The sequence below is a fragment of the Talpa occidentalis genome, unplaced genomic scaffold (assembly GCF_014898055.3).
Source record: "Talpa occidentalis isolate TD23 unplaced genomic scaffold, MPIMG_talOcc4v2.1 talOcc4.15, whole genome shotgun sequence".
Taxonomy (NCBI): domain Eukaryota; kingdom Metazoa; phylum Chordata; class Mammalia; order Eulipotyphla; family Talpidae; genus Talpa; species Talpa occidentalis.
Window position 1 is genome coordinate 21,019,877 of NW_023601543.1, and position 121,896 is coordinate 21,141,772.

At 43.2% G+C, this 121,896-nt stretch overlaps 2 protein-coding genes and 3 pseudogenes across 6 annotated transcripts; 2 read left to right on the plus strand and 3 right to left on the minus strand.

Annotated features, from left to right (window-relative positions):
• Positions 1-18,452: 18,452 nt before the first annotated feature.
• LOC119246554 (60S ribosomal protein L27-like) lies at positions 18,453-18,894 on the minus strand (annotated as a pseudogene).
• A 13,574-nt stretch (positions 18,895-32,468) lies between these two features.
• Positions 32,469-62,809, plus strand: LOC119245531 (A-kinase anchor protein 17B-like). Of its 5 annotated transcripts, none has more exons than XM_054695585.1 (7): positions 32,469-32,579; positions 37,328-37,392; positions 51,357-52,125; positions 54,272-54,402; positions 56,107-56,374; positions 58,202-58,241; positions 58,331-58,370. In XM_054695585.1, the coding sequence occupies exons 3-6, from the start codon at positions 51,373-51,375 to the stop codon at positions 58,238-58,240; spliced, it is 1,191 nt and encodes a 396-aa protein (XP_054551560.1). In that variant the 5' UTR covers positions 32,469-32,579; positions 37,328-37,392; positions 51,357-51,372; the 3' UTR covers position 58,241; positions 58,331-58,370. The 5 variants fall into 5 exon arrangements, with proteins under 5 accessions (XP_054551560.1, XP_054551561.1, XP_054551558.1 ...); XM_054695586.1 differs by having other exon boundaries at positions 58,205-58,241; XM_054695583.1 differs by lacking the exon at positions 58,202-58,241 and adding an exon at positions 41,790-41,841 and having other exon boundaries at positions 32,486-32,579; positions 58,331-62,809.
• Positions 62,810-65,234: 2,425 nt separating this feature from the next.
• Positions 65,235-72,791, minus strand: PGRMC1 (progesterone receptor membrane component 1). The gene is made up of 3 exons (XM_037512027.2): positions 72,361-72,791; positions 69,058-69,213; positions 65,235-66,502 (listed from the first exon to the last, which is right to left on the minus strand). Exons 1-3 carry the CDS (start codon positions 72,683-72,685, stop codon positions 66,399-66,401), a joined length of 585 nt encoding a protein of 194 aa, XP_037367924.1. The 5' UTR covers positions 72,686-72,791; the 3' UTR covers positions 65,235-66,398.
• A 24,070-nt stretch (positions 72,792-96,861) lies between these two features.
• LOC119246555 (annexin A5-like) lies at positions 96,862-97,762 on the minus strand (annotated as a pseudogene).
• A 3,400-nt stretch (positions 97,763-101,162) lies between these two features.
• Positions 101,163-109,949, plus strand: LOC119245532 (proteasome subunit alpha type-1-like; annotated as a pseudogene).
• Positions 109,950-121,896: the final 11,947 nt, after the last annotated feature.

The following is a 121,896-nucleotide window of genomic DNA, read 5'->3' on the forward strand; positions in this document are numbered from 1 at the left end:
ATTAAAATAACAATATTATTTTAAAAACCTATCAGGATGGCAAAGATTAAAAAATTATTAGTACCTAGAGCTTAAAAAGGTGTGGGGAAAGGGCAGCTCTCATATATTACTCATGGGAAAGTCAACTGAGGGTAATTTGGCAATATGTATAAAAATGTGCATACTCTAGTTAGTGATTTGGGAACCTGGTACTCTATGCTAGAGGCATGTTTTGCACCTGCACGCAAATATATCTTCAAAGATATTCACTGCAGTGTCATTTATAATTGCCAAGATTAACAGCCTAAGCATTCCTTTAAAGGGAAATGGATAAATAAGAGTAATCCTTACAACTGTACAATTTTTAAAATTCATGAAGTAGATATTTATGTGCTGACAGGGAAAAATCCAAGTAGCTGATACTAGAAAAACAGGTTCCAAAAACACCAAATAAGACGACTGTCTCTAGTTCTATGGCTCCCCTTCTCTCTGCAGCCAGCTCTTTTTTTTTTTTTAAATATTATTTGCATTTCACTTTTTTTTTTATAGAAGCATGTTTTATTTATTTATTTGTTTGTTTTGTTTATACATGCACTGGGTACAGTCAGAAGCGCAGGAGGGTGAGAGAATTCACCAGAGCCAGAGCGGGGAGCAGAGCAGGCAGAAGGACAGAAGTACACTGCTGAGGGGAGCAGCGGGCGGCAGGAGAGGTCTGCGCGCCATGCGGGACCCTCCTCCGGTGGCCGGGGAGAAGCTGGGGATTGAACCGGTGCCGCGGAGGCCGCAGGCAGCTTCGCAACCCAGCGCTCAACCGCTGTGCCACCGGGGAGGCCCTGCAGCCAGCTCTTAACAAATTCTCTGTTACCATAGACATCAGTGATGCTAATGTCGAGTCTCAGATTTAATGTTCACTTGTCAGTCCTCACATTGCTTGAGATGGTTGATCACATCCGCTTTGAAACACTTTTTTCACTTGACTTCCATATCCCCCCACTCTTCTGGTTTCTTTGGGCCATGTTGCATCCTTTCTGAGTCTTCTTTATTCATCTCTCTTCTTTTCTCCAACTTCCGGAGTTTCCCGGGCCTGCAACCTGGTCCACCTCTTTTCTTGCTCCGCATCCAAACTCTTGCTTTTTTGCAGTTGACCTTTGAAAAATCGCTCTTAGCTTCGCTGAGGTTCTCAGTGGCCTCCCGAGCTTGTGTTTTCCTTAGTGGGTCATAGGAAGCTGCTGCCACCACTGAAAAAATGGCACAACCTTTGTCCAGAAGCCATCAAGTCAAGGTGGGTTCAGTGGCCACCTTGCCATTGAAGTAGAGAAGACTTGCAGCCTGTTCTGGGATTCCAGGGGTGAGCTGGGCTAAAGTCAAGTTCAGCACTCTTTCCAAGGTGAAATACCATGACTGATACTCCTTGGGGAGGGGCAATCCATGTGCTCTTGTCTCCTAAATTTACTTCTCCAGCCAACCCTCGCCGGTGGACATAAAGCACTGCCTGCTTTTACATCTCCTCTTAGCTGTCTAAAAGACATCAATAAAGTTTTCCTCTCCGAAACTGAACTTCTGAGCCATCTTCTCCCACAAAACCTTTTAATCTTCTAAATCTCAGTAAATGACAACCACACTCACCCAGTTGCTCATTGGCTTACATTATTGCTGATATTTCGGAAGTATAGGACCACACCCCCCCATCTCGTCATTGTAATGTACCTGCTCTGCCCTTAAATCATCCATATTCTACCACCATAAACCATTGTGCTCCCTTCCCATAAAAGAATTAAACTAGAAATCAATAATTAAAATGGCTGACTAAAATTCCATTATATATCTAGATACACACACAATATTTTGTTTATACAGCTCTCTGCCAGTGGACATTTAGGTTGTTTCCTTACTTGGCTATTGCGAGTAGTGCTGCAGTGAACATAGGAGTGCAGATATCGCCCTGAGATCATCGTTTCAGTGCTTTTGGATAGATAACCAGTAGTGGGATGGCTGGATCAAATGGTAGTTCTAATTTAAATTTTTCTAGAGGGCCTCCCTGGTGGCGCAGGCGGTTGAGCGCAGCGCTGTGGAGCTGTCCGCAGCCTCTGCAGTGCTGGTTAGATCCCCCCGGCCACAGAGCAACCCACACGGCATGTCAGACCTCTCCTGTTGTGCCCACTGCTCCCCTCAGCAGTATATTTCAGTCAGTCTGCTTGTTCTGTTCCCTGCTCTGTCTCTGGTGAATCCTCTCACCCTCCCGCACATCTGGTCTGTACCCCAGTTCTTGTATAAATAAATAAATCTTTAAAAAAATTTTAAAAAGTAAAATTTTCTAGAAAACTTCATACTGTTTTCCACAGTGCCTGTGCCATGTTTCTATGAAGCAGAATTTAGCATGAGGTGTACAGTACTAAGAACTGGGATTTTCTCTATGCATGAGTTTGTAGAACTTATTGGATCATATCGTACTATATCTGACTCTTCTTTTTCTGATGAAATCTTGAAGTTTCAGAGGAAATGGCCCATGAAAGTGTCATGGACATAGTGTACTAGCCTGAAGAAATGAAAGTTCCAGTCACAAAAAGCCTAAACATATTAATTAATAACTCAGTGTATGGAACATTGAGAGTAATTTGAGTATACAATTATATAACAATACAAAGCAGTGTCAATTTTTTAAATTTATTTTTTATTTTTTTAAAGATTTATTTATTTATTTATACAAGTATTGGGTACAGTCAGAAGCGCAGGATGGTGAGAGAATTCACCAGAGCCAGAGCGGGGAACAGAACAGGCAGACTGATGAAATATACTGCTGAGGGGAGCAGCGGGCAGCAGGAGAGGTCTGTGCGCCATGTGGGACCCTCGCAGGTGGCCGGGGATCGAACCGGTGCTGCAGAGGCCGCAGGCAGCTTCGCAGCCCAGGGCTCTACCGCTGTGCCACCAGGGGAGGCCCAGTGTCAATTTTTAAATCCATTCAGAGTGCTCTTATAATGCCTTATTTTCAGATCAACTTTATTTTTCAGAATTTTGGTTGAATAAGAATTTAAACGTGATGAAAAGGAAGCCAAATATATAAACTGAAAGAAAGATTAGCATGCCAGAGACTGTCTTATAACAATGGCAATTAAAAACTATCATTGATTAAAAAATAGTAATAAAGTATAAATTTATAGAGATTATTTTTGTTCTTTTAAGAAAATATTATAAAATCATATAGCTAGACAAATAAGTAGTATGCTATCAGCAATATAAGAAAAATGCCTTTTAGGGGTGTGTCAGGAAGTTAATATTAGTTTTTTTCTTAGATTTTGTGATGTTTATATTTGTCAGCTTTTATAAATTTATAATACACTGTGGTTTCTTTTCTCATTTCAAATAAATATTCACTTTTGTACCAGATTTTGTATTCTTCCTTTTTTTAAAGATTTATTCATTTATGCATACAAGAGGTGGGGTACAGGGCCAGGGGTGTGGGGTGTGAGAGGATTCACCAGAGACAAAGTGGGGAGCAGAACAAGCAGACTGACTGAAATACACTGCTGAAGGGAGCAGTGGGCGAGTCAGGAGAGGACTGCTGTGCCATGTGGGTAGCTCCCTGGCCGGGGATTGAACTCGTGCTGCAGTGGCTGCAGATAGCTCCATAGGTTGCATCTTTGCGTCTTAACCCCTTGCATCACTAGGGAGGCCCATATTCTTCCTTCTTGATCGTGACACCCTGAAATGATAAAATGCTTCAGGCCTTGCAAAGCCCGTATCTACCCTTGCCTATAGCCAGTCCTTCAGCAAATATTGTTGGTGTGGCCTTACACATATGTACAGATTCTGACTATTCCACCATCTTCACCGTCAACACCCTGGTCTTACCTGTCACCATTTTTTCCACCTGGATTATTGTAAGAGCCTTCTAATTCTTCTCCCTGCTTTCTGTCTTGCCCCTTTTCAGTCTAGTCTCAGTGCAACAGCCAGTGATTCTGTAAGACTAAATACTGGATGGTGCCACTTATAAGTGGAATATAGAGAAACAAAACAAAGGGTCAGAGAACCAAGCCAATACCAAACCCTTGAACTCGTGTAGAATTGAGGTTACTAGAGGGGGCAAGTGGAGGATGGGGTGTAAAGGGAAGGAAGGGGTCCAGTGGACTATGGTAGAGGATTATGTGTGCTTTGTGGTGGGAGTGGTGTGGTAACATACATCTGAAGAGGTGTGAGCCTATTCCCCTAAATCATATATAGTGTTGTAAACCAATATTACCTCAAAGAAACAAAACAACTGAAGTCATAGCGGTCCCTCCTCTGTTCAAAACTCTCCCATGTTTTCCATGCTCACACAGAGTAAAATCCAAAGTGTTTATGTCCTTCAGAGACCTACACCATATGTGCTCCCCCATATCCTCTGACTGCCTTTCCAACTGTTCTCCCCTAATTTACTCCATTCTCACCATCCTGGCTTTTTTGTTGGTTCTTAAAAATGCCTCTTCTTGAACAAGCCTATTTCTGCCTTGGGGCCTTAGCCTTAGTATCCACCTGACTGGAATGTTCTTTTTTCAGATAGCTGCAGGATATGGTCCTTTATTTCTCTCAGCTCTCTGCTCAAATGTTCCTTGTCAGTGGGGCGTTCCTTGTGTAAAATTGCAACCTCCCCATCATTCACTGTCTCTCTCTCTCTCTCTGCCTTGTTTTTCTCTATACAGTTTATCACCATCTGACACAATACCCACTTCTCTGTTCTTTCCTCCCCCACTAGAAGTTCCCCAAGGGGAAGAACTTTGTTTAATTCACTCATGTATTCTTAGTACCTAGACATCTGTTGGCATATAGCAGGCATTCAAGAAATATCTGTTGAATGAGTGAATGAAGAACGAATTCTATGTGCTAATTTAAGGATGGGGTTAGAAGGTGATCTGTTTTCTTCTTTTAAAAAAATGTTTAAAAAATATTTACTTTAAACATTTCGATAAATATACATAGCAAGAAATTTACCATTTTAAGCATTTTTAAATGTACAGTTGACTGACATTAAGCACATTTGTTTTGTATGCAACTATCCCCATCATCCACCCACAGAACATTTTTCATCTTGCAAAACTGTCTCTTTATTCTTTATATACTAGGTTAATTCCTGAATTTCTTACAACAAACATTTACTATTATAATGTTAAAAGGCCAGTTCCATTTTGGGACCAGACTAATTGGAAATTTATATTCCTTGCATAAAACGATAATTGAGAAATTACTCTGTTCCTATTCCTTGAACAGATTAAATGAGAAGCTGTCCAGCTTTTAAAATGATTCATTAATGTTTCCTCTGGGAGCTTGAATATTCAGTACCAGCTGTTTTCCTCTTTAATATTTGAATTTAATATTTTACTCAAGAAATGTAATGCCAAAGGAATAGTAAATATTTAACTGCTTGTGCTATTATTTTAATTTAATATTTTCTCTTTACAGCGCTTGTTTAACATCATTAATACAGGAGGGGGGGGCAATAAGTGGAATGTATTGAGAGCCTTCTAGATGTCAGATGCTTTGTCGATATATAAAGGGGTCTCCATTTCCTCAGACCCTGTCACTTGTCGACGCAGTGCGGGCTGACTTTCACCATCTCCACTCAGGAAATGCTCTTGACAGCCTCACCAATTACTTCGCTCGTAAAAAAAAAAGTCCAATAGACACTTTTCAGTCCTTGTTCCTTTGACCTCTGGCAGCAGTCAGCACAGCTGACCACACCCTTATCAAAACTCCTTCCTCCTTTGGTTTGTCATTAGAGCGTTCTGACCCTACTTCCTAAATAGAATAGCTCCCCATTTCTCTCAGTATTCACTGTCACCACCCAAATTAGTCTTGCACTGTTCTGTTGCAATACCAGGAAGTGGCTTTAAATCATAGAAAGGTATTGCACTAAAATCCAGCTAAATGTGTCTCCAAGTCAACTTCACCTTCACAGGATCCCAAAAATGTCTGTGTTACTCCAATATCACTCAACACAAGGGAAGATGTGGTGGAAGGAAAATCAGAGTGGAAAAAGACAGTGGTCTTAACTGAGTACAATGAGGCCTAACACTGGCCTGCCTTCTTGTTGCAGCTCACATTGTAAAAAGGTGTTGTTTCTGTCATCTATTTAGTGCCATGATTTTCACATTTTTATAGGTAAATTTAATTTAAAATTACCCCAACAGGGCCTCCCCGGTGGCGCAGCGGTTGAGCGCTGGGTTGCGAAGCTGCCCGCGGCCTCTGCGGCGCTGGTTCGATCCCCGGCTGCTCCCCGGCCACCAGAGGAGGGTCCCACATGGTGTGCAGACCTCTCCTGCTGCCCGCTGCTCCCCTCAGCAGTGTACTTCGGTCCTTCTGCCTGCTCTGCTCCCCGCTCTGGCTCTGGTGAATTCTCTCGCCCTCCCGCGCTTCTGACTGTACCCAGTGCATGTATAAACCAACCAACCAAACAAATAATAAATAAATAAATAGATAAGACATGCCTCTAGAAAATTAAAAAAAAAATAATAACTAAACAAATAAATAAATAAATAAAATTACCCCAACAGTAGTTCTAAAGTGCTGCCTTGTGTTCCTAAGTGCAAGAAGTCTGTGATGTACTTTATAGAGAAAATACGTGTTAGGTAAGCTCTGCTTAGGCATGAGTTATGAGGCTATTGGCCATGAGTTTGATGTTAATGGATGAACTATATATTAAATAAGGTATAACTAAACAAAAACATATAAAAGAAGATTACTTATTTGTCAGTTGATGAAACTATTTTGGCCAAGGGCTCATGGGTTCAGAAAAACCTCTTCCTTTATTTCCCCCAGGAGCAGCAGTACCGAGTTCCTTAACTCAGTGTGCATGTTGACTTTATAGAGCATAACTACCTCAGATAATGAGAACCAACTGTAATTCATCCCCAGCAGAGTGGCTGTACAAAAATATTAAAGAAAATTCTTCAGGCTTAAGGGAAATTATAACAGCTGGAAATTCAGAGCTTCATGAAGGAATGAAAAACACTGGAAACGGTGAATATCTTTGTAAATATAAAAGACATTTCTTCGTTTCTTAATGTGCTGAAAAAATTGTTTAAAGCAAAAATAATGACAATGGATTATGGGTTGTATAATATATAGAGAGGTAAAAATGCATGGAAACAGTAGTACAAGTAACAGGAGAGGAGTACATGGAAATACATATTGCTATAAGGTATTTACATCGTATATGCATTGGTAGAACAGTAGTTCAAGGACACTGTGACAATTCCTTCTGTGTGGGCTGCATGTTGTAATCCCCTGATCAACTTCTAAATGATAAAATGAGAAATATGGTTAAGATGCCAAAATAGGGGCCTCCCCCGGTGGCACAGCGGGTTGAGTGCCATGCTGTGAAGCTGCCCACAGCCCTGCAGTGTGGGTTCCATCCCCCTGGCCGGCGAGAATCCCACATGGCGCGGCAGACCTCTCCTGTCTGTGCTTGCTGCTCCCCTCAGTGGTGTTTTCGGTCAGTCTGCCTGTTCTGTTCCCCGCTCTGTCTCTGGTGAGTCCTCTCACCCTCCCATGCATCTGGCCTGTACCCTGGTTCTTGTAAAAAAATAAATAAATCTTTTTTAAAAAAGATGCCAAAATAAGATACTAAAAAGATTTTTAAAAATATTAAGCAGGGAGAAAAGGAGAAAAAAAGAGTAAAGAAGAGATAGAACAAATAGAAAAATAATATCAAGATGGGCGATTTAGAAATAACCATATCATTAATTACAGAAAATGTAGTAAGCACTCCAAACAAAAGGCAAAAGTTGTCAGATTAGCAAGGGGAAAAGACTGCCCATAAGAAACTCAGTTTAAACACTTAGGTTTATAAAATTGGAAAACATTTTATCTTAGTTTTTTTTAATATACTCAATAATTATTATTACAGAAAAACTAATCACAAGAAATTTAAGGAGTACATTAGCATCAGATAAAATGCGCTTTCAGGTGTATTACTCATGATATAGATGGATATTTAGTAGAGAAAAGTATTAGTTCATAAGACATAGTTTTAGATCTACCTAATAGCAGAGCTACAAAATGTGTGTGGCAAAAACTGGTAGCATTTAAGGAAGCAGACAAATCCACAATTATATTTGGAGATTTTACTAGGCTTTTCTCAGTAATCAATAGAACAAGACAATCCTTAAGACACAATCAGTCAACTTGTCCTAATTGTCATTTACAGCTCCCTCCCGCATCAACAACAGAGAACACATTCTTTTCAAGTGCATGGAGGACATTCACAATGAGAAAAGAAAGTGTCAATACTTGAAAGAAAACAAGGCTTAAAAAATGTTGATATGTTGAATATGAAAATTTTAGTGACACATGTTTACTTATGCCTGAGTTTATTGTTAATTTATGATAAATGTTATTTACAGGCTATATAAATTATTGAATTTGTTGTTAATAGATAGTAAAGCCAGATGATAAAATAAAAGATGCAAAAAAGAGTCAATAGATTGAAAAGGATGAAAATACGTAATATGTACATTGACCATAAAAGAATCATTCTTTTTTTCACTTTAAAATTGATTTATGGGCCTCCCTGGTGGCGCAGGCGGTTGAGTGCCACACTGTGAAGCTGTGCGCAGCCTCTGAAGCGTGGGTTCCATCCTGGCTGGCCGGCGAGAATCCCACATGGCGCAGCAGACCTCTCCTGTCTCACCTGCTGCTCCCCTCAGCAGTGTATTTCAGTAGGTCTGCCTGTTCTGTTCCCCACTCTGTCTCTGGTGAATCCTCTCACCTTCCTGCGCATCTGGTCTGTACCCCGGTTCTTGTATAAAATAAATAAATCTTAAAAAATGTATAAAATTTATTTATTATTGTGTGGAGACTCCCTGGTGGCGCAGGCAGTTGAGCGCAGCACTGTGAAGCTGTCTGAAGCCTGTGCAGTGCCGGTTCTGTCCCTGCTGGCTGTGGAGATGACCCACATGGCGAGCAGACATCTCTTGTCTCGCCCGCTGCTCCCCTCAGCAGTGTATTTCACTCAGTCTGCCTGTTCTGTTCCCCGCTCTGTCTTTGGTGAATCCTCTCACCCTCCCGTACATCTGGCCTGTACTCCAGTTCTTGTATAAATAAATAAATATTTTTTAAAAAATATTTATTTTTTAGTTAAGGTAACATTGGCTTACATTATTGCTGGTATTTCGGAAGCATAAGACCACACCCCCCCCCATCTCGTCATTGTAATGTACCTGCTCTGCCCTTAAATCATCCATATTCTACCACCATAAGCCATTGTGCTCCCTTCCCATAAAAGAATTAAACTAGAAATCAATAATTAAAAAGATATCTGGGAAACTCCCTATTGGAAAAATAATGAAATGAAGTGATAACTGGGCACTTTTGACTGACTTAACTGGAGGCCAGCCACTACTCCAGGATAGAGCCTCTCTTCTTCCCTCCTACCTTCAAACACACGTCGGTGTTTGTTTGCATCCATTCGTATATTGGGGTAACCATGAGAGAAAAAAAGAGTTTTGGGTTGTGAGAAGGGCTGGGAAAACACAGACCTGGAGAGGCAGCGCGCTGTGCAGTTAGCTGGCCTTGGTTCTCAGGGGCAAACAACTCTGTCTCCTAGAAAGGCACCAGGTTTGCAGGTTGCTGGGGAGGTTACACTTCCCTGAAACCACCTCTGTTCATTCCGTCTGTGGGAGGAGGGCTCAGTGGATGACAGGGTGGTCACTTCGAGAAGCAGTGAGGCTGGCCTTGGGGCTAGGTGGTAAGAGGGAGCCTTTGGGAGGGCAAAGCAGAGAGAGACTGGTGACCCACTGTGGCCTCAAGGGTAGCCGGCGAGCAGGACAGGGGCTGCTTCTCCCTGGGACTGGGCCTGCGCAGAACCCCTACCCCTTTCCTCTGTCTCTCTGAACCCGGCTTCCTCCATGCTCCTTAGCCCATGGGGTGGGGGGGACACCCGAGTGGAACAGAAAGATTGATGAGTCAGAGAAGAGACAAGGAGGGAAAATCCAGGATGGATAAAATGGTCATCAGAAGACTATCTCATTGCTTTAACCAGGGTCCAGTCTGGTCTGGATGAATTACTTCTCTCAGAGCATTTGGAGTGCTTGCAACGAGACCTCTAAACTACTCTAGAAGGCACTTTTATTTTCATCAATGTGGAAGCTTGGAGAGGTGCTAGGAACCCGAAGACAGGCAACTGTGATCATCAATTTCAAATAGGAAATAGGAGAGGAAGTGTAAATGGACAGATCAGTGAGCTTACGGCTGATTCCAGGAGACGATTTAAATGGGGCTATTTTTAAAGGATGGTGTCTGCGCACTGGAACAAAACCTGTCAGACTAGCTTAATTATCTTTGGCAGGTTTACTAGAATGACAGCTCAGGACAATGTAGTAGATAGAGAGTAAGTGAAATTTAGCAAAACATTAGCTGAGGGCTTTCAAGATGCTACTCGTGCAAAACAACACAGTGGTGACTGGCTGTGAAGACAATGAGGGGGTCAGTTAGACTGGTTGATCCATTCTGCCCAGAGGGCCCTGATACATGATTAACAGCTCCCGAAGGATGTCTCTAGGCCTGTTAATAAGGTTTCATCTTTGGCCTGGTCTGTTTCAGAAGTTTTTACACTGGCTTAGATGAGTAGATCTCAAATGTTATGGGACATTACAATCTCTTGGGATCAGGCAATGTTTGTTAAAATGGAGGTTCCAGGTCTCCAATCCAATCAGTATTTTTAATAAGCACCTCAAAGTGATTTGAGGAAAGTGCTCTGTGGAGCTCAATTTGAACAAAGTTGATGAATAGGAATGAACACAAGCAGCTCAAAAATTCTCAAAAGTAAAAGTGCGTATTTGAGGTTTCCCGAGAGAGATGCCCAGATCTCAAGGCTGTTCATTTCCTTGATTCTGAATGAGACTGAGCGTGGGAAAGTAGTTTTGTCTTTGGTCAATATCATTTGCATTATTACTTTAAAAAGAAGTCCATGACTTCTGCTTCCTAGAAGATGGAATACAAATACCTTTTACAGGTATTCCATACCTGCATCCCTATGATTATTGCAGCACTATTTACAATAGATAAGCTATGGACACAACCCAAATGCCCCCAAATAGATGAGTGGATCAAGAAGATGTGGTACATATACACAGTGGAATACTATTCAGCAATCAAAAAAGAAACTCATGCCATTCACAGCAACATGGATGGAGTTGGAAGGATTATGTTCAGTGAAATAAACCAGGAATTAAAAGAAAATATTGGATGGTTTCACTTATAGGAGGAATATAGGGGAACTAAATAAGGGATGAGGAAAATTAATTATAATAAATTAAAAAACAAAATCAACAGGCAATTATTAATCAGAGACACTCTGCAGGGGAGGGGGAGGGAAAGGTATCAAAGCAGGGAGGGAATGTGTTCTTACACAAGGGACTATGGTGATGGTGCACTGGTGAATTGGTGGTGGGAATTTTGCAGAACTACACCTGAGAAGAGAAAGCATACATTGTACAAAAAGGAAAAATGATGCGCTCTCTCTCTCTCTCTCTCTCTCTCTCTCTATATATATATATATATATATATATATATATATAAAATAAATACATTTTACAATTCTCCAATGAGGCACAACTGAAACCGCTGGACATTGACATTGTATGTTGAACAAATAGATGTCTTGTGCCCTCACGTGATGGTGGGAGAGAACGTTAGCCCTCTTCTGAAGGGCGCTCACCCTCATGGGGCCCCATCCTCATGAGCTTTCCTTCTCTCTACTTTCCGGAGTCTTCATATATTTATTGGATTATTATTAAATGTATTAAATATGTATTAAAATAAATACATTTTACAATTTCTCCAACGAGGCACAACTGAAACCGCTGGACATTGACATTGTATGTCGAACAAATGTATGAAGACTGATGGGATGAGCGCCCTTCAGAAGAAGAGGGCTAACGTTCTCTCCCTCTATCACGTGAGGGCACAAGACATCTGTAAGCCAGGAAGAGAGCCCCCTTCTCACTTGCCCCTGGGACCTCACACTTCCAGCCTCCAGAACTACAAGTAATGAATTTCTGTGGCTGGTCAGTCCCCCAGTCCGCGCCATTTTTGTTATTTTGTTAAATACAAAACTACCAATGACTCAGCAATTTCATGAAGAGCCACTTTTCCAGAGCTATTGCCTGCCAAAGATTGAATGAGGGGACCGCACATGGATGTTGAGAATTGAAGTGGCTGGAGAATGATTTATGCCCCCCCCATCCCCTTGCCAACCGACTGTCATGGACAAGCCCAATTTCCCCCTCAGCCACCTTTGAAATGGAGGAGGCAGTAGCTTCTTTGCTCTCATCCACCTAGCTCTCCTGGCTCTGGGCTGAAGAGTTGACTTTGGCTCCCTCGGAAATAGCCGAGTGGGGTACACAGCTTGTTTTTCCCCCACCCAATGCAGGAGCCACCAATCCCTTGGGGGCAGGCAGAAAACATCCCTTTTGCTTTGCTGCCAGTCATACCACCTGGGATGGGGGCGGGAAGATGCTGCCAGAGGGCACCTGCCCTGCCCCTGAACTGAGACCAGACCTGCTCCCCATACACAGGCCCGGAGCTGATGTGCGGCTTGCCCTGCGCAGGCCTCCTGGCTTGCTTTCCAGCGAAGACTTAAAGCCTGTGAGTCTCTCCCAGTTTTGGGGGTGGGGTGGTGCTCATTTCCTTTCCTGGCAGTGTCATTTCGCCTCTCTTCTTCACTCACTTTTACAGCCAACCTTGGAGACCGCTTATTTTTCCTGCCCTTGTATGTTTCCATTTATGTCGCTGCTTGCGGCATGTGTGAAAGCCTGCGAAAAACTCCAATAAAAGGTACAACCGCAAAGCATTACTACTGCTCACCCGTTAGATGGACAAGGCGCTGTGCTGCGTGCTGACTCAACTTGCCCACGAGGAGCAAGCATCTAATGGGAGTATAATTAATGTTAACACAGACAGACATGCTAGGAGCCACAGAACTGTTTAGAAAGTATGCTGTGGACTCAGGTCTGCCTCAGTCCCCATTTTCCAGAGATCAGCAGGCCATGGAATTTGTCTGAGAACTTTTTTGGCTCTCACACTAGCAACTGCAGGGCGCTAGGGGAGCCTCTGTTTCCTTGCCTCTGCCAGTTTCCACAGGTCATCCACAGTCTTGGCTCCTGAGCCCTTTCTCTGTCTTCAGAGCAAATTTCCCCAACCTGTGCTGCTGCCTCCTCTCCTCCCCCTGCTCCTCTTCCTTGATTACATGATCCATTAGCTTTCATTTTATATTATATTTTTATTGAAGTGTAATTGATACGTTATATTGGTTTCAGACGTACATGAGTTGATATTTGTATCTATTTTGAAATGATCACCCCACTAAGTCTAGTTCACATCTGTCCCCATCCTGCAACCTCTGACTTTACGCTCACACCTCCTTCCTTGATGCTGATCCGCCTCCTCCCTCTTAACAGGACTCCTGTGATCCTGTTGGGCTCTCAAATAATCCAGGACAATCTTCCCCCTTAGGGTCCTTAACTTAATCACATCTGCAAAGTCTCTTTTGCCGTGTAAGATAACAATCACAGGTTCTGGGGCTCATTTTATAATTTCCCATCTTTCTACTCTGGAGAAGCCACTTCTCGGAATCATCTGCACACACCCTGTCTGCATCTCCCATAATGCACGACTCTAGGCCTTCTGTTTATACTCACTGTATGGCTTCTGAAATTGTTTTTCTGTTTTGCTTTTAGTCAGAAACCCCTCAGGAGGGCAGGAGCTGTCTGTCTTTTTACCACACCATATAGTGTTCAGGTAGTTTCTCACTTCAGTAACTGAGTATATCAGACCTCGACCCCCCACTAAGGGGCTGTCTTCAGTGGTAGAAAACTCTGTGGCCCTGAATGTAAACTAGCAGGCCCCAGGAGGGCTCCGTCCAGTCCTGGGATGTCTGGGTCTAATTCACAATAGAATTTAAGGAATGAAGTTGGTTAAATGTGTCATCTCAAGGATGTCTTCTCTCAAAGAGATTCTACAGGATCAGCATCTTAGTTTTCTGAATAGTCAGTTATTGCAAACTGTCTTTGTAAATTTTGCTATGTCCCCTCCAACTGTTCCATAATTTAGCTAACAGTGTTCTTTTAATTAATTTGCATTTTAAAAGATTTATTTATTTATACAAGCAGTCAGAAGTGTGGGAAGGTGAGAGAATTCACCAGAGCCAGAGCAGGGAACAGAACAGGCAGACCGACGAAATACACTGCTAAGGGGAGCAGCGGGCATGACAGGAGAGGTCTGCGCACCATGTGGGACCCTCACCGGCGGCCGGGGATCTAACAAGCGCTGCAGAGGCTGTGGGCTTCGCATCCTAGCGCTCAACCACTGCACCACCAGGGGAGGCCCTAATTTGCATTTTTAATTGGCAATTACACCTGAGAAGATCACAGGTTGGTTGCACTACTTTTTCCCCCCTCATCGATGTTAAACACTAATTATGAAAATCCTCTCACAAGTGGTACAAGTGATACATGTACCACGTATTAGAATATGCCATGGCCACTGCAGTGATGTGGAAGGATGCACAGGACACTTTCAGTGGGCCCTAAAAATAACAGTTTCAGAAGAGAACTTCCCCAGACCCTCACCACACTCTGCATCGACCTGCATTTCTGCCCATGCTCTGCTCTCCATCAAGTTTATGTGGATGTCCTATCAATAATCCGGCCAAAGGTCAGACCTTTCCCTTGTACTCTGGATGCCATTCCTTCGTACCTACTCAAAGGAATTGCTCCAGCAACCACCCCTCAACACACACATATCCACATACTCAAATTTCCCCTTTTACTGGACAATTCCCATCAGCATATGAACATGCTTGTAGTGGCAGGACAGGCCACTGAGCAGGTTTTCTATGATTTGAGCAGACTGGATGGGTAAGGAGGAGTCCTGGAGCCCTCGGTGGCTTTCTCAGGCTTTTATTGAGCTTATTGAGCTTTATATGCATTGCAGCAACGAGGTACACGGCAGGCAGGCAGGGAAGCCAGGGGTTCAGGAAGCTGACAAGCCTCCAACCCCAATACCCCTTCCCCTACGCAAGTCCTCACTCTGGGCTTCTCTGGCTTCTTTCTCCCCTTCGCTCTCCTGCCTCTTCCACTTCTTCTCTTGCTTCTGCTTTTTTTGGTGACTAAATACTCCTCCCATGGCCCACAGAAGTAAATAGCACAGGTTGCAACAATGTAACAACTGCAGATGCCCCATCAGGCAGGGTAATCCTGATGGTGGGAGGGCAGAAGACCCTGGAAACCATTTACCCTACAATGCTGTTACTTCTTTCATCACAAAAAATTTTCTGGGCCCCACTCCCCCTCCAGCTAATGAAGACATTTCTTGGCTCCTGTCTACGGCCAAGTTCTTAGAAAGAATTGTCTATATCCCATTTTCCATTTTCTCTCTTCACTTTCTCTAGTGAACAGATTCCAGGTGGGCTAACAGCCCACCCACTCCATCTAAACTGCTTTTGTCAGCACCACCTCCATGTCATTGAATTCAGTGGGTGATACTAAGTCATCCTCTGACATGACCAATCCAAAGCATTTGACATAGCTGACAGCATCCTCTCTGAAACCACTTCTTCAGTTGACTTCCAGAACTGCACTTTGCAGCGCCTGCCTCCTACCTCATTAGCTCCTCCTCCTCATCTCCATTGATTCCTTCTTGTCTCCCCAACTTCTAAATGTGGGTGTTCTCCACAGCTCAGGCCTCAGACCTCTTTCCCATCAATATTATACCTTTGGAGACCTCATTGAACCTCATAACTTCAAAATACCACCTATGTATCGATGACACCCAAATGTACATCTCCAGTGAAGTCCTCTGTCCTGAACTCCAGACTCATATGGCCAACTGTTTAACTGACATCTGTTGTGGGAAGCAGAACTAACATAGATCCATGTTTTTTGCCCCCGGGCATATATAAGTGCCCTTGTGTGAATTTGGGACTTGTGAAGATGATGGATGCCACTCTGGGGGCGCTTAAGTTATATGCCCCAGGTGAAGATATTTTTTGCAGATGTAATTAAGTTTCCTAATCAAAAATTAATTTTGAATTAATCAAATGGGAGATGTCCAGGGTGAGTCTGACTTAATCAGGTGAGCTCTTTCAAAGAGGATCTAAAGATCAGAGATCCTCTGTCCTGTATAGGCCTTAAAGAAGCAAACTGCCATGCACTCCATAGTTGCAAGGAAATGGATTCTGACCAGAACCCTGTGAGCTTACAAGAGAATCCCAAGCCTCAGATAATATTCTAGACACCTTGATTCCAGCTTTGAGAGACCCTGAGCAGCAGCTGCAGGTAAGCAGAACCTGGACTCCTGACCTAGCAGATTTCAGAGATAATGTGTGCTGTTGTAAGTCAGTAAGTTTGTGGTCATTTGTTTTGCAACAAGAGAAAACTAATACAGCTACCAAACAGGAGTCCCAGACTTAGCATGCCCAACACTGTGCCCCTAGTCTCCAGCGCCCCCAGCTCGCCCCTCCACACTTCTCCTCTCAGTTAATAACAAACTCAGTTTTTCAGTTTCTCACACAAATATTTTCCTCTCACTTCCAGTTGATAGGTGCAGTAGACTAAAATAGGCACAACTCATCAGCAAATCCTGTTGACTCTACCTGCAACATCTGTTCAGAAGCTAGCCACTTCCCGTACCTCCATGGTTACTGCCCTGGTCCACGTTAAGCTCATCTCTCTCCATCATTGCACTAGCCTCCTATTTACTCTTCCTGCTTCCATCCTCGCCTCCCTCCAGTTTGTTTACAACACGGCAGCCACAATGGCGCTCTTAAAATGTATTGCTTATATATATTTAAATGTATTTTCTATATAATTATAGATATGTAAGTTGTATATTTAATCAGAAACAAAACCACAAATTATATATCTACATATATTTAAAATAAATGTGTTTTATATAGACACAGAGATATATAATTTTTATATAAATTAGAAATACAAATTTTTATACACATATACACAAGATATAATTTGTTAATCGCCTGCCTCACTCTCCCCAAATGCAAATTCCCAAGGGCAGAGATTTTCCTGGGTTTTATTCATTGATAAATCCCCCGGTGCTTTAAACAGTATCTGTCATATAGTAAGTGCTGATAGCTATCTGCTGGATGAATGAATGCATGAGGAGTCCATGTTTCCCTGTAGGGTAAATGGTTTTCAGGCTTTTCTGCCCTCCCACCATTAGGATTAATCTGCCTGATGGGGCACTTGCAGTTGTTACATTGTTGTGTTGTTCATTTCTGTGGGCCATGGGAGGAGTATTGAGACAGGCGATAGAGGCAGGCGAGAGAAGCGGGGATAGCAAGCCAGAAGAGAGAGAGAGAACCCCAGAGTGAAGACTTGCTGGGGCCTTGGAGGCCTGCTGGCCCCCTGGCCCCCCTGCCTGCCATGTACCTGGTTGCTGCAAATGCATATAAAGCTCAATAAAAGCCTGAGAAAGCCACCAAGGGCTCCAGGACTCCTCCTTTACCTGGTCTACTCGGATCATAGAAAACCTGCTCTGTGACCATCCTGCCTCTACATTCCCCCACTAGCTATTGTCTCACCTGTTTTCAGCATCTCACACTTCCATGGCCATTGAGACAAGAGTTCAGGTCACACCCAAAAAATTGTGCCTCAAAAGATGAGCCCCACCCCTCCTGAGGAAGCTTTAGGTATTTTTTTTTAAGATTTTATTTATTTATTTATACAAGCACTGGATACAGTCAGAAGTGCGGGAGGGTGAGAGAATTCAGCAGAGCCAGAGCAGGGAACAGAACAGGCAGACTGACCAAGGACACTGCTAAGGGGAGCAGCGGGCAGGGATTGAACCAGTGCTACAGAGGCTGCCCAGCACTCAACTGCTGTGCCACTGGGGAGGCCCCAGCTTTAGGTATTTTAACCAACAAGTTATTCTTGGCAGACATCTTGGTTTGGGTGGTGAGGGCAGATGAACCTGGATATGAACACTGGCTCTGCCACTTGGTAGCTGAGGGTAAGACCCAAAGCAAGTCGCTTCCTTTCCTCTTTCTGAGACCCGGCCTCCCCTGTGGAGAGGGAGAATGTTACCTGCAATCATGGGCCTATGGGGACGACCGAAAGTAGGTCTGTGTTTCTGATGCCAAGAGTGGTATTTGGCACATACATGGAATCATACTATACACATTACTTATCAGTTTGCAACCCCTGAAGAAATCAGCCTTGGGGTCATCCTGGTGGCGCAAGGGGTTAAGATGCAGGACTGTGAAACTATCCGCAGCCACTGCAGCACGAGTTCAATCCCCAGCCAGGGAGCTACTCACATGGCACAGCAGACCTCTCCTGACTTGCCCACTGCTCCCCTCAGCAGTGTATTTCAGTGGATCTGCCTGTTCTGCTCCCCACTCTGTCTCTGAAGAATCCTCTTACCTCCACACCTCTGGCCTGTACCCCAGTTCTTGTATGCATAAATAAATCTTTTTTTTTTTTTGTATTTGTAATGACCAAAGCAAAACATTTAAAATCGCAGCTTCTGGAAGAACCATTTGTTCTTGCCTGTCTTGTACCTCTCCTCGAATTTGACCTTGGCCTCTCGTTTGGGCCTTGCGTTTAAGAGCAGGATCTCTGAAGACATCCTTGTTGACAACAGTTTTGTCCAAGGGGATATCCACAGAGTACCTGGTGGGCATGAGGTGATTGTAGTTATATACTTTCACAAAAGACTTGATCTGTGACCTTTTGGCAATTTTCTTCTTGCCCATGGCAGTTGTCACTTTATGTGGATAGCGATCAATTCCAGCCACCAGAGCGTGGCTGTAAGGGCGGTCTGCGGTGCCATCACCAATGTTCTTCACAATGACTGCTTTGCGTCCGGAGTAGCGTCTGGCCAAGACCAGCACCACCTTCCCGGGTTTCATGAACTTGCCCATTTCAGCAGTATCCACTCGGGCCTTGCATAAATAAATCTTTTTTAAAAAAAGAAATCAGGGCCTCCCCTGGTGGCGCAGCGGTTGAGCCCTGGATTGCGAAGCTGCCCGCAGCCTCTGCAGCGCCGGTTCGATCCCCGGCCACTGGGCTAGGGTCCCACATGGCGCGCAGACCTCTCCTGCCGCCCGCTGCTCCCCTCAGCAGTGTACTTCATCAGTCTACCTGCTCTGCTCTCCCCTCTGGCTCTGGTGAATTCTCTCACCTTCCCGTGCTTTTGATTGTACCCAGTGCTTGTATAAATAAATACATAACCCTTTAAAAAATATATAAAAAAGAAATCAGCTTTGTGCATGTACTCTTACATACTGGTCCTCTAATCTCTGTGGGATTGAGTCCAAAGTCAGGGTTCTGGCCCTAGTGGCATGTACTTTCAAAAATTAAATGGTACTAAATTATTTTCCAAGAAAGGTGGTAACAACCCACTCCTACCAACTATATATGAGAATGCTTGTTATCACACATGCTTTCTAGAGCCAGACGTTATTAGTCTTTTTTACTTTTGCCCATCCCTTGGAGGAAAATGATATTTCATTGTGTTGATTTCTATTTCCTTTATTAATGTGAGGTTGAACATCTTCTCACATGTATGTTATTTATTTGCTTTCTTCTTCTGTCACTGCTTATCCTTTGACTAATCATCTTCTGGGTCATTTGCATATTTCTTATCAATTAATAGGTTGGGGTAAGGAAGAGTGACTGCTTATACATCTAATGCTGTAAAATTAGATTATTATGCTAGTGCCACAACTTGGTAATTATGCTAAAAGTCTCTGAATTGTGCTTTAAACCAGTAAACTTCATCACATATAAACATATCTCAGCAAAGCCACTAAAAATGAAAATATTTCTCGAGGTGATTGTAATGACTACATAAAATTCCCTTTGATGGAATCATACCTTATTCAGTCATCTGCAGTTGCTTCTAATAATTTCCAATATTTTACTCTTGTAAAAAAATTATGATGAATTTCTTTGTATATAAATCTCTGCTTTTTCTCAGGATAAATTCTTAAAATAGAAATTACTACAGTGAAAGATGATTTTTAAGGGGAAGTGTGATTTCTAATAAAAATTACGAAAATAGTTGACCATGATCCCATATCAATTTGAACATTTTAGACTGTTTTCATTCAGTTTAGAATGTCATATTCATTACCTCAAGACTCTTCATGGCCTGTCCCTCCTACTATGGTGGCACCAAGTGCCACTGCCATTGATGATCCACTATCGTTGTTTATAGAATGCAATTTCAGTTTTGGTCATGCAAAAATACAAAGTGTGCTTTCTCCTTATCACCCATTGTTTAATTATTACAGACTGCTAGAAAAACAAGATGAGATGCTAAATTGCTTTCCCTGCCTCAAATCCACGGGGAACAGAAGCTAATTTTAGCCCAATTTTTGGCAAAAGCAGGAAACAGTACCTATGTGGTTTCATCTGCTCCTGTTTCATATCACCTTGACATCTTGCTAACAGATGCTGGAAAAAATACAATAATAATAGGAGTGATAGATACTATTGACTAGTAACCACTAGTAACCAGAGGGTCCTTCTCGGGACAAAACAGGACCCATCCTCTTCTTTAACTGTGTAAATACTAAGAAAGAAATTATACTAAGAAAGAGTTTATATTCTGTACCTGTTCTCTGGACCCACAGTCCACCCCAGCCTTTCTTCTATCATCAAATCTTTAGAGTTAACTGGGCAAATTGATTGACTGATTGATTGATTTTTAGGACATTACCTGTGCTCAAGGGAAGGGCCTCTGGGCTGTAATGGGGAATTTATTGGGCTAGGAACAAGGATCCTGGGTTTTAATCCTGCCATTGCTGTTTATCTGTGACATGACTTCAGGAAAATCATGTGCCCGGTATGCATCTGAGCTTTCCATCCTTAGAATGAGGAGTCACCCATTAAGAAGTAGAGCAGGGAACAGCTTTGGGAATTGACATCAGAAGAGTGAAACTGAGTCATATCTGAAACCTATTATTATCTGGGATATTTTAAGTTAGATTCTTAAGTTTATCACTTAAAAATGCATTTGAGCTTGCACAATTCTATTTTTAAAAATCACAGAAAATATACGTGCACAATGGTGGGTTTTATAATGTGTAAACTACACCTGGATAAAACCTTAAAAACATACACGTGATTGCCATTTTAACTTCAAATAATCGTGGGTAGGATGTATGAAATCATGTGAATTGATAATCTGCTCATTTACTTGCATGCATGAAAATGAGTGAGAGCAAAGGGACATGTTAATAACCTTGGGAGTTCTGTTGGCTCACAGAAGCTGCCGGCTCCAGGGAGATTGATGGAGCTAAAATGTCATTGTCACAAGGGAGGCAACTATTGATTTCACTGACAAACCCTGTAATTATGGAACACAACGCCTAGTTACATTAATTAGAAGGGAGTGAGAGAGTGGAGCTAGAGGCCCTGCTGGCAAAAGAGAGAGTGGAGATCAGTCTTCTCTAAGGTGTGGCTGGAGCCACACAGGGCATGGATGGGGGAAGCTGAAAAGTAGGTTGAAGGCAGGAACCAATTTGAAGGTCTCTTTGAGAAAGGTGCAAGACATATACATTGGGTGTGATAGATATGAAATACAATACCTACGTAAAAATACTTTAAAATTGTAAAGCACTGTATAGACTCATCCCACAGAAATGTAAAATGGTCCAATTCTTTCAGCAGACCTCTCCTGTTTCGCTTGCTGCTCCCCTTAGCAGTGTATTTCAGCAGATTCCGTCTGTTCTGCTCCCCACCTCTGGCCTACACCCTAGCTCTTGTATTCATAAATAAATAAAATAAATCTTTACAAAAATTTTTAATAGAACTACCGTATGATCCAGCAATCCCATTTTTGGGTATTTATCCAAAAACATTGAAATCAGGGTCTTGCAGAGATATGTGCACTCCCATGTTCACTGCAGCACTATTCACAACAGCCGGGATGTGGAACCAACATCAATTTCTATTGACAAATGAGTGGATACATAGAACATGGAATATACATACAAGATATTATTCAACCTTAAAAGATAATGAAATCCTGCCATATGCCATAATGTGGATGAGCCTTCAGAGCATTATATTAAGTGAAATAAGGCAATAGCAGAAGGACAGAAATATTGTATGATTCCACTCACATGAGGATCTAAAATAGTCAAATTCAAGGAAATAATAGAATGCTGCCTGCCAGGAGTTTGGAGGCAGGAGAAACTAGGAGATGATGTTCCAGAGCATAAAGTTTTAGTCAGAAAGGTGAAGAAGGTCCAGAGATCTGCTGAACACCATTGTGCCTATAGTGAGCAATACTGTATTATACACGTAAAAATCTGCTAAGAGGGTAGATCTCATGTTCTTACTCCAATTTTAAAAAAGAAAAGAAATAAGAAAGAATAGTACTATGTTAGGTGGTCATCTAGACCTTTGTCTGAACCACACTCCCTTTTTTTTTATATTTTTCTTTTTTAAGATTTTATTTATTTATTTATACAAGCACTGGGTACAGTCAGAAGCGCAGGAGGGTGAGAGAATTCACCAGAGCCAGAGCGGGGAGCAGAGCAGGCAGAAGGACCGAAGTACACTGCTGAGGGGAGCAGCGGGCGGCAGGAGAGGTCCGCGCGCCATGTGGGACCCTCCTCCGGTGGCCGGTCCGCGCGCCATGTGGGACCCTCCTCCGGTGGCCGGGAGCAGCCGGGGATTGAACCGGCGCCACAGAGGCCACAGGCAGCTTCACAACCTAGCGCTCAACCGCTGCGCCACCGGGGAGGCCCTGAACCACACTCCCTTTTAAGTGGTTATCTAGCCTTGAGCAAATTACCCTCTCTGCGCCTCAATTTCCTCTATACAATGGGAATAGTCATGCCCATCATCTCACAGGGAATTCTGAGAATTAAATGAAATTTTGGCTATAAATCAGGAAGAAGAATGCTTGGCACCTAGTAAGTAGTCAATGAATGGTAATTATTCTGTAAAAAGAAAAAAGGAAAAAAGTGTCCCAGCGCAATTACATGCGGGGGATTGATAAAATGAATAACTACATTAAGAATAGCAGAAAGTAGTTTTGTCATTGTCACAAATACAGAAAGAGAGGAAACTGGAATGAACCCTGTGGTTTTGGATGGGATATAGCAGAAGGAACTCATGGTCAGACAGAAGGTAGACTGACAGATGACAGCTGAAGATAGATCAATGGATGGATGGATGAATGAATGGATTGATGGACAGACAGATAAAAGTGTGTGTGTGTGTGTGTGTGTGTGTGTGTTACAGAGAAAGAGAGAGAGCGAGAGAGCGAGAGAGAGAGAGCAGCCATGTAAATAAAGTCTCTGATGTGGCCAGGGAATAGCAACACACTGTTAGCAATATCTATACCTAATACCCAGATTTGGCTTCAAAACATTATTCTCCACCAAAAGGAATATGAGTTCTCCTCAGAAAAATGGCTGATTTCGCGACCAGGCAAGAAAAAGCACCACTGGAAGAGCCTGTGCTGGAAAGTAAGGAAGTACTCGAGCCATGGGGACACATCAAGGGACATAGAGGTCAGTCAGGAGGAACTTCCTGCAGCCAAGTCAAGGGCACCTTGGCATCAAAATAAACCATGACAGCAAGGGATTATAAGCCCACTGAATAAAGCAGAAAACTAAGTCTAAATGTACATAAACAGAAAAATTAATAAATTGAAGGTTCGATGAGAAATTGAATATTTACAGTTCCCAAGGCTTTCCCCACAAAATATTTCTTAATGACAAAGACTAACCTCACAGCACAGAACTCTGGCACATACCACTTTAGTCAAGTCGTCACACAGAGGCCTGCAGCAGCAGGACACAGTGAAATCATGCATCACCTGAAGAAAGGCTGAGTTGCACCCCCTCTCAATGCTGCCAAAGATGTGGAACGTGAATTTAACTGGGAGGAAACATCAGACAAACCCAAACTGAGGGCCATGCACCCAAATAACTGGCCTATTATCTTCACAAGTGTCAAAGGATTAAAGGCCAACGAAAGGCCAAGGACATATTCTAGACTGAAGAATGAAGGGGACATAATGACTAAAAACACCATACAGTTGTGAACTGAATTCTTTTGCTACAATAGCCCATTTAGGGACAACTGATGAAGTTTGAACAGGACCTGCAGTTTAGATGCTAGTAATCTATTAATGTGAATTCCCTGCCTTCTATGGTTGTGTCACAGATAGGAAAACGTCCTTGTGGGCAAAAAACAAACAAATGAAGTCATTTGGGGATGGTGGGGCAACAGGTTGGTGACTTACACTCAAATGGCTCAAGGATGGTTTCAAAAGCTCTAGGACATTCTGCATTGTATTCCCAACTGTTCTTTAAGTTTGTGCTTGCTTCAAATTAAAATATGATAATAATCAATCCTGAAGAAAATGTTAAGGTCATGAGAGTGAAGAGTCTGAGGATCTATTTTGGGTTAAAGATAGAAATGACAAATACAATATGTGATCCTGAAATACATCCTGGTACCCGCCCCCCCATTGCTTTTGCTACAAAGAATTTTATTTGTACAATTGGAGAACTATGAATATGGCCTGTTGGTCAGATGATAGTATTGTATTAAGATTAGTTTATTGATTTTAATACTGCATTGTGTTTTGTGTAAAAGAAAGATGTTTGTTTTGAGAGATACATGCTGAAGTATTTAGAGTTAAAGGTACATCATGGCTAAAATTTATTCTCAAATGGTTCAGCAAAAAGGAATATGTGTATACTAAAGGAAAATGCTAAAGCAAATTATCAGGCTGTTAATCAGGGAAACCAGGTGAAAAGAATGTGGGTGTTCTTGTCTTTTCTCTATAAGAACGAAACTATTTTATAATAAAAAGCTACCCGAAGTGACCATACCCTTTGTCCCTAAAATTCCTCTCCTGAAATGTACCCAACATGTCTATGGAGATATTCATCAATGGATGTTGATGACAGCATGACTTGAAATAGCTGAAAACAAACTTCCAATGAACTCTCTTTTGATAGAGCTTTTCCCATACCATGATACACTATGTAGTTGTCAAAAATATGGAGTAAATCACCTCATACTCATTAAGATGGCTACTATATTTAAAAAAAAAAATCAACCACAGAAATATCATGGCAAGAGAAAGAAAAGCCAAAATAAACAATTGAGATTATCTCAAGGAATCTCAAAAGGCTTTTACATAGTGAAACATATGTAAGTTTAAAAAGATATTCTGTTTAATAGGGTAGAATATCCACACAACATATAACCAGCAAGGGATTAATATTCAAGATACATATAAAAAACTCACAGAATTCAATAATAGAAAAACAACCCAATTAATAAATGGACAGCAGATATGAGCAGACAATTCACCAAACAAGATATCTAGAAGGACTTTAGACATATGAAAAAGTGTTCATCATCGCTTCCAATAAGAGATGCAAGTTAGGGGCCTCCCCGGTGGCGCAGCGGTTGAGCGCTGGGTTGCGAACCTGCCTGCAGCCTCTGCGGCGCCGGTTCGATCCCCAGCTGCTCCCCAGCCACTGGAGGAGGGTCCCACATGGCGCGCAGACCTCTCCTGCCGCCCGCTGCTCCCCTCAGCAGTGTACTTCGGTCCTTCTGCCTGCTCTGCTCCCTGCTCTGGCTCTGGTGAATTCTCTCACCCTCCCGCGCTTCTGACTGTACCCAGTGCATGTATAAAACAAAACAAAAACAAACAAATAAATAAATAAACATGCCTCTATAAAAAAAAAAATTAAAAAAAAAAAAAGAGATGCAAGTTAAAACCACAAGGAGACGCCATTTACACCTGTGAGGTGGCACATATAAAAAAAACCCCCCAATAACAAGTGCTGGAGAGGATGTGGAGAGGGAAGAATTCTATTATACTATTGATGGGAATGCAAACTGAAATAGTCATTTTGGAAAGCTATCTAGATTATCCTTAAAAAACTAAAAATGGAGGCAGTTGTTGCCCCAAGACTGTCTTGGCAGGCATCCCTTTTAACAAACCTTTTCCTTTCAAATGCAACAGCAGCTCTCTGCCTGCCTGTGTCTATGCAGCTGTCTCTTTTTCCCCCCTTTCTTTGTTTCCTAATAAACCTGTCCTTTTAAAATACAAACAAACAAACAAAAAATAAATAACTAAAAATGGAAATACCATACAACCCAGCAATCCCACTCTTGGGCATCTATCCAAAGAACATAAAAACACCAAAGCAAAAAATCGCATGCTTTACAACGTTAATTGCAACACTGTTCACAAGAGTCAGGGCATGGAAGCAGCCGAAATGTCCATCATAGATGGCTGAATCAAGAAGACGCGCACCACACTGTGGAATGCTCTTCAGCCACAAGGAAAGAGGAAATGCAGCCATCCGAGTAACATGGAAGGAGCTTGAAGGAATATGTGTCATAAAGGAAGTCAGAGTGACAACAAATGCCATACATTTAGGTAATGGATGATTTGACGAAGTTAAAATACATTAAAAAAACTCGCCAACATTCATAAATGCAATGAGGGTTCTGGGGTTAAGAGGGGTGAGAAAAGGAGGGAGAAAAGGACAAGGGGATCTATGGGATGGCTGTGGGGAAAAATAAGTAAATTGGTGACTACAGAAATGATTACATGTTATTGGGGGGGGGTCTTTTTTTTTTTTAAAGATTTATTTATTTATTTATACAAGCACTGGGTACAGTCAGAAGCGCGGGAGGGTGAGAGAATTCATTGAGCCAGAGCGGGGAGCAGAGCAGGCGGAAGGACCGAAGTACACTGCTGAGGGGAGCAGCGGGCGGCAGGAGAGGTCTGCGCGCCATGTGGGACCCTCGCCCGGCGGCCGGGGATTGAACCGGCCCTGCAGAGGCTGCGGGCAGCTTGGCAGTCCAGCACTCAAGGCTGCACCACTGGGGAGGCCCGGCGCGGGCGGAGGGAGGGGGTCGTTTTAATATGTGCCACCTCCAGGGTGTAAATGGCTTCTCCTTGTGGTTTTAACTTGCATCTCTTACTGGAAGCGGTGGTAAACATTTTTTCATACGTCTAAAGGCCTTCTGGATATCTTGTTTGGTGAATACAAAATGAATACATGAATGTATATATTTGTATTATAAATACAATAAATGTTCATTAAGTGTGAAAAAAGAAAGGGAAAGGGAACTAACTCTAGCAGCGAGAGCTGGTAACTCATCTGTCGTCAGTCTAGGCACTATTGTTGTGATCTGGTTGAGATTACCTTGCACATATATTTTGTAGTCTGGTTTTCTTCCTCTCCCTATGTCATTTTCCTTTAAAAACATCTGTTCTCAAGTCCTCTTATAAATAGTCACAGTGTTTTTAGCGTTGGAAATGAGGGCCCCAGTTTCATTTCATTTCAGAGCAGAGTAATAAAATACCCAGAAAAGAGAAGCATGGATAAAAAGATGGGAAGATAAAGAAAGAAATGGGTTTGCATTTTCTACGAAATAGCTTCAGTTTGCTTATTCATAAATATGAAAGTCTAGATTCTAGTTTTTCCTTATTTGTGTATTATATATGTATATATATTATATATGTGTATATATATTATATACATACACACACATATACAATGTGTATAGTGTATATGGGAACTACAAAATATCTGGGAAATTTTTGCAGGAATCCAATTTAAGGAAAACCAAAAGAAGATTATTGTTCTTAGTTACTTTTAAAAATGATATAATGATAGTAATTCCTAGAATGTTAGACCCAAAAGCATAGATTCTTTAGCATAATTTCCCCTCCTTTACTGGTGGAAAAACTGAGCCTCAAAGAATTTAAAATAAATCACTATAGGCCACGGAGCTACTGATGAGAGTCTGTACTAATCTAGGTCTCCTGATGCTTAGGCCTCTGTTTTATAAAACTTCTGAAGCCCTTTCAAATCAATTAATTAATCCTTGTAAGAACTCAGTGAAGTAAGCAAGTGATATTTATTCTTACTTTAGTGCCATTTACTGAAAAAGCGATTAGATATCTGTAAGCCAAAACTGATTCTACTGTAATTAAACATGTTTTTTAATCACTCGAAAAGAACAGACTATTAAGTGGGCTTATCATCTTAGGAATTAGATTTCAGTTTCTTGTACAACCAGTTTAAAGATCACCACTTCTCACCTGGCATCTTAAATTCCTTTTATATTAAGCATAAAGCCTGTATTTGTCTAGGAAGATTAAGCAGATACACAATCGTTACATTTGCTGCATCTCAGGGCTCCTCCAATTCTCTCAGCAAATGAGTGAGTGGGAGATCGAGAGTGTATCGCCCTTGGACTTGCATAAATTACTAGAATGCATCCATTGGCCTGTTGGTTTTCCTTCCAAATGACTTCCTCAGGCTGCAGTTTCTTGCCTGCCCTCTTTGCTATATTGGATAAACAGGAGATGCACAGTGGTTTTCCTTATGTAATTTATTATGATAATTATTGTCTAAATATGAGCAAATTGTTCATGAAAGCAGCCTTTAATTAAAGTTTGCATAGAGAACTCTTTAATTATTAAAGCAAATGAGTTTTCGGTTTTAGTTCAGAATTTGAATGGAAGTGGTTATAGGAATGACAGGCGTGGGACTAGGCACATGGGAGCTCAGGGTTTCTTGCCTTTCCTTTCTCATATTTCCTTCCTTCTGCTTGTTCACTGCTCCCATACTATCTGTTTTAGCATTCCACCAGAGCTGCTACTTTCCAAAAAGCACCTGTAGTGCCAAAGTTATTTCCCATGAAAATGCCTGGGCCCCCAGTGCCTTGGACTCAGTCAGCAAGAGCAGAAGATTACAGGCAGCGCTCAAGGAAATCTTGCAAAGCATCTCATTCCACTTGATGGAAACCCAGACCTAGAACGGCGTGATCACTTGCCCAAGGCCCATAGCAGAGCTGAATTCCAACACCCAAGAACAGTTTAACTTAGGCGGGTCTCAGCCTCCTCCCCTGTAAAATGGAAATTTTAAAATGGAAATCAAGATATTTACTCAGGTTACTATGAAGAACCAATATGACAAAATAAGTAAAAAAGACTTTAAAAATTGCAATGTGGTACATGCAGTTTAAATTTTTTTCTTTTAAGCTATGCTTTTTGATACTAAGTGCTAATAACTAGTAAATGTTAGCATGTGGCTCTTCCAAGTACGATTTTCCAAGTACATATTGAAAGAGGAGGTCTTGAGGACACATCAAAACCCTAGAGGGGAGAAATTGGATAATCATTCTGGGTGCCCCTCAGATCACTTAGCTATGCAGTCATGTATTTTAATAAGAACAAAGCCTGCTTTCAGAGACGAGGGGATGAAGAACTTTGCAAAGAACCTGAAAAACTAGCATCTAGCATCTAGTTCTACATGTAGGGTGGGGGTTGATTAAATTAACTTAAAAGTCTCCTTTAACACCAAAGTTCTGTAATTTTGTAATTCCAAAGGATTCATTTTTAACAGACAGTCCCATCCATGTGCTTTCTCTTCAGACCCAGAAACATGAATGTCTATACTGTTAGAAATTGCTATCTTGATCCTGATCTTATTGTTCATATAATTTTGTTGATATAATTAACTTTATAACATTGTGTATGTTAGAGGTATATGAGACCAGATGTGTTGTTTTGATTTATCTTGATCTAAAAAAAGAAAGGGGCCTCCCTGGTGGCACAGGGGTTAAAGACAGGGCTATCAAGCTGTCGGCAGCCACTACAGCATGATCCCCCGGCTGGCCAGGGAGCAACCCACATGGAGCAGTAGACCTCTCCTGCTTCACCTGCTGCTCCCCTCAGCAGTGCACTTCAGTGGATCTGCCTGTTCTGTTCCCCGCTCTGTCTCTGGTGAATCCTGTCACCGCCCCCCACGCCTCTGGCCTATACCCCAGTTCTTGTATGCATAAATGAATAAATCTTAAAAAAAGAAAAAAAAAAAAGAAAAGGAACCCAATACACTCATGCAATAAGTACATATACATAGAACACTCGAACAAAATGGCCTTTTAAATTTTTTTATTTAAAGATTTATTTATTTATGCATACAAGAGCTGGGGTACAGGCCAGAGATATGGGGGGGTGAGAGGATTCACCAGAGACAGAGTGGGAAGCAGAACAGGCGGATCTACTGAAATACACTGCTAAGGGGAGCAGTGGGTGAGGCAGAAGAGGTCTGCTTCGCCATGTAGGTTGCTCCCTGGCTGGCCAGGGATCAAACTCGTGCTGCAGAGGCTGTGGATTGCTTCACATGTGGTGCTTAACCCCTTGCACCACCAGGGAGGCCCCAAAATGGCTTTTTTAAGTTAAAATAAATATGAAGGAAAAGGGCTATGACCTCCAACCTTCAAACTTCTGACCTTAACAGACTGAGTTTGATTATTATTTAGTGATTGTCTGTAAGGAAGAAAACCTTAGTCTCGGTTTACCCCAACCCTTCAATTATTTGGAGGAATCAGAAGTCCATATAGATCGTTCCAGCTAGCTGCCTGTGAGCAGTGTGAATGGAGGCATGATCATTACACTCTACCCAGAGACACCTGATGGAAGGACCAAGTCAAATTTGCTGAAAAATCACATTTTTATACCCCCAGAGCTAGACACATAGAGGCACTCGGGATATATGTGTGCAGTGAGTGAATATAATACATCAATGTGTTGTAGGTCAGAACTAGACCAATAGGGAGCAAGTTATCCCAGTCTTTGTGTAAAAGACCTGGAAGTGTGTGAGACCATGGCTTATTTGAGGAACAAGAGAAAGTGCAGTTTACCTAAAGTATAGAACTCTCTGTCCTGGAGGCGGAATAGCTAGAAATGAGGTTGGGCAGGTGAGGATGCATCACCCTGCATTTCATAGGAATGTCATGGCTTTTAGGTTTTATCCTGCAAGGGAAAGGGGACAGAAAGGCAGTAGAAAGGGATATGCAGCTGGGGTTGGCATTTAGGTTGGAATGTGGTGATGGATTAGTTTTGTGTTTTAGAGAGGGCTCTGGCATCTGGTGTAAAATGGCTGTGGAGAGGAGTTTAGGAGTCCAGCAAGGAGGGTGCAAGCCTAGAGGCCCGGTTCCCAATTAGAAGGCTCTTTGGCAGTTGTGCAAACAGGATGAAGGCCGAGCAAAGCAGTGGTGGCAAGCAGAGATGGAGAAACATTTAGTCAGGATTAGCCTGCAGGGCAAAGAAGACGTGATAGATAAGAAGGTGAAATTAGCACCCCCAAAACAAAACCAAATGAAATTTACCAGCTAATCGAATAGAAACAGAGACCTGTGCTAGTAGTGAAAAATAGCCTAGGGGTGAGTTGACAGTAAATCTAATATGTGTCAGCCGTGTGACATGCAGACAAGACAGCAAATAACATTTTAGGGAGGTCGAACAGAAAAGTCCAGTGTCTAGACACCAGACGTGACCATGCCTGTCAGCTCTAGGCAGAAGGGTCTATGCCCTCTAGTTGGGGAAATGGAGAGGGGAGGATAGTTCCTACCTCCCACTTTCAAAAGATATAGAAGAATTGGCACAAACTCAAAGAGAGTCTTTAGAGCAATACAACCTGGAAGAACCAAGAGGCCAGCAGATTTATCTTCAAATTATTGGACCAGCATGGGTAAGAGGGGCAAAGCTGGCTTTGTGAGGCCTTTAAGGAGCAGAAGTTACCAAGGGGGTCTCCCCTTTCACACAGCCTCAAGCCCTGATGCAGAGAATCTAGTGGCGGTCAGTGGAGCCTGTTAGTCCTTGTTCCTGGAGGTGGTTCAGTTAAGAGGGTAGGGACCTTGTACATGGGACCAACACAAAGCACCACCACCACCCCCAACACACCGCCAAACAAAAACTATCAGTATGGCGGATGACATTCGAGGTTCTTGATGACCCTCTGATGTGTAAATTCTGGCCAAGCGGGTGTATGTTTGTAAGCCTTCCTGCTCTTGATGAGGTGGCCGGCAGTACTTGTCTATTTTATACTCGTTTATTCAAGGTAACGGGTCACGGGAGGGTCGGCAGACCAGATAAATGGCGGCCTCTAAATCGCTGTAACTTCGTGCGGGGGGGTGAGGAAGCCTGGGTAAAGCCTTGGAAACGTCTAGAGCAACCGCGCAATGGGATAAACTTCGGCGGCAGCTTTGCCGCACGAGAGGGGCGGGGCTACTCGAAAGGGTCCTCAGAGAAGGGATTGGCCCTGGGGGGATCGAAGGGGCGGGACTAATCCATTGTTGCCATTGGTCCTGCGGGCAAGTTGAGGGATGGCAGGGAGGGGGCGGAGCCCGCGAGGGGAGGCAATTGGCTCCGGGAGCGCCCACCGAGGGGAGCGGGCAGGCTGGCGGGCAGGCGAGCCCGCAGTCAGGAAAGGGGAGCCCGCGGCAGGGAGGCAGCTGCGGGGATCTCGCCGGGGCCGCAGCAGGGCGAGGGTGCACGGGGCGTTGGCACCGGGGTGCGCGCCTGCGTCGCCGACCTGGATGCGGCGGGGACGCTGCTGCACCCCGCGCTCTCGACGCGAACCATTCAACAGCTGGTCTCGGGGGCAGCGGTCGCAGGGAGCGACTGGGCTCGTGGACGGCTGCAGTGGCGGCGGCTGGGAAGAGGAAGCGGCGACCGGCGGCGGCGGCGGCAGTGGTCCCGCTACCCTGGCAGAAACCGGAGTGGAGACGCAGCGGTTCCTTAGGCTCTGGGTAAATGCCCTCCGCCCTGCTCGCAGAAAAGGCAGCCACGTCCCGCTGCGTCTCGCCGGCTAGCCTCCCGGGCCTGCGGGAGTTCTGGTTCCAAGCAGACAGGGCCACGCGGGCACGCGGTGGGGATTAGAGAGGGGAGGGGCAGGAGACCCCGGTCCTCCGCGCGCCCCTGGAAACCGTGCAGGTTTTCAGAGATGCGCCTCGAAGATTCTTGCCCTGGTCCTCCCCCTTCGCCCTAGACCTGCCGCACCTCCACTGGCCCTGGCACCGCACTAGGGGGCGCTCCGGCCTCTGCTCTAGCCGAGGTCGCTGGGGTCCCCTGCCATTGCTTTCTGCCAGTGGGAACTAAGGGTGCCCTCTCCTGTTAGACCCACGCGGTAAGGGCCTGGGCGCTGGGCTTCCCCCAGCTCCTGCTGCACTATTCCAATGAATCGTTAGCTGGGCGCCACCGCTCCGGCTTCTCTGGCTTCAGAGACTTATCAAGACTTATCAAGCGTGAGGTTTCTGCCACGAGTGGACTAAGACCAGTTCCATTCTGGGAGAGCAGACCTCGGGCACGGGGTCCTGAGCTTGATGTGGGAGTCAGTGGAGCCAGGGGAAGAAGCAAGTGGAAGCCCACGCTGTAGGAGAAACTGCTATCCCCGGAAAGTAGGGGAATCACGTTGTAGCCTAGTTCCTTGAGAGCCACGCCGTCCTTCCATGTCGTCTGTAGCGTTTTATGCTTTTATTGAAAGCCAGCCTCTATGAGAGAACTTTTCAATGGCACTAACTCTGAGGAGGAACTTGTACTGAACCACTGCGTTTCGGCATGGGGCCTAACTCCCTTTGGGCCTTTTCATTTTCTCTGTGTTTTTTTTTCTTTTTTTTTTTTTTAGATTGAGAGTAAGATCTCAAAGATCATGCACATTTTGCGCCGTCTTACATCCAAATTTTCTGTCTGCCTCTGGTCTAACTTTGGAAATTCGTGCCGTTGAAGCCTGCAAACTTGTCCAACCCATTGGACAATTTATATTGTCATATAAATTGATACCTCTCAAATTATGGGTTTTGTTCGCTTTTTAAAGAAAGTGGTACTAGTCACGTTCTTCTATGCCTGCTTTTGCTTGTTTGGGAGGCAGTCCCTCAAAGCATGGAATACCTTATAGAAAGGTATTTTTACTTTTACACCAACTCTTGCTAAGCACAGAGAAAAGTAACAACTAAAATAGGTCTGCTGGCACTGGTGGTCCTAGAATGCCAGCTAACCTGTATATTAGAGAGTGGTGGGGTCGACCTAAGATGGAATAACATCGGGAGAGTGGAAGGATAGGCTCTTCAGAGGCCATTTTGTCTCCTGTAGTGGGTCATGGGTTTTACATTTACTCCCAACCAGAGATCACACCTGCATGGTGGCCCATTTATCAGGTTCCCCCCATCTGACACTCACGTGAGGAGAGAGGTATTTGCCTGGCTTTGTGTATCATCTGTAGCATAGAAGAAAAGGTGAGGTGCACAGGTTTTGGAATGCAAAGGTAGTGGCAGTGGCAGTGGGTAGGGCTTATGAGAGAGAGAGGAGCTTGTTTCAAATGTTGAGACAGCTCTCTCTACCTCTGAGGCTGGCTGCGTGTTCTCCCCAGCAGGCATTGCTGTGTTTGCTAGAGGAAGACACTTGTGCTGAGTTGTTTAGATCCATGGTTCCTGGTGCAAGACTCTGATTTGGTGTCCCTGTGGGTTTAGAGGAGCTCTCTGTTCTATTCAGTGTGCTTCCGGAACTTTACAATGCTTTGCAAATAGGGAACTGAGGTAGACTCATGTCTGGGTCCCAGTCTGAACAAATATGGGCCATGTGGAATCCAGTGGTGCTTTGCTATGAAGAGCCAGAATAAGGCCTAGAGCAATTACAAGAGCGGAAGGTCAGCTGTGCTAAGAAGAGCCCACATGAATTTGGCACTTACTGAGGGTTGGCTATGAGCATCAGTTCATTTAATCCTTGAAAAATTAGTGCCTAATAGGTTACCGCTATTATCATCTTCTGAAGCGCTAAGAGGTTAGGTGATCACCCAGCCAGTTGATAGTAGAGGTGAGATTTGAATCCAGGTCTACTTGATATCAGCCCTGGAGCTAGGAAGCATTTTACCTTTTTTTTAAAAAAGATTTATTTATTTACTTATACAAGCACTGGGTACAGTCAGAAGTACGGGAGGGCGAGAGAATTCACCAGAGCCACAGGGGGGAACAGAACAGGCAGACTGACGAAATACACTGCTGAGGGGAGCAGCAGGCGAGGCACAAGGGATCTGTCACACCATGTGGGACCCTCGCTGGCGGCCGGGGATCGAATTGGCGCTGCAGAGGCTGCAGGCACCTTTGTAGTCCAGTGCTCAACCGCTGCGTCACCAGGGGAGGCCAGAAAGCATTTTATCTTTTATTCTCACAGAGGTATCATAATAGAGGTGGGATATGAGCAAGACTGAATAAGACTTTAAAGGCTGGGTGGGACTTATATAGGGAGAAAGGACATTTGGCTTAGGCGCTCGACAATTTTGAGTTTAAAGGAACTCAAGGAGGACCAGCCCAAGTAAAATGGGGCATAGACACAGGCTGTGAGGTGGGGTAGAGCCGTGTTTTGGAGACCCTCAAAGGGAACTTCTGGGTTGATATAGTAAAAAGGGGGAGATGTTGAGAATTTTTGAGCAAGGAAGAGCAGGGCAAAGCCAGTACCAATTGCTTGGAGCACCTACTTAGTAGGTCCCTGAGACATACCCTGCCTCATATGCTTGCCCAGCTGTCAGCATATTTGACTCTTGTTTTCAAATTTCCTCAACCTTTGGGGAGTACCGAGTACATATGGCCCAACAGAGTCTGGGGTTTATTGCGCTGAAGAAGTAGGCTAGGGGAGGGGCTCTGGGTCAAATTCAGCCATAGGTGGGTGTTCTCCAACCTGCACAATATTTTAAACCACCACAATATTTTAAGCATCCATTGATGGATGAGTAGCTCAAGAAGATGTGGTCTACATACACGATGCAATACCACGCAGTTGTTAAAAAGAAAAGAAAAATATCTTAGCATTTGCAACAACATGGGCAGACCTTGAGGGAATTATGCTTAGTGAAATAAATCAAAAGGAGAAAGACAGGGCCTCCCTGGTGGTGCAGGGGGTTAAGTCTCAGCACTGTGAAGCAATCTGCAGCTACTGCAGCACGAGTTTGATCCCCAGCCAGCCAGGGAGGTGACCCACATGGCACAGTGGATCTCTCCTGTCTCGCCCACTGCTCCCCTCAGCAGTGTATTTCATTAGATCCACCTGTTCTGCTTCCCACTCTGTCTCTGGTGAATCCTCTCCTCTCAACCCCCTGCACCTCTGGCCTACACCCCATTTCTTCTATGCATAAATAAAAAAATAAATCCCTTTTTAAAAAAGGAGAAAGACAAAGACCATGTGATTTCACTCATGTATGGAATATAAGGAAATAGAGAAACATTAAAAAACGAAAACAAACCCTTAGACTCTGACAACAAAATGGTAGTGACTAGAGAAGAAGAGGGTGCAGGGTGGGGGTGGAACAGGCAGAGGGGTCAATGGGATGGGGGTGGGTGGCGATTAGAACTTCGGTGGTGGTGTGGCACATACAGTTGTTGAGATGTGAAACTGTATACCTGAAACTTACATGGTATTGTAAACCAATATCACCTCAAGGTTTTTTGGTTTTTTTTTAAGCAATTGAATTAGGGGTCACCATTGAAAAACCAAAAGATCTCAGTAAAGGTCAGGTTTTCCAGCTCCTTTTGAAACCCCAGAAGGCTTGGTGTGTGTTTCACCAGCAGGGGGCTGTACCATGCTGACTTCCTCAGTTGGGTTCTAAGAGCACCATGTCCCCCCAGTCCTGGGGCCTCTCTGACTCTGTGGACCCCAGACCCCCTACTCTAGGAAAACAAGTCCCACCTGGGAAGACTAATTCAGGATTATCCTCTTGTCATACTGTGTAATTAGGGAATTGTTGGACATGGAGCAGAATCGACTCTGAAATGCAAATGATCCACACCAAGAAATACTTTGAATGACGTTGAGGAAGGGCTGATGGCTAAGGACTGAGCAGTAGCCACCGGTGGCGGCTTTCCTCTGGATGGGGGTGGCGGGTGAGCGGTGGGAAACCTGGTATGCCAGGGTCCCAAAGGGACATTCTAGCCGGCCTTGCTGGTCCTTCGCCCTTCTCTTGGACTCAAGTTTTCTGTTTGCAGACTACTCAGTACGTAGAAGATTTGACTCGGTACATGTAAGATCTGGGTCAACGTGATGAAAAGAATGCAGGGGGCAAAACCGCACAGAAATGAGTACCTAAAATGTAGCATGTTAGACAGGTTAATCTGGAAGTACCTGAAGGCACTACATACTGTTCTAGTGGACCGGAATAAGCCATTTCAGTGTTGTCATTTGCGGTGAAGAGTTCTTCACTGTGTGGGTCTGTCTCTGTGCTGCAAGACTTTTAGCAACTCTGGTCCCTGCTCACAAAGTGAGAGTGGCGTCCTTTCCAACAGCTGCTCCTGTGACCACTGCATTCAGCTGTTCATATGCCTGTCCCACACTGGAAGGGAGAGGTACCAGCACGTTTAAAAACCACTGAAGCCTATTCCCAGAAATTCTAACACTCATTTCACAGGAGTGTTAAAATCGTTATCACTTATCTGTGGCCCAAATTATCTTAAGTTTCTAATGACATTCACCATTTTCTTTCTCAGACTCCAGTTAATTGTCTTTCTCTTTCTAGACTCAGTTCTTTGAGGGTGATTCATCGCTGTAGCCCCCCAAGTGTCTTAAATGGAGTAGTCGCTGGTAAGTAACCTTGTTTGGTCTCCTGAGTTCACTGATTAATGCTAATAGCCCTGGGAACCAGAAAAAACACACCAACTGGCATGGTCCTTTCTTTGACGTTAGGTGCTATTCTTGGTATTTCCAATAGGAAAGTAACACCTTTGAAATGTAGTTGATGAGCAAAGTCTCTGTCTTTGGTAAGATTTGGTATGAAGTTCCAAATATGTGCCCGGCACTGTTCTGGGCTCAAGATAAAATGGTGAGCCAGACAGAGGCAGTCCCTGCCCTTGTGGACTAACAGACTGGGGGAGGTTTGAGACAGATAGAAAACAGGTTAATAAATACACATGGCAATTTGATGTCTCAGTGTTACAGTGAAGATCGAATGGGTTTATGTGCTACAGTGAGACAGGGCGGGAACAATAGTATTTAAGATCGCGTTTGGGGAAGGCTTCTCTGAGGACATAATATTTAAGCCAAGCCTAGAAAATGAGGAGCCAGCTATAAGAAGATCTTGGGGGGCAGGCGGAGAGAGCACTTCAGTCAGAGAGAACCAGAAGTGCAAAAATCCTGAGAAACGAACTTTGAGGCATTTGAGGAGCAGTAACCAGGCCGGTGTGTTGGGGTGGGGAGAACAGGGCAGGAAGGGAGAGGGTACAAAATAAGTTTAAAAAGATGACTGTGTGCCATGTCTTGAAGGTGAGCAGTTTGTATTTTGTTCCAAGCATTATGGGAAGCCACCCAAGAGTTCTGAACAGAAAAGTAGCACTATCTGCATTAAGGCTTAGAAGAGACCGTTTAGGCTGTTGTATACTGTGGTGTCTCTGGGGATGGGTGAAGAGAGACTAGTTAGGGGTCTGTTCTGATAATCCAGGTTAGGGGTGGCGGGGGCACAGACGGGGGTGGAGCGGGAAGTCGGGGGAGCTGTGAAGATGGATGTGGATTTGGGATGTGAACTCAGGGTGGAGTCAAAAGTACTTACTGAATCTGATTGAATCTGAGAGGAGGGGGCATAAATCCGAGTCTTGAGCCTGAGCACCCTAGTGGAGGGTGGCTCTAGTGAGGGAGATGGGGATCCCTGGGGGAAGGGAGCAAGTTTGAGGTGGAATGGAAATGTAGAGTTTGGAAATGTAGTCATTTGGAGGATCCAGTATTGGCTTTATTCCTATTATCTCAACTTGCTAGGTTGTGATGTGAATGAAGCATTCAGCTTCGAGACATTGACTAGGCAGTTGAATATCAGTATAAAGGTTGGCTGGAGTTTCACTCTCTTAAAATTAAATGGCAAACTAAAGCTGCTTTAAGTCGCCATTATATACCAATAAAGGTGGCAGAAATGAAAATGATCTGAAGTCAGCAGGGCTGCACGGGATTCAGGCATGGCAAACTGACTTAATCTTGCAGCAGAGCGATTTGGCGATATGTAAACTTATTCCTACCCTTTGACATGGTAATGTTTTGAGGAAATAATTTTTTTAAGGATTTGTTCAGAGATTTCCATACTGATGTTCTCTCTCCTATCCTATGAGTAGTATAGAGTAGTTATGGCACTCTTTGGGAAAGAGTAATGCTCTTTATTTTATTTTATTTAAAAAAAAATATTTATTTATTTATTTGTACACGCACTGGATACAGTCAGAAGCGCAGGAGGGTGAGAGAATTCACCACAGCCAGAGCAGAGAACAGAACAGGCAGACTGACAAAGTACACTGCTGAGGGGAGCAGCAGGCGGCAGCAGGAGAGGTCTGCGCGCCATCTGGGACCCTCGCCTGGCAGCCCGGGATCGAACCGGCGCTGCAGAGGCTGCGGGCAGCTTCGCAACCCAGCGCTCAACCGCTGTGCCACCGGGGAGGCCCGAGTAATGCTCTTTAAAAATTAACAATGATGGCGAGAATTGTTGGAGCCGCCAGGTTGTCCTCGCTGTTTCTGTGGCATGAGGTGCAGGGAGGATTTTGGAAATTTAAGGAGCTGGTGCCTGATGGAGAATGTGGCACCCTCGGCCACAGTCTCCCAGAGGAAGCAGAGAAAGCACCGGCTCCCCATTCTTTTTAAAGCAGGTTTTCCAGCCAGAGACCTTACCTTCCTCTAAAAGCTAGTGGCCACTGACTCGTGCATCTGAACTGTTTATTGCTTGTTCATCGATTAGCAGAAGACCCCAGAACAAATGCTTGTGAGAATAAAAGTGGGATGGTTAAAAAGGATCTTAAACCTGCTGTAGCAAAGGTAATTCTAAGGAAGAGCAAAGGTTAGAAGTCAAGGAACACATTTTTCAAAAACAAATGGTATATATGTTATTTTAGGTAGTCACGTCATGAAAGCATGTTTATGGATCAATTAGGGTTGTTCATTATATCAACTAGTAGGACCTCCTTGATGGCCTAGGGGGTTAAGACTCAGCACTATCATGAATAACAGTTCGATCCCCAGCCAGAAAGCTAACCCACATGGCGCAGCAGGCCTCTCCAGTCTCTTCCTGCTGCTCCCCTTAGCAGTATTTCAGTAAATCCTCCTATTCTGCCCCCCATTTTGTCTCTTGTGAATCCTCTCACACCTCTGGCCTACACCCAAGTGCTTCTATGCCAAAAAAAAAAAAATCGGCTAGTGGAGGGCTGTTTGTATTTTTTTGTGTATTTTTTACTGGTATTGAAATATTTCAAGTAAACACATAGGCCTATGTAATTTTTTTAAGAATTATGTTTCATTCATTTTTAAGTGGTGTCTATTTTGCTTCTATATAATTGCCATTAAATTCCATTCAATTAAATTCCATTAAATTCCATCTAATTGCCATTTTACATATCAGAAATGAAATCTCACTATACAAAGTAGTTAACTATATTTCTTTGAATTCATTTTAAGAGTTTTGTTTTAGCCACAATTAGCTATGGAATTAATTTTGTCTCTTAAAATAGACAACATAGGGCCTCCCCGGTGGCGCAGTGGTTGAGCGCTGGGTTGCGAAGCTGCCCAAGGCCTCTGCGGTGCTGGTTTGATCCCCGGCTGCTCCCCGGCCACCGGAGGAGGGTCCCACATGGCGCGCAGACCTCTCCTGCCGCTCGCTGCTCCCCTCAGCAGTGTACTTCGGTCCCTCTGCCTGCTCTGCTCCCCACTCTGGCTCTGGTGAGTTCTCTCACTTTCCCGCGCTTCTGACTGTACCCAGTGCTTGTATAAACAAAACAAACAAACAAATAAATAAATAAATAAAACATGCCTCTATTTAAAAAAAAAAATAGACAACATACTGTCAAATCTAGGTGCATCTGAAATATGTTTAACTCTTTAATACCTTTGCATAAGCAAAGCAAGTGGACTTTTGCCTAATGCTAGTAGCATATAATGGCATGATTTCTCAACTATAAATATCAGCAATGTGCTTTCAAAACCTCTCTCTCCCCCCAAATGAAAAAAATACATAACAAACTGACTTAACTACAGAACAAATTGACGTAACTTCTTTAGTTTAATTAAATATGGGAGTTCCTCCCCCCACGCCACCTCAGCTTGAGGCATTCTTCAGAAATTTGCTGAATATCATTCAATAATATTTTTCACTTTTTATTTTGAAATAGTTCTAGATTGCAACATGAAGTTGCAAAGATACAAAGAGGTCCCCCAATGACTCATCTTCAGTGATTACAATATCATGAGTACAATATCAAAATGAGGAATTAGCTGTAGGTAATTCTGTACCTTTTTATCACGCGTAGATCCCATTAACCACGACAGTCCACATAAAGAACTGTTTCATTACCACAAAGATCTCTGCAGTGTTGTCCTTTTTAAATATACACCCCGCCCCCTACGACCATCCCTCGCTCTTGTACCCTTCACCACCTTTAAGCCCTGGTTACGACTACTGTCTTCTTCATCTCTATAATTTCCATATTTTGGTGGAATCAGACAGGATATGCCTTTGAGGGATTTTATTTTCCCACTCAGTGTAAGGTCCTTGAGATCCATCCAAGTTGTATGAGTTTGTTCCTCCTCGTTACTGAGTCATAGCTCATGGCATTTATATTACTACAGTTTGTACAGCTTTCACCTATTGAGGGGCATTATGATTACTTGTAGCTTTTGGTTATTACAAATAAAGCTGAGATAAACAACAACAACATAATAGTAATTGGAAAAGGCAAATCCTCAGGGAGGGGGACTAAATATGTAAAAATACTACAGATTTCCTATAGAACTTTATATATAAAACTTCTACAGAAATTTTCTATAGGCACGAAAATGGAGACGTGTGTTGACCCTATCCATATCTGGAGTTGAGTTAAAACGACACCAGGATGGTCCACAAGTTTACCTGTGTAAATCTCACATACTTTTCATGCCAAAAATTGTAAAATGTACAGTTGTCTTCATTTTTAAAAATCACCTTGTCCACTTTTGACCTCATATCTCTTTCTCTCTGGCAGTGTTCTCTGGACTCAGTGCCACAGCACAGCCTTGTGCCATTTTCACCATAAGGTATTGGCTAAGCGCATAATCTGTGGGGATTTGTATTCAAATAAGTTTACCTTGGGATTTTAAAAAGGTTGGGAAAAAGCACAGCTCTGAGAAACTGCTTAGTAATGCAAAGCCCCGTTCAGTGTAAAGACTGCTTCTCCCCTGTAGGTGGCGACGGGGGGGACTGAATTCTGTTGGTAATTTTCAGATTCTGAAAATAAAACTCAGAAACAAAACACTGGTGACTTTGTGATATGCATTTTCCACAAAGAGCACTCTGCCTATTCAGTGAGTAAGTTAAAAATACAGAATACACTCAGCCGCACTTCTTTAAATCCCGAGAGCTTTTTTTTAACGTGAAGAAGTGAAAGTAATGAGAATTAATTCTAAATTAATTAATTATAAATTAATCCAAGGTGTAAAGCTGCCTGGGTGCCTGGGAATGTCTGCAGAGAGGCATTCTACAACAGAAATGCTCCTAGTGCTATAGAAGGGGACAAAAGACTGGTCAGACAGGTCTGCTGACTGCTCCGTATAATTTAAAAATTGGCTCCCTCCCCAGCTGTCATGGAGAGACTCCTCACTCCCAAACACGCAGTTATGTAAACGTATTTGCATAGAAAGACCTATCCCAAACTTTTCTTTGGGTTAATTTATTTTAATTAACCTCAGAAATACTTTTGTTTAACATTTCATAGTTCCAAATTTATCAATTGCTGCATGGCTGCGAATCTCCAAAAGTTCCTTCCTTTCTATCCCCGGAACCCCAATAATCCCTTTAGGACCATATTATTTTGGGAATTTGGTCATCTGGAGGGTCTTATATGGGCTGTATTCCTATACTTAGATTCCTATACTTATATACTTATATGGGCTATATTCCTATATATTCCTATGTGATACTGAGTGCTGTTCACATTAACAATGTGATTTAAATGTTTTTTAAAATCAGAACACATGGTTAGCCTCAGTTTTTAAAATGCTCAGGATAATGATGTGTTAGAATACACGAATGTTCATCCATGACTTCCTGACTAAAATGCCAAGGAATATTTCTATTTGGTCAAGACTCACTGGGACTCGGTACTAGCCAGGAACTTGGAAATTGGCTGTTGATTTGACCCAAATACATTTTGATTGCCCTGCCGACTATAAATATGTTGCTATAATTTTATACATCTTAAATGCCTGCAAAATGAAATATCTTCGAGGTTCCAAAGCCTGGAGGAAAAAAGAAAGGCAGCAATGAACTGCTTTGAAAGAGGACATTAAATTGTGCAAATAATCCTATTTTTTTCACTGTTATTTTAAGAACTCCTTAGTCCAATGACCTTTGTAGCACTGACACTTGTTAGAAAAATCAAGAGAGAATTAAATGATGGATACTTTCCTTCTGGCTCAATGCTTTTTTTTAAGATTTATTTTTATTTATTTATGCATACAAGAACTGGGGTGAAGGCCAGAGGTGCGTGGGCTGAGAGGATTCACCAGAGACAGGGTAGGGAGCAGAACAGGCAGATTGACTGAAATACACTGCTGAAGGGAGTAGCGGGCCAGACTGGAATGGTCTGCTGCACCATGTGGGTCAGCTCCCTGGCTGGGGGATTGAACTCGTGCTGCAGTGGCTGCCTATAGCTTAGCTTGAGACTTTAACCCCTGCGCCACCAGGGAGGCCCTGGCTCAGTGCTTTTAAATTTTAAAATTGTCTTTCTGATCTCACCTGAGATGGATCATAGGAGTATCTCTAGTGTCTTCTGAAATGAAAGAAGGTATTGGAATGCCTTTGGGTGCAGAATAAATTGAATTTACACTACAGGTTAAAACAACCATTTTAGGTTTGCGACTCCATCTCAAAACTTTTTTCTTTTCTCTGTTCTCTTATTCTAATGTTCTTCAGTAACGCTTGTTAGCAGGTATAAGAAGGAAGGAATATGAGGTGGATAGGTAACTAGAGAAAGCAGGCATAGTCTCTTGAGAATCTCTAAGAAATGTTCTGGCATTGGGAGCATGTCGAGTGAAATGCTTTGGTAAAGCTATGTACACAAGACTCTGCTGGAATGCACAGCATGTAAACATTATCGAATAACCAAAATTTTTGAAGGGTAGAGGAGCTCTTGTTTGCCTCTGCAGAGGTGTTAAAGAGTAAGTGTTCTCCGTACTGTTGCTTTTGATCACAAGACTAGAAGGGAGCCGTGTGCTGTACAGGGCCATTGGGGAGGTCACAGGGGAACTTAATGGACATGGAAATAGTTAAAACCTCTTTTTAAATTCAACTTTTTGATAATGCATGGAGGCCATAATTATGGCATTCCTTGCCATCAGATTTGGTTTATACTAGGCTCTTAAACCTTCGTTGGATAAAGTATCTGCGTATGACAGTGATTGGTGAAAATGAGGGGAAAATTGCTAACGAATTCTACCATTACTGTCAATTGAAGCAGACATATTAAGAGGAATTTTAAAGGGCAAATTAGGTTGTTCTGAAGAATCTATTTTAAGTCATAGCCTTATAACTTGATCTAAGCAATTCTGCCTGTCTTAGTAGATTTACTGATTAATATAAAGAAATATACATAGCTAAATAAATGAAATAAAATTACTTAAAATGGATTATTTTGAATATTTATTTGGTTTAAACAGGGTTTAAAACAGGGAGAAATATAAACTAAGCCTGGGGAGAAAAACACAAGTCCTTTTAGACCTATTTTCAAGAGCAAAATAAGGCCGTATGCAGCTTTAACTAGATTCAAGGATTGGCATATGTCAGCTTAGGGTGGAGAAAGTATGTTGATTTAGAAGAAAATGCCTGTTAAAGTTGAGAATTGAATGTAACTGAGTATTTTCCAGCTACTATGAGTATTTTCCAGCTACATCTGCCTGTTTTTGCTATAAAATACCTCAGTTATGACTTTAACATTCTATAGCCAGCTCGTGGTTGCTAGGGCCAGGGGGAGCGTTGGAAGCTTTGGGGATGATGGGTATTTTCACTACCTTGATGGTGATGATGGCTTCATAGGTGTGTCAGAACTTATCATTTGTACACTTCTCATACATGGGCAGTTTTTTATGTTATGAAACAGTTTATTATATTACGGTATATCAATTATGCTTCCATGAAGCAGTTTTGAAAAACAACCTCTGCAGCCACTGGCAACGCTAGTATCGAAGTGGCCAAGTGCTCCTTCCTTATTCAAGGTCGAATTCTAATCTCCCAGGCTTCAGTCATGACACACAAACTTGGGTTGTGGGTTCATATGCCTATGAGCATTTACAGTGATGGCAGATCGGGGTTTTTGATGGGGAGGGGAGTTGCTATTGTATTACTCAGTTTTGACCCTTTTTCTGGGCAAGTTTGTATCAGCAGTTGTGAATTACTTCCCTTTAATAGTCTATTATTATTTGAGTTTCTTCTTTTATGTTAAAAGAGTTAAAGCATTTAATATAAAGTTAACACATGTTTTTTGTAAAACATTCAAAAATTAAAGCAGTAGGGTGAGTGGGACTTGTGTATATGTGGAAGAGCAAAAATTAACCCCAAAATTGAAATAAATAAAAACCCCAAAATAGAAGCAATAAGAAGTAAGCAAAGTAAAAAGGGAAAGTTCGTTCCTCTCCTATATTCCCAATCCATTTTCCAGGGGAAATTTTTTTTATGTTACATAGTATTTTATTACTTTTATATTATTAATACAGTGGCATGAATTTTAAAATGAAGAAATCCATAAATATCCAATTTGTAAAATTTATTTAAATAAATAAGATATCTTCTGGTTATTTTTTTCTTATGTCCTTTAGATATTTTGCAGTCTCTATTCTATCACATTCTATCATAAATCAATTGACTTCCCTTTACCCATTTTTTTCCTAAATCCATAAGAAATATAATCCCATTACATGCCTATGAAATGGTTGAATTGATGGGGCTGCTTTATTTGTTTTTGATTTAACTTACCATGCTCTAAGGTAAGGTCATAGTCCTCAGAAAAACTCATGGAAAGTGGGGTAATATGCAGACTTCTCAGTGCAATTTTCAGAGCATCTGTTACACTGAATATGATTGTCTCCTTCCCAGAGGAAATATTTTTAACAATTTGATGTACATCTTCCCAGACTTTAGAGAGGTGTGTGCATGCACGAGTGTGTGCAGTGCTCATGCATTTGTATTACCTTCCATTTAGTACTTTATTATATTACATTTACAGAAACAAGATTATATTACACATTATTATCATGAAACTGCTTTTTCTTTTTTTCCTCAAAAATATATCATGGGGGCCTCCCCGGTGGCGCAGCGGTTGAGTGCTGGGTTGCGAAGCTGCCCGCAGCCTCTGCAGTGCTGGTTCAATCCCCGGCCCGCAGGGTGAGGGTCCCACATGGTGCGCAGACCTCTCCTGCTGCCCGCTGCTTCCCTCAGCAGTGTATTTCGTCAGTCTGCCTTTTCTGCTCCCTGCTCTGGCTCTGGTGAATTCTTTCACCCTCCTGCACTTCTGACTGTACCCAGTGCTTGTATAAATAAATAAATAAATCTTTTTTTTAAAAATAAAATAAAATAAAATATATCATGGGCATCCTTCCATGTCAGTAAGTCCAAATCTACCACCTCCCTACCTCCAGCCTTCCCTCCTCTTCTTTCTGTATCCAGTTCCTACTCCTTTACTTCCTCTTCTTCCTCTTTCTTCTTCATTTTTGTTAGTTTTTGGCCTGAGGTCTCCTTAAGGTAAAAGGCATCACAATGGGTATTATTAATAATTCTGCTTCGCTGAGCCAGTTAATTTTCAGTGACCTGGCAGAAGTTGCTGACATTGCTGAAGCATCGAAGCCATGACATTTGTAAAAAGCCTACTTCATGATACACACTAGGACCTTGATATTTTTTAATTTTTTAAATTTAATTTTATATATTTTTTTTAATAAATTTTATTGTTATATTCCCCATACAATTGCAGCCCCCCCATTCTGACCCCAATCCCTCCCCTCCCACCCCCGCCCCCCTAAAAGTGTCTCTGGTTCATAGTTTTTTGTTGATTTTGATTTTCACTTTCTTGTAGTTATTCATTTTCCTGGTCCCTTATTTAAGTTTTCTAGATTCCTGCTATGAGTGAGACCATCCGGTATTTTTCTTTTTCTTTTTGGCTTATTTCGCTGAGCATGATCCCTTCCAGCGCCATCCATGTTGCTGCAAATTGCATGTGTTTATCTTTTTTGAATGCTGAGTAATATTCCATGGTATATATGTACCACATCTTCTTGATCCAGTCATCTATTTTTGGGCATTTGGGTTGTTTCCAAAGCTTAGCTATTGTAAATAGTGCTGCTATAAACATAGGGGTGCAGGTGTTCTTTGGAATTGATGTTTCTGTGTCCTTTGGGTAAATACCTAGGAGTGGAATTGCTGGATCATATGGAAGCTCTATGTTTAGTAGGTCCAGAAATCTCCATACAGCTTTCCACAGTGGTTGGACCAGTTTGCACTCCCACCAACAGTGCAGAAGAGTTCCTTTTTCTCCACACCCTCGCCAACATTTGTTGTTGCTAGTTTTTTTAATATGTGCCATTCTCACTGGTGTAAGATGGTATCTCATGGTAGTTTTGATTTGCATTTCCCTGATGACAAGTGATGTTGAACATTTTTTCATATGCCTGTTGGCTAATTTTATATTTTTAAAAAGATTTATTTATTTATTTATACAAGCACTGGGTACAGTCAGAAGCGCGGGAGGGTGAGAGAATTCACCAGAGCCAGAGTGGGAAACAGAACAGGTAGATTGACAAAATACACTGCTGAGGGGAGCAGCGGGCGAGACAGGAGAGGTCTGCCGTGCCATGTGGGACCCTCGCTGGTGGCCGGGGATCGAACCAGCGCTGCAGAGGCTGCAAACAGCTTCGCACCACAGCGCTCAACTGCTGCGCCACCAGGGGGATGTTTTTTTAAATAAGATCGGAATATGAGCTCTTTGTTCTGGGATGGTAATTTAAGGTGAGTTATTCATAAACATTTACTTTCCAGTTCCCAAATCTGTGAACAACAAGGAAGATAGAAGAACAAATATCTAATTTGTGATTGTTGCTATTGTTCAGAAAAAGGAATTTAAGTTGAGCATCTTAAAGGAGGTCAGTTTTTTTTTTTTTATTTTTAAAAGCAATTGGGTGTTCTTGGAAAAGTCAGAAAATAACTCATGCTTCCTAATCGAGGCGTAGAGAGTCCTCTAACTGGAGAAACAGCTGTGAAAAGAGATTCTAGAGCAAAGGTCACAGATTGGCAAGCAAAGCGAGGCCTACAGATATGTTTAGTTGCATTTCACAATACTTGTAAATTCTTTTCATTGATTGCCAACATCTGAAAATCAGATTTTACATAAGGACCTAGATTTCTGACTTTGCTAGATTTCTGGCCTCTCCAGAATAATAGGAGTATCTGTTCACGGGGGCCTGCTTCCCTCGCTGTGGCTGGAGCTGAGGAGCAGGGTCTGTTTCCATGGAGCAGAGCTCCTGTCCCCTAGGCTCTGCTCAGGATGTTTTGCTCACTGACACCATGTTGTTGTCCTCTGTAGTCATCGAGCTGTGACCTCGCTCTAGAACTTAATGCTTATTTTTACCTCAGTGTGAGATGATTTTAGAAATATGTCCAAAGTACAGTATATCAAACGCTATAAAAAAGTGTCTGACTCATTTCTCTCCACTTTGATGAGAACTTTTATTATATTCCAGGAAAGCAGAGAGATATCACTAAAACATAGAAACTGTTTTTTTTTGTTTGTTTTTTGTTTTTGTTTTTTGATAGTTTTTTTTTTTTTGCTATCAAAAAACATCTAGACTTCATAGATATGAAGTCTATCCACCCATACGAAGGATTTGGGGCACATCCTTCTTATCTTTTGAGATTTTTTAATTTCAGAAAGTTGATGGTTTTTAGTAGTCTCTGTGAATTTAATCTTAAGTAGAAGAAGAGATTGAAGTTTTAAATAAAATCCATTTATATTGATCATAATTCTAAATGAGTGACTAAAATGCATCTATTAAAAGTTCTATTTAAAGCTGCAAAAATTTTATTAAGCCTGCTTTGCAAAAAAAAGAAAATACAGCACAATTTATGAACTTTACTTCTACATCAACATAGTCATGACAAGGTTATATCTAAAATGACTCTGCAATAAGCAGCCTTGAACCTATTTCTTTCTTATTTTAATGATTTCCCTAGGATAAGTGTCTAGAGTCAACGGGTCAAAAGGGATTCTTAGTTATTTTGCCAAATTAGTCTAGAAAAGGCTGTAATTAATTTACATTTTCTCCAGCAAGATATGAAGATGCTTGTTTTTTTTTCTCTTTCTTCCCAAAACTCTCCCAGGAATGGACCTTTATAATTTTTATCTATTTGTGTAAAAACTATTAAGTGGCATTGTACATCTTGAAAGGACTTGAAATTTAAGATGTTTGTGTCATCACTTAGCTACTGTTGCATTATAAGCCATCCCTCAACTTCCTGGCGTAAACAACAACCCTCTATTATTTCTCACAGGTCTGTAGATTGGCACCACTATTCTGACGTGTGATGGCTCCATTTGATCTTGGCTAAACTTGCTCCTGTGTCAGTGGTGCTTGGGGGTCGGACTGGGCTGCTGCATAGGATGGTTCATCTGTCATCACTGAACTTTTTTTCTGTTTGACTTCTCATTCTCTGTCTGACTAGTCCAGGTTTGTCCTCTTGGCCCTGCAAGCTTCCAGGAGTGTAAGGGCCACCTGAAATTTAGAATGAGCTCACGGTAACGGGCTGGGGGAAAATACACTCCGTCAATAGCAATAACTCTGCCATGTTACAAAAGGTGTAGATACAAGGTGAGGTGGAAACTGGGATCATTTTTGCAACTATTCTAACACAACATTCAAATGAAAGCTGTTCTTTCAAGTTGCCATCTTTCAACAATGGACCCACTAATTAATATAATTAGAGCATTTCTTGGAATTGCCTTCTTGGTGGGGGTCATGAATCAACTAAGAATATCAGTTTATTCTTTAACATCATTCATTTTATCCACTCTTCTTGATTCTAGATAACTTTTGATGATTTCTAAATATCAAAGCCATAATAAAAGAATTTCAAAATTGACCTTCATTAAGACTATTTAAAAGAATGTAACCCAGGGGGTCTCCCTAGTAGCCTAGGGAGTAAGTTTCAGCTCTATCACTGCCAAGGCTTGAGTTAGATCTCCAGCCAGGGAGCTAACTCACATGGCACAGCAGACCTCTCCTGTTTCTCCCTCTGCTCCCCTCAGCAGTGTATTTCAGTAGATCTGCCTGTTCTGCCCCCCCACTGTGTCTTGGTGAATCTTCTCACATCCCCCCGCCCCACATCCTTGGCCTACACCCCAGATCTTCTATGTGAAAATAAAACTAATAAATACAAGAATGTAACCCAGACCTTGGAATCAATCCAAGAGAAACATCCTAAAAGGTTTAAAACAAAGGCGATATCACTGGAATAAATGGAGAGCATGATAAACCTGATTACTTTTCATCATAACTGTTTTTGGAGTGTATTTTTTCTGGAATTTTTGAAAAAGCTATGACTTAAGTTGTAAGAAAAAATACCTATTGACTGCAGGCAAATTTGTTGAATATCAAATTAATTGAATATCAAATTACCTTTTCCCCTACAGGAACTTAATGTTGACTCTTACTTATTTTGCAGCATGCAGCAAACTACCTGGATGTAGTTCTTCATTTTGCTATTCGGATGATATTTTTGGAGAAAGAGAGCATGTTAATTTTCATATCATCCCAATTCAGTGTTGCTAGCATCTGGATTTCTAGACCATAATATCTTAGCTCCTGCTTTCGATGGCTTTTGAAAGAAATGCTCTATCAACACACCGCATGATCTCACTTATATGTGGCATCTGAAAAAGCTGGATTCATAGAAGCAGAGAGTAGAACAGTGGTTACTAGGTGTGAGGTATAGGTGAAGTGGGGAGATGTGTATATACTACATTAAGGTTTTTATGGGACTTTACATTTGAGATTAATTGTACAATCAAATGAAGATTTGGAATCTTGGGATCTCTATGAACAAGTCTTTTAATTTTCCTGAACCCATCTCAATTTCCTTATCTGTAAAACAACCAGGAAAGCACTTACTCACAGGTTGCCTTGGGAATCAAATGCAGTACAATAATACTGCCACCACTAATACTAATATTCATAGCTTATGTTTATTGAGAACTTCTTATGTGCCAGGTACTGCTTGAAGGATTTCACATGCATTTGCTCGTTTAATCTTCCCAGAATTCCTCCAATCTCTATTTTTCTGTTAAGGAAACTGAAACATAGTATATGGAAACTATTTGAAAACTGTAAAAACATGAAACAAATGCAAACTCTTGCCTTAATTTTCCTCTCAGGATACTTTCCCCTACCAATTGGACCAAAGTCCAGCAAAACCAGCCCATTCAAAATCCAAAATCCTTAAAAAAAGAAACATAACAACCCAAAATCTTTGTTTTCCTGCACTGGTATGAAAATGTTCTCTTTCACCTTCTAAGGTTTCCCGAAGCTACCATGATGGTCACGGTGGTTTATGATAACTCTGAGGCAACAGAGCTCTGTGCAGCTCAACACCTCTACCTCAAGCCCATAGCAAAACTGATGATCAATGTATTGCTCCCGGAGACTACAGAACCGGTACGACCCTTCTCTAACTGGGAAGTTCTTGACCAACTGAAGAGCCTGATTTGTCCTGACCAGTTCACCACTGTCCGCCTCTCCAAAAGTACAAAGGACTTCATCCGATTCGAGGGCGAGGCTGAGACTCGAAGTTTGGTTCAGATCCTGAAGGCCAAGTTACATGGGAAGATCATTAAGCTAAATGGTTTGAAAACAGACTTAAAAGTCATAGCTACAGATGCCCAGGGAGAGTGGGAGCCCTTCCCCAAAGAAAAGGAGTCCTCTTTGAGTGATGGAGGAGATGAGCAGGACCTTGATAAAAGCCCAGATTCTATCTATTTCGAAGGCTTGCCTTGCAAGTGGTTTGCACCCAAAGGTTCCAGTGGGGAGAAGCCATGTGAAGAGATCCTTCGGGTGGTCTTTGAAAGTTTTGGGAAGATCAAGAATGTAGATATCCCCATGCTTGACCCCTACAGAGAAGTGATGACTGGTGGGAGCTTTGGGGGTTTCAGCTTTGGCTTGCAGACCTTCGAGGCCTTTATACAGTACCAAGAGTCAACTGACTTTGTCAAAGCCATGGAGTCCCTTCGAGGGATGAAGCTGATGCTTAAAGGGGACGATGGGAAAGCTCTTGCATGTAACATGAAGGTAAGATAGCCAGTTTCTTTACTTTCCCATGGTTCAGGTGGTCTGGGGTAAAAGCTAGAAGGAAGCATCTAGAAAAAAATTCTTTAGATGCCACTGGACTCTGATCCATAGCTAATGTAAAGATTGTTGTCAGGAATATATGGATGTCTACGAAGAAAAATAACCCAGCTCTCAGGTATGCTGCCAGTTGTAGCTTTAATGTGATAGTGGTTAAAATCTGGGGCTCTGTACTAGCTTCTTCAGGACATTCAAGGATGCTACATGGCCCTAATGAAACTATCTCATATGCTAATTCTGTTTGACAAGTCACTGAGAAAGAGGGATACACACAGCTTGAATTCACTAGGAGAGCAATTTGCTCCCCTCTTTATACCCTTAGGGTCACAACTTAGATTTTCATGGGGTCTGTGAGGTAAATTGGTAAAACAAAATCCCAACAAGTTTGGATCCTTTCCTTTCAAAATCAGTCTGTCTGTCCTGTCTGTCACATTATAGATGTCTGGTCATCTCTCTCTCTCTCTTTTTAAGTGATTTTCTTTTTCTTTTTCTTTTTTCTTTTTTTATGTACAACAGTGGCTTTTTTTTTTTTTTTTAAAGATTTTATTTATTTATTTATACAAGCACTGGGTACAGTCAGAAGCGCAGGAGGGTGAGAGAATTCACCATAGCTAGAGTGGGGAGAAGAACAGGCAAACTGACGAAGTACCCCACTGAGGGGAGCAGCGGGCGAGACAGGAGAGGTCTGCCGTGCCATGTGGGACCCTCGCCAGCGGCCGGGGATCGAACCAGGCGCTGCAGAGGCTGCAGGCAGCTTCGCAGCCTAGCGCTCAACCACTGCGCCACCGGGGAGACCCTTATTTTTCTTTTTAGAGTACATTGGTTTTACAGCAGATTTGTGGGAAAGGTATGGAGCTTTCTCACAATATCTGGTCATCTTTTTCTTGAAGGCTGCCTCCGCCGGAGAACAATGCAGTTACACGCACCCTTTCTCTAAACTAATCTTCAGTACAAGTTGGACTTTCAACATAAGTAGCTCCCTGTGTGAGAGAAAGAATGTATATGTTTGTGAGAGAGAAAATGTGTGTGTGAGAGAGTTACTTGTGAAACTACTTATTTTAAAATGTACATTTAAAAATTAGAAGCCAGTCAGACAAGGTAGAGCAAAAACTATAAAGATAAAGCAAAAACCGGGCCTCCCTGGTGGTGCAGCGGTTGAGCGCTGGGTTGCGAAGCTGCCCGCGGCCTCTGCAGCGCCGGTTCGATCCCCAGCTGCTCCCCGGCCACCGGAGGAGGGTCCCACATGGCGCGCAGACCTCTCCTGCTGCCCGCTGCTCCCCTCAGCAGTGTACTTCGGTCCTTCTGCCTGCTCTGCTCCCCGCTCTGGCTCTGGTGAATTCTCTCACCCTCCCGTGCTTCTGACTGTACCCAGTGCATGTATAAACAAAACAAACAAATAAATAAATAAAACATGCCTCTATAAATAAAAAAAAAAAAAAGAAAAAAAAAAAAGATAAAGCAAAAACCACATATCATGACCCAGCTTGAAAAAGAAACCTTTACCACTGAGATGGGAACCCACCCCGGTATCCCACCCTCAGTCCTATGTCCATCTACCCCATAAAGATAACAGAAACTTGTTGTTTATCATTGTCCCTCAGGTCTCAATCACTACTTCTGCCTCCTTTTATTTTTTTAAGCAAATTTATATGTAGTGCTTGCATATGACTGCCTCTTTATTTGAGATTTACAATGTAGTTTAATAATCACTATAGTTGGATCTTAATTCTCCTCTGGTCAGTTTCTTGTACTCTTACTCCTAGACAAAACTATTTTTGTCTCTGGTGATTAAATACCTTATCTCAGTTGATCTTTGTAACAAACCAGAGGTGGTATACTCATGTTTCTCAGAGCCTGTGCCTATGTAATGGCACTGTGATGTCACTAGTGACTATGAAGTCAGCGCCTCAAAGGTTCTGCCAAAGAAAATTCTGAAGCCCACAGACTATCTGGCAAGTGAGCCAGAGGCCATGAACAGTATGGCTGCTCTTTGAATCATCATGTTCATATTAGTTTGTCTGTCTGGCCCGGGACACTCCCGGCCAGATAGCAAACTTACCTAATGGAACTTTAAATTATTTGAGGGCAGGTGATGTTTGATACAACTAAACACTTCAGTGAAAAAGCTATCAGGAAGAGAAATCAAGAAAGGCTAAAATTACAAGAACTGGAAGAAGAAAGGAAGAAAGAAAAGAAGAGAGAAGAGGAAGAGACTGAGAGGTAAGGAGACCAACTTCAGTGAAGAGGGTTTTTTAACTCTTGATTTATGGATTTTTCCCTCTTGAATGAGGGCTACACTTTATAGATAACATGAAGGTGGCCCGAGGAATGGATGTAGATTAGGAAACACCACTGAGGCCTACACTCTTGTAACTGTGCTATCACAAAGCCAAAACGACAAAACAGTTGACCAAGAGTTGTTTTTTTCTAAAGGAAAGCTTGTCAGGAAGAACCAGTAATGAAGAATAATGAGACTAGCCAGGTGAAGAGATCTGGGAAGCCATGATTTTTAAAAAAGAGGTCAGGAGCTTTTATAGTGAAAATCCTAGAAGTCAAATGCAAAATTTTACCATGTACCAAAATTTTACTTAGCGTACCAATTTAAATGTTTTAAAGATTTTTTTCTAGGTCTGAAAAAGCTTTTCTTCCATAAAATAGTCAGTAAACAAACTAACCCACAGGCAAGAAGGCATGGATTTGTTGGGACTGTTGCTTTTGTTGGCCTAAGTCTTTTCTGTGAATTTCAGCAGCCTCTATCCTGGTTTCTTTAAGCTTATCATTGTTTCTCAACTTAGGGGTTGAGCCTAGAAAGGGCTATTAGATTGCTAAAGGTTTGCCAAGAAAGTACAAATGGGTCAAAAGTACAGGGCTCTGAAAACAGTTTAAGGCCCTGGTCCCTCCCCTGACCTGGTTATTCTTCTAGTTTCTCAGGTAAATTGTAGCTATTCAAAAAAGGAGACAAGGAGTACTGGATCATGGGCCTCTCATTTGGCTGCCTGGTGGGGTGCTAGCAGTTACTTGAGATCCCAAGGGTGATCATTTGCCAGAACTTGAATCTAGTCAAGATAAAAATTCCCCCAAGTTTTCAGGCTGAGCATGCAGTCTAGCTCAACCTCCACATTTTGGCTAAGTCTTCACTCAGGAAACTGTCCCTTTTTTCTCTTCCCTGCATTTCCAGGGGGTCCTGACCAAAACAGTTTAATTTTTTAAAGACAGCAGGTTACAAAAAGCCCCCCCTTCTAAGCTGGCATGATTTTATGCTCATGTGCCGTGTTAGGTACTATGTACCAAGGAGCACTTCTCACCCTTAAGATTTTCTCTGCCTTCACTTTACCCTTATTTGTGGGTATGCAACCAGAACTCACGGAAGGTTTGGATAAGAGAAATGAAATCCTCACTGTGAAAGCTGAGTCTAGTAGAGTCCCTATTTGTGGTTTGAGAAAATGGGGCCAGAGGTCCCCTCCTGGGTCTGTAGCCTTCTTTTTTTGATACTGTCTCTGCATAGTCTCCTGTACATGCTCCTAACTGAGCAACTCAATCACGTCTTTCTCCCTGACCGAAGCACCTCAGTGCTTTTTATTGTAAATTTTCTCTGTCAGGCCCTGGGGCTAGTGTGAAAGATTCCTGAAAACCTGTCCTCCCCTAACAGCGGGAAGGAGGGGGAGGAGATCAAATGTTTAGCATAGTCACACATTGCTTAACCACCTTTCAGTTAATGACAGACCATGTATATCACAGAGGTCCCAACAGGCTACCACATACGGCGTAGTGGGCTATAGCATCTAGGTGTGTGTAACTACACCCTAGGACGTTAGCACAGTGACAAAATCACCTAACGACGCATTTCTCTGAGCGGTTCCCCACAGTGAAGCGACACATAACTGTCAACACTTTCTGAATGATTAACTCTTAATCATTGTCCAGAAAAAGAAAAGAGGAGGAGAGGAAAATCCAGGAAAAAAGAAAGAAGGCCAGAGTCAGGAGGCGAGCCCTGAAGGAAAGGGAGAGGCACCGGCAAAGGAGACAGAAGGACAGAGCCAAGCCTGAGACACCTCAAGAGCCTGACTCTTCAGAGGAATGGGAGGAGAGGAAGTACCTGCTGGCCCAGAGGCGTGTGGAGGCTCTTCGGCTGCTTCGGGTACTCCTGAGGAAAATTGCAGCTAGGCTCTTTGCCAGTCGTTTTTCTGTTTTGGTAAGTACTCATCTTCCTGAGGCACAGCTTTGCATTTAAGTCGTGGCCTAGTTGGCATGGCCCCCATGGGAGACGCACTGCATTCACTGGGGTTTGTTTCCCATAGGTTGATCTCTAATAACCCCATTTATGGTTTTACCAGAGGCACCTAAATTCTCTAAAGGAGTCGTGTCTCACCACTGACAACACACACACACACACACACACACTCACTCTCTCTTTGTGTTTCTAAACTCGAGGAAGGTATCGCCTAGAGCACTGTACCTAGTGTATCTGCTTTTTTAAGTTCCTAATGGGTGTAAAAGAAAATGTCAGGGGGAAGAAATGGCGCGTGTGGGTGTTAGGGTCCGAGTCTCTCTTTAACTTTACTTGTCTGTTTATCTGTAACGGGCTCACATGAGAAGGGAGAGCCTTGAGAGAGACCTTTGTGTAGCAAGCTCATGTTAGTCTAGTCTTAAACTATTTGCTATGGAATTTCTCACATCACAGAGCAGTTGTTTAGTTTGGAGAGTTTCAGTTCGGAAAGCCCCCCCTCTCCCCACTTACCTCCTAAAGATAACCAGAGTTAACAGATGTTCAGAGTAAAAGCCAGAAGGGCTCCCAAACTCTTAATTTAAAAATCCACATTCAGTGCTTTTAAATACAAAGAATTAATGTCATGCATATTAGCATTAATTTGAGGTATATTTGCAGTCTCCACCTTTTTATCATTGGTGTGGACAATCAAAGTTAGTGAAATCAGGATCAGAAAGAACTCATTGGCATTTATAATAAGGCTACTTGGGTCCTTTTTAGTTGACCTTAGTGACTCCTTTTCAAGAATTTGACTCTGTAATGTCTGTGATACCTAATTCTCAGCCCACTGGCTGCTTAAGCTGATTATGCAGTCCCCAGATTCTTATGCCAGGTAATGGGTAACCACTGTGCCCTATTTTGTGCCTGTGTCTTCGGGAATGCAGTGCACACTCCCCCCACAGGATGGGGCTTATGGGTTGTTGCGCAGACCACACACAGAGCCACCGTCGTGGCCACGGCTTCTATTGTGTCTCGCTTCTTTCTGAGATAGGCAAGGTGGCAACTCGGTGACTCCCTCACCTGCAGTCCACAGGATGAGGCTGGCACAAAAAACAAAGATCATTTCTTGTTTAACCCAGTTGACTCAGACACACATTTCACCTATTAGTATTTTCTGGTTCGAGATTTTTCTGGGCAGTGTGGAGAGTATTTCCTATTCCTCTTCATGTCCCAGCCCTAGCACAATACCTGGAAGAGTAAGGAGACTTACCAGTTTGTGAGCAAATGCAAAAAGGGTCGTGTGCTTGAAGATAGGAATACCCATGCACGTTCTAACATAAGGATGGACACAGACCTAGTAAAAGCAGCTCATTTAAAATGGACATTTCGTTTCCCACCCCTCCCCCCATTTTTTCAGTGCAACGTTCGTCCTCATCTGCATCTACCCCAACTAGTATGAGAAACCTCTTTAGAACAATGTCAGAAAGTCCAATTTACTTTGAAAGTTTTATTTTAAAATTTTTAAAAAATGTATCTTATTTATTTTCTTACATCTTCGTTAATTTTTGAATAGTATTTGATTTCTCCCCCCGTAGTTCTCCCACCACCATAGCACCCGAGGTCCATCTACCCCATCCTTTCTGCTCTTCTCTCCCCTGTTTTGATCTCCGTCCCCTTCAAGTATGCCTCAGACCGATAGTCAGCTTGCAGGTTTTTGTCTGTTTTTTTCCCTGACACTTTGTTTTTCTCTATATTCTGCACACAAATGAAAGCATCCAATATTTATCGCTTCTCCTGACTTATTTCATTTAGCAGAATCCCCTCCAGCTTCATCCATGTTGCCACCAATGACGTGAGTTCATCTTTTTTGATCACTGAGTATTTCTTTGAAAGTTTTAATCTGTTCAGTTTTTCATGTGAGATTTTTAACATTTTTTTAAGGGATCCTCACAATTTAGCCCACGGGACATAGACACTGCAGCTAAAAGTGTTCTGGGGAACATGCTGCAAAGGCAGAGGAAAGACTTACACATTATGTATCTTCAAAATTGTGAAGAAATGTCAGAATATCTGGTTGCCAAGCCAGACAACAAACAAGAACAAAGCCTGAAGAAAAGAAGTGGGGCTTACTTACATAAATCTCCTGAGCACCTTGAGGAAAAAAGAATAAAATCTTCAGCTAGAAGTGAGAACATTGGAAAATTATTAAGTGATGACTGCAATGACAATTTGCCCTCTGACCAGACATCCTTGGAAATTACATTAATTCCAGGCCGGCCTCTGGAGAAAGAAGACTACTGCGGTTCTGGTCAACTGTATTCTTGCAGATTATCTGAGCGAGACCATGGCAGGAAAGAGAAGATATATGAAACAGAAGAATTTACTGACTACCTATTAAACTACTATCAATCTCCAACATATTCCCGTATCTGCCTAGAGCCAAGTCACGTGACGGGTCCCTATCAGTGGCAGAGGGCTGTCTTTGACAAGGGAAATGGACTTCAAATCAATTTGCAAAAACCTAGGTTTCTCTCAAGCAATTTGAGCCAAATGCAAAACATGAAAGGGAGAAAACAGGTTCAAGAAGAAGATTACTGGACCAAGACTTGTCGTGAGGCTTTTGAGTATAAACCACAAAAGAGAGGAAATGTGGGTTACGTCAAAGAATGTACTAAAGAGTTTCAAAATCATTGCAAGGACACAGTCTGTGAAACCAGTGACCAGTTGTCCCCAACTGTGGGACAGAATCATCTGTTGGAAAAGACCAATGCCTCTGAGGTGGGAGATTCCAAATCCACAATGAAAAGCCAAGGTTCCTCACCCAGCAAGTCAGCAGACTTAGATTTAGAATTGACAGATTTCTTTGAGGAAATTAGTAGTGATTCTGAATGTTTCAGTGAAATCCTGAGCATAAATGGAGAGAAAGAGAAACCTGTGACCACACATACTTCCTCAGAAAGAGGTTCTCCTGACACTAATAAAATCATCATATGCAATCAGGAAAATAGGCCAAGTCATCGCACGTTTTATTCAAAGTGGAAACAGAATGGTGACAAGGAATACTCAAAATACAAGCTTAGACAGCAAAGGAGGAGGTCCAGGTATAAAATGAGATATTCACGGCTTGAGGGTGAAAAAAAATCTGTTAGATGTGAGAACAATGGACGGAAGAGGGCTGTTCTAGCCCCCAGATATTTGTCTGATAGAGGCTACTACTATGAATCCAGTTCCAGTGATCTATTAAATGATGTCACTAGGAAGAGGAGGAGGTTTAGTGATAATACATTTGACCAAAGTGTGAACTATAGGCAATCTTGTGTGTCCGTATCACTCACTGAAAGTGCTAATGATTTCCATGGGAGGAATAGCCCTACAAGAAGAGAGAGCCCTTGTCAGTCAGAACATAACAAGGATACAAGAAGATGTAGACAACACGAGAGCTCAGAAGATTCCATGCTGAAATCTGATAATCATATTAGACACAACCATCAGGAGCTCCTTGACCATGGCAACAATTTAAGAAATGACCCCACTAGTTCTTTATATTTACAAATGTTTTGAATGTCTCTTGGATCAGGAACACCCTTATTCACAAGAAACAATTTGCAAGAAAAAATTGTAAGACCAAATATAGCTATGTAGTTAACAACTGCAGAGCAAGAGAGTGATATTTAAAAACTTGAGCAAGGTCAAATGCAAGAACTTGTTTCTCTTGCCAAAGTATAAAGCGTAGATCAAAATGACTGCAATTGTGTTGGCAAGTATTGAAAATACAAAACATTTAGATACTGATGCTTGGCAAAACAACATACTCACAAGAGTTCCTGATCTAAAGACATATATCTGTGGTTCAATGACAACTTTAATTTGGTGCCAGCGAAGGAGCAAAGTAACATCCTTAGTAGTTGGGATAGCCCTCTCAGGCTCTTTTGCTGTTATAACATCATCATTTGGTCTCACTCATCTTCAAAGAGGATAACAATGAATGAACAAGATCTTTGTGCATGATCTTTGACTTGTTGTGTGGCAACAGACTTTCCTGACTTATCTAGAAAGAATTATAGATCAAAAGAGAGATGACAGCTGGAACATATAGTAGATTTCATGACATTTGAGAGTTTCATGAGTGCCCACCACAAGGAAATTAATCTCATTAATAGATTCATAGGACTCAAAGAGCTGTCTTTTTAGAGCGGAGTCTTGGAAGAAACATCTAAAAAGGACTCAAGTTGTCCTTTGAGTCTCGAATGGATGGTGGGTCTTTAAGAGACTTGTTTTTTGAAGAGCACCATGTCATTCCATCCTAGAAATGAAACAGAATTGGAGTATACAACCAGTGGGATTTGCAAAAGGATATATTGAAAAATCCTGAGGCACCATCAGTGGCACTTGGAAGAGAGGGCATGACAGTATTCCATTTCAGGTTATGTAATCCTTTCACTCTCAGGGCTGGGTGACATCAGTTTGTAAAAAGCCACTGAATAACCCCAAACTGACTTTTATAAAACAATAACAAGTGCCTCCTCAATCCTCAATAATGCCATGGAGTTAGGAAGAGTCGAGGGCAAAGCTCATAATTTTCTAGCTGGGGAAAAACTATGTGTGCAGGACTTGTAAGCTGTGAACAATCACAATTTATCTTTTTACCTACTGGTTTTGAACTTCTTAAATATGTTTTTAAATTGAGATATTTTATAGATTGGTAAAGACTTACATCTTAATGCATGTTCTATTGAGCGATGGGTTGATGCATTATGCCTTATATTGGATTTAGGATCTCAGGGGCAGTCAATGACCTTCTCTATCCACCAAACCTCCCCCCCCCAACTAAAGCTACAATACCTGACTTGGCAGTAGAAGACATCAATGAGATTAGGCTGCCTGCACCAGGGAAGGTGATTTCAATCCACAGGAATAGCGGAAGGCAGCAATTTTATGTCATGATTCGTTTTCAAACATTCTTCACTTCATATACTATAGAAAAGTAGCAACTGGTAGAGCAAATGCTGGATGCCAGTCAGTGTGGTTGCCCTGAATGATGAGGCATGACATGTGCTCATAACCAGCCTCTTGAGCAACCTAATATCCGACGGTACGACAAAATCTCCTAATTTATCTAAAGCAAGAGCCACAAATTATTTCACTGATCACTTCTAATCTAGTAAAAATATATTAGGACATGTAAAAGTTCAGAAATAAATGTAACATAACAGATTATTTTTATTATTAATAAGATAATAGCCAATGAAGGATTTGTTGACTTTCTTGTAGTCAGTTCTACTTTCAAGCCAGTGGCTCTGCCATCAAAACTGGATTTGGTTTGTCAATTCTGAAAAATCGCTCCAAAGGCGAGTGCCTTTTCTTCTCTGAGGACTAGCAATGTCTATTAACGTGCAAAGTACCATTGTCCAGAGTAGCCTTTTAAACTACAGCTTGTACTTTGACTACTTTCAATAAACTAGGTATTATTCTTGACCAATGAGACTCTGCCTCATTGTTTCATGCCACTGAAACAAAGAGCATTATGGGTTTGCTACAGAAAGCAGTTATGCTTGTTTTGAAAAAAAAAAAAAAATCTCACTGTCTTCTGTAATTTGATAATTTTTCTTCGAAGAGTTTAGGCATGAAAACAATTTGCTGCTCATTAATCAGATATAAAAACAAATTTTCAGAATACAGCATGTGGAACTTTTTTTTTTGTATAATAGAACTGGTGCTAAGTCACGTCTGTAAAACATTTTTGTCTTTTGTTTGTTTGCTAAACATCATGCTGGAACCTCTAAGAAAGTAAAAATACTGGTTTTATGTTTACTTTACAACTTTGGATTTTTATGTCTTGTGTAATGAATTCTAGATTTGAGTAAACGTTTTTTTGGTATAAGCCTTAAACAGAGAACAAGGACCTATCCTGTGCTTTTAATCTAATGGCTTAGTAAGGACTGATATAGAATTGAAAATATTGTACTCACTTTCTACTAATTAACACCGTTATTCTTTGTTGTGCTGTTACAGCGTGCAAAATATTTTCTCATGCTTTTTTTCCATGTCCTATAAAGGACATGAACTTTAAACTTTGTCAAATAGGTGTTTTCACCTTTTTCCTTGTATGTGTACCTGAGAGTGCTTTAAGAAAACTAAAAATCTATCAATGTGTTTTTGTTCAATTTGTTTGAATTTCTCAGGTAGAAAGCCGTGTAACCCGGTGATTTTGAAAATAAGAACCAAATAAATGTATTTTTGGTTGCAAGACTTTAAAATCTTAACTTTTAAATAAATGCTGATAATTCCATGAGGAGGGTAGGGAATTTCTACCTGTAATATGTTGCTTTGCACTAATATTGCTGATCCTTTTTCTCATTTGCATTGTTAGAGAAGTAACACACATTTACTTTTCAAATATATCAAAAATAAAATTGTATACTGAAGAAGAGTCTTTGTTCATTTATTACATATATTGAATGTTGCCCATATACAGGAACATCTTCCATGAAAATCTCCATGTCCTGTTTTAATATTCTCTGCAACTTTGTGTGGAGCAGGTTTGTGGGGACTGACTCTGCCAGAGCTCATGAAACCAGTTTTATTATTGTGGACAAACTGAAATCCTATTTGGATTTAAGACTACCCTCCCTTCAGCAAAGGTTTTATCAGTGCTATTAAAAGGTAGCAAAATGGGGGCCTCCCCGGTGGCGCAGCAGTTGAGCGCTGGGTTGCGAAGCTGCCCGCGGCCTCTGCGGCGCCGGTTCGATCCCTGGCTGCTCCCCGGCCACCGGAGGAGGGTCCCACATGGCACAGACCTCCTGCCGCCCGCTGCTCCCCTGAGCAGTGTACTTCGGTCCCTCTGCCTGCTCTGCTCCCCGCTCTGGCTCTGGTGAATTCTCTCACCCTCCCGCGCTTCTGACTGTACCCAGTGCTTGTATAAACAAAACAAACAAATAAATAAAATAAATAAATAAATAAATAAAAGGTAGCAAAATGAATTCTATGGAATTTCATCTCAGACCTTCAGCACTTGATGGAAGTGGTTATACTCCCCCCCGCCAAAAAAAAAAAAAAACAGGTATGGGTGTGGAATAAGAGGTCTAGTCACAGGGGCTACATCTCTTATAAGGCCAATTTAAAAAGTAAAATGACAAAACACAAATTCAGGGTAATGCATTGTTTCCACAACTAGGGAACTCAGTAATCAGTCTTTGACCACTCAAGAGGTCAGTCTTTTCACATGAAATGTACAGCAAACTGCATCTAGGTGTTATGTAACAGCCTGTACCTTAGAGTATAATATGGGCACTTTAGAGCTGAAAGGGTCCTTGTTGAGTTCAAAGATCTCTTTCTGAAACAGCAAGGACTGTATGGATGCTTGTTTTGGATCTTGCACTGGCGTGTTGGGCCCCCTGAACTAAGGTGAATGTGACCTCAGGTGGTATGGCCCCTGATACAAAGACTGAAAAGGCTTAGCAAATGTGGCTCATGCCCCACAGATGCTGGCACTGAGAAAGTGTCTGCAGGGGCCAGAGATGTTCCCGACCTTCCCCCGCTGGCACAGTGGCTGTACCAACCACTCCCCCATCTTCTAGAGTGGTGCCTTTTACGTAATATGGCTTATGAATATGCTAGCTGGATTTAAGACGTTTTTTTTAGATCAAAGTCCTGCCTTATAGTAATATCCTTTTACATGTAATCAGCAGTGTTAGCTTAGTTCTGAATGGAGGGGAATCAGGCTCTCTGGGATGGAAGCTTTAACCAGGCTCTGGAAGTTTTCCTCTTGGCATTAGAGAAACCCATTTAACTCTGTAAAAGGAGTAGCCTAATCTTCATGTGGAAATGAGATTTCAGGCTGCAGAGGTGGCCCAATTTCTCTCCCACCCTGTCCTCGAAGTATATGCCATAACAGTTTGGCACAAACAGGAAAAAGAGCCGTTTGATGAATGAAGCCTAGTGGGGGAATGGGGCACATTTTAAAACAAAAAAAACCAGGCAGTATGATTTGATAAAATAAAAAATGGAAAGCTGTGAGCCCTCTTTGGTTCCGGAAGTACATAAGAAAACATTGTCAATTTTAACAGTAAGATGACAAAACCCTAAAATTCCAACTAATATGTTGTTTACACAACCAGATTTGCATATGCAAATCTGACATCCTTTTTTTGACATGAGGTGAATTAATGCCCCTATGTAAGGATTCCTGAATACTTTCCTGTCCAAAGGCAAATTAAAACAAAATCCCCAAGACCTTTTCTTAGCATTTGATAATACCATCAGCACAATTTACCTTCTAACAACCTAGTTACAGACCTCAATGCCCAAGCCTGCCTTGAGTTTACAAAGTTCTGAGTTAGAGGCAAAATTGGACAAGTCACAGAAAATAAATTTGATTTACTAACTCTAAACAGGACAAGCTGGTAGTTGTTTTGTGGTGTGAGGCGTTTATGAACTTCTGCCCCTTGCTTCTTATGGATTTAACAAAAAGTCCCTCAAAACAAACTGAGGGGCCTCCCCAGTGGTGCAGCTGGTTGAATACAGCGCTGTGAAGCTGTCAGCAGCCTCTGCGGTGAGGGTTCTATTCCCGGTCAGCTGGGGAGGTACCCACATGGCACGGCAGACCTCTCCTGTCTCACCCGCTGCTCCCCTCATTACTGTTTTGGGTCAGTCTACCTGTTCTGTTCCCTGCTCTGTCTCTAGTGAATTTTCTCACCCTCCTGTGCCTCTGGCCTGTACCCCAGTTCTTGTATAAATAAATAAATCTTTAAAAAAAAAATAACTGAAACTGAGTATTAAGCTGAAGTAAAATGATTGAATCTGAATCTGGTTCCATAAATGAAGGTTATAAAAACAAAACCCACCACAGTATGCTGGGTCCAACCATTTTATTAACAGACCAAAGCACTTCATTTTGTTTTGATTTGAGGTAAAACCATTAAACACAGTTCACAAGAAAATACAACTATTTAACTACAATTACAAGAGTTCGAACCCTCACTAGTTGTTCATATAAGACTTTTACAACTTCATATAACTGTACAGTCTACTTAACTAAGTTTATTGTTAACCAAAAGACCAATATCGATAGACCTGGATACTTGACTACTTTTGCGGTGCCTACAGTTTTGTAACAACAGAGTGACATCTTGTGAATATACTTTTAAAAACCACGCTAGTCATATACAGTTTACTCCTTCTTGGGTGTGTGAAGGCTCTTAGAGCAAACACCTGTTCCACGTGCCCCTCTCATGTCAAATAACCATTTTCCCACCACGAATGTGAGAAATCAGAAGACAGCCCTATCATCTTCATATATATAGATTTTTAGGCAAACAAGCTATTTTTTTCCCAAAGCTTTTTTTTTTTTTTTGAATGTTGTGATCTTGTTTGAATCCTCACTGAAGATTACTGTTAGTGAGGGTATTGGAGTGTTCAGAGGAAGACAAGGACATTGCAGCAATCTAGAAAGAAAGTCAATAGGTTTCTTCCAACTGAGCCAGCTCTGAGATCTAGTTATTGGACCACATTCCCACTAATCAATACCAAAGCCTTTGGAACACTGCAGATTTGCTTTAGAGGTAGATAAAACAGAAATCATGCAGTGAAGTCAATTGAGAAATAAGGGATTTGCTGTCTTTTAGAGGACATCATGAGGAAGTTAATCCTTTGTTCTTGGTGTTTGAAGGAATCTGCATTGAACTTTTTTTAACCTGTCTGGGGGAAATACCCAAGTCCTATCTGTTTCTCAGGAAAGACCAATTTAAATTCAGCCTGTGCTAACTACAGATAGAAGACAGTAATAACAATCCTATTACAGCACTGCACTTCACTTTCTGGATTTGTGACAAACACACCATGCATTCTAAGACAAGTTAATTTTATCGGTGTCACTAGTGATGTTAATTAAAAACTTTACAGCAAGTTCAAAACTTTTCTAAATATTGAAATCACCATGTTTTAAAGAAAGACTGGAATGTTACAAATGATTCTGCAAAATACAAAAATAGATATGCTTCCACTGAATGCTTTAATCATTTTTCCGAGCATTCTCATCTTTTGGTTCTTCGTCATCTGAGTACACGGTGGGCTCCTCCCCCTCCTTCAGCAGTTTGCCCACGTGATGATATTTGACTGGAGGTGGAGAAGAAAACACAAAGCATCATTCTCATGCTTTACAGAAAATCACGACCACATTTCCTTTAAGCATTATTTGGGGCCTATAATCTACACATCAACGTCTGAGTTTCATGAAGAATGGGGGAAAAAAGGTTTATACAACAGTCCTCACCAACAGGGAATTAAGAGTTTTGTTGAGAATACGAAACAGAGAAGGCTGACGTGGAGTGTACAGGTAAAGGGAGCTGTGGGTGTGTGTAGGAGTGTTTATTAGCAGAAGGAGAGCTCATTCTGAGTTCAAATGGTTACAGAACACTTTATGGGCGAAGGATTTGCTTTGGGCAATGTGTAGGATTTGGGAAGGATTTCCAGAAAATGAAAATGACACGAACGAAAGCAAGCAGGTGAGACTATGTGGGGAGCGACACACACACCAAGTCGGCAGGGGCAGAGTTAAGGCCAGCTAGGCAGTGTGGGGAAATATTATGAAGGATGTGGAAAGCTAGCCTGAGGAGGCTGGACTTATCCTCTAGGTGACAAAGGGCACTGAAAGTTTATGACAAAGGAATGGGCACAGTCAAATGTTGCTTTGGCAACAACAGTATCACTGTGGTATAGGGCAAATTACAGTAAGGGGAGACCAGAAGCAGGGTGACCAGGTGGCCAGCAGGCAGATCTGCACCTGAAAAAACAAGAGCTGGAGTGGGGGGGCTGTCTGTGGGAACGGAAGAGAAGTATATGCAATACTTTAAAGGAAAACTGAAAACATGAGTTAATAAAATGAAAACTGGAGATCCCAGGGGCTGAAAAGGAGACTCTTCTGTGGGAGCCACGGGGTAAGAGAGGGGGGCACATGACAGATTTACAGCAGGGACTGGAGGAATGAAGTTAGTATTGGCAAGAAGCAGGTCCTTGGAAACCTCTGAGAAAGCCGAATCCAATTTTGGGGCTAGAAACCATATTGTAGGGAATAAGAAGGCGTAAGAGAAAATGGAGCAGCAGTTAGGGACGACCAGTTATCAGACTGTGGTCTGACATGAAGGGAAGGAAAGCTGGATAGAGAGGCCAGCAGGACATGGGAGTTTTCCCCCAACGTGGGGGGAGAGGGGGAAGCACTATGTAATTAAAGAAGTAGTACAAACCACCACCATCATCAGGGCTACTGCCCCCAAGCTAACACAAGGTTAATCAGCTCAATATCACAAGCCAAGTCTCCTCCTTCTGAATATGGGTAGGAACTAAGAGTAACCAACCTGTCTAACCAGGTAACCAGAGCTGTCTTTGTGTGTAGTAATCATCAGAAACAATTGGAACTTCCCCCTCTGAACATATTTCTCAAGGTCCCCAGGGTGCTTGGGTGGTGGTGCCTGAGAAACCTGCCTTAAGGGAATCCACACAGCTGCGAGTGGAGCTGAAGTATCACAACAGTATGAGGGGCAAGCCTTTGTTTGGGGGGGAACCACAATTTTTACCCCACTGATGAAGGCAAGTCCTAGAAAATAGAGCTTTGCGAGTTAGAAATGACAGCTCATTGGTTTTTTAGAGAACATATTCTTACAAAGGCATCCTCAGGATGGAAAGAATGAGGGACTGTTAGATGGTTAAACTATGTGTGCAAAGTAAAAAAGACCTGCCTCTAGACTTTAAAGTTATACTTAGTCTGTGTGCGATCCAAACTCTAAAGGTGGAGCCACATCTGGCTAACAATTAACCCAGAATTCTCTCTGTAGTCAGCGTCATTTTCAAAAACTGCTGGATTTAGCCCCAAGAGCCAGTGTTGTTTAACTCATTATGAAGAACAGCAAATAGAAAACTACATCTTAAATGCAAAATCTTCCTCAAAGAAATAGTCATGGTCTTTATATACTGTTTCATGCCTGGGAGAGAAATAATCCGTCAAATTCTTGAATAATATTGCTATACATACTGCTAAAGTGATCAACATGCCAGTTTGACAAAATCCAATTCCTTAATTCTCAACAGTTGAACTTAACCTCATACTGACTCCACCCTTTCCCCAAAGGTCTCTAGTATAAGCCAGGAAACAAGTGTCTCCCTTTTCTTTTTAAAAATATAGACACCATTCTTGAGGGGTGCAGATTATAAGCATCACTTGTAGATGAAGCCTATGGTTAGTCTCAAGTCCATTCAAAGAGAAGCTGTTTTGTAGAATACAAGTCTCCCATTCTTCAACAGAGATGTGGGCTGCTTTTAAGCAGCAAGCTCGGCAAGAGAGGGCTGATGAGAAACCCCTCTTTCTGTAACCAAGAGGGCCACAGCAAGCACTAAACCCTAGTGTGAAATCTCTGCAAAGCTCCCGAAAATTTGAAAAACAGGAACCCAAATCTCCACTGAGAACAAGCTAAAAATTGGTATGCAATCCTGGCAAGTGACTCAGCACTGCTGCAATTCCTTCAAGCCATGAACTTGATCCATCCAGATTGAGGAGCCTATCAAAATGCTCCCAAGTTTCAGGCTGCTTAGTAATAACTATTGTACTATTGCGAATCCCATTACGGGCAGAAATTTGATCTAGGCAGAAGTTTAAAAAAAAAAAACAAAACGCTTACAAGTGAACTGAGAGTCCCAGTCATTCAGGGTCTCCTGCTGGGCAGCATTGAGGTCAGAAAGGTCGTCGTACTCATCCTTCAGGGCTTCCTTATCCAGGCAGAATGTGGCAAGGCCCCTGGATGCATCTCTTCCGGCAAAAACCCCATATGGCCCCTCTTTAAAAACAAAACAAAACCAAAGGCCAATTGTTTATTACACAGTCAATTTCTCTGTGGCTTATACACAAAAAATGGCTTCCCTGCACAACACAAAGTCCCTTTTTAAAAATATCAAACTCCATTCTGAAACTATAAAAGATGTTGATACTTTCATTATTATGTAGTGGACATTTAAAGATCTGTTGTCAGTAAACTCTGAAATAACTAAAACGAAATCAAAACATTATCTGCTTCCTGAAATTCCCAAATACTTAATAAAAGAAGCCAGAGTGATTATCTTGGTGATGGTGGTAGGGAACCATCCAAGGTAACACTGAGTTTATGGGTTGCAATTCAACCTCAGGACATTGAACCCACCGGTTGGCTCTGTTCTAGGCACTTAGGCTACATCTGTGAAAGTTGTTTCCTTAAGTGAATCAATACTAGGGCATACACGAAAATGTTTCCCTAGAATTGTCTTCTGAGATGTTTTAATGAGTCAAGATTATCTTGGTTGTGAGACTACAGGAAACATTAACACATGGTATCTGCATAAGTCTTTTATAAGAGTATTGATGATTCAGAAATCTATCCACATGTTACATAATCTTCACTGTCAATAAATAAGAAAGAGCACAGTGGAGGTCAGCTCTGTCACTGTTTTTGGTGGGCCTGAAGAGGTAACTGCAAATACTAAAACTTTCAAGGGAAAAAAGTGTTGACTCAGTATTTCAAAATAGCTCCATGAAACACTAAGATACTATTATATATATTATACCGAACTTTTGTCATGGAGAGTCATAAATCATTCTGTAGGTACTTAAAGTTGATGGTTAGGCTTATTTAAATATTGCACAATGAAAAGAAACCAGTGTACTTTAAACAATGCGTTGTTTCCCCAAAGCCAAGATGAGATGGATTGAGTTTCAATATGCCTTGGTCACCCCAAACCTCCATCCACCAAGAATTTTTCTTACAGACTAGATGAAATTTAAGATTCACTTTTACATGCAAATAAAATTCCAAAGGATAGTAGTTGTTTTTAAATCATCACTCCATGCTACCATTTCCACTACCAGAGGTAGTGGAACTGGCTGCCTCTAGTGCTTGAAAATAGGATACCTATACTGGTTTGAAAGTCACCATTTTAGAAATTAGTCACAGGACACTTATGCACAATCTGAGAAAAACATTAAAAGCAAGGAGCAGAGATTTATGTCTATTTTGCTCACTGCTATATTCTCAGCACCCACAAAAATGCCATGCATAGCATAAAAGGCATTTGAATGAGTAATTTGTAGGATTTTTTGTAACATGAAATATCATCTCCACAGTGTTTTCACAAATTCGAGGGCTCACTGAATGACAGTGCAGGGACTTTGAGATCTGACGGCAGGCCATCCTTACCATTTCTCGGAGGCTCAGAGAGAACAATGCTTTGCAGCAGGTCACACAGCTGGCCAGTGTTCCAACCATGACCGGAACCCAGGCTGCCTGGCTCCTAGTTTTGTTATCTGTGCACAAAGGCCTACCTGCGTCTCAGTGAGTTTGCAAACTACAATCAGACCATGCCCCAGGCACCTGTTCTGATGACTTTATGGTGTAGCTCAGTAATAACAGGTATTTACATGGGTATGTTCATTGATGCCTCTAGGTGTGCCAGTATACGTGACAATTCAGGTATGATTTTCAAGCTCTTTTGACAGTTACATGCGTATAGAAGGTCGGTCTTGTAAATGGTGCACAAGAAAACACTGTGAAATGGGAGAGTTCCTCGGGAACCTTACCACATCTGATTTCAATTCAGTTGGATGGGAAGAATAAAACAAAGCAGGGGTGCGTTTGATGGGATTGGAATGGCCTTCCATCCTCTTCCCTCCAGACCAGTGGGGAAGAGAGCACAGTCAATGTGGACACACTCCAGAGCTCCCTGTTTTTATGAGTCCATATTGGAGGAGCTAAAAATCTCTTCCTCCTCCTCCTTCTCTCCAAATATTAGTCCAGGAGCATGTGAAAATGCAAATTCCTGCCCCCCTCCTATAACTCTCCCAGGGTTGGTGGTTAAGGCGACCATTTATATTTTCCCTCCAGTGCTTCAGGTGATTCTGATCCTTCACCAGGCTTGGAAAAAGCCTCAATTGAGCCCCCTCCAACCCTGCCCCCACTAACAGGTGAGCAGTCACCTACCCCCCTCATTTTCCCTCTGGTAGGCTTTTCCCGAAATCTCCACACTAAGGAGCCATAGTTGCCTTATGCCTTTGATTTCCCAGAAGCCTCCCACTTCTTCCTCCCTCCATTTTTAATTTTGGGGGACTTCTAGTCCTTTCTGCAGACGAAAATATAGTATTACCTTCTCATCTTGCCACATTTCCATTGTCTGTTAACATTTTAGCCTTCGCATGCCTCCCTCAACCACCTCCCCATGGAAGCTCCCGGCGTGCACCTTCCAGCCTTTTCCCGTGTGCCACACAGGACGCGCACACACATACCAAACACACGCCACACACATACGTGACACATGCCACATTCCAGGCGCGCGCGCGCCCGTCAAACAAGCACGGGCGCAGAATGCGCACACCCGGCTCTCACGGCGCACAAAGCTTCTACCTGCTGCTAATCCCATCTCCGCCTTCCCTCTCCCACACCCTCACATTCCACCATGGCTACACCCCGGCGAAATAGGCCTTCGCGTCTTTTCCCCGGCTGGACCTCCCTCCCGCCCGCCCCCAAGCCTCCCTGGAGACACCCTTTTCCTCTCTCCAGTCCTACGCCACCCCCTTCTTTAGGGAGTACCCACACCCGATCCCTTGAAACTCCCCGACACACTGCCCTCTACTGTGCCCCCCTACGCCGTCAGCCTCGGCATCTCACCCACCCACCTCGGGCTTAAGCGCCCAAGCCCTCTTCCGCCACCAGCCGCCCCAGTCTGGCGGCGCGGGCCGGAAACCTGTGCCCCCCATTGGCCCGCAGCCTTTCCAGAGCGCCTCTCGCCCCCTGCCCGCCCCAGGAGCCGCCCTCTTCGCCCCGCCCCGCCCCGCCCCGCCCCGCCGCCACCGCCACCCCCGAGGGCGCCCCGCTCCTCCCTCGCCTCACCCGGGCTCAGCCCCGCGCTGGGGCCCTGTCTTTTGTCTCCGCGCCCCCAGCCCCACCCCGGCCGGTCCGTACCCGGCCCGTAGAACTTGCGGCCTTTGGTCACGTCGAACACCTTGCCGTTGATGGCCATGAGTATGCGCGGGTCCTGGACGCCGTCGAAGCGCCGCAGCTCGGCGGGGGTAAAGTCGCGCCGTTTAAGGCGGGGCAGCGGGGGCGGCTCGTCGTCGTCGTCGCCGCCGGCCGCCGGCTGGTCCCCGCGCACGATCTTGTAGAGCAGGAAAATACAGAGGCCGAGCAGCAGCAGGTTGAGCGGCGATGTGAAGATCTCCTGCAGCAGCCCGCCGCTCTCCAGCTCGCTCGTGTCGGCGCCGGCCGCCGCCACATCCTCGGCAGCCATGATCTCGAGAGCAAAGGTTGAGCCGGGCTCAGAAGGGCTCCGGAACTGAGCTTTCTCTTCCCTCTCCGCGAGCTAGTGGCGCGCGGGGCTCGGCGCAGCTGAACTAGCCCGGGAAGGAGGCGGGGCCTGAAGGGGCGGAGCCTGGTCGCCACGCCTCCCCCGGGCCGCAGACGCTCCCGACCGGGCTCAGCCCCGCCCCGCCCGGCTCGGCCCCCCACCTGGCCTTGGGCGCGCGGCTCCCCTCCCCCAGCCGGATCTCTTGGCCTGTGCCCAGAGAGCGCCGTGCCCACCCCTCAAAGGTACCTGCGAGGCCCCAGCCCCAACCTCACGCCATCCTCACGCCATCCTCTAGATCACCGCGACGCAGCACGCCGCCCTCCTCCGCACCCCTGGCTGCTCCCCGCGCGTCAACCCACTCGGCGAGCCTGGGTTTCGCCGGGCTCTGAGTGAGGCCCTCCACCACCTGATGCGCGCCAAACGCCGACTCCATTGCTCTTGCTTCAGGCTTCTCCCTGCTTTCTGTTCCAGAGCCTCATGTCTCCCCGGCCATCCCCCTGGACCACGAGGCTCTGTTAGGAGACAGACTCCTTCTTTGAGCTCTCCTTTGCACCTTAGAGACCCGGACTACTCGTTTTCAACTCAGGGAATCCCCATTCGCTGTCCTTGATGGCCCTCCTACCGTCCTGCACCCCCACCCCCGGTGTTGTGGGGCAACACCCCTGGGATAGCTAACATCAGTGCACATGCCCCCGTTTGATAGCTCTCCCAGTATCTGGGGAAATGGAACGGATGGTCCGATTTACTTTGGGTCCTCGAAACACTAAACCCTTTTGCAGTGGCGAGGCATCAGCAAACAACGTTCTGTGGTTACGCTCTCCCCCAGAATAATGACCGAAGTTTCTTTGTTTGGCAGCTTTCTTGAATTTGAAGTCTGTCGAGCTGCCCTTGGCAGTCACAATAGCGCTGTGCTGGAGCCCAGACGAAGGCGGGAGTTTGGAAAGATCCTAGTTGGGTCCCTTCCTTGCCTAGGTATTACTTTCGGCCATTGATGTGCTAACCCGGCTGCGCTGGAGCTGGCCTTACAGAGGCAGGGCTGCCGGTGCCCTTTCGAGTTCTAATCTGGCAGCCTTTATTGTGGCGGGGGAGGGGAGCGGAAGAAAGGATAGAGAGAGGGGAAAAATAATTAAAACCAAGCCATGCACACATCTGCAGCCCAGAGCAGTACTTTTCCATCAAGAATTCTGTTCGCTTGCACATAATTTACTCCCCCTCCCAACACACAGGAGACTTGAGAGAATTGGCTTACCTCAGAATTCTAAAAATTTCTGGCACAAACAGCTTCCATCCCTGCCCCCCATGTAATCTTCTTAAATAATTTAAAAGTGCATATGAGCTGAACAATCTTCAAATCGGGTCCACAGATTTTTTTTTTTTTTTCACAGATCTAAATTTAGGATTCGCTGAAATGGCCCTTCCAGAGCTTTTGTCAAACCTCTTCAGTTTCATCAAGGAAAAACAGACTCAAACGGAGGGCACTCGGCTGTAGTTAGAATCGAATTATCTTAAAAAACAACAACAAAAAACCCCCAAACTTTATGGTGGCAAAGACATTTGTAAAAACCAGCAAACTTGTCGATAGTATTTTCATTTGCAAGGAACATGACAAAAGGTTATTTCATATCTTTTAAGAACTTATTCTAATTGCTAGAAAATCTGAAAGTTCCTAGTCAATACATGAGCAAAAGTAGGAATGGGTAGTCCACAAAATAGGGGGTACCAGTGGTGAAAAACAAGAAAAATGTTGGGTGTTGCTAGCAATAAAAAATTGTAGCACCACTCTACCTGATCTCTTTCCTATAGGAAAGAGAAAAAGCAAAAAAAAGGTAACACAACACTGGCAAGAGAGTGGTGAGACTTGTAGTTTGAGGAGTAGAAATGGGCATACCCTCCTGTTACCCATAAAAATATTTTCTATCCATTAATCCCACTCCTAGAAATCTGCTCTTTGATCCAGTAAATTCTACCTCTAGGAATCCATCCCAAGGAAACACTTACAAATGCAAACAAAGATTTCATTTCTAAGATGCTTATCAGATAATAATGTTTAATATAGAAAAGCTAGAAACAGCCTAAGTGTTCAACTTGAAGAACTAGCTGATGAATCCACTTGAACTGTGACATAACACAGTGTATGATGCCATCCAAATATTAGCATGACCTAGGAAAAAGCTCACATATTAATCCTAAGAGAAGAAAACAGGATATAAAGCTACATACAGGGCCTCCCCGGTGGCGCGGTGGGTTGAGCGCTGCCCTGTGAAGCTGTCTGCAGCCTCTGCAGTGTGGGTTCAATTCCCGGCTGGACAGGGAGAAACCCACGTGGTGTGGCAGACCTCTCCTGTCTTGCCCGCTGCTCCCCTCAGCAGTGTCTTCAGTCCGTCTGCCTGTTCTGTTCCCCGCTCTGTCTCTGGTGAATTCTCTCACCCTCCTGCGCCTCTGACCTGTACCCAGGTTCTTGTATAAATAAATACATCTTAAAAAAAAAGTTATATACAGTATGAACACAAATATGTAAAAAATATTGCATGAAAGGAAGCCTGAAAATACACACACCAGAACATTTAACATTGTGCTTCTTAGTTTCTTCTTTATACTTTTCTACATTTCCCACAATGAGCAGGTCATTTTTAGCCTCCACTGGGGAGGCTAGCTCCGATATGTGGAACCTTAAACTGAACTTGAAAAGGGAGTGGAATGGTGGTTACAGAGCTGGAGGGTAGGGGAATGATGGAGAGATGCTGTTTAAGGGCGCATCCTTGCAAACTGTAGGTAAGTTCTAGAGATGGAACACAGTACAGTGATTATAGATAACAAAACTATTTTAAACATTAAACTTTCCAAGAGACTAGGTCTTAATTGTTTCCAACACTAGAAGAAATAATTATGTAGAGGGACAGAGGTGTTAGTCAAGTGGCAATTAGATTACAATATAAACATATCAGAGCAATATGTTGCACACCTTAAACTTACACAATATTGTATGTCCATGACAATTAAAAAAAGTGAGGAGAATGTTTTTATGCAGGGTTAAGGGATTCATAATTTTCACTTCTCACAGTTCAGTGTATTTGCTCCTAGCCCTATTTGCTTGGAAGGGTAATACATTAAATAAAGGAAGCACTGCTTCATACAGAAGGTAGAAAATTTATATAATTTAAAACCTCATAGTGGGCCTCCCTGGTGGCACAGGGGTTAAAGACAGTGTTGTCAAGCTATCAACAGCCACTGCAGCAGGAGTTCAATCCCTGGCCAGCCAGGGAGCAGCCCACATGGCACAGCAGACTTCTCCTGCCTCTCCCGCCTGTTCCTCTCAGCAGTGTATTTCAGTAGATCTGCCTGCTCTGTTTCCCACTCTCTCTGGTGAATCCCCTCACCCCCTGCACCTCTGGCCTACACCCCAGTTCTTGTGTGCATAAATAAATAAATCTTAAAAAAAAAATAAAACCTCACGAAGTGATCCAATTTGAGACACATGTTTTCAAGACAGATTTGGTGTTAAATACAATGGGCTGTTAGGCAACACTGGGATGTTGGGATTATTGAAAAAAAGCATTTTCTTTGCTCTGGCTCACGTCACAGTACTCAGTGGAAAGGCCTACCCCAGAGTGGCAATCTCCAGTTCTCTGGAAATGAGAAAGGATGCTCCAGACCAAAAGCCCTCTCCAGAACAGGAGTGTTGCCTTATATGTGTTCTTTGGCTTCAAATCAATTTATTAAACCTACATACTCGACCTGAGGAAAATTTATCTCCCAAGATACACGTTAAGTCTTTTCCTGTTTCCAGACTTCCTGCCTCCTTTAAATTATTTTCAGGACCCAAGCACTTACTCATTCCCCAGATGCTGAAAGCATGGGTGGCTGACAGCTGGCAATTAAGCCTCCTCCTGAGATTACACTGGACTGAAGAGAGCTTCCTACCTAGCATAAAGCCACACCTGCTGCTTAAGGCAGCCTGCAGGTAGTGAATGACCCATGTAGGGCTATAAAGGTCTTTTCCCCTTTTCCAGTGGGGACAACTCTAGGGGGCCTCCCAGCCTCAGAGTTCCCCCTGTGGGAGTGACAGACTGTGTTGTGCCTGCACACAGGTAACCTCTCCCTTGGTCCATCCTTCTTCCTCGCCTTACCTTTCAGGTGTAAATTCCAAGAGCACTCCCCAGTAAACTTCCCCTAGTCTAACCTCCATTGCAGAGTCTGGTTTTCCAGGGAACCCAACCTAAGACTCCAATCTTCCACGATCTGGCCTCAGCTTCCCTGTCCGGTTTTATCCCTTTCTACTACCTCCTTACCCTCAACACTCCAACTACACCCAAGTGGCCAACATCACAGCTGACCTGTGTATTTGATAGCTTCTACCACTTTACATAGATGGCCTCAGTTATCTCTCATAATGAGTTAGGTTCTCTTAGCACTCTCTTTTTGCAGATGAGGAAACTCATATACAGAGAGGTTAGACAAGTCACTTTTAGTCACACAGCTCGTAAAAGGCAGAGCTTATGCTTTATATGAAATCCTTTTGCTTTTCAGAAGTGTCGTGCTGGTTTGAGCCTACATTGGAGGGGTAGATACCGGAGCAAGGACACCAGGGAGGAGTCTTACTGCAAAAGATCAGGGCTTTTGATCAAGATTGTGATAATGAGGGCATAAATGCAGGGTAAGTGTGATATAGATTTAGGAGTAGGATAGGACATGCCTTAGGAGTCCTCATCTACTTCTCCCATTCCATCTACATCCAACTGATTGATTGTAGGATTTGCCATTGTTTTGATTTTTTAAATTGTATTATTACTTATGGCGGTAATTTTGGTTTGCGATACCGTATTCACCTCTTTAGCCTACATGCAATTTTTGCCCAAATCCTTTGTTTGGGTGATTGAGTGGATGGTATATCATTCACCAACACAAGATATACAGGGGAAGAACAAACTTGCTGAAAGGACCTTCAGATGGGGGTCATATCTTACAGTGTGGTTCACGGACCAGCGGCCTTGACATCAGCTGGGAGTTTGTTAGAAATGCACAATCTTTCACGGTGCCCCAGACCGACTGAACCTGAAACTCCATTTTAACAAGACCCTCAGAAGATTCACATGAACATGAATGTTTGAAAATCACAGGCGATAAGAAAGACCCTGGTGGAGATATCCAGGAATGTATCCAGTTAGGTATCTGGGTTTGGGGCTCAGGATAGAGGTCTGCACTGGACAGGTAAAGACAGGAGCTAACAGCTGTGCATAGTAGTGAAAGCACTGATTGGCCTCAAATATCCAGGGAGAACACAGGGCAGAGGTCGCTCGCCAAGACTCATTGCACAATGTGCTAAACCAAGGTTGAGATTTGTTGACCCTGGGGATTAGATTTGCGTGTTTACTTTACCTTCACTTTGTGTTAATGTAAACAGTGATGAATTGTAAACACTTAAAGATTTTTGCATAAAACCCATATTTCTGATTTCTATTATAAAGTGGGACGATCTGCCATTATAGACCTTCTGATTTCTATTATAAAGTGGGACGATCTGCCATTATAGACCCACGTGGCAACATTTGAACAGAGACGGTTGGCAGCTGCCTCCTTTAGAGGACACAGCGGAAGGAGGCCTGCTTCTCCCTACTAAATCCCCAAACAGTGACCAGATATCAGTGCTCTTTTATCATATTTGCTGTTTTTTGATAATAGCAAAAGAGGATAGTCAAATGGATTTTGTACCCACGACTATGGAAAATGAAAGCAAAGAAGAATATTGTTTCCAAAAATAAAAAGAAAGAAGAAAAAGGAGAGAGCGTGAATCCCAGTGCATACAACTGGTGCACATCCACCCTTCCTGCCTCGCTCGTATCACTTGTCTGGCATCTGTAGGTTGGTAGCTGGTTGGAGAGAGGGAAAAAGAAGGCCAGGATAGAAACTTGGGGAAGGTTAACATTGTAGGAGTAAGTGGAAGAAGAGCAACCCTCTAGGAGAGTGAGACTAAAAACTCCCAAGGGAGCTTGTGGCCTGACCGAGGCGAAGCATGGAACAAGTTTCCTGGAGCACATGTGGGTACTCAAGACAGGTGAAAACTTCAGTCTTTAGTGTCACTTGGATTAGACCCTTTTAGGGTTGCGTGACAAAGGACAGAACCTGGTTCCAGGGATTGAGAGTGAGCAGGATATGAGCACCAGGGAGATCTGGTTCTCGAACTGTCAACTTGAGAAGTTTGACTACAGGGAACAGGGATTAGGACAGAGGGAGGTTGGATGTCTTGGGTTAGATTTATTTTCCTGAAATCTGCAGTAGACTTAGGCCACAGCTTCATAGCTAGTGCATGCTTAGAGGAAAATACAACAGAGAGGACATTAACCTACCCATGGTGGGAAGTTGGACAGGAGAGCATGACATCAAAAGGACAGGTGGGGAGTCTTTCCTGTCCTTTAAGAAGAGAGGGAGAGTGGTGGGTACTCCGAGGTTGAGGAATTCACACCACAGGCTCATTTTTTCCCATAAGTAGCAGACAAGGTCAGCTGCCAGGGAGTAGTGAGGGGGAGATGAGGGGAAGAGAAGGGACTTGAGTGTTGGCCAAGGCTAATCTTTTCACCATTCCTTCCATAGGGGCTTTTAGAAACAGAAACAGGAGAAACACAGGTATTATGTTGCCTAGGAAACCCAGTGGTTTGCTAAAGCAATAGTGGTTGTTTTTAATCTTATTAACTCCTTCCTATCTGTTGTCACTTAAAAGAGAACATGCCTGGTAAGGGCAGAAGAAGAGCAAACTCTGCTCCCCAGGGCACACCGTGAGTGTCATCTGTAGGAGTAGGATGATCTAGGCAAAATATGGTGTCATGAGTAGCGCTGGGACAAGAGGCTTATATAAAATAGGAAGACTCATCAAATAAGTGGCAAACAGTAAGATGTCAAAGAAAATTTCTCCTATCTCTGTGTCTGTGTCTATGCCATTACACACACACACACACACACACACACCAAACACATTTCATACCTCTGCATGTACATAGGTATGATCCCACTCTCCCACCAACCAGAAATGTCAAGGGTTAAACTGTGGGAATTAGCCCCCATTTAATTTTTCCGTGTGGCAGGATAATTTAATTAACCCTCTCCTGTTTTCTCTGTTGTAGCTTCATCACTAAATAAAATTTCTTTTTCTCTCCCTTTTCAATCTTGTCAACAATGGTGGCCAGGGCTTGTGACCTGGAAGTCCAGACTTGACTTGCGCTGGGAAGAGAGTCAAGAGGTCTTTGTTTTAAAAAAAGTCCTAAGTTATTAAGAGCTTGGAGCTGGATTGTCTGAGGGGAATGGCTTCTGGGGATGGGAGCAGCAGAATAGAGTCCAAGCACCCCCCTGCATCTGGACACAGATTGGGGAGAGTGGCAGAACTTCAGAGTGCTTGGTTTCCTCCACAACCGGGAAACCCACACTAGGGGGTGTATAAATTGTATTGCAGGTCCTTTCCTGTAGCCCTGGTTATCCTCCCCAAGCTGCTGCTGGCTCATGGCCCATCACTGTCCCCTGCCCACCGGCCAACCTTCCATTTCCTTGACATTCTTCACTTCCAGTCACCTTTGCCTCTACCCACCCTTGCTCTGCTACACATGAGACCTTTTCTCTACATACACACACACACACACACACACCAACTAATATGTAACATTTCATATGTGCAAAGTACTATTCTAAGTTCTGTTGTTATATTATTATCCCTATTTTGCAAGTAAACTGAGACAGAGAGAGGTTAAGTAAGTCACCAAAGATTAGAAAGCTCTGCCCTTAACTTAGCTGCCCTCTTCTATCTCCAAACATTCCTATGCCCGTTTTCTGTGTAACTAAAAGACATCATCATGTGCACTAACTGTAATTTGCTTGACCATTCTCCTATTTGCATTTTTTAAAGATTTTTAAAATTTATTTATACATGGAAGAACTAGGGTACAGGCCAGAGGTGCAGGGAGTGAGAGGATTCACCAGAGACAGAGTGGGGAGCAGAACAGGCAGATCAACTGAAAGACTCTTCTGAAGGGAGCAGCGGGAGAGACAGAAGTCTGCTGCGCCATGTGGATTGGCTCCCTGGCCGGGGATTGAACTCCTGCTGCAGTGGCTGCCCATAGTTTGAAAGCACTGAGACTTAAACAACTGTGCCACCAGGGAGGCCCCTATTTGCATATTTAGGTGTATTTCTGGTTTTTCTTTTATAAACAATAACATATGCTGTGTGTATACAAATTACTTTGCCTGCTGCTGGTCATTTCCTTAGGAGAAGCTCATTAAAATTCAACTGCTGGATCAAAGGTATGATGATTTCTAATAATACAATTAGTGGGTCAAAGATTGTGAATATATTTAATGTACTCAGTGTGATAGTTGATTGTTTGTGTCAGTCTGACTAGACTACAGGATGCCCAGATTAAATATTATTTCTGGGAGTTTCTGTGAAGGTGCTTCCAGATGAGATGAGTATTTGAGTTGGGGACTCAGTAGACTGCCTTTCCCAATGTGGGTGGGCATCATCCAATTCATTGAGGTCCTGAAAACAACAGAAAGGTGGAGGAAGGGAGGATTTGCCCCTTCCCGCCTGCCTATTTGAGCTGGGACATAAGCCTTCTCCTGCCCTTGGACTGAATTACACCACCAGCTCTCCTGGGTCGCCAGCGTGCAGTTGGCCAGTTGTGGAACTTCTCAACTTCCATATTCTAGTGAACCAATTCCTGTAATAAGTTGCCATTTATATCCTATTGATTCTGCTTCTCTGGAAAACCCTGGTTATGTGAACAGATATACCAACCAGCCAGCAATATGCCAGGAGACTCGTCTCTGCTCTCCTTGCCTAACTTGGGTATGATTATCTTGTCAAATCTTTGCTGTAAGTATGTTCTGTGCAATATGTCCACGCTTATAGTAAAAAAAGCATTCGTTGTCTTTCTGAAATTCAAATTTAACAGGGTATCCTGTATTTTATCTGACAACCCTCTTCTTTTCTTTTTTTAAAGATTTATTTATTTATGCATACAAGAACTGGCCTTTTTTGAAGTACTGTCCCATTGTGAATCTGGGAGGCCAGGACTCACGTCCCATCATGGACATAAGGGGACACACATATTTGCCTCTTCACATGCCCTGGGCGTGTAGGGCACCAATCAGGGACACAGGGTCTCATCAAAGACTCTGAATCCTGAAAGATTTATACAAAAATTGGAAGTTTTGAATTCTCTATAGAAACTGCATCTAGCAGAAGTCAATGTTGAGGGCCTCCCCGGTGGCGCAGCGGTTGAGCGCTGGTTTGCGAGGCTGCCCGCAGCCTCTGCGGCGCCGGTTCGATCCCCGGCTGCTCCCCGGCCACCGGAGGCGGGTCCCACATGGTGCGCAGACCTCTCCTGCTGCCCGCTGCTCCCCTCAGCAGTGTGCTTCGGTCCTTCTGCCTGCTCTGCTCCCCGCTCTGGCTCTGGTAAATCCTCTCACCCTCCCGCGCTTCTGACTGTACACAGTGTTTGTATAAATAAAAAATAAATAAATAAATAAATAAATAAATAAATAAATAAATAAATAAATAAATAAATAAATCTTAAAAAAAAAAAAGAAGTCAATGTTGATTGGGGGGGGCGGAGGCAGCAGTGGTTTTGTGGGGGTGGTATCTAGAGGTGGTAGAGGTAGTTGTTGCCGGTGATGACATACTAAGCAAGATGGTACTAACTGGGGTCCCACTACCCTGCCTTCCTTGCTTCCTGACTTGTTCATCTGCTTTTCTATTGATTCTAAGAAAACTACCTAATAATTTGCTTAATTTCAGTAGAATCAGTCAGTTCTTTGTAACAAAGATTCCTGGATATTATAAATCCAAGGCCAGATAGGCTAGAGAAAATTAAAAATCATGATAGTTCCTTAAACATTTGTGTATTCCTAAAACTGGATTATAAGAATCAAAGATTGGGCCTCCCCTGGTGGCGCAGGCAGTTGAGCGCAGCGCTGTGAAGCTGTCCGCAGTCTCTGCAGTGTGAGTTCGATCCTGGCCAGCCAGCGAGATACACAAAGGGTGCAGCAGACCTCTCCTGTCTCGCCCACTACTCCCCTCAGCCGTGTATTTTGTCAGTCTGCCTGCTCTGTTCCCTCTGCCTCTGGTGAATGATCTCACCTTCCTGCACATCTGGTCTGTATCCCGGTTCTTGTATGCACGTATAAATAAATCTTTAAAAAAAAAAGAAAGATTGTCTCCTAACCAAATGACCATGTTTGCGAGATAGACTTGGAAATTTACCAAGATAAGCACTACAGGGTGCTACCCAGTAGTATGTTCGTGATTGTAGCAAGTGCCCAAATAATTAGGTTTAAGACTACCAGTCACATCACTTCCAAAGGCACTATCAACAGGAATAGCTAATGTGAATTGATGCCTAATATGTGCCAGAAACTGTTCTAAGTGTTCTGTAGAATGAACTCATTCCTGACAATCAATAAAGCGGGGACTTTCATTACCCACATTTTGTAGGAAAGGACAACAGAAAATGTTCTTGTTAAGGAACATGCCCAAGATCAGAAAACTACAATGAAGGTAAGATTTGAACCCAGAAAGTCAGGTCCTAGAGCCTGTAGCTTTACCCAATCTATGCTCTATGGCCTCTCTCAGAAATATGTTCAGCTGTCGCTCACTGATCACCTCTTCTGTACCAGATTCCGAGCTTGGCATTTTTCAGAATGAGGTCATCATTGTCATTTTACATGTGAGGGAACTGAGGTTCGGAAGGAGTAATTAACTAGCTCATGTACCACAGACATGGACATATCCAAGAGCATTTATAAATGGAATTCCATGTTAATAATAATATAATTAAATTAAATAAAAATCAAGGTTTGTTACTTAAGAGCGCAATTCCACTTTGAAGAGAGGGAAAATAGACTTTGCTAGTGGTTGACATGCTAAACAATTTCATTTCAACTCTTCAGACAAGTGTAACTAAAATATTTTCTCTTCTAGTTCCCTCCCTCTAGGAGCTAAAGAAGATATGAAAGCTACAAGCACAGTGGCAGCCTGGCTCATTTGGGCTCTGGCATTTTTTATGAGGTTTTCTAATTATCCAAGTAGGTGAACTAGGCAGCTTCCAAATCATATAACTTAGGCGGGCTCTGGGAAGGAGAGCCTGACAAAATTAGTGTAATATTTTTCTGGGGGAGAAAGTGAACATAAATCGCTAAGGAAAGTTCCAGTCAGAGAATAACAGCTCAGAAGCTAAATAAAACAAACAAACAAAAAATGACCAGAGGAGAACTAAATGCATGCACACCTGTGTATGCATAGAGACATCTGCGTGCATAAGGTAAAAGAGAGGTCCCAAATCAATGAAAAAGAGAGATTATTCAATAAACAGTGCTGAGGGCATTTTCAGTTTAGAAAAATGATCACATCAGATAAAATTTTAAAAGAAGAACATGAAATTATTTACTGGATTCCCTTATAAGAAAAACCTTTTTAGGTCTACATGTGACAGAAGAAACCATAAAAGAAAAATTTGGTTAGTATACCTACATAAAATTTAAACCTTTGGTATGTCAAGAAACAGCATAAACAACTTAAAGTTAACCCTTCCCCGAAAATCCTTGTGATATATGTTAAAGACAGTTGTTGCAGAGGTGATGTAAGTCAGTAGGAAATACACTAAAAGAGCAAAAGGTAAATGGACAAAGAGCTGAACAGATGAATCACAGAGGAGGAAATAAATGTGTAAGAAATTTCAGCAAACTCTGACCTCACTTGAAATTTTAAAATGACGGCTAAAGTAATATAACATTTCCCACCTATGAAATCAATAGAGATGTTTTAAAAATCTTAAGTCCCTTCCTTATGAAAGAAGGCCCCCCCCCCCGGGATATTCAGAACAGGCCTTCCCCAAATTGTGTCTCGTTGGCCTGTGGATTATTTCAGGCTGAGGTCAATCAAGGCTTACAGGCTCAGGAGAAACTTACGACCCCCTTAACTCTGTAGAATAATGAAAAATGCGAGTCTTACCCAGAATTAGGGTTATTACCAGAAACAATCTTTCTATCAGAGGAATCTATCTACATGTGAGGGCAAACATCTAATTACAGAGCATCTGGTATAGTCAGTGGTACTTGGCTGATACTATATGAGCATCTCGGCTCATCAGATACGAGTCCCCCTCTACTCGACTTGTCAGTTTCCCTCCTCTCTCCTTGAAGCTCCAGGCTCCTATCTCATTCCCTAGCTCAAGATACATACCCCCATTTTGCCTGACTGGCTTTAGAATCCTCATGGTATGTTGATTTCCCAAATTATGTGATTAAACTTGCTTTTTTTTCCCTCTTACATGATGATTTGATTATTAGACTAGCTTGCGGAGAACCCAGAGGGTTCAGGGAAAATTTCTTCTTCCTCTATAACACTTTCACGCACTGATGAGGAGGATAAAATGGTCTGGTCTTTCTTCATAGCAATTTGGCAAGATGCAGCAAGAGTCTTGAGAAAGGTTCAGGTCTTTTGTCCCAGAAATTCCATGTCTAGGAGTTTGTCTGAAGGAAATAGTAACACAGATAGATTTTTGTACAGACATCCATCCATTTCAGCCCTGTAAATGACCTGAGAACTATTAGGAGAATGATTAACGAAATTATGGGACAGTTATCCCAGAGAACATTATGCAGCCATCAGAAAAGATGTTTACCAAGGCTTTTAATAACACAAGAAAATGTGCAATGATAAATTAGATAATCTAGATGAAATGGAAAAATTCCCAGAAACACACAAGTTACCAAAATTAACTCACAAGAAACAGAAGAGTTGAACAGATCAATAACAAGTAAAGAGATTTAACCAGGAATCAAAAAACTCCCCTTACCATGCAGCCCACTCCTATGGCTCCATCTGCCCCTTTAATAAAGAAGAGAATTTTTTTATTGAAACAAACAAAATTTGGAATCCAGGTTCTGGACCAATGCAAGACGGCAGGTGGATAAGGGTTATCTTCACCTCCCTTCTTACATGCTTTTAGATGATCTTAGAGGCACCATTTTTTCTTTCCAGGGATCTGGTATCATCAATTTCCCCTCCAGCAAAATCCTCTCTAAGGCAAAAAAAGAGCAAATAAATGAATTTATAGTCAGTTGTACTTGGTTTCTAATACATACTTTTTCTAGGACTATTTGCATGTTGATAGAGGCCAAAGCCTTAGGCATCTGAATGAATCTTTCAGTGGCCTAGCACTGAAGGTCTTTCCCCACCTCCCCAGCCAGTCTGCCACCTCACTACCAAGATACAAGCTGAGCTATGAAAACAGTCCTTGCTCTTCCAATCAAATGGATCTAGGGACTGTACTTCCCGCGTGCCTCATACAGGCTCAGGCCTCTCAGGATTTCCTTTCATTTGCTTTCCTCCCTATCTGCTCAACTGTTAGCCATCCTTCGGGGCCACCTCAATCCACTCCCTCTAATTCTTCTTTAATTGATTCATGAATTGAATTAAATGTAATTTAATTTATTCATTAGTTCCGTAACTAATTCTCGGGACACCTGTTCTCTTTCCCAGCACCATTCCAGGTACAGGAGATATAATGATAGCGAAAATACACCTGGGCCTGGCCTCACGGAGCTTAGTTTATTGGGAAAGGCTGACATCAAACAAGTAAAAAAATGCATGCGTAAATTGCAAATAGCGGTATGCGCACCGAAAGCAAATAACAGAGAGAAACACCTTCTTTGCGTGGTCCAGGTGGCCCCCCACCACTCCCTGATTTAATCCCCGAAAGCCTTACTGTGTGATACTTAACTGTGTATTGGACATCCTTGATGTACCAGATCCTGCACAACGGTATTATCAAGTCCCACTACCTGAGCGGTTACTACGTGCCAGGCACCGTGCCGTGCTCTTTATTTACACTATTCCTCCTACTCGTCCTCCCCCTCTTTCTCTTCTCCCGTCTCCTTTCCCTTCTCTTCCCCTCCCCACCCTCCACCCAATCCTTAAAATGACTGAGACACATGCTGCTCTTGCGCCATTTTACAAATGAGGTGACTGAGTCACAGGGCGAGTCAGTTACTTTCCCAGGGTCACTTGCTCATTTAGTCAGTGACAAAGCTGGGACACGCACTCACGCTGTAGATCCTGAGTTCACCCACTTAGTTCAGTACTCTGATGTACTGTGTAACATGCACGCAAGTAGTGGTGTGTGTGTGTGTGTGTGTGTGTGTGTGTGTGTGTGTGTGTGTAAGGTACATAGTTGGAGAGATGGGCCTCGCTGTGGAATCTGCCATGCTTGTGCTAACTATACCACACTAGTCTTCTCCATGGTGCACAGGGGAAGGAGAAAGAAATCTAATCTGTTGGCAGCAGAGAGTGGGGCCATGGGTGATATGGTTCACAAGATGCAGCAACAGCATGTGAGCTGAATTTGGAATTTGCTTATAGAGATGGGGAACAGGACAAGATCTCGGGAACAGCTTGTCCAAAGGCACAGGGATGGAAAGAACGCAGTGTTTGAAGAAGGGGCCGTCTGCTGGTGACCCTGCTTGTGGCTAGGGCCAGGGCAGGAGAGGGGGGCGCTCAGGCCATGCTGACCTATCTCCCTCCTTCTATTTTTGGAGCTATACATATATATATATATCTCTCTCCTCTTTACCCAGGGAAGATGTTCTAGGCAAAGTCTGGCATTGAGCAGGCACGGAAACAGGAGGGGACTTGTCACCCTTCTGCTTCCCAGAGAGTGAAAGATGGTAGTTGTGGGAAACTTGTTAAATCTGGTGAAGGTGTATTCATAAATTCATAAATTACAAGAGATGAGTCATGGTTCCTGTTTGGGGACAGTGTGAAAATTGAAAGTTTGTCCTTAGGCTAGAAAATGAAAACTTATCCCCAACAGTCTATGCTCCCCTTCAGCTCCTGCAGTTCTTTTCAGTGACTTTACCCTGGACAGTTGACACCAGTTTTGTTAACAGAGTCATTCCAGATTTTAGGGAATACACTGTCTTATGCTTCTACTATCTCATATCCCCTCAAGTTGAGTGTAGAGGACAGACTAGGTGCCTTGGTCTTCTCATCTGCAGAACAGGCACAGTAATAGTTCCTACCTCAGAGAGTTGTTGGGAGAATTAAATGAGATATTGGAAGGAACTAAAGTTCTCAGCATAGAGCCTGGCACACAGTCAACCCTTCACCCGTTAAAATGATTGAGATTTGGCAATTGCTCGTGTGTTTTTTGGTTCTGTCTTGCTTTGTTTTCTACATGTAGGCTGCAAAAAGGTATTTGGTGAGGGACAAAGAAGTCTTTCTATTCCCAACACTCTTACCCACAGACAACCTCTAAGGTCAACCCTCCCAGGATTATTTTAACTATTATGAACTTAAGGAAATTTCTTAACCAGTCAGCCAACGAACTCCATTTCTCTTGCTTTGCTTCTTAATCCAGGGCAAGCTTAAACACCCTCATATCACCAGCTTCTTTCCCCATGGAAATCAGCTAAACCTGCCACTCCTGGCTGCCTACCCTTTTTTCCTGGCCTCTGGAAGAGTCCCACCCACTGCTTCTCAATCTTGCCCTCAGTATTAACGCCCTCCTGACTGCTCTTCCAAGATGACACATCTCACAAGCTATGGTTCTATAAACTATGTCATCTATAGACCATCTTTCCAAGATGACCAACTTAGAAAGACCCTTTGATAATAGTCACACGCCTCTCTCTCCTTTTACAAAGGGAAACATACCAGAAAGGGGGAAGGTTCATGATTTAGTCAAGGTCACACATTGAGTTGGTGGCAACACCATGACAAGGGCCGGGAGGCTTTTGTAAATACAGCCCCGCCTCTGCTTTCCAGCTTCCCCAGGCAGATTCCCCTGTTGACAGCATTGTCGAAACGACTGGTCAGGCTCCTCTCTGGGGCATAAACTCAAATAACGTCATGAGAGTGGCCAAATAAAACTGAATTACCTGCCGTAGGTATTTTAGGACTCTCAGCCTGACCCAGCAGCAGAAATACTGCTGTGGAGAGTGATTAAGCATTGAGGGAGAGAGCCTGAGGTGCCATCTTGGTCTTCTATGGCGCTTTCTGCTTGGCAGGCACTCAGGAAATATTTGTTGAGTTGAATTTCATAGAGCTCTGAGGGGAAATCCTCATGGCAGCATGCAGGAGGATATGTGCTAGACTGTGTTGAAAACACCCTTGGCAGCAAATCGAAATGGGGAGGTGAATCCAAGGTCAGCCAGATGTTGAGGAAAAGCATGTGCATGCCTAGAATCCCAGGGAAGCACCATGAACTGTTCATCCTATGTAGAATGCCTCTGCAGCACTGTCAAGGAAACCAATGCAGATCAAGGCAATCTTAAGTTCTCTGAAATGTATGTACCATTCACTTTCACAGGGTGTGCTGCGCTGTTGGTTTTATTTTGATAGGTTTCATTTAAATCTCTTTTGAAAGCCAGTAGCTTCATTATCCAAGAGAACAGTCCTTCACCCACCCACCTTTACCCCACCTTTTAGGTTTAATCGTTTTAGCAAAGAAGATTTAGGAAATAGAAAAGGAATTGCTTAATATTAATGTAGATTACTAATAATATTAATTAATAATATCAATATTATATACTGTTAGCCTGTGACCAAGGAGTACCCAGGGAACCCAAAGTTAAGGAGTACATGCTCTAAAACGGGGTTCTGCCATCTGCCACATAAAGACAAAGGACTGAGTGTGAAAGATCTTTAATAGAATTAGTGTGACTAGAGAGGGAAGACAAGAGAGATATTCCTAGTAATAGTTTCACAAAAACGTCCTCCAAATTACTTATCCCCTCAAAGGCAAATGCCCTGCCAAACAGGGTGAGCCCAAAGCAGGGTCACTGAAACCTGAAGCTTCGGGTTAGACAGCATAAAAGGGGTTAGACAAACCTGGTATAAACGGAGCATAATAAAAGCACAAATCAAGATAATAGCCGCCGTTCTCTCTGCCAAGGACAGTCTCCCGCGTGTCTCTACCCACATGTCTCACCCACGTGTCTCTTTCAAGTGTCTCTATATGTTTCTCCTCCGAGCAGCTCCTCCAAGTCCCCTTTCAACAGTACCAGGGTGCAAGTTAAAGCCAAAGAAGCAAGAGCCCCCAAGCCCACCTGCCTTTAGTGTTCTATTCACCATGCTGCTCAGTTCTGCTCCTGGTTCCCAGTAGCTAGTCCAAGGTGGCTGCATGTAACGGGGGTGGTGGAAATGGTACCTTCCTAACATAGGCGGTAAACGCAGCAATGCACCTGACCATTTTTGAAATAACAGCTTTATTGAGCTATAATTCACGTATCATAAAGTTCATTCCTTTAAATTGTATAACTCAGTGGCCTTTAGTATACTCAGAGTTGATCAGCCATCACCACCTATACTGGAAGCTTCCTTACTCCAAAAGGAAACCCTGTGCCCATTAACAGACACTCCATGCCATCCTCCACCAGTCTCTGGCACCCAATAATCTGCTTTCTGTCTCTGTGGACATTTTCTATCAGTGAAATTAGACAATGTGTTACCTCTCTGAGCTCCATGTCATGTCCCAGTAATGAGCCCATTCTATTATTCTCTGGGCACTTTTGTCTATGTCATCTTCTAGGCCACCCACGCAAGGAAAATATGCCACTTGGGTCGCCATGAAGGGGGAGTTAGAAATGTACCCAGAGGAAGGAGATTTTGCAAAGTTAGCATCATGAAGGCTCTCTCCCCCCAAAGCAGGGAGACTGGGGATGGTGGAGTCAGGGTGCCGAAATCCAGGGCCAGTGCTTTTCAATCTACCTCCGCACCTGTCAGGGTGCAGCACAAACCCAGCCGCTCAGAACCTGTATGCAGACAGTGCAAAGGAGCACGACCCCCATATACAGTAGCTGGGAAGAGGATCGCATTCCTCATCCTCACCGGCAGGCAATCAAGACAACCCTGATCTCAAGCCAACATCTAACGCCACACTCTGTTTCTCCCTCTCTCCTTCCAGAAGGATTTCTTTGGTTGAAATACCGCAGGATCAGAAAATAGGGAACTGGCCCGGTGTGACTGGCCTTATCTCGGTGTCTCCTAACGCTATATAACCGTGCCATTCACATTCGCTCCATTTACAGGAATCTGTTGCAAGCTCCCTACTCCAGTGGAATGTTTGATTTCATCCGGGTCTCTTGCATTCCAAGGACACAGCTGGCACATACTGCCCTATTTTTCTCCTCCAAAGTAAGCCTCTTCCCTTGTTCTCTTAAAGGCGGTATCATAGCACCAGTTCCCCTGGGTGGAAGCCCTCTGGTCATCTTCAACTCATCCCTTCCTCTCTACCCAGTAAGGTACCAGGTTGCAGAATCTGTAACCTGGATAGCAGATATCCTTGATCGACACTGTCTGTAGTGCTGTGTCTATCTACCATACCACTTCTATGGCAATCAGCAAAAATTAATTTTAGCATGTCATGCTCACAAACCGTCAAAGATTCCCAATCCATTTCTTATTCTTGTGGTCAACTGGGAAGCTCAACTCTGTGTGTTCAGCTTCTGTATGTAGGAAGTTCCCCAATCGGATCCCTCTCCCTGTTCCCCTCCCTGCTCCCACTCCCTAGAGCTCATGAAATTGTTGATATTCCTCCTTCTAACACACACACACACAAACAGAATCCTGTGGACCCATGTCTTGTGTAGTTCCCCCTCAAAAAAGTACAATCAACCCACTTACTGAGCTCCCATTGTGTCCCCCAATGCTGCATTTTTATCATCTCACCTGATCCGCACCTCAGGGAGGTTAAGAGAATAGATTAGGCACAAGAGCTGACTTTGAGTCTAGATCTGTTTTGACTCCAAAGACATTTCATCACCAGGATATTGAAGACCAACCATACTGAGCTGAATTTTCTCCCCCTGGCTTTCTGTAAACCAGTCCCCAAAAATCCCCAATGCACCCACATCTGCTCCAGTCATCTATTTCAGATGGATAGTCTTGTCTCCCCAACTAACAAAGAAGTGACAAGGCCCCTCATCCTGGGTTACCTCACAAAGCTTAGAACTGGACATAAAACAGTATCCTGGGCCCCCCTGGTGGCGCAGGTGGTTGAGTGCCGCACACTGAAGCTGTCTGCAGCCTCTGCAGTGCAGGTTCGATTCCCGGTCAGCCAGGGAGAAACCCACATGGTGTGGCAGACCTCTTCTGTCTTGCCCACTGCTCCCCTCAGCGGTGTATTTTGTCAGTCTGCCTGTTCTGCTCCCCGCTCTATCTCTGGTGAATCCCCTCACCCTTCCGCCCATCTGGCCTGTATCCCGGTTCTTATACAAATAAATCTTTTTAAAAAATTAGTATCCTTGTGGAGTAAAATTAAATTGTTTAAAATGCAACCTGAGCAATAGCAAGCCTTGCAGAGAGAGCTTTGCAAAGGAAAGACTTGTCCTATGACCTCTGATTACAAGTGAAAAGCAAACACTCCTGTGTTGGCTGCAGCAAACAAGAAAAGCTGAAAAGCATATCCCAATCCAAACTTGGAGAGGAGGTAATATCCAATGGAGCAAAAATGTCAATGTAAGGACATAGAAGAAACAGTAAAAGTGCTTGCCTCTGGTGAAGGAACCTGGTGGGAACAGACCTGGGAGGGGGGCTTCTCCCTGAATACTTTTTTTGTAACAGTTGGGTTTTGAACTATGGAAATACTCTAACAACTTCAAAGGTAAATGACAATCTAAAAATAATTTTTATCTTAATTTTTTGGGTTTAATTTTGTATATTTTTTACATCATTTTTCATTTTGTACAATGTATGAATTTTCATCTTGGTTATAGTCCCTGTACAATTCCCACCACCCTTGTTTTGATCCTACTCCCTTCTTCCCACTGCCCCCCACCCCCGTAGTGTGCCTCTGGTTTATAGTTGCTTGTTAATTTTGATTTTTACTTTATTATAATTAGTCTTTTTGCTGATCCTTTCTTTAGGTTTTCTAAATTCCTGCTATGAGTGAGACCATCCGGTATTTTTCTTTTTCTTTCTGGCTTATTTCACTGAGCATGATCCCTTCCAGCTCCATCCATGTTGCTGCAAATGGCATAAGTTTATCTTTTTTGATTGCTGAGTAATATTCCATGGTGTATATGTACCACATCTTCTTGATCCAGTCATCTATTTTTGGGCATTTGGATTACTTCCATAGCTTACCTATTGTAAACAGTGCTGCGATAAACATAGGGGTGCAGATGCCCTTTTGAATGAATGTTTCCATGTCCTTTGGGTAAATACCTAGGAGTGGAATTGCTGGATCATATGGAAGCTCCATCTTTAGCAGGAAAATCTAAAAAAATTTATAAAGAAAATCTGCATAGCTGAGTGAAATATAGGATGGTATGGTTTTTAGCTCATGCTATATAAAATGGAGTATAAAATGGGGCCCATCAGGCCTTATCTAGCTGCACATTCTGAGGTTGCTACCCCGAGGTGCAAGGGATGTGTCCCAAACATTCCAGGGCATCCCAGTATCCAACGGCTTCCCCCAATTTGACCGCAGTCTCTTTTTATCCTTCAGGGTCTCTGGAACACAGAAGTCAGCGTATGGTGAAAATACAATGGCAGGTATCTGAAGCAAGAGCCAATGAATCTGCAGAGAGTGGGGTCTACTATCACCTTCAGATTCACCTCTTAGCCCCAGGAGCTAGAACTACTTGGGTACATTTACTTGAGAATCTGGCCCCAAGCAGGAACCACGTGTCTGGGACAATACTTACTGAATTGACTGGTCATGGCAAAAGGAAGAAATAAATGCAGATCAGGCCATTGATCTCGCTTAGCCTTAGTCTTGGCATCTTCCTGAGAAACTGCTCATTGTGCTGACAGATGAGATGGATCAGGAGAGCCAAGTCAAATATTTTGTTCCTCTTGCCTGATAAAACAGTTAAAGGAAATTCTTGGTAGAGAAAGTCAAGTTTAAGAAAATAAAGTAAGTGATGCAGCTTGGTCTTGGGGCCTTATTTTCCCATGGGGTAAATTGAAGTTGCCTTAACAGGGACTCGGGGTCCCACCTCATCCCTCAAGCCCAATATACTTGTACAAATGTACTAAGTTCCCTTGTTGCTGTAACCAAGTTCAGGTTTGCAATACCCTTACCTCTTGTGACTTAATTGTTATATCATTGAACAAATCTGAGGTCATAAAAGATAGTCTAGTCATCACAATCTGTTTCTGGACATAGTGATACACATAAAATCAATGGATTTTTCATCCTGGAAACAGCCCAGATGGCTAGGGACTGGAAGCACACATCAATGAGATCGAATGTAGATTGAAAGACATGAACCTAAGAGAATCATTAGTGATCAAATGCTGGGTGAGTAAGCCATATCATCTGCCTACATTTTTTATTGTGGTAAAATGCACTTAACAAAAAATTACTTTCTTAAATTTTTTAAATGCACAGCTCAGTGGCATTAAGTTCACTCACATTGCTGTGCAACCCTCTCCACCCTCCATCCCCACAACTCTTCATCTTGCAAAACTGAAACTCTAGGGCCTCCCTGGTGGCAAAGGGGTTAAAGACAGAGCTGTCAAGCTATAGCCAGCCACTGCAGCCTGAGTTTGATCCCCAGCCAGGAGATCAAGATGCTGTCTTGCATGTTGCTCTCCTCAGCAGTGTATTTCAGTAGAGCTGCCTAGTCTGCTCTCCACTCTCTCTGGTGAATCCTCTCCCTCCCCACACCTCTGGCCTACACCCCAGTTCCTGTATGCATAAATAAATAAATCTTTGGGAAAAAAACCCTGAAACTATTTACTGAACAATAACTCCCCATTTTCTCCTTCCCCAGCTCCTGATAAGCACTTTCTACTTGCTGTCATTAAGATTTTGCCTACCCTAAGTATATATATATATTTTTTGCATAGAACTGTGGGGTAGGCCAGAGGTGGGGGTGGGGGTGTGAGAGGATCCACCAGAGACAGAGTGGAGAGCAGAACATGTGGATCTACTGAAATACACTGCTGAGGGGAGCAGCAGGCGAGACAGGAGAGGTCTGCTGGGCCATATGGGTCAGCAACCTGGCCGGGGATCCAACTCAGGCCATAGTGGTGATAGCGCTGAGATTTAACCCCTATACCACCAGGAAAGCCCCCCTTTCAGTACTTTTGGATATAAACCTGGAAGTGTAATTGCTAGGTCATATGGTAATTCTACTTTTAATTTTTTTGAGGACTTTAAATGCTATTTTATATAATAGCTGCACCCTGTTACATTCCCACCAATAGTGCGCAAGGGTTACAATTTCTTTACATCTCACCAATACTTGTTGTTTTCTGTTTTCTTTTTAATAGTAGCCTTACTAAGAGATATGGGGTGGTATCACTGAAGTTTTTTTTTTTAATAATAAATTTTATTTTTATATTCCCCATACAATTGCAACCCCCCCATTCTGACCCCAATCCCTCCCCTCCCGCCCCCTACCTCATCACTGAAGTTTTGATTTGCATTTCCTAATGATGACTGATGTTCAGCACCTTTTCATGTGTTTATTGAACCTTCATATATTTTCTTTGAATAAATATCTATTTAGCGCTTTGGCTTATTTTTTAATGTGATTGTTTGCTTTGTTATTGTTGAATTTTAGATGTTATCTCTATATGCTGGATATTAATCCCTTATGAGATACTTTCTTCCATTCTGTGGGTTGCTTTTTTACTCTGTTGATAGTGTTTTTCAATGCACAAATTACAAAAATTCACAAAGTCCAATTTTTAATTTTTTTTTTTAAGTTTTATTTGACTTTTTTTTTTTTAATTTTTTTTATAGAGGCATGTTTATTTATTTATTTGTTTGTTTGTTTTGTTTATACATGCACTGGGTACAGTCAGAAGCACGGGAGGGTGAGAGAATTCACCAGAGCCAGAGAAGGGAGCAGAGCAGGCAGAAGGACCGAAGCACACTGCTGAGGGGAGCAGCGGGCGGCAGGAGAGGTCTGCGAGCCATGTGGGACCCTCCTCTGGTGGCCGGGGAGCAGCCGGGGATCGAACCGGCGCTGCAGAGGCCGCGGGCAGCTTCGCAACCCAGCGCTCAACTGCTGCGCCACCGGGGAGGCCCCAATTTTTAAATATTTTCCTTAATTACCTGTGCATTTGTCAGCATAGCCAAAAAAAATTACCAAATTCAAGTCATGAAGCTTTTGTCCTATGTTTTCCTCTTTCTCATTGTTTTAGGTTTTACATTTAGGTCTTCGGTCTATTCTGAGTTGCTTTTATATTTGGTGTGAGGTAAGGATCCAATTTAATTCTTTTGCATGTGGATATCCTATTTTCCCAGACCACTTGTTGAAAAGACTGTTCTTTTCCCATTGAATGGTTTTGATACCATTGTCAAAATTCATTTAACCATATATATATGAGAGTTTATTTCTTGACTCTCTATTCTATTTTATCGATCTATATGTCTATCTTTATGCTGGTACCGTGCTGTTTTTGATTACTGTAGCTTTGAAGTTTTGAAATCAAGATTTGTGAGTCCTAAGGTTTTGTTGTTTTTATGATAATTTTGGCTATTCAGAGTCCTTTGAGATTCTACTTATTCTCTTTTACTATTGAATATAACAATAAGAAATCATTTTGTTCACTCAAGAAGATGATAGGGACATGTTTGGGGTTAGAGATAAAAAAGGTTTTCTCTGAAGGGGAAGAGGGACATATAGGTTGTTACTCTCTCTAATCTAGAAGTTCTTTTTTCTTTGAGAAATATTTATTTCTCATTAGTATTTTGATCATAAGTACAGATTTTCAAGTTTAACTTAGCAGCACACTTGATTACCAACACTTCCAAGAATTTACAATTTGAAAGTTATGGTTCTAATTAAGGTAATTTGGCTATCAATTTAATATAAGTGAAGATTTTTTAAGGCTAAAAGCAATCTGATCTCAAAGAAAAATATAAATAACCTAGAATTTAGACTTAGTAAATATAAGTTTACTTTAGTATTGCATCAAAGATGACGATCTTAATTGAAGATCAGAAAGGAGCACCACTATTTTTTTCCATGACATGTACGCCTTAGTCATTAGTATGCTTAGTATGAATAAGGCAATGAATGTGTCAAACACTAGCATACAAAACATGCAGTGAGGTGTGCTTGAGGACAAGTGTAGGTGGCAGGCACAGCAGGGATCTTTCTCCACAGGGGGTCGTTTAGTCATTTTCTCCTCCACAGAGCAGGAGGGATTTGTTATAGTCCCTAGAAGTATCACCTTTAATCACGGAATAAAGACAGGTGGAAAAATTCTTCCTAAATTCCTTCCTTATGTCAAACGGATCAGTCTAACTCTGGGAAACCATGACTCTGATGGGGGTGTCATCATCATCTGTACCAGTTCCTTTCATAGCATAACTGAATGCTTCTGCAAGGCAGACAGATTTCACAACACAAGGAGTAGTTGTTCTGAATTACTGGAAATGTCTTGGTCAATGGTTTCCTCTATTTGAAATCCTGATGTAGTCACACCCTTCTCAAATGAGACACACTTCATGTTCCAAAGATGGTGATAAACTTTTCTTCATCAACCCCTAATTTAAGTTCTCTAGCTTTAAACAAAGCCTGAGCATCTTAACCTGAGTTTCATCAACTCCAGCATCAGGGTCTCTATTAGCCTGAAGGAGAACACCAAGATCCTCCAGTAGCACCCTGAAATATCCTCCAGGCTTGAGCCATGTTCTTCTTCATAAATTTCTTTTATGGCTCTCAGTTCTTCAGCTGTCCTTGAAACAATACTTTCTGTCGGTACTTTGTCATTTGTCCCGGCTCCCTTAGGAGTTAGGCATCATAAAGCTGAGAGAGTTTCATCAGGGCCATGATTAATTTTTCAAATTTTCCGGTCAGTTCTGATTTCAGGTCATCCAGAAGATCCCTGCCAAATAGAATTTTAAAAGCCACAGCAATTTCCTGGTGCTGAGCAATAGTTTTGGACATCAAGAGAGTCAGAGTGCTCTCCTCATTGGTGCCGCTAGGTCTTGCATGGCCTTCAGAATTTCTTTCAGCCCGATCATCAAACCCGGGGAAGTCAGATACAGTGCCTTTGAGAACCTGGGCCATGGTGATGGGTGGTCAGTTGGATGGTCAGGTGGGTTGAGAGAAGGGACAGACCTCGGACCAGGCATGAACCTTCAGGGCCAGGGTAGCAGTGCAGAGTCGGGTGCTGGGATCCCCAGAGTTCTGAAAGTGGAGCCCAAGCACTACTCCTCAGGGGGTTGCAAACACTCCTGAAACAGAAAGTGTAACTGTGGCTCCAGCTGAAGAGCTTTGTATTTTCTGGGAAGAAAGTCCAAAACTACTTTATCAAATTCCCAGAATATTGTGGAACCTCTTAAATGTTAAGTACCACTGCTTTTGGCTGCTTTTTCTTCTGGTCTGGACTCCCCCTTCCGGTACCTGCTTCCATAGGAGCCTCTATCTCTGCTCTAGGCACACTTTGGGAAAAGGGAAGGAAGAGCAAGAGTGGGAAAACTTGGCTAAAACTTAGGATTCTCCATGCACACCCTTAATTTGCTCACACTTTCTCCCCCACCTTATTTCTCCCAGAGAAAACTGCTATTAGGATTGCAGAGCTGGGGCCACATAGAGCCCATACGTGGGCTGGAGATCACAGTGTGCTTCTCAGGGCTAGAACAGACAAACAGTAAGTCCTAAGAAGAAATCATGGTTTTTATTGGTGCTGCCCCAGGAAAGGTTCTGTCTTTGATCATTCAAGCTACTTATACTGCAGAGTGCTATGCCCAGATGAGCATAGATATGCTGGGAGGCACATTCCAGGGAGAAAATAAGGCCTGTTTAGGAACATCAAGGTTTCCTTCATTCTGGTTGGAGCTGCTGGCAATTCACATCAGGCTCCTACAGGTCTAGAGACCCAGGAGGGCTGGCTTCAGGCAAAGTTGTAATAGAAACAATAGTAATAAAAACACCATTGTAAATGCTTGCCTTGCCAGTGCTCCTTCCCCTAGTCCAAATTCTTGCAGGCCAACAAATCTCAATATCCTGTTCTGTGGGTGGAAAGATTTAATCAGCTCAATATATCTAACCCCAGGCAGGGGACATGGGGTCATTAAATCAGTGTTCTGTACCTGTGTGGGAGAGACTTCGGGTCAGGGAGTAATTTTTCCTGATAACCTTTATTTATTTTTTAAATTTTTTATTTTTTAAACAATATTTGCTTCCCCCACCCCCTCAGGTGTAGTCCCCATAGAATTTCCTTCCCCAAGTCACCCGTGCACCATCACCACAGTCTCCTGTGCTCCTCCCTGCCTCCCTCTGATCCCTCTTCCTCCTCCTCCCCTGCAGTCTGTCTCTGATTTGTAATTGTCTGTTTTTGCTTTGTTGTGTTTTGTACTGTTATTATTTTTTTTACACTGATGTCTTATTTGGTTCCCTTATATTCCTGCTATAAGTGAAACCATCTGATATTTTTCTTTTTCCTTCTGGCTTATTTCACTGAACATAATTCCTTCTAGCTCCATCCACATTGCTGCGAATGGCATGATTTTATCTTTTTTGATTGCTGAGTAATATTCCATGGTGTATATGTACCACATCTTCTTGATCCAGTCATCTATTTTTGGGCATTTGGGTTGTTTCCAGGTGTTACCTTTAGTAAATAGTGCTGCAATAAACATAGGGGTGCAGGTATTCTTTTTAATCAATGTTTTTGTGTCCTTTGGGTAGATCCCTAGTAGTGGAATTGCCGGGTCGTATGGTAGCTCCATTTTTAGTAGACTGAGGAACCTCCAGACAGCTTTCCATAGTGGTTGGACCAATTTGCACTGCCACCAGCAATATAGTAGAGTTCCTTTTCACCACATCCTTGCCAACATTTGTTGTTGTTTGTTTTTTTGATATGTGCCATTCTCACTGGTGTAAGGTGGTGTAGGGTAAGGTAAAAGGTATCAGGCTTTTCTGCCCTCCCGCCATTAGGATGGATGACGGAACCCTGCGGTCCTGAGTGCATGCCTGATGGCGGGCGCCTGGAGTAGGGTGTGGGCATGCGTAGGTGGGTACACCTGAGCTAAGAGACTGATCTATAAGGGTGGTGCAGCAGAGTGCAGTGTGGTGGTAGTGCGGTGTCCAGGGTGGCGGAGTGGAGTGTACGGAGGAATACAGCGGCTACAAACAAGGGCGAAGAGCATGTGGCTGCTAGAACCGTTCATAAACCTGCCCGGAATGGGTTGGTTGCTTTACAGGTGGTATCTCAATGTGGTTTTGATTTGCATTTCCCTGATGATAAGGGATGTTGATCATTTTTTCATATGCTTGTTGGCCATTTGCATTTCCTCTTTGGAGAAATGTCTTTTAAGTTCTTCTGCCCATTTCTTGACTGGATTGTTTATTTTGTTTTTGTTGAGTCGTGTGAGTTCTTTGTATATCTTTGTGATCAGTCCCTTATCAGTTGGATGGAGTGCAAAGATTTCTTCCCAATCCTGATGACCTTTAAATCAGATTTTCACTATCCCCTACTCTGTTCCCAGAGCAGTGGGTCTCAAGTAAGGGCTACATCTCATTACCCTAGGTTAAAAATAGATGCCTGAGACAAAATCAGCAAGAATATAGAAAAATTCAACAACATCATCAACCAACTAGATCTAATTCACATTTATAAAAAATACCACCCAGTTCAGCAAAATACACATTTTTTCAAGTGTACATTGGACATTACCAAGATGGACCATCTTGGGTTACAAAGCTGACCTCAATAATTTTATTTTATTTTTTTTTAAGATTTATTTTTATTGGGCCTCCCCGGTGGCACAGCGGGTTGAGCGCAGCACTGTGAAGCTGTCCGCAGCCTCTACAGCACCGGTTTGATTCCTGGCCGGCCAGGGATATTCCCATATGGCGCGGCAGACCTCTCCTGTCTTGCCCGCTGCTTCCCTCAGCAGTGTATTTCGGTCATTCTGCCTGTTCTGCTCCTTGTTCTGTCTGTGGTGAATTCTCTCACCCTCCCATGCCTCTGGCCTGTACCCCAGTGCTTGTAAATAAAAAAGATTTATTTTATTTATGCATACAAGAACTAGGGTACAGACCAGAGATGAGGGGGTGACAGGATTCACCAGAGACAAAGTGGGGAACCGAACAGGCAGACTGACTGAACTTCACTGCCAAGGAGAGCAGCAGGTGAGTCAGGAGAGGTCTGCTGTGCCATGTGGGTTGCTCCCTGGCCCACCGGGGATTGAACTCTGTGCTGCAGAAGCTGTGGATTGCTTCACAGTGCAGTGCTCAATCCCATGAGCCACCAGGGAGGCCCTCAATCATTTTAAAAGAATTGAAATCATAAAGAGCATATTCTCTGACTACAATGGAATCAAACTAGGAACCAATAACAGAAAGATAAGAGAAAAATCTCTAAATACTTTGCAACTAAACAGTACATTTCTAAGTAAACCATGGGTCAAAGAAGAAGATGCAAGGGAAGTCAGAAAATATTTTGAACTTAATGAAAATCAACATGCCAAACTTTGTGGGATGTAGATTAAAAAGTGCAGATAGGGAAACATAACATTAAATTGTAATCAATAATCTGATTTCCTACCTCAAGAAGCTATAAAAAAGATAAAAATAAATCTAAAGCAATCAGAAACAAGGAAGTTTAAAAAACAACAGAAAAAAGCAAACAAGAGCACTTTTTGGGAAAAGATTGATGAAAATCACAGATCTCTAGCAAGACTGATACAGAAAGACACTAATTGCTAATACCAGGAATAAAACAAGGGGTATCAATAAAGACACCATAGACATCAAAGGAGTAATAAGGGAATAGCACAAACAACTCTATGTATTATTCAGATGAAATGTTCCAATCAATTCAGATAAAATGTCCCAATCCCTTGAAAATCACACATTACTGAGTTAGTTCCCCAGAAGAACCATGTTTCTCACAACCAGTATGACAATGATGTCACTGTTTGGAGCTCTCAGAGCAAGACTCATGAAATAGAATATGTAATGAGGTTGTCAAACAAGGTTCAGCCACAGATGGTCTGAAATTGAAAACCTATGCAGTATTGTTTGATTGAATAGAGAGCACAGTCAGAGCTTGCAACTCATCAGAAAAAATTGCTCCATATTGACAATCATATTGGCATCTTAAATGCAAGACTTACTGCTGATGCCAGACTGTTATGTAATCCCATGCTTCAGAAGAGAAGTGTTCGGATTCCAGATTTGTACTTGATAGACTTCTTCCTGTGTCTCATCTTTTATTTCTGATTGGAAGCAAGACCCAGATACCAACGTGACAATGTGACCAGAGATCACATGGTGTGGAACTGCTTGTTGCTGGTTATGATATGGGCCCTCACACATTCCAGAACTATCTACCTGCTATTTTTATTACAGGGCAACTCTGGGGGAAGTAGGGATGATCCAGGTTGTGAGTCCTCATTTACATGTTTAAGAAATTTGGAGAAGACCCAAACTCAGACACACAGAGATTTTTAAAAATGGAGTGAGAAGGAGAACACACAGAGATTGACTAATATCCTACTGGTAACACCATCCGAGTGGAGATGCAAGTTGAAGCCAGAAAAGCAAGAGCATGAGACCATGCATGTGTTCAGTTTTAAACCCAGCGTGCCCACTTAACTTTGCCCATAGATCCCAGCAGCCCCCAATTCAGGAAGTTAGGTTCATGGAATGTTGGGAGTTGTATTCCAGTACCCAAGAACTCATGGGTGGGCAGATGGGGCTGGAATCTACTCAGGACATCATTCACTTGCTTGGAATTTGCTTCTCATTGTTCTCTGACATTTTGATTGCCGATCTTGGTCCAGTAGAGTCCACTCTCAATCAATTTTTATTTATTTGGAGAAACATACAGCTGAGTTCATAGAGTGCCATTTGAATCCACTGGTTAAACATGGTCTGTGTGCTTTACAAGAGATTATTCCTGCATAACAGCACCTAACTACAAAGAATGTGTCCATTGGAATTATTGGCAAAGACTTGGAATTTACAATTTGTGATGATGATGACGATGTGTCTCCATTCCTAGAGTGTCTTGAAGAAAGAACACAGAGAAAGGCACAGCCTGCTCAACCTGTTGATGAACTTGCAGAAAAGACTGATGAACCAATGGAATATTAAGGGATAAATCAGTAGATATGTGCATTATCAAATATGTACTCTTGCATTCTTACATATTTGATAATGCACGTATCTACTGACAGCACTCTATACTTTGAACCAAAAGATGCAGAGTAGTGAAATGTTTACTCTAGGAGTTAACCCAGATAAGAATTTTTTCAAAGCATCCTCCCTGAAACCATATAATGGGGTGCATTTTTCTTTAAAAAGGTCTATATAATAATTTTCTAGAAAGTATAGGTACTCATGTTTTTATATGAAGAACATAGTATCTTTGTGGCTTTAAAGACAAGATTCAATAACCTGAATAATTCTATAGTTATTTAAAGAAATTGAATTAGTAATTTAAAACATTAAACAAAGAAAATCCAGGCCCAGATAGCTTCAGTGGAGAATTCTACCACATTTAAAGAAGAAAGAACACCAGTTCTACCAAATTTCTTTTGGAAAATAGAAGAACACTTCTCAACGCATTTTATAAAGCCAGCATCAGCTTGATACCAAACCCAGACAAAAGTGATCCAAAAATCAATCAAGCTACTGACTGTGAAAATTAATATAGCTTATTTAAGTGAGGTCAGGAGTCAGTCAGCACACAGTATAGAATCCAGCCAGAAGAGACATGCCTTGCATCCCTGACAGGGAGAGATGCCACTTTGCTGCCTGAATGAAAGGAAACAACAGCTCAGCCAAGGAGAGAATGCCATAAGCCGGCCAATGAGGAAGCCACTACCCTTTGAATGTCCAGTTTCCACAAATGGACTTTTGCATTACAATACCACCTCTAAAATCTATATAAAAATGTTTCTTCTTTTGTTCTAGGAAAAGTGTGGTTGTATTTTGCCATGAGATAGTACCTTACAAATTGTTGTTCCTGTATAAATCCATTTTGCTGATGAAATAACTGAGTACTTGTTTGTTTGAGGTCAACAAGACCAATATCCCTTATGCATATAGACTCCTGAATGTCCGTTGTGCATACAGAGTCAACATTATATCAGCAAGTAAGATTCAGAAACATACAAACAGATTAATACACAACAATCTAGTGGAGTAATCCAATAAAGTCATGTAAGGTGGATTCTATATTTGAAAGCCAATCAGTGTAATCCACCATATTAATGGTCCAAAGAAGAACATGTAGATGTCTTTCTCAGGTCCAGGTCAGGTGAATCAGCATCATGAGGAGCAGCAGCAGGAAATCTGCATTTTAGCAAGGCCCCTAGCTGCTTCTGGGGGTGTTTCAAGACCCAAAAACCCTCAGGATAAAGAATACTCTTCTTGGTTTGGAATATAAGGTCTTTCATGAGCTGACCCCTGTTGACTACTCTGCCCTCCTCTTTTATCCTTCCCCTCCTGAAGGTGGGGAAATACTCAATAGCTTGGAGTTACCATGCACAGACCATGCTACTCCATCTATCTGTTCTGGAACCTCCCTGGCTTTACTTTAGCCCAACTTAGCAAAGCCTCGCCCAGTCCAACCCAACCTTTGCCTTGTTAATTCTCTTTTAAAAAAATAACTTAGCTTAAAAGTCACCTTTTCTAGGGTCCCTTCCCTGAACTCCCAGGCTACACCAAGCACCTTTCTTGGGGATCCCTCAATCTTGCTTGGCTTTCTTCTCTTAGACACATGATCGAATTGTTTCCAGGTTGCCTATTACTTGGCCGCCTGAGCTCTCTCTCCAACCAGGGCCAACATAGTACTGAGACTTACACAATTGGGAGTCAAGAGTTAAGCAATGGGTACCTCTGGAAACCAAAGGCCAAGGGGCCAATGATAGACACTTACCTAGAAACTCTCCTCCATTGAAAATAGGCTGATTAGAGTTTTTTTCTGACCCTCATCCCTCTTGCTCTGCTGTGGTTTGTGCAGGCCTTTCTCCGGTGTGGAGGCATAAGCCGGCCTAGGGTCAAGACTCCAGACGTTTCTCCGCTATCTATATTAAGTGAGTGGGGAAGGGAGACAAAAGAGATTAGAAGTGCAAGTCATTTGGCAAAATTGTGTGCTTAGAATAGGTATCTCCACTGGATGATTTTGCCCCCCAGAGTCATTTGCCAAAGTCTGGAGTCAGTTTTGATTGCTACTTGAGTGTATGGAGCACACGTGTGCTACTGCCATCTAGTGGGTGGAGAGCAGAGGTGCAGCTACACATCCTATAAAGCACAGGACTGACTCCTTTCCACCTCCCAATCATGTCAGCAGTGGGAGGCTGAGAAACGCTGGGTTAGAGAGGAGGGAGAGATGGGGGTCAGAACTGCCCTGAAGGGTGAAGAGAGATATCAAATTCCATATTTCCCAAAATGGCTTGAACAACTGCATTGACTCAGGAGCCTGTACACCTTGAATCAGCTGGAGAAGCCCAGAGGTAGATGATGGGTAGGTGGTGCTACTGTTGTGGAATAAGTAGTGGTAAAGACCCCTATGATAGCAAGAAGTTTGATTCAGACACACTGTTTAAAAATATCTGCAAGTAAAACAGTAACCTCAACTAATGCCTAACAGGATTAACTAAGTAGAGCTTTCCTTGACCTTTGGTAATGACTGGAAAAGCTAAAGTAATTAGAACATAATTAACATACAAATGATGCTTCTTCTACACAAGTTGAACTGTCCCTAGTCATTTTTAGTCAGATGATTAATTTTCATAGCTTACTCTTTTTTTTTTAATCGCTGAGGCAAAGAAAATTTTAGCTGCAAGTATTTGTGCATTATGGTTATTTCAATTAATGAGATCTCACTGTTCTCTAGAGGCCCCGTTTTAATGTTAAGAGAAGACTTTAAAACGAATACCAAATCACATAGGAAAAAATATGTGAGATGCATTTATATCTACATTTACAGTTTTATATTTCTCACACATAGACATTCAATACTCTTCAGTGCAAGGAATGCACACTACGGAGAGTCATGTCTGTCTCAAGAAGGTATTAGAAAGTACTTATAGGATTTGGCACAGGGGACTGTGGTGATGGTGCACAGGTGCACTGGTGAAGGAAATTCTATGGGGACTACACATGAGGGAGTGGGGAGGCAAACATTGTTTAAAAATGAACAATGATATAAAAAATATATAAATAAAAAGAAAATTTAAAAAAAGTACTTATAGGATTTGGGTTTCTGTTGTGATTTGGGGTGGTTAAAGGAAGCTGGGATTTGCCCCCTTCCATGAGGAATATATCAGGAAGCAGAGCCAATTCTATGTTTGCGTATTTCAATAAATTTTATCTAGAAGGAGGGCAAACTGAAGAGAAGTTAACGCTACCATTGGTAAAGAAAAAGCAGCTACACCTACTAACCAGGAGAGGGAGATATCTGGTCATTTCTATGGCTTGAACAATGTTGGTATTTTGTCTGGGTTCACACATGATTAAGGAGAGGATTCGTTTTGCCTTGGCCCATCATCGTCACAGTGTGTCCTTGTCTGATGTTATTTTCTGAATTATTTATGTTCAAAAGTAGAATACCAAGACCTTGCTATGAGTACAAACCCAGCTGCTAGCCACACCAAGGCCTTCCTGATAGTACCAAACCAGCTCCTGGATAGCAGGGCATAGTTCTCTTTCTGGTTATTATAAGATGTTAGATTGTATGATTGTTGTACTATACTTTACATATACACATACAGATCTATATCTGTATCTATCTATTCTGTACTGTAAGTTCCCAGAGTTGACTTTTCTTGTTTATAATAGAAGTTCCTGATTCAAGCTTGATGCCAAGGCATCCATGTCAATATCCAATTGATAACCTTTGATATCCAATATCAAAGGGGCATCCACTTCAGAGAGGGGTTTATTCAAACACACTGCCAGTCACAGGACCAGACAAGAGCCCGCCCTCCCCCCTCCCCCAGGAGGCTTTTTTTTTTTTTAACAGATTTTGGTTGATTTAGAAACTGGTCAGTTGAGGATAACTTACGTCTTTCAGTTTTCCTTTTGTCTCTCTTGCTGTACTTTAAATTCTCACTGTTATGATTTGCATTTACCATTAAACAGTAAGTCTGCAAAACCCTAGACGCCCCTCTGTCCCTCCAAAATCAGATCCCCAGGTCCTTTCTCCCTCTCTCTTTACCCATCACCTCATTGTAGACCAGGTATGTTTTATTATAAAAGTTGGAAATTACACAGCACATCTGGGCTGGGCTACTTATAGGAGGAATACAGGGGAACCAAATAAGGCATGAGGGAAAAAATAATAACCCTAAAAAACATAACAAAACAAAAATAAACAGGCAAAACTATAAATTGGAGACATTCCGCAGGGGAGGGGCAAGAGGAGGGATCAAAAGGAGGGCGGGGAGCGCACAGGGGACTGTGGTGAAGGTGCACGGTGAATTGGTGGTGGGACTTCTATGGGACTACACCTGAGGAAAAAAAGCAAACATTGTAAAAAAAAATGAAAAAGATGTAAAAAATATATACATTCATTAATTTTAAAAAGTTCCAGAAAACAAAACAAAGACCCCTAAGGGCCAGTCCAGTTGCAATATTGTTTTCAAAAGGGAAAGGCCTATGGAAAACTCACATGGGCATTTCAAGCTTTAACTTTATTGCCATTATTACTGTTATTACCCGCAGACTGAGACTGGCACAGACACATCCACACACCCAGAGCCCACGGTCAATTGCTACTAGTATTCTCCCTTCCAGTCATTTCCTCAGAGCACAAGCTTTTGTTTGTTGTTTGCATAAAGATGTTAACCCTGTTATTTGGTTACTTTAGCAGACAATGATTTTTCCCCTTTGAGACACACAAAATGAATATATTTCACTAGCATCCCACTACCATTCCTCAACCCTGCCCTCACCCCAGGATGGTCTTACTTACTTCCGACCTGCCCGCCTCCATCTCCACATTCATCACAAGTTTCTAAACTAGGGCCTCCCCAGTGGCGCAGTGGTTGAGCACTGGGTTGTGAAGCTGCCCGCAGCCTCTGCAGCGCCGGTTTGATCCCCGGCTGCTCCCGGCCGCAGGGTGAGGGTCCCACATGGCGCGCAGACCTCTCCTGCCGCCCGCTGCTCCCCTCAGCAGTGTACTTCGGTCCTTCTGCCTGCTCTGCTCTCCGTTCTGGCTCTGGTGAATTCTCTCACCCTCCCGCGCTTCTGACTGTACCCAGTGCTTGTATAAATAAATAAATAAATCTTAAAAAAAAGTTTCTAAACTAATTGAGAGTCACTTGGAACACACTGTGAGAACACGATAACATGTCACCTCTCCTGAGGGCATTACAGAATGCACTGCCTTGAAGGGGGAATAGCATGGAGCACAGTGAATGGGTGCCAGTTTCTCACCCCCACTTACATGCAGCTCCCTCGGATTACAACCCCCAACATGCCATGAACCACACTTCCTGAATAGGGGGTGGCCAGGAAGGAGCAGGTAGATATATAAATTGAGGTTGAGTGAAGGAGTAGGAGAGACACATGGAGGCGACAGACATGGCAGGAGGCTGCTCCTAGTCCTTGGAGGGGACAACAGCAGCTGTTATCTTGACCTTGTGGTGGATTGTTTGGTACCTATTTTGAATTTCAGATCTCTCTTCTTTGTCAGCTCTCTGGGACCTGTGTACCCCCATTCTTGTGATTCCCTACCAGACAGTGTTTTAGACTTGTGGCAAGCTTTTGTGTCTCTTCCACCCCACTTTGGTCTGAGCCTGTTTGGCTGGGCATTTGCCCACGAGGGAATGGGTGATTTTTTGACATTTTATTGAGAATTTGTTATTTGAAATCCTTCTTTCTCTCTCTGTGAACTAAATAAAGATTTTTCACATTAAGAATATGCTTTCCTTGTCCTTGTGTGTACAGCTGTCTGGACCCTTTCAGAACATGCCCCTTAGGATTTGGGTCACCTATTGGTTTCTCCCAGTTACAATGGGGGATTCATTTTGGTGGCTATAGAGACTTAGCTGGCCCCTTTTCGACACAGGAGAAAAGAGGCCCTAAGCCAAAGGAAGGGTGGAAACTCAGGGTTAGCACATGAGGGGAGGGGTAGGCACCAGAAGTTCTACACTCATATTTTAGACCTCCTGGGTTGCTAGGTGAGAGCTGGAGGACGCCTAACTTGATGGAGCAGGAGGTTTGGAATCAAACATGTGACCACTTTGGGTTCCCAATCAATCCCTGGCCCTCTATCTGATCTACACTCTTACAGTCCATCCCCAGGGAAATGGAAGCCTAACAGCATGGGTGAACACGTCCTAGTTGACTCCTGAGGAAGGCAGGGGTGTCTGGAGAAGAGTTCTTTGTATTCTTCCTTAGGAAAACCTTCCCTGACCCCTGTGTCAGGGATGAGATCCTCCCTAGGATAGTCTCCTCCAATGTGACCAGGCTAGACCTGAGTTCTTAGTAGAGCTATACCAAGCTTCTTGACCTCTCTGAAGTTGTTTCTACATTTTTTTTTTGGCATAGAAGTACTGGGGTGTAGGCTAGAGGTGCAGGGGGTGAGAAGATTCACCAGAGACAGAGTGGGGAGCAGAACAGGCAGATCTACTAAAATACACTGCTGAGGGGAGCAGCAGGCAAGACAGGAGAGGTCTGCTGCACCATGTGGGTTAGCTCCCTGGCCAGGGATCCCACTCAGGATGTTATTCGTGATAGCACTGAGATTTAACCCCTAGATCACCAGGGAGGCCCTGTTTTTACACCTTTAAAGAAGTACCAAAAATGATAACTCCTTTGTAAAATTTGTGAAAATTAGAGTCAATGTAAGTCTTGGCACAAAGTAGGTACTTAAAGCATGGTACCTCTTATCACCAGCATCAGAGCCCTTGCTCTGCTCTGCTGAGCTGAGCTCTCAGCAATGGATGAGATGAGTCAGGAATGTGCCCTGATCAAGATTGTCCACAAAGGCCCTGCTGGCAAGCTTACAACAGGCCTTGCCTGTTGACCTCAAATAAAAGTAACCAATTATCCTAATAACAAATAAGTTTTATTCAGAAAAACCATGGAAGAGAGGGGAGACTGGAGAGTGAGTTCATAACAAGACCCACATGTAATTCCCTAAAGCCAAGGCTAACAACGCCCTGTGTAAGCTCTGGTGATCTCCTTCTTGGTTCAGAAGGAAGGGGAAACAGCGTCACTTCCTGCGGGAGATGCAATCCTTTGGGTCATGTAATTTGCTGATTTGTGTGTGCGTGGGGACCCTTTCTAGCCTCTTCACCTCATTAAAAAAAAAAGGTTTCCATATATTAATGTTCACATATCCATGTCCTCTTTTCTCTTCTTCCCTCAGCTGAGTGCTGTCAGAGTCCCCCCCCCCCCTTTCACAATCCACCCCTGGGGAAGGTTACTGATTTTTTAGGCAACTGGGAGTCTGGCCTTAAGCGGAAGGCCTGAAACTCTTCAGGAGGAAATCCCAAGCATCCACTAGTGGATGACAGAGAACCGGATGAGGAAGATTCAGCTCATTGCCCCTGAAATCCCAGCCCACTCTATTCGAAAGCTCTGTTTTCAGTAGCTTACTGCCTGTCTGTGTCTGTGCAGATGTCTCTCTTTCCTTTGTTCCAAACTTGCCATGTGCTGGGAAAAAAAAAAGAAAAGTGAGTTTTAGTCAGGGGGGATTATGAAAGAGGTAACGCCCCTGGTGGGACACAGGCGTTCCCACCGAGAGACCCCTTGAGGGAGCTCCCAGGGCTAAGATTTCGTTGGTTTTTACTTCTCAGACGTTTAGTTAGAGTGGATGATCTGTAAACAAACTCATACATTCAGGCTCATCTTTCAAAGAACTCTAAGGGTACTCCTGTAACCCCAACTTCCGATTTGCCTAAGTTGAAATTTTAGTTTAAAAAAAAAGGCTTAGTCAATTTCCTTATCCTTTCTCCCCCATCCATTCTCCTCTGTTTAACACAGCATAACTGTCCCAGACTCAGACTGTCTCAAGACACAGGCCCTTTTATTTCCCTGCCCACAAAGCTGAGTTAGAGGCTCCCGGAAAACAGGGGCAACATCTGGTTTCAATAGTTTGAGCTACATTTCAAGGAATGCTTTCCACACGCCAGGCCCTGTGTTTTGTTTCTTTTTCAAACTTTTTAACATTTTGAAGTGAGCATATATTCACAGGAAGTCATGAACAGAGCACCAAGAGTTCCTGTGTAGCCTTCATTCAGTTAGGCCCAATGGTTATATCGTATGTTGCTAGAATGGAATCCGGAAACAGGAAGTGCTGCTGTGCAGTGTGTGCATGTAGTTCTACCTCATTTTATCACATGTATCATCACCCCCACAATCCAGATACAGAACAATTCCATCATGACAAAATTCTCCCTCCAGTTATTCCTCTATAGTCATATCCACCTGCTCCCTGCTTCCTCAACCCCCTTCCTTAATCCCTGGAAATTACTAATCTGTTCTCCTTCTTGATAATTTTGTCACTTCGGGAATGTTATGTAAATCAAGACAGGGAGTCAACATAAATACCCATCAATGGATGACTGGATAAAGGAATATTCCTTTATCTATAATATATATATGTGTGTGTGTATATATATATATATTATATTATATATATATTCCTGGATAAAGGAATATATATACAACATAATACTACTCAATTATTTAACAAAAAAATGAAAGCATGCTTTTTGCGACACATGGATGCAAATTGAGGTGATAATCCTAAAGGGAGTAAGTCAGGAAGTAAAAGATAATTACAAGATTGTCTCACTTTTTTGTGGAATATAAGTAACCAAGCAAGGGCCTCCCTGGTGGCACAGGGGTTAAAGTCTCAGCACTATGAAGTTATCTGCAGCCTCTGCAGCATGCGTTCAATCGTTCAATCCTCGGCCAGGGAGCTGACCCACGTGGTGCAGCAGACCTCTCCTGACTGGCCCACTGCTCCCCCCAGCAGTGTATTTCAGTCAGTCTGTCTGTTCTGCTCCCCACTCTGTCTCTGGTGAATCCTCTCACCCCCCACATCTCTGGCCTACACTCCAGTTCTTCTATGCATAAATAAATAAATAAATAAATCTTAAATAAAATAAATAGCCAAACAAAACAAATTGACAAAACATAACAAAAAGCACTCACTCTTAGATTCTGAAAAATATGGTGGTTATGGGAGGAGAAAGAGGAGGTGCTAGAGGGGGTTATGTGGTAGGGTGCTGGCCCTGGAGCTTGGGGGATGATGAGTGAAGGATGTGCAGAGGTTGAGGTTTGAAGTTGTAGCCCCAGGATATGTAATTATGTAAATGATTAGCAAATAAACAATTTTTGATTAATAAATATATTGATTAAAATGGTATTTTTTTTAAATTTAAGGACTATAGCATAGTGGTTAAAAACTCGTGGTATAGAATTGAATCTGATCAAGTTTCTACTTACTAGCTGTGGAAACTTTAGAAATAATATTTAAGTTCTACAAGCCTCAGTTAACATATATGTAAATTCATGGTAAAATGAAAAATTTCATAAGGTTGTGAGAAGTAGGAGATATTTTGTGAAGTATCTGGAATACAGTAAGACAGGGATAATAAAGATACTAATAGCAAAAAATGTTATATACATGGAATCATATAGTATATGACCTGTAGAGGTCAGTTTTAAAGTCATTGAATGTATCAATAGTTTGATTTTTTTTAAAAAAGATTATTTATGCATACAAGAGCTGGGGGTACAGGCCAGAGATTTGGGGGGGTGAGAGGATTCACCAGAGACAGAGTGGGGAGCAGAACAGGCAGACTGACTGAAGTACACTGCTGAGGGGAGCAGTGGGAGAGACAGGAGAGGTCTGCTGCACCATGTGGGTTTCTCCCTGGCTGGCCAGGGATCGAACTCGTGCTGCAGAGGCTGCAGATTGCTTCATAGTGCGGTGCTTAACCCCTTGCACCACCAGGGAGGCCCCTAATTTTTTTTTTTACTTATGAACAGAGTTTTTGGTTTCATGTCTAAGAACTCTTTACCAATCCCTCGCTTCTGAAGGTTTTTTCCTTTGTTTTCATCCAGTTTAGAGAAAAGGAACGAATCCTCCCTTCTCTGAAACTCCGTCGCCAATACCCCCACAATGTCCTGTTTTTTAAAATTAATTAATTAATTTTTTCTTGCATCATTACAATCCCCAGAGTTCTCCCACCACCATAGCGCCCATGAACCATCACCATATTCCCTTGTGTTCACCCCTCCCCTGGTTCATGCTCCCTTCCGCCCCTCCTTTGCTGTCTGCCTCAGTTCTATGGTTAGCTTGCTAGTTTTGACTTTTTCTTGACTTTTTGTTTGGTTTCTCTATATCCCCACAATGTCCTGTTGATTCCACTTCCAAAATGCACCTGCACGCTGTGCACTGCTCTCCATCTTCACCAAACCACACTAGTCGAAACTTCTGGCATCATCTCTCACCTGCTGGACTATGACAGCTTTTCAACTGTCTCCCCATTTGCAGTCTTGGTTGTCCCCCAAATCCCATGCAAAGCTGATTCTGTCTTCTGCAGAAGCCCTTCAGTGGTCCCCAAAGTACTTAGGTTGCAACCCAAATCCTTATGGCTGTGAGGTGCTGCCTGTCTGATCCCTTCTTGCCTGTTCCCAGAATTCATATTGAGCCTCTCTCTTCCTCTACCGCTCGACTCCATGGCCTGGCCTTTGTTCTGTTCTTGGAAAGTACTACATCTTCTGGTCTCTGAGTTTGCGCTTGCCGTATCTCCTGTGTGAAATCACTTGCTCCTCTCCCAGTGAAAATGTCACCTTGACCCGTTGATTAGCTGAGGTTGGGACATAGGCTGTAGACTGAAAGTTTCAAGGAACAGCTGATAAGCACCCTAAAGGCCACATGCCTGATTCACACATCCAAGCTGACTGTACCCCTTGCTTTAGACAATAAATATTCTGTTGCCTAATTTCTCAGAGCTCAGACTTTGGAGAGAGGATCTCGGCTGGGCCCACCGGTGTAAAGCCTGCTAGAGTAAATAAAGAGCTTCCCTCCTGCTCTCTGAGTGCCGCCTGGTTCCCTGATGGAATCCTGCAGTAACTCCATCTCCTGAGCAGCCAAATCCTGCTCATCCATCAGGCTTCAGGTTTAAATGTCACCTCCTCAGGACAGCCTTCCCTCACCCCCTCCGTTGAAGGAGGACTTTCCTATTACAATCTCTTCCAAAGCAGATAGCGCAGTTGTAATTATTCATGAAGTTAATTAATCTCAGATGCTTCCATTGATTATATTGTAAGTTCCCCAGAAAGCCGTGGCTATCTAGGTCTCTCTGGAATCTCCAGCTCCCAGACAAGTGTCAGCTCTTGTTGCTGTTCAGTAGATTTTTCTGGAGTAAACTTATGAATAAAGGAAAGTAAAACCTACTGGTTAGAAGTTACTGTGACTTTAAGAGACAGGGAGGCACTTGGGGGGGGGGGAGCTGGAGTTACCCAATGACACACTGACTGAGCAGCTGCTCGCTCCAGAGGCCTCACTGAAACCTCACTCTCCTCTCTTCCCCCTTCAGAACTTCCTTTACTGGTGAGAGGCCCTGTGAAGGGAGAAGGTTTTTAGGAGGTGCTAGGGACCCATTTTTGAATCTTAAATGTCTGCAAAATATTGGCAGTTTCTTCAGGACACTTGGATTTCCGGCTTGGCAGCACTAGCTGGAAAGCATCTGTGAGTCTTTAAGCAGCCGGGTGCGACTTCATGGTGATGAGAGACCTCTTAACTCTCCATGCAGAGGGCCCCCCTTAACCCTTTCTCCTGCATTAGGCCATAAGCTCCAGAAGGACAGAAAACCTGCCACCAGTGTTATCTTCACTGCCCAACACGTAGTAGTCACTTCATAAATATTCTGAAAGGAAGGGTTCATGAGTGAATGAATGAATGAACAAATGAATGGTTCAGCGATTGCCAAAGGTCCCTTGGTTGCCTGGAAGCCAAAACTGACCAGCCTGAGCATATGTTTGTGTCCCCGTGTCTTCCCTGGAGCTCTGTGCCCTCATCCTAGACTGAGAGCAATAGGATGGCAGGCGCCGTGGCCTTGGGATACACGATGGGGCCAGACACACAGGCGGTGCCAGCAAGGGCTTGTCGAATGACTTGCTCCAGCGTCCTCAGTGCACCTCTCCCCCCACCCCCTCTTCCATTCAAAACTTCCTGGCCTCAGAGTCTCTCTCTGCCTTCCAAGTTGGCAGCATGAAAAGTGATGAAGTAATCCAAACGAATGGCTTCCGGGACTCATTCTCCCAAGCAGCATGTGTTTCACATTTCGGTCTTATCTCAGAGACCTGGCTGGAGTGGCTGTGAAGAGATGGGGCCCTTGGGGAAAGCATCCAGACCCTGGTGGGGAAGTTGCTGCCTCTACCTCAGCCTTCCTGCCAGGGAGGCCATGACTTGGTCTCTTCTCCTCAGTCTCTGAGTGAGCCTCTGAGGACATTCTGGGCTTCTGGGTCAGGTAAAGAAGAAAACTTCCCACCCCGCCCCACCTCCAGCCTTTGACACTGAGGAGGAGCTGGAAGAGGTGCCTGGGAAGACAGTGGAGAGTCACCTGGGACTCAGGAGAGACCCAAACCCCAAACTGTTTTCTCTGCCTTTAAATTGATCACTGAAAGGGAAGCCCTGTCTCTGGCAGCAGCCCCCCACCCCCCACCGGAGACTGCCGGGCCTGCTGTGGTAGCACAGCAGCTAGGAAGTTTTGTGGGAAAGGTAAGGTGAGTCGTACTCCAGGTTGGGGCAGGGAAGAGCTGCATTGCCTTTGTTTTGGCTTTTCTATTTGTTTTGTTTGTTTGTTTTTGTTTTTTTAAGATTTATTTATTTATACAAGCACTGGGTACAGTCAGAAACGTGGGAGGGCGAGAGAATTCACCCAGCCAGAGCGGGGAGCAGAGCAGGCAGACTGTCTAAATACACTGCTGAGGGGAGCAGCGGGCGCAGCAGGAGAGGTCTGTTGCACCATGTGGGACCCTTGCTGGCGGCTGGGGATCGAACCGGCACTGCAGAGGCTGCAGGCAGTTTCTCAGCCCAGCGCTCAACCGCTATGCCACCAGGGGAGGCCCTTGGCTTTTCCATTTGGACAGCATCCATGCTGTGGGAAATATCTGGCCCATGAGTCTGGCCCCGCTGTGCTACTGACTCATTTGCTTCAGTCCCCTAAACTGGCACCTGGCCTGTTGCACAGGCGCTGGCTCAGGAGAGGGTACATGATGTCTCTGAGCACAGGATGGCCAGGGCACGAAGCTGTCTACATGGGATGTTGCCACAGGCTCTTCAGTCTCCCTGAGCAAAGGCTTTTGTCCTGCTAGGGGCTGAACCTTCTCTTGCGGACATTAGAGCCAACCCCTCGCTTTAAGTATTCTGCCATTATCATCATTAACTAAGCACCTCCTAAGCTCCTCCGAGGCTAAGTCATGGGGACACAAGAAGGTCTAGGGTCTTCTAGGACCTTCTAGGATACAAGGGGTCTAGAACCTCTTTAGGAAACAAGAAAGAGAGGGACGGAGACCTTTTTGTATATGGCCTTACACTTTACCACATATTTTCAATTCATTTAATCTTCAAAAGATTTTTACAGGTGATAAAATGGAACCTCAGAGACACTAAATAATGTGTCCAAAGTCACAAAGCATATTAAGACCAGGCTTCAAGGTATCCTAATTGTAAATTCAAGGCAGCTTCTTCTGTATCTCCAGGAAGCCACTATTGAGATGCTAAGCAGAGGAAAGGGATAAAATCAGTGCCTATAGTACCCACTGATACCTCAGCATAGATTTTACTATCCCAGGGCCCAAAAGAAGGAGATACCAGAGCAACAGAAAGGTCTTTTATTTTTTAATGAAATGTTTTCTTTTGAGCTAGGTTCACGTAAGACAATACAGAGAAAACCCATGTGCCTTTACTCAGTTTCTCCTAATGGTAACATGTGACAAAACCAGTATAATATTGCAACCAGGGCATTGACATGAATACAACCAAGATGCAGAACATTTTCACCACAGCAAGGTCCCCCCCCCCATGTCGACTTTTTATAGCCGCATCTACTTCCCTCCCACAGGAAGGTTTTGTTTGGTGAAGAAGGCAAGACGGCGAGGAAGAAATCAGGAAGGTAGATTTACAATCTTGCTTAGGGTAGTGTGGTGGCCTCTCTCTGGGCTTGATGCCACTGGTCCTAGTTGCTTGAGGTAAAAGGTGTGAGAGGCATGTAGTAAAAGGGCATGATACAGGAATGCCAGCCCGTTTGGATTCCCTTGGCCAATAAAATGCCAGCCCGTTTGGATTCCCTTTCCATCTCCCTTGAGGAGATGGAAAGTAGTTTAATTTGTCCACAAACTGAGGAGGGCAGCAGACTCGTGTCTGAAAGCCCAGCATCCTGCTCTTTGGCAGAGGGCAGGGGTATTTATCCAGAGTTACAAGGGAGTAGAAGGTGGGTGGGTAAAGATCAGCACGTCCATCCTTGGACACAAGGGTCTGGCGATAATGGTTAACTCCAGTTTGCTTTCGCCATCATCTGGTGGTCAGCAATTCTGAGCTGAGCTCCTTTCCCTTGGAATGTAAGAAAGCAGGGTTTATTAAGCCTGGAGAGAAAACAAAGGAAGTGTGAGCACTTATCTGGTGAGACAGAGAGAGACAGATACTTTGTTGCGGCATCAGGCAGGTGGAAAGCCCTAAAAACACTCAGACCTTGGTTACCCAACTGAATGGTGCTGAGGCTTCAGAAGGCTTGGGCAGGCCAGTTCAACAGCTCAACTGAAATTTCTAAGAGTCAGACTCCCAGCAGCCTGTAGGTGGCACCTGGCACCACGGAATTCAGATGTGGGCCTTCTAGGGAGCCCAGTGGCTGTGGCCATAGCTGGTTGGTCCCAAATGTGAGCTCAGCTGATTCAACCAGTTTCATTCCTCCAAGCCAGCAGGTCCTGGCAGTTAGTTGATCCTCTACTTCCGAATAGAGGTGATCCTGGATATGGCTGCTCGCAAAGTGGCAGGTTCTCGTGAATCAACTAGTGGGCAGGGAGAAACAGCTTTTTATTTCAGTTTTTTTTTAAGGATTTATTTATTTATGCATACAAGTACTGGGGTACAGGCCAGAGGGGTTTGGTGTGTGTGTGTGAGAGGATTCCCCAGAGACAGAGTGGGGAACAGAACAGGCAGACCGACTGAAATACACTGCTGAGGGGAGCAGCGGGCGAGTCATGAGAGGTCTGCTATGCCATGTGGGTAGCTCCCTGGTCAGGGATTGAACTCGTGTTATAATGACTGCAGCCAACTTCATCTGCTGCGTCTTAACCCCTTGCGCCACCAGGGAGGCCCCTACTTCAGGTGTTTTTTTTTTTTTTTTTGTGGGACCCTCGCCTGCGGCCTGGGAACGAACCGGTGCTACAGAGGCTGCAGGCAGCCTCGCAGCCCAGCGCTCAACTGCTGCGCCACCAGGGCGGCCCCTACTTCAGTTTTTTTTTTTTAAAGATTTATTTATTTATTTATTTATTTATTTATTTATTTATTTGTACAAGCACTGGGTACAGTCAGAAGCGCGGGAGGGTGAGAGAATTCACCAGAGCCAGAGCGGGGAGCAGAGCAGGCAGAAGGACCGAAGTACACTGCTGAGGGGAGCAGCGGGTGGCAGGAGAGGTCTGCGCGCCATGTGGGACCCTCCTCCGGTGTCCGTGGAGCAGCCGGGGATCGAACCGGTGCCGCAGAGGCCGGGGGCAGCTTCGCAACCCAGCGCTCAACCGCTGCGCCAACGGGGAGGCCCTCTACTTCAGTTTCTAATGAAGGTTTATTTGAGAAACATTCTGGTTCCTTGAAAATGAATTCGTTGAGCATCAGGAGTTTGCGGTGCTGGTCTCCAAGTATTCAGTCACCAGAAACCATTGTGTACTGGGCACAAATCTAGGCATCATGGATACAAATAGACAAAAACCCTGCTCTCAAGGAGCAATCTAGTGGAATTATTTTGGAAATCTTTCCCTTCTTAGAGAATGAACAATGAGGAACTACCCCCCTGCCCCCCTGGGTTCTACTTGGGCTAGTTGAGCAATCAAATTAATGTCAGACAGATTAGTCAAAGAATAGATTTAACCACATATTCATAGAGGATGCAAGAGTGTAGATTTTAAAGTAAATGGGGGCAAATGAGGGTGTATACCTGAGCTAAGCAATGGGACAGGGACCTGGGACTTCGAGGGGAGAGAAAAGGACTCCCATGACGAGGAGAGGCCGACTCATATGACAAAGACCAGATGCTTATAATGTTTGTCCTGCCATATAGGTAGGTTTTTTTGCTAGAAAATTTCTTTTTAAAAAATATTTATTTATTTATGCATACAAGAACTAGGGTACAGGCCAGAGGTGTGGGGGGTGAGAGGATTCACCAGAGACAGAGTGGGGAGCAGAACAGGCAGACTGACTGAAACACACTGCTGAGAGGAGCAGAGGGTGTGACAGGAGAGGTCTGCTGTGCTGTGTGGGTAGCTCCCTGCCCGGGGATCGAACTCATGCTGCAGAGGCTGCAGATAGCTTCAGTGTGCTGCGTCTTAACCTCTTGAGCCACCAGGGAGGTCTTAGAAAGTTTATTTCTGATAAAAATACAAATTCTGGGTAATTCTTGCCAATTTTCTTCCTTTTAGGTAGTTAAGGGAGTGGTAAAAGTTTCACCTGAGTGTGCAGGGCCTCCATTAACCTCAGCATGAAATAATCCACATGCCAAAGTCTTGGAAAGGCCTGCTTTAGACATCCTAAGGAAGTTTATTTGAACTTGGGGAGGCTTATTCTTCAAACACTTAGCATAAATCTGCTGACTGGGGTGATGTTGCAAGCATTGAAGTCAGGACTCTGAATAATTAGTCTGAGGGTTCTCAAATCAACCTGCACCTCAGAATCATCAGAGCAGGGGTTCTTGTTAAGAAAGCAGTTTCCTGGCTTCTGTCTAAGTTTTACTGAAAATGACTGTCCTTCTGTACTTGAGTGAATCAAACACTTTCCTTCGTGGGCATGGTCTCTGCGCTTGCCCTCCCTTCTGCTAGAATGCCCTCCCTTCTGCTAGAATGCCCTTCTCATGGCTGGTTTCTTCTGTTACATCCTCTAAAGAAGGGTTTGTATCTTTTAAAATTCATCCAAGAGACACTTAATATTTAGTGAAAATCAAAGCTCCATGTTACTTATTAATTACTTGGGTAGGTTTCTCTGGTCTTCTTTGTTAAACTGACATCCTTTTAAAGTGCCACTCACTAAAAATCAAAATCAGAAGCAGGGTGTATGTTTAAGGGCAGATTATAGGACTCCCCATACAGAATTGCAGACTGGCTAGACTCTAGAGTGTTGGGGTACCATTTAATAATGTTAAATACTAAGCACCCACTCCTTGCCCAGCAGGCCGATTTGGAAGGCTTGATAGATAAGGGAATAAGGCTGCCGAGGGGACAAGGACATAAGACGGATCCTCATGACCAGAAAAACCAGCCCACCACAGGAAGGCAGAAGCAGAGACCATGTTTCTGTGTCAAAGGCCAGCACCCGAGACTGGACATCCCAGCAAACAACTGGTGCAAACTGGCGCCCCAAGTTAAAAAGCCCCCGAAAACAGAGAGCATCAAATCCTCCTTAGTACACAGATCTCCCCCATCTCGCCCGCTGCTCCCCTCAGCAGTGTATTTCAATAAATCTACCTGTTCTGTTCTCCACTCTGTCTCTGGTGCATTCTTTTACCTCTGCGCCTCTTTCTGGCCTCACCCTGGTATTTCTCGATACCACATAGAGCAGGACTCATTAAAAATGCTCGCATGCCCTTGTGGATAGAAACAGTGTTTAAAGAAATGATCAGTTATTAAAAACAAGACAAAATAAAGCAAGAGGGAATAGAGCAGGAGTTGGTTTTGGGGGAGACCATCTCTCCTCCATTTGCGGCTAATGCAGGACTTTCATTTGGACAATTTGAGGAGAAAGACAATTGTCACTAGAATACGGGGGGGTGGGCTAATTTCCTGTAATCCATTAGAGTGTAAGTTACTGTCTCTGTAGTGGTGGCAAGAGGACGGCCAGCCCTGGGAGAAGATTGTAGGGAGCACTCACATCCTGGCCTAGTCCACATCCAGATGAAATTTGGGCCAAATACACATCCAAGGGGCTGTCACGCTGCTCTATCCAACAAGTGGTTTGGCTTGTATTGCAGCCAAATGTTACAGGGCAGGATGGGGGCACCCCGAATCCCCAAAACTGCCCTCTCTAATTGGATTCCGTCATCTGTCGTGTCAAGACAAAACATACTCTAGTGTGTAAGACCTATAATAGAAAGGAACTTTAATACAATAAGTGTGCGATAGAGAGAAGAGAAAGAGGAAGAATATAACTTCCAAAGCACCCGAAGTTACCCATCCCCTTGTGGGTAAATGCCCAGCCAAACAGGGTTGGCCCAAAACAGGAACGCTGAGGCCCAAACGCTTGCCACATATCTAAGGCACCTTCTGATGGAGTCCTATAGAAAAGAGGCAGAAGGGGCCAGGCAAGTCTAGAAGGTAAGGAGCAAAATCAAAGCACAAATCAAGGTAATGGCTGCCATTGTCAGTCTCTCCATGGGTCTTTCATCCGCGTCTCTTCCAAGTGTCTCTACATGTCTCAATTCCACATATCTCCTTCTGTGTCCCCCAAGTCTCTGGTGCAAGTCCAAGGCCAAGAAGCCATCACTGCTTCTTCACATATCTGAATTTTTTGAGGAACCTCCACACTGCTTCTTGTAGTGACTGCGCCAATGCTATATGCCTTTATAGATATAACATTCTTGAAATGGAAAAAAAAATTTATAGAGTTTCAGAAGACATTAGTGGTTGCCAGGGGTTGAGGAGGGTGGGAGGGAAGTAGATGTGTTTATAAAAGGGCCAAATAGGGGCCCTTGCAGTGGTGGAAATGTTCTGCATCCTGGTTGAACTCATGTCAATGCCCTGGTTGCGACATTGTACTATGTTTGTGTGTTGTATTTTTTTTTTTTATTTAAAGAACAGGTTTATTAGGGAAAGGGACAGAAGAATAAAGGACACTTACATAGACACAAGCGGGCAGGAAGAGCTGCAGAAGGGACAGGTTTGCTGAGAGAGGCCTCCATGGTTGCAGGTGGGCGGCTGGAGGAGAGCGGCCTCCGCTGAGTGGGGGCAGTGAGGAGACCTGCATGGTGCAGGTCACGGGTGGGCAAGAAGCTGCTGCCCTGCAGAGGAGA

Bases quoted from the DNA above. Each gene is read 5' to 3' on its own strand.
- LOC119245531 (XM_054695583.1), top strand. From the start codon at position 51,373: ATGATGGTCACGGTGGTTTATGATAACTCTGAGGCAACAGAGCTCTGT. The intron at 54,403-56,106 runs GTAAGGAGACCA...ATCATTGTCCAG, and splicing joins GAAGAGGAAGAGACTGAGAG to AAAAAGAAAAGAGGAGGAGA. The intron at 56,375-58,330 runs GTAAGTACTCAT...CATTTTTTTAAG, and splicing joins CCAGTCGTTTTTCTGTTTTG to GGATCCTCACAATTTAGCCC.
- PGRMC1 (XM_037512027.2), bottom strand. From the start codon at position 72,685: ATGGCTGCCGAGGATGTGGCGGCGGCCGGCGCCGACACGAGCGAGCTG. The intron at 69,214-72,360 runs GTACGGACCGGC...TTGTTTTTAAAG, and splicing joins CCGCAAGTTCTACGGGCCGG to AGGGGCCATATGGGGTTTTT. The intron at 66,503-69,057 runs GTAAGCGTTTTG...CTCCACCTCCAG, and splicing joins CTGGGACTCTCAGTTCACTT to TCAAATATCATCACGTGGGC.